Genomic DNA, 143,587 nt, shown 5'->3' with positions numbered 1-143,587 from the left:
TCGATATTATTTACAATAGAAAAGATCAAGACACATATGGTTCGTTGTAATGATGGTGATAACAAAATTCTAAATGTCAAATCATTTTTAGTAGAAAAGTTGAGTTTGTATGTATAAGGTGGTAGTAAATTATTGGACATTATATATAGGCATATGAGAGAGCTTTTGAATGGAATTTGAACTTAGGCCAATACGCGTAGGACTTTGCCATAGGAACAACAAAATTTTGAACAGACAATCCGTGGCCAAAGAGTGTTGACCATGAATTGGCCACCATTCATCAATCATTATTAGAAAATCTCATTATAAGTCACATGTTTCTAAATAAAATAATGGCGCAAGTCCTATACAATGTTAATGGCTATTTGTTTTTTAGTCAGAGAGTCACTGTGACTTATATATTACAAGCCTTTGATGCACAGTAACCGTTGTCATTATACACCAATGACTACTGTTGGTTTGTTGTGGCTAAGCAAATCATGGCCTTAGCCCCTTTTCCTAGTAGTGAACCCACTATGGGTATGAAAGAATAGTTACTTTGATTAGTATCGGCCATAAATTGATATGCGTCTAATTTGGAGATTTCCCAATTTCATGAAAGTTAATGTACGGTTTATGACTTAAAAATGTACCTTTCTTGTGATAGACGATCAATATGTTGTGTACATACAGATTGTACTAGTTGTGATCACCATAGAATCATCGCAAAATAATACTAGTGGTGATCATGAGTCTATGGCTTGAAAGTTAAAAACACTAGTGTTACAATTGATGTTGCACATTAGCTTCAATCACATAAAGATGTATATTGAATACAAGTAATATAGACAATGGGAGGGGGAATTTTTAACACGCACTATTAAGATGTCATGGAAGATCGAACTTGAAATCACTAATTTGCAATTCAAAGTCCTTTTTCATTGAGCTAACCCATTGACCACATAATTATATTTAGAATTGGATTGTAAATTCTTTTGGACCTTTAATTTCATAAAATAACTTTCATTGCTAGTTTTTATTTTATTTTTCAAATACACTTTCATATACTAGTTTGAGACAATGCCTAGTTTGATGAGTCTATGAAACCAATGATTCGCAATTTATCGATCGTGTATCACAAGGGAAAATAATAATCTTGGGGTAAGCCCCCTTCCCCCACCTCAACCAAAATAAAATATAAACAAAATCATGAGCTGGGCCTCTTATGTATGGGGCGGTGGCCTTGTTGACCATGAGTAGTGCTTTATTGAGCCCAAAAGTAGTCAAGTTTGGCGTGGACCTGACTGGATTTATTTGAATTTGGACGCAAAAAAACAAGAAGAAAAGTTGACATTCCCCCAAAATACTATTTTCTTCTTTCTAATCAAGTAATTTCAGTTTGTTATTTTTATTTCAAAGTTATATGCATCATCATTAAAAAAAGGTGGATATTATTGGTTGTTGAATATCAAAACTATCATCTAAAACATGAAAGCCTGAGTCAAGCGAGGACTCTCTGCCACACCAAGCAAGTAAAATTTACGATCATTTGGATTGGACTCCGTGTAGGATTGCTGTTTCAAATATTTCTCATAACTATCATAAGAAGTTTTAAATATGGGTCCCCACGTCAAATTTTCTTTTAATAAAAGTCCATTGACTTCTTTTGTTTTGTTTATGTTGTTTTAAGACTAATATGTATTTACCCTTGTATTAGGTTGGATTTTTCCTTTCTCCAATATCGCTTGTATATAGAGAGAAAACAAAAATTAGAATTAGTTAATAGAGCTATGAACTAGCGTGGTTTATATGATATAATGTATATATACTTTTATTTCTAAAAGGACTATAGAAATGGTAAGTATATAAAAAAAATGATCATAGATTTTTAGCTAATAACTTTATCTAGCCCGCCCATTGAAAATTTTCCTAATTCCACCTTGTTGCCCCTACGTATATGTGATAGTGAATAATTGTGTTGCCCATGAGAATAAGTATCTTTTGCCCGAAATACAGAAAAATATTTGGTAGACACTAAAGTTGACCTTTTGAATATATTTTGAAAAGAAGGAATTGAACACATAACCTCGAATGCAGTGTAAACGATCTTAACCACTTTTGTTATAAACCATTTTGAATATTGAACAATATATATCAATGTATGTATGGAAAAGTTACATACGTAGCTTCATGAAACAAATTATTGAAAGAAGTGGGTAAGATTACAACTAAAACATGCGTTCCTTGATTATAATAATCATGATATGGACAGCCTCTATAACTTATAGAATCAAAATGCATGATTTAATACATATTTTAATGTGGCATATTGCAATATGTATAAGGCCTAACTAGTAGGTAGGATGTCATACTATCACTAAACGTTAACCGTAACAATTCCTGACTATAAAGAAATACTATAGCCTTGCAATAAACATGCCACAAAGCTTCGTATGCATACATAATGAAGGAAGTTGAGGTGTCACCCTAAAACTAATTGGTTGCACTGCACTTTTAAGGTTTGTTAGTTTTCCAATGTGTGACATTTTCACCTTTACATTCGAATTTTCAACCCTAACATGTGAATAATACAAATTGGGTGACGTGGAGCACGTGTGGCCTTTAGGCTTACACACGTGGCAAACCTGATCTGATACCATAAAGGAGGTTGAAGTTACACTCCAAAATCAATTTACTTAGGGGGGTTAATCTTAAATTTAATACTCTAATGGAATACATAGGAGATTTGCTCAACTGAAAGGCTGCGCAATAGTAGAATTAATCAACATATACCTAATTTGATTGGATTGATTATGCATGTTTGTTGATCACATCCACATATTACATATATCATAATTAATCAACAGCTGGCAATATGCAGAGTTAGCTAGAGATGGGTTCAGTTTTGGTAGGTATAAGCATGAAATTATCATCATAATTGATTTATTAAAAAAAAAAACCTTTCATGGGTCTGCTAATTTTGTGATGAGTTTGTGCTGTATGATTAAGAGTTTTGAGATTAGACACATTGGACAAAGTTTAGAGAATGTTAATTCTTGAACAGCCCCAGATAAGATAGAGGTAACCACCAATTAAGGTAGCTAAACTGTCCTTGTCTTAATTGTCTCAAGCCACTAATTTTATATTGGTGTTTAATAAGAGATATCGCCATCAATATGGTTTGTTGGGATTAGACTTAATCACCACTGAAAACCCAACTAACTGTACTTGACTCTCTATAAAACGCAGTATTTTATTGCCGTTTATTAGGCGTTGGGTTATTGTTATTGTACAAGACATGCATGAAAGAAATAACAAGCTATAAGAAATAAATCCTTATGGGTTACTTCATTGTTGTATTGGATAACACGTCACACTATAGTCCAAGAACCCTCTTAGTTGGTTGTCTCTCAGAATTCGTTGCCGTTTAAGAATGTTCATATATATAACATAATTAATACATAATGGCATCTCCACGTCCCTGTTGATTCATTGTTTCTCTACCATATGAAACCAACTTCGTAAGAAGGTGACATTTGCTAATTAATGAACAACACATATGCTTCAACGGTTACTTGGTTGAATTGGTTTAGAAAACCAAAACAGAAAACATTGAATTTCACTCGAGCAATGAAAAAAGAGAGATGGAATAAAATAAGGGTGACTCGGAGGAACCATAAATTGATTCATAAAATAATGTGATGGTTTTTATTGATTTAAAAATCTGGGTCCACTTCAAACTTAGTTTATTAGCATAACAAGTAAGGTATTGACACATTTACGACCTAACACACCATATATAGAGAATGCATTTGATGAATAAATCTGGTGATTCTAATATTGTTCATAAGCATGATTTTGCTTTTAACCATGTTTATCATGTGACAATTCCTTCCAATTAGTTGTCCAAATTAATGTTGTTTATGAAGGCATGTTATGGGAATTTAATGAAGCCAACATGCATTCATATCATGAGCTACCATGCAACAAAATTCATTCAATGAGGACAACAAAAAGGGTAAGTATTAGAAAGGTAGAGTTCACACAAGGCAAAAAGTAGGTTTTGTATGATGTGGAACAGTGGGTGCATTGATCATGCATATGTGTAAGAGAGAGTTGGATAGGGGTAGTCAAAGTGGTTTGTTGAAAAATTTTCACGGGCTCTGTTGATGTTTACAATAGGGGGTGTGTATGGTTGGGAAGATCATAAGATTTCGGGTTGCTTGTATGGGTTTCTATTGGGAAGGTGAGAGAAAAAGGTATATAATTGTTTTCATATAAAGACATTTGAAGGAAATGGATTGTTTGGCTGTGCAAGTAACTGAAATGCTTTGCATTTACTGTTTGAAAGCTCTTTCAAACCCTTCTATATATGCAGCTTCTTTCATACACACAGAGTGTTCATGAGAGAGAGAGAGAGAGAGAGAGGTGTGCTATTCTTTAACGGTCTATTTTGATATGAGAGTAGACAGATTGGGAAGTTGGTATATGCACCTCAAGAACAGCGTAACATGACCTTTCACAACAGTTGGGACGAAGCTTGAGTTGAGAAGCAGCTTCGCTGAAGAATACCTCATCAAAATCATACCTGTATTGATTTGATTTAAAATGACCCTTTTGTCGACCAATTAGTTTGCGACTTCTCTAATTGATCATATATTTATTTCATTATTTACTATGACGTAACTACCATTATATTGTTTAGTGGACAGAATAATTGTGTACCCATCATGGATAACAATTTTTATGACTTTTTGGGTTCACACAAATTACTGCCTAATTATAATTACAGAAGATGAAGCCCGTCTGGGGAAGATGGTATTGTCAAATTACTGGCAAATTAGTCAGATATATCCATAGGTTGTAAAAAAACTGGTTGTAACCAAAAATAAAATAAAATGATTTCTTAGTATCCGAACTTAATGGCAACACTATGTGAACAACACAATGACGTAATTTGTGGTTTATCTGTGACCACTTCATTTTGGCCACGGATACATTACTGTCCTCAAATCATTCATGATTCTTTTTGAGGTTTTCTAATAGTATTAGAAGAGCAAGGACTAGACTTCTTCTATCTTTAGGGCTTTCGTTCAAGGATTTCCTTCCATGCATATATCTTTTGACCACATGCTTAATTTTGGGAAAATATATATTCAACATTGTCATTCTTAATTATTTTTTTATTATAAAATAATTCTTAAGTTTTAAGTGAGATAAAATTAAAAAAATTCAAACCTCTAGAAAGAATCTACAACAGTTTCCAATTAGGCTAGAGAGATCATATGTACACATGTAGCTAATTAATTGTTAAACTGGTTTTACATTAGCCCTAAGGGATAGCTGGAAACATGGAGCCAATCAATCACCAAACTTCATCATGGTGGTTAGTTTCTTCAAATCCCACATGGGCCTCCTATGCTTGCCTAAGAAAAAACCAAAAAACCCTATACTTATAGATGATTTGGAAAACATAAATATTGCTGCCTTAGACCCCCTCTATCAACCTTTCGTCTATTTTCCTTTCATTATTAACCACATTTTGTCGTTAATGGAGGCTTAAAATTTCAGTGATGGTGCACCTTATCTTATTTTACGGTCCAGATTTTGACCTTCCTCCGTCTGAATTAAAAAAAATAAATAAATTTTTTTTTCGTTAAAAACATAATTAAGAAATTCAAACAAAGCAAAAGACACATTAGTAGTGATTTGGAGCAATTGCTGCCTGAGGAAAAGTCATGAGTTCGAGTCTTAATATCCGTGTAGTGTGTGTGAGTTTAGTATTAAGACATAAATTACATGATCGGATGGACCTGTTGGATTGGGACATCCACACCAATTTTGATTCATATACCGACTATAGCTAGGACATTAATTTGGTGCATTGTGTGATTGGTTAATGTTGATGTTAATGTATAAACTAGTTGAAGCATATTTTAGATGCTAAGAAAAGTGTTTTGATTTCGTGGGATATGAAATCTCAATCAGTTAAGCAACACTATATAATAACATATGTCTTTAATTAATTAATTAATTTATTTTTCACAAAATGTTTCAATGTTTTCATTTGACTTGTCGTCTGAGTGGAACAGAGTATGGAAAAAGGCAGACGGTTTACCCATACTTTTCTTGATGTTGTACTTGCACGGCATTATTAGCCTCGACCTAAAAGACCCTCTCTTTTCATTTGCCACGATAAATAATTCACCATAAAAAAAAAAAATATACATATGTATATATAGAAGGGTCATAAAATCATTCAAGTTGCTTTGATAAGGCATCTACCATGCATGTCGTCAAATAAATATATATGCTTTATATATAACACCCAGAAGGGTCATGGTGAGTGCCCAATTAAAACACTAACTAACCTTTTAAGTACCTTAATATGTTCCTCTAATAATACTGCTACGGACACCAATAAGAAGCATCCTACGCCTTGCGCCCCAATAGTATCTCTCTCTTGTTTTTTTCTTTTTGTTTTATTATGTGTGTATGAAGATCAAAATTAACGCAGGGTTTTTAGTGAAGTTGGTTTGATACATAAGATCATTTTAATTATGATCTTAAAATACTCATTGTGCAAGAATCTTGTTAGTTCAGTTAGCTTAATGTGAATTGCCTAAGAACGCAGTACTGCTAACCTAAAAAGCAAAATTACATAATAATTTTTTAACTACATATGTACGTACACATTACGCGACACGAACGTATATATGATTACTATTTACATGGCGTTCTTGGTATCAAGACTTTATACACTTGAACAACTATATATATATCCTTTTAAGGACATATAAGCTGCATTACATGGCACATGTATTGCTTTAACAAACTTCACTAGCCAATTAAGGGTTTGCCAGCTTGAAGTTTATCAACTGCCCTTTACATTAATATATGTAACCCCAAATGGTTTTACCTATTGCATCTACCATATAAATTGCTTCCAATGGGAAGCATCATGAGCTAAAAACAGAAAAATTTAATAAATTACTCTATTAGTGCACAATGAAATGGACCTCTATATTTTCCAAAACAAGGTTGTGCTCACCAAACTTCGTTTATAAATACATGAAAAAAATAATAAATTAATTAAAATAGATGCAGAGCCATATTCTCTGCACTAGGAGAAATGTCCCTTTAATTAAACCTATAAAGCTGCCCAAATGTTTAGGTCTAGATTAACGTAGTACAATGGCTTAAACATCTTTGTATGTTTAATTTTCTATTAATTAATTTTAAATTTAAATTTAAATATGTGTGTGTGTGTGTGTGTGAGAGAGAGAGAGAGAGAGAGAGAGAGGGAGGGAGGGAGAGAAACAGTTGGGAATATGAGGGTGAAGTTTAATTGTTGGCCAATGACATAACAAGCAAAAGGGTCATTTGGCTCTACAGGTTTCATCTACATATTTAGAGGGCTTTAGCTTAATGTGTCGTGTAAAACCAACAAAAGTGACTGCCCATCCATAACCCTAAACCGACCCCTCACTTTCTTATTCCATTTGGTCTTCAATATTTTCTCTTCTATATATCTTTGTGGGCTCGCCATAAGCTTCCCTCCTCTGCTGTAATTGATCATGTCAAGAATAATATTTGTCATATAATATTGTAGCTAGCTACCTTATCAAACATAAAGCAGCCTCCGTAAAACGTTGCCATGGATGACTATGGAGATGAAGCAAAGAGTACAACCTGCCCGCGTGGACATTGGAGGCCGGCCGAGGATGAAAAACTCCGGCAACTTGTTGAGCAGTACGGTGCGCAGAACTGGAACTCCATAGCTGAGAAGCTTCAAGGAAGATCAGGTATATATCTAACTATGTTGTGTACTATCTTGTGTTGAGTTGTGTGTTTGTTGTTGTGGTGCTTGACTGTGCTGGGTTGGGGACAACGTTTGGATCTTTTTCTAATATGAAATCTCAAACCTAAAATTCTCTTTAATTTGGACCAGCATAAGCTTCTTTCAACTTCATAAACCCTACATATTTAATTTGGGAGGTGATAGACATATATGCTTTTTCCCCTCCTCTTTTTGTCTAATTTTGCTAATTTTTTTTGTGTTGTGGTTTTTATTTTTGAATTTTTATTTTTGTAGGGAAGAGTTGTAGGTTGAGGTGGTTTAATCAACTAGATCCGAGAATCAACCGAAGGCCGTTTAGTGAGGAAGAAGAAGAGAGGCTGCTAGCAGCACATCGCATTCATGGAAACAAGTGGGCACTGATTGCAAGACTGTTTCCAGGCCGTACTGATAATGCTGTGAAGAATCATTGGCATGTTATAATGGCAAGAAGACAAAGAGAGCAGTCCAAAGTTTGTGGGAAGAGAAGCTACCAAGATTTCTGTAATGATCACTCATCAAACACCTCCTCAATTTCCAACAATTTTGATGTAAGCAGGAAATTTAAATCTCAAGGGGAATTGAGATCTTCATCATCAATTGGGTTTGATCAGAATAGTAGCACTAAGTTCTTCGAATTCCGAAACCCAAATAAAGATAGGACAACAATGTTCATGGACTCAAGGCATGCTAGTTCTTCCCCTTACAATTGGAACTTTGCTACAATGTCGACAACCTCAAACAACGCCGCATCATCTTCAGTTGGTTTATTGGGAAGGGAAAGAAGAGATTACTTCAACAATGTTAGTTCTAACAACAACATTTCCGGGTGCTCGAAAGGTTTGGATCATCAATTCGTTCACCGAAGAAATAACCCGACTACTTCTTCATTCATGTATGGCAGCTACATAGGTTCCACTAGTGCATTTGGGCTTCCAAATTACAAGAGGGTTAATGTTCCAAGTCCTTTTGGGTGCCTGGGTCTTGGTGATCATATTAATCGTCCTGAGCAACATGGAAGGACATTCAAGAAAGAGTTGGCTAATTTTTGTGACAATGCATCAACATTGGCAAAATGGAGGGTTGCAGCCACAGCTAAATTTGGCGACCATGATTGCCAAGATCACGAATCGATCGATCATCACAAGGAAACTCCCTTCATTGATTTTCTTGGTGTGGGGATCTCTTCTTAATAATCGTGCACCAAATTAAGCACATTTAATTTAATCTTTCTCTTTCTATCTATTTTGAAACTTTCTTGTAGTTTAAGAGGGAGAAGGGCATGCAGATGTTTAGGATATATATGTAATAGTTTTAAAATATTATGACCTATACATACTCTCTAGTATGTAGTTGCAAGAATCCAAATGATATATTCTCTAGGCTTGAGGCTTTAAGAATCAAATCTTTAATATTTTGTCCTCAAGGATAATAAAAGTTGTTGGTGAGATTTTTATATTATTTGTCTCATTTCAATCAATGCCAGGTAGCAAAAAGGATTAGCATTTCAATTGGTCTATGAATCATGAGGCTTGAAATACTCCATGCAAGCTGCACCTGCAGCTTGTAGTTGTTGAATTTTGCCTCTTTCTGACAGAGGATTTGGTTTGGTTGCTAGCTGTATGTATAGTTTTTGGGACAAGTTACATTGATGTTCATCAGCAGAATGGCATTTTCATAGTTTTCAACTGGAACCTGCAGGCACCTGCATCTTTTACTCTTTGATCTTTTCACTTTAGCAGTGAAAATCACTTTTAGAAAAATCTCTGCATATTTTTCCAGAAAAGAAGTTCATACTTGTTAAAGTCATCCTTCTTTGAAGTCCCATTTTAGGCACACTCTTAAGGCGAGTTGCAAACCCTTACAGCTACTAGTCCTTAACTTATTATGTCTATATTTTCCTTTTTCTCATATGTCCAATTGTGCAATCAAAGTCTTCAAATCTTCTTTGGGATCCAATTTTTAATTTCCTTTTGTTTTGTTTTTTTTTACTATAAGTTGCATGTGAAGTTAAAAGAAGTAGATCTGTCAGCCAAGCAATTAATCCATATAATGCCATTGAAAAATATAGCTATCAAAAAGAAAGTTTGAAATTTTAAACTTTGCCATCAATATTGAAACTGTACATACCAGTGATGTGATGCATGAATTTCCACAGAAGACTTGAAACTTACTTTTTGTGTTTTACTCTGAATTCAGTGGGAAATAGTCAGGATTAATTTGTGCACATGTGCCATTTAATCTGCCACAATTTTTTTTTCTTCATAACCTTTCCTATTGAGAGGGGTAATAATATACTAAACTCACACACGCTACACAGATGCAAGACTCGAACCCATGACTTTTCCTGAATACTAAATTCACACACACTACACGGATGCGAGGACTCGAACCCATGACTTTTCCTAAAGAAGCAATTACTTCAAACCACTACACTAGTGAGTCATTTGCTAATCTGCCACTGCTTAATTTCCTCTCTAGAGATATATATAAATAAAACCGTACAATATAATTGAACTTATGCTCCATTGAAAATTGGCATAATTTATAGGTCTTCCTCTGAGGTAGCCAGAATTAGTTGCATGATGTTACTGCATGGAAAACCATTTGCTCCCTTAATCTTCTATGTCTTTCTTGTTTTACGACTTAATTAATTTTTTTCAGGAGCCTTTCATTGATTGACCCCTTTACAAGAATGTCTGCTCTGCTTTGGTATATGTATATGTCCACTACATTTTTTTCTTCTCATGTAATATTCATTGAATCAAGAAGCCACCATCTTTGACTAGGCCAATGTATTGGGTTTACTTAGTGCTAATCTGATTAGTCATGATTGTTAATTACATCAAGACGGACTTATATGACTTGCAATTCCTTGGATCATGATTCTTAATTTTTTAATTTAAACACAAAACTAATTTGGGACAATTAAGGGATTGGCTAGGTGGGAAGCCTGTCTTTCCTTTGTTTCCAAACTTGAGGAGCAACACTCTAACTCTAACCGCGGGACTCAGTCAAATGAAATTGTAACAAAGCAAAGACATCCACCATCAACCACACAAAAGTATAGAGCAATTTCTAGAACTCTTAACTTTTGCTTTTCCCAACTATTTAACCCTAAATCACAATAATTTTTTTTTTAAGTGGGGTCGCCTTACTCAATTAGCAAAGCAATTTACTTGGTAAGAGTTTAGATCTTTTCTTGAAGAATCTTCCCCTCAAAGTTTAAAAAATAAATATAAAACAAATTGTTCACATAGCATGAATACGGAAAAATGTCAAATTGACAAAAAAATGATCGGAACTAGAAGAGTGGAAAAATTAGCGACAAAATGATGTTGTGTTTATAAAATTAGTAAATGTATCGTTGTTTTAATTTTTAGTTACCAACTGATGTAACATGTGATATGACAGTTTCTCATTTATTGTGAAAAGAAATCTAAAATAGAGCTCAAATAAAAACAAATGAAATAATGTCAAATTAGTTCACATGATACGTCTCTTGCAATAAGGGTTGCCCTCGTTTGCCAATTTAAGCCTCACCCTTGAGAATGTGCTGTACAATTTCCATTCCTCCTCCCTGCGGATTCTAGGCTTTTTGTAATATTTGTTGTATAACTCGGCCAAGGAATGTATTGGGTTAGTTTTCTCGTATTTGGGCCTCTGGCCTTCTTTTGTACCAAAACATATAAAATAACAATTGGTGCCTATTTTTTTTTTTTGGTCGGAAAAATAACAATTAGTGTCTGTGACTTGGAATGGTACTTTCGAATTGGTACTTATGGCCAGACTTGGTGTCAATAAAATTGCATTGTTTCCTAGAAAGTATATATAGTAGAAGAAATAGAAAACCAGATAATGTGCTCCTCGGAAATTCAGGCCCGGTTGATATCCTATTTAAAAAAATAAATTTAAAATTATGATTCTTTTAAAAAATATGAATTTTCAAATAGTGATTTTAAGATCTAAAAACTTGTTTGATATTGAATTTCAAACTATTTTTAAGAGCTAAAAAAATTGAAATTAAAATCAGAAAATTAGAAACCCTAAATTTCCAAAGAGAGGGAGAAGAGATAGAGACGAGAGAGGGAGGAGAGAGAGAGAGATGAGAGAGGAAGGAGAGAGAGAGAGACGGGAGAGGGAGGAGAGAGAGGGAGAGACGGGAGAGGGTGGAGAGGGAGACGACGAGAGAAGGAAGAGAGAGAGACAAGAGAGGGAAGAGAGGGAGGAGAGAGAAAGAGACGACAGCGGGATGAGAGAGAGAGAAAAAAAAATAAAACCTCATTTTTTTTATTTTTAATAATGGGCGTTTTTCTTGAGTTTGAGTTTTTAAAATAGGCTACCAAACGGGTTTTGTGGCTTTGGACTTCAAATCTATTTTTGAGTTTATAAAATTGGATCTAAGTAAGATATCAAATAGACCCTTAAATTACCTCATGTAGAATGATGTGGTGGAACCTATGAAATCAAATCTTCATATCACCTCTCACCTACGTCCTTCGTACAAAAAATTATTAGGATACTATATCTCACAATACGAAATCTTCATATACTATATGAACTCTCAAGCACTCCTCTTATAAGCCGATTTTATAAGACCAAATTCTACTCATACAGTACTTTCAAAAACTGACAAACCGAAAAAAAAAAAAAAAGGGTTTTGGTTAGAAGAGAGTCCACAATTCTTGTGGGTTGTATTTAAATGGATCTTATTGAAGCCACGTACATTTCGAACCCCTATCTTTTACTACTTAGCAAAAACAAGCCTTAGTAATGTTTCAAATTTGTATACAATTGGCCTCTTTGACCGTCAAATTATCAAAGGTAACCACTATTTTTTTACGAGCCAGTATGTATTTGTATCGACAATGACAACAAATTGATGCCGCGGGGGTCTCTTTCATGCCTTTAGTTTATGTAAAAGGTTAAGAATTTTCCTAAAAAATATTCTTATTTGTTGTCGTATATCATTTTTTATTTGTTGTCGTATATCATATGCCTGTCTGTGATCGATGTGACATATATGTAAATTAAAATTGAGCTGATATGTATTGTAAGAACCATAATTTTAAACGTTATTTTTGTCAATTTTTAAATCTCCTCTCTCCAATATTACTTATATAGAAAAAAAAATAAATAAATAATTACCGATGAAATTCTAACCCCAAACCACTGTGGTTCAAAGTGTAATTGATAAAAAACTTGAATACGCAAAAGAAAAAGAAAAGTCTTGACCCAAAAAAAGAAAAGAAAGTTCAGCTTCCAAGTTCTAACCGAAAAATAAATATAAAAGAAAAATAAAATAGCAGGAGAAAAAGTTTATATGGTCCCAGCAAACGTTCACGGGTGAGCTACAGAAAATGCATGTGAGTACTTATGCAGTAAACACGTTAATTTTTGGGTATACAATCACTTCTCTTCAGACCCTCAGATTAATAATGCAGAGCTGTTTGCCATGTCCCAAAAGTCATCACCTTGTCTTCGCCTTCGTTCAATCATTTTCAAGCAAGCAGCTAAAATACAAATCAGCTTTTGAAACCCTCTATATAAAGCTAGGTTGGGCCCTTTTTTGGTTCACAAACAAAAAGCTGAGCTGATCTGCTTTGGTGTTTGAGAATTGTAAGATGTCTGAGCAGGGAAGAGGCAGTGCAGGAACCATTGGAGTGGTGGTAGTTTTATGCCTAATGGTTCAGCTGGGATGCAGCAACGCAGCCACTTATAAGGTTGGAGAGTCTGGTGGCTGGAGCTTCAACACAGATAGCTGGCCCAATGGAAAGCAATTTAGAGCCGGCGATGTGCTTTGTAAGTTTCTGACCTACCCTCGAGAGATCTTAATACCATATGAATCCAAATGTAAACTATGTAAAACAATCATTGGAAAATTTTCAAACCAAACACGAGTAGCTGATCAGAAGCATCACCTCGTCTAGCCATAATATCTGCCATTTGATTAGATTTTAAATAGGCATGTTGAATGGAAACTTTATTAAAGCCCTTAAGCAGCTGTCATATGTATATCTTGAATAAAAATAAAAATTTCTAGTTATTTAATTAATTATTTTTCATTTATTAGTTAGTACTAGAAATATTTAGATCCATGTGAAAACATATAATTTTAGAAAAGTAGGACAAATTCCGAATATAAAGAAAAATTTCTATGACAATTTTTTTTTCTGGAGAATTTAGATCTTTGAATTGAAGATGATATTTCTGAAAATTATAAGAATTAAGGAGTTGGTTTTTTAGTAGTTTAATATTTATTTTACAAAAAGAAAAAAAGAACCATAATCATAGTAATTAAAGATAAATTCTGCTTTTAAAGTGTACCTTTTGTTTCTTAAATCGACGAAAAATTTCTCAATTCCATACCAAATGGGTCCAACATTTTATACTGTGCCTGAGGAATTGTATTTAGAACAAGTCTGGAGGAATTATTTAGAAAAACTGGATCCAGACATATATTTTATATATTTTTGCAGCGCAAATAATTACTCGAATTTGCAGTATTCAACTATGATCCAACACTACACAATGTGGTAGCTGTGGACAAGGGTGGCTACAGCAGCTGCACAAGTCCGAATGGTGCAAAGGTGTTTAAATCTGGAAAGGACCGAATAAGGCTAGGGAGGGGACAAAACTACTTCATATGCAATTTTCCAGGGCATTGCAAGTCTGGGATGAAGATTGCTATCAATGCTGTCTAGCTATGGATATACAATATCATGCGTGTTCATCCTCAGCTACTAAATTCGTGTCCGTATGTATGTATGTATGTATGCTCATATTTTATTATGAGGCGGTGTTACGATCAGACTGAGTAAGTGTCATAAATGTGTGAATGTAACTATCAATGGCAATACATTGGTGCCAGCCAATGGCCGACTATAAAACCAGATGCTCCTTTGTCGCTCTTGTGTCCTTTTTATAGATATTCCCAACCTGGCAACCAAAGTTCACGGACTTGCATTAAAATTTGTCTCGGTGAGCTTCTCTTCATGTGCATGGTCCAACTTTCCATCATACTACCAATTTTTATTGTTGTCTTTAGGCCCACAGTAACTTACAATTTCCTTCCCTAATTTTATCAAGGCCCATGCCTATGATAAAGGCCTATTAATTTGGATATGAGAGTGTACTTTTGGATTTCGTTACGTGTCATTACATTCTTTTCTTGATCCCACACCAACCTATCTTATTTCGTTAAGTGAGTATCATTAAATCTTTTCCATTTAATAAAAATGCTCTGGAAAAGCCGATTATTCGATTTTTTTACTTAAAAATATAGAGAGTTGATTTTTCCACTTCTCTTTTGTTCACTTACACTCCCTTTTATTGTATAAAAAAAATAATAAATAAATAAAAAGGAGTGTAAGTTGACAAAAAGAAAGTGTGAAAATCAGCTCCCACAAATAGGAGGAACTCCAACCAATCTATTGTGTTGAATATATAGTATTGAGAAAAGTGAATTGCATACTGATCTTGTAGGTATTGGTAATAGGGCAGACAAAGCATAGTATTTCATAGGAGTTAGGATGAGTTTAACTAGTATAGGATCCATCATTGTTCAGGCATTGGTAAAGTATTTCAATAGCAAATGACATGCTCACAATATGAGGAAATCCAAATAGAAAAGAGCAATTTGGAAGTTACCATTTAGTTACAATGAACCACGCTACCTATAAAGTTTTTAACACAACTTCTAAGTAATCTAATTGCATGGTTGAATCATCTTCTTCGTCCTCAACCGTCGTGGAATGTATTAAGTTTAACCTAATATAAAAGGAGTAAAGTTCAAATATGAGATAACAACTACCATAATATGCACCGCTGCGTATCAATTCTTCCATGAATTTTATTTGGAAGTTTAGTTACTGCTACATTAAAACACGTCTTATAATGTATGCCAGAAAGATCACCAGTACATTGAGCTGCATCATAAATCATATTTGAGATAGACAACCCAAGCCGTAACCTATAATGGGCATACAAATCTTGTTTTGCAGAAGCTTTGCCACATGCTTTCGTCAACAAATAATGGACTTTCTTATAGAACAAATTAGGATCACAATGAATGAAGTTTGTTTTCATGCATACATTGCATTATACGTGTTATTAATTTTTTTTTTTTGCAAGAAATTTCTATTTGAGTATTTTAAACTCATACCAAATTATAGCTCCTTTCTTATTGGGGCACAACAATATCTATGTAGTAGAAATCAAAATTTAAAATCATCTTTGATCACCATCTTTTAAATGCAACAAACAATTAAAATGTTATATAATATCAAGACCATTCTACTAAGGGATCCAACGTTTTTACTAAACCGAGCAACACATTCTTAGCCAATTATGCATTGTTACTCAATGACACTGCATATTGTTTTAGGTAGAGTTATTTATAATAACATCCCCTAAGGTTTTTGATTTTTTGTACAAAACTCTCGAGGTTTCAGAAATTATACTAAAAACCCCCTAAGGTTTCAAATTGTATTCCTAAAACCCTTTCTAATTTCATTTTGTAAAAAAAGAATGATGATTTAATTAACAAAACTTCTTCAAATGAAAAAAATTAACATAAACAATTAGACCTTAGAGTGAATGTGCAATCTAATATATGAAGTCAACATTTTCATTTGGAGACATTTATTTAATGACATCAATCAGAGGAGTTTTGTGAAAATGTGAAACCTTATGGGGTGTTAGTATAATTTCCGACACCTCAAGGGGTTTTGTGTAGACACCAAGAACCTTAATGGGTGTTAGTGTAAATAACTCTTTTGGGTATCTATTCCAGAATCATCTCTATGAAGAATTATCCAAATCAGACATTTTTAAGAAATATAATCTATATATCTATATTTTTGTAGCATAATTTCACTAAAAACGTCTACAAGAGCTTGAAAGCTTAGTTTGCCAATTTGTGGAGTTAGGGCCATGCTTATATATTATATGTGCATTTGTATAGTTTTACATATTCATGTACTAGAAATTAAATTTTAAAACTATTTTTATTTATCACATTCTTTTATCATGTTAGGACATTTTGGGGGTTCTTTGAAGGTACTAGATGACATGTGATTTGTTATCTGTTTATGTGGGTAGACAAGAATGAAATAAAGATTTTTCATCCGAGATTATGCATTAGTAATATGTAATCATCTTTGTTCTAACTATTGGACAATTAATCATCTTGTTTTCGAATGAAAATTTGTATTATGAGATGTTTAAGAACTCACAACTCCTATCAATGTTTCACAAAAATAACAATATGTTTGTAAAGGGACTACATTACTTTCACAAATACAAAGTCGTCTTCTTCTTCTTAAAAGTGGTAAGATAACCACATCCATGCTTTCCGGCAAGTACATCTTCATTCATATCTTCTTGCACCTTTTGTGCTTCTTGATGTTAATCCGTGTGTCGGATAAAGAGGGCAAGGAAGCTTCTTGCTTTACTCAATGCAGATCTTGTAAAATAGATGATTACAAGGATATTCAACTACTTCTTCAAAATGATCATTGTAGAACTCAACACGACAGTGGATGCGATTCATGTCATTCTTTACAAATGTTCTTCTAAGAGCAAGTAGGAAATCATAGACTCAATTACTACTACGTGATTATGGAGGGCATGTTGAACAAATTGCAAGTTGAAGATGTACTTCTACTTCCTCAGTTTCTTCTCTCTTAATCAGAAGAAGTTTATCATTTATCTGTGTTGTTGAAATCCAATGAAGAAAGAGAAATACTAACAACTCTAGTTGTTTGTCAACCATCACCCTTTCATCATCATACAATAAAGTAAAAGGGATATCATGTTTAAACTCCACTTTTGACATATTCACACAAAATCTTCGAAACCAATACAGTAGTTCCCTAATCCTGTATGCATCCATAGTATCCAACTGATCTTCTTTAATGAATCTTTCAACAGTCAAATCAAAACACGTATTTTTTGTAAACACCTTGACTAACTTACACCCCCACTCCACTTCATGAATCACTTTCGGCAACAAGGATTTTTCATCAGATATTGTGCTTTAGTTGATATGTAATCATTTTTGTTTTAAGTATTAAATAATTAATCATCTCGTTGCTTATGAATATCGAAAATTTCCTAATATAAAGAAAATTCCTATTATGAGATGTTAAAGAATTCACATTCATAAAAAAGATTTCTATCACGGTGGCTTGAAGATGAGGGAAAATTACGTCCTTGGTGAGCAGGGTTTGAAGATTATTAACTTTGGGGGTTCTTTGAAGGTACTAGTTGATATGAAGCAAGACGAGTTGAAAAGGAACAACTTTTTTGTCATCAAATACATGTTTGGACATTTTGGAGATTTTTTGTAGGTACTAGATGATATGTGATTTGTTATTTGTTCATGCAGATAGACAAGAATGAAATAAGGATTTTTCATCCGAGATTATGTATTGTCAGTGGCGGATCCAGGATTCAAAAGTCAAGTAGGCGAAACTTACCTTAAAAACTCGATGGTACGAGTGAATTTTATTGATAAAAATAAAAAGATACACCTAGTCAAGGGGACGTAATGAGCCTTACCCTCAAATATGCATATCTATACATAAATAAAAGCTTAACAAAAAATCAAACATCTCAACAATGCCAACATTAAATCAAACATCTCAACAAAATTCTTAAAATCAAAGACCTAATTAATTTCAACAAAATCCCCAAATTATATTTCATTCCTAATTAAACCTAGAAAACTCAATTTCAAATTAAAATTAAAACTAAGATGCATACATTTATTTTAGGAATAACCCAATAGAAGAAGATAATTAAAGAGAAGAGAATAAGAAGAATACTTGTTTCCTTGTATATGAGAAGAGAAGAGAAGATGAGAGGCTGTCCAGTGTCCACGATTGCACAGCACAGCCAAGACTTGCGTTGAGAAGAAGCTCTCCCGACTCTGTCTGGAATTGCACTGCACAGCCACTATTTGGCTGCTTAAGTTATATTTTTCTTTTATTAAAGTTTGACTGGGCCATTCATAACATGAGCTGGCTGGTTATAATTTTTTTTCTTCAGTTTTTTAAAGTTTGAGTGGGCTTGTGTGTGGGTTTTATATGGATTGGGTAGGCAAGAGTGTATACTAACACATGGAATGGATATCAATTACATAGCTTATATATAGGTTTTTTTTTTAGTGAAATATTTTTGGGTAGGCGGTAGCCTACCCAGCCCTGGCTTAAGATCCGCCTCTGTGTATTGTAGATATGTAATCATCTCTATTTTAAGTATTGGACAATTAGTCATCTCGTTTCATATGAACATAAAAAATTTCCTAAGATAAAGAAAATTTGTATATATATGTAATTATCTTTGTTCTAAGTATTGGACAATTAATCATCTCATTTTATATGAACATCGAAATTTTCATAATATAAAGAAAAAGAAAATTTGTATTATGAGATATTGAAGAATTCAAAATTCCTATCAATGTTTTAGAAAAGTAACTTTAGATTCGTAGAGGGACTAGATTACTTTCACAAATACCAATTACAAAGTCGTCTTCTTCTCAAAAGTGGAAAATGATAGGCTTTTTAGTACCTGCGCAAACAGGGTTAAAACTCCTACAAAACTTGCAAGAATGACAAGGTTATCGTAGTATAAATGATTCTCGCAAGGTCGTTCTCCGCAGGGATTATTAAATAACTCGTATCAACCAAATTCTAATTAATTATTGCAAAAGAGAAAGTTGAGATGTTTGATTTGAAGACCTTAAATTAAAAGGAATTTAACTAATAAAAATAAGGCAATATGCAAAATTAAAGCTAAGAGCAAGAGAAACAGTTGTGTTTTTAGAAATCAAATTAAGAAAGCACTAGGGATCCGCCGTCACCTTAACAATTCTATATAGTTCCCCCAATTACTTATGACCTATACATGCATATTTCAAGGTTAGGTATTCCTAATATATGCCTACTTGGACCCCCAACATAGAGCGTATATCACACATGCAATCCGTCTGTGGTATTCAGATCAAATCTAAACATACATGACTCATTAAGTTCTATGAAACCTTTTGAAAAACCATGCAACCCTTAAGACGTGGTATTCATCCTAAGTGAACTTGCACATATTAATCACAAGAAGCCTTCGTCAATTTCAGGGACCGACCTCCGACCAAAACTGCATCAAATTACTTTTCTAAACATCCTAATGGTGATCAAGCATCAAGACACTTAGATAGTTTAACCCAGTGATGAATAATTCGAAAACCTGCATGCATATAATCATAAGCAAATTGGACAGAAATTACATATTCTTGCTAAGGCTCGTGGCCTCACCCTAGCAAAAGAGAGTTAGTTACGCATGTTCACAATTGAAATCCAAGAAAATATCATTAAGAAGAATAAGAATGAAAACACCTGAAAGTCGCGAAAATCCAAAACCCTAGCAATTGCTCCAAAAGCCAAAAAGAAATAAAAAGGGAGTGCTAAATTTCTGTGAAAAAGGAGTTTAAATATCTCCTCAAACCTAGCTGCCCAATCCCCACAAGGAAGCTAAGTTAAAATAAAATAATACTAGGAAATAAAGTCCAAATGGGATTAGGAGAATCTGCCAATAATCTGGTCAGCCACGTTTTGGCCTCAAATCTCCTCCAAATCTGGCCCAAGATAGCTCGTTTTAAAGATAAAAATATTCCGAACACTTCTCCAGAAGGCCACGAACCCATCTGAGGTCATCTTGGGCTCCAAAACACAATAAAAGCCCAAATCGTCATTATTCCAGCACCGCGCACTGCTACTTTATTTTATCGCCAGAAAATAACCGCTTGGTAGAAAAGTCTTAAATTTTGATACGATCAAGCCAAGTGACTCACGAACGTCCTCCAACTGGAATTACTCCAAAATTCGTCCATTTGATTATGTTTTGCTCCAGAGGGAGTCGAAAGTCCTATATTGGAAATATAATTCAAAGTATCAAAATTCTTCCAAAATATTAACCAAACTATATTAAAAATGGGGTTACATATATAACATAAAATATGCGCATCAGAAAACAAAACTACAACCTTGGTTTCTGGCAAGTACATCTTCATTCATGTCTTGTACTTCTTCTGCTTCTTGATGTTCATGTGTGTGTCTTCACAAAGAGGGCATGGAACATTGTCGCTCTTCTCAATGTAGATCTTGTGAAACTGATGATTGCAAGGATGTGCAACTACTTCTTCAAAACGATCATTGTAGAGCTCAACATGGCAATGAAGGCAATTCCCGACATTCTTTACAAATGTTCTCATAAGAGCAAATAGGAAATCATAGACTCAATCACAACTATGTGATTATGAAGGATGTATTGAACGAATTGCAAGCAGAAGATGTGTTTCGACTTCCTCGGTTTCTTTCTCTTAATAAAAAAGAAACCATTTATCATTTATCTGTATTGTTGAAATCCAAAGGAGAAAGAGAAACACTAACAACTCTAGTTTGTCAACCATCACAACTCTCATAATCATACAATAGACTAAAAAAGATATCATGTTTAAACTCCTCATTTGACATCTTTACATAAAATCTTATATGCATCCCTAGTATCTAATTGATCTTCTTCAATGTGTCTTTCAACAGCCTATTGAAAACATATATCTTTTGTAAATAGTTTGACTAATTTCCACTCCATTTCTACTTCACGAATCAGTTCTGGAAACAATGATTTTTCATTAGAGATTGTGCCTTTGTAGATATGTAATCATCTTTGTTCTAAGTATTAGACAATTAATCATCTCATTTCTTATGAATATCAAACGTTCCACAAAAGTTATCAGAGTTTTTTTGAGTACATAAAAGGTGAACACGAGAATAATAATTCCGTTATTGAGGTTCTTGGCGTCTTAGTATGCTTTTATAAAGTTAACTTCGTAGTGATAAATAATAGTAAAGATAAGGCATACAAGGGTGGTTTTTATTACAAGAAAGATGGTGAATCATGCATGTTAAGTTTGTTAACGTGGATAAGGAAGAGACAGCTAGAAGTGCTTTTAAACATTCTTAAAGAATATCTAATGAGCAAACAACCTATTAAGAATGCAAGAGACAATCTTCATCCTTATGGGATAGAAACGATAAGGTGATTTTTTGAACTTTGTCAAGAGTTTTTGTTTTGTTATGTTCATGTTATCTAATTTATGTGTTTTGTATATATTGTAGTCAATTGATTAGTGTTGTAACTTGCGTTCATGGCGAAGGATTCTTTCATGGTAGCTTTAAGAAGAAGAAAAATTATGTAATGAGCCAGAAGGATTTGAAGATTATTAACTTCGGTGGTTCATTGGAGGGAATTGATGTTACATATCAAGACAAGTCGAAAAATGATAATTTTCTTGACATCAAAAGAATGTTGGGACATTTGTTCGAGTTGTTGCTCGCACCCAAAACTCCATCGTCGAAGAAAAAAATAGTGAAATCATGCATGTTAAGTTTGTATATATTGTAGTCAATTGATTAATGTTGTGACTCGCGTTCATGAAAAAAAAATTCTATCACAGTAGCTTGTAGAAGAAAAAAATTTATGTGATGGGCAAGAAGGTTTGAAGATTATTAACTTCGGTGATTTATTGGAGGGAATAAATGTTACATATCAAGACAAGTAGAAAAATGATGATTTTCTTGACATCAAAAGCATGTTGGGACATTTGTTGGAGTCGTTGCTCGCACCCAAAACTCTATTGTCGAAGAAAAAAGCAATAAATTTTGACCTTAGGAAAGAATGGATTGAGGCTTATAGGTTTCTTAAGTTTTTTTTTTTTTTTACTACATTCATATTTGGAAGTGAGTTTGCTTTTTATTTTATTTTATGGATGCATGAATTTTTTGTCATAACTAACCTTATTAGTATTATGCTATATGATTGATTTTGAAATATGGATGAATTTTTTTTTCTTCATGTTTTCAGCTATTCGAAGTTTGTTTCCAAATTGATTGGCCTTTCATTCTTGAAGAGTCCAGAGCATAGGTTGGAGTGAATTGCAAGCAGAAGATGTGTTTCTACTTCCTCGGTTTCTTTTCTCTTAATCAGAAGAAACTATTTATCATTTATCTCTGTTGTTGAAATCCAATGGGGAAAGAGAAACACTAACAGCTCTAGTTGTTTGTCATCCATCACCCCCTTATAATCATACAATAGACCAAAAAGGATATCATGTTTAAACTCCTCATTTGACATATTCACACAAAATCTTATATGCATCCCTGGCATCCAATTGATATTCTTTAATGCGTCTTTCAACAGCCGATTAAAAACACATCTTTTGTAAAAAACATGATTAACTTCCCCTCCAACTCTACTTCACGACCGGAAACAATGATTTTTCATTAGAGATTGTGCCTTTGTAGATATGTAATAATCTTTGTTCTAAGTATTAGACAATTAATTATCTCATTTCTTATGAATATCGAACGTTCCACAAAAGCTAACAGAGTTTTTTTGAGTACATCAAAGTGGAACACGAGAATAATAATTCTGTTATTTAAGTTTTTGGCGCCTGAGTATGCTTTTATAAACTTAACTTCGTAGTGATGAATAATAGTAAAGACAAGGCATACAAGGGGGTTTTTATTACAAGAAATATGGTAAATCAAACATGTTAAGTTTGTGAAGGTGGATAAGGAAGAGACTGCTAGAAGTGCTTTTAAACATTCTTCAAGAATATCTGATGAGGAGATTTTGTGCCCGTGGTTTTATGTGTTTTGTAAACAGAAGCCTTTTGAGGGTTTACCTTGTAATGAAGAGTTGGTGAATGATATTTGGACAGTTTGTTATGACTACTATGACAAGTCTTTATATGATTGGGTTAGAAGAGTGGTGGGTGATAAGGGTTCTTTTTATACTAAAAGTAGCAAACAACCTTTTAATAATGTAAGAGACTATTTTCATCCTTATTGGATAGAAACGATAAGGTAATTTTTTGAACTTTGGCAAGAGTTTTTGTTTTGTTATGCTTTTGTTATCTAATTAAGTGTTTTGTATATATTGTAGTCAATTGATTAATGTTGTAACTTGCATTCATGGCGAAGGATTCTTTCACGGTAGCTTGAAGAAGAAGAAAAATTATGTAATGGGCGAGAAGAGTTTGAAGATCATTAACTTCGATGGTTTATGAGAGGGAATTGATGTTACATATCAAGACAAGTAGAAAAATAATAATTTTCTTGACATCAAAAGCATGTTGGGACATTTGTTCGAGTTGTTGCTTGCACCCGAAACTCCATCGTCGAAGAAAAAGATGGTGAAATCACTCATGTTAAGTTTGTATATATTGTGGTCAATTGATGAATGTTGTGACTCGCATTCATGACAAAAGATTCTTTCGCGGCAGCTTGAAGAAGAAAAAAAAATTATATGATGAGCAAGAAGGGTTTGAAGATTATTAACTTCGGTGTTTTATTGGAGGGGATGGATGTTACATATCAAGACAAGTTGAAAAATGATGATTTTCTTGACATCAAAAGCATGTTGGGACATTTGTTCGAGTCGTTGCTCGCACCTGAAACTCCATCGTAGAAGAAAAAGATGTTGAAATCATGTATGTTAAGTTTGTATATATAGCAATCAATTGATTAATGTTGTGACTCGCGTTCATGACAAAAAATTCTTTCACAGTAGCTTCTAGAAGAAAAAAAATTATGTGATGGGCGAGAAGGGTTTGAAGATTATTAACTTCGGTGGTTTATTAGAGGGAATAAATGTTACATATCAAGAGAAGTCAAAAAATGATGATTTTCTTGACATCAAAAGCATGTTGGGACATTTGTTTGAGTCGTTGCTCGCACCCAAAACTCTATCGTCAAAGAAAAAAACAATGAATTTTGACCTTAAGAAAGAATGGATCGAGGAGTATTGGTTTCTTAAGTTTTTTTTTTACTATATTCATATTTGGAAGTGAGTTTACTGTCGGAAAAATCCCGAGCTTCGAACTCCATGTTTGAATTCTCTTTGGATTGCTATTCCCGCCTCTGATGGCATCTCTGAGAGCCGAAGTCTGGCCCTCGTTCGATGAAAACAGCGAGCTCTAATCTCGGCCTCATCTCCACAAGATCCATTAGCATTCCATTTGTCTTTCGTTCTTGATCAACACAGTAGATCGTTTCTGGCACCGTTGCCCAACTCGCCTGAGCTCGCGTCTGGCATTATGATGTAGAGTTATCAGCCTCTTTACCTCTCGTTTGGATCTTACAAGGTCGCCCAAAGACATTGTTGTTAGGGTTAGGGTTCGGATAACAACAGAAGAAAGGGGAAAACGGTTTCTAACTTCTAAGACGAAGAACAGATCGAGACTAGCTCTGATTGAGGCAATTAGGGCTCGGTCGAAAATGGGCTCAGACCAAACAAACATATAGGGCGTCTTTTTTATTTTTTAAAATGGTAAAAATAAGGGAAAACCAAAACACGAAATTAGGCCCGTTTAGATTGGGTATTTTCAGTACGGTTGGGTTTTGTCAACCCAAAAATCAGTTCGGAAAGTCCACTTCGATTTGGGTTTTGGTATCGAAAGACGCATGTCGAATGTGGTTTCAGTATTTGAATATTAAGAAGGGCTTGTCCAATATAGATCCATACATTTCTATTTTCTAGACATATACCCATCACTATATAAATCTATGTGTAAAATCCAATTTTAAATTTAAATGACCAATATGATATAAGAGGTCGTAGTATTTCTATGTTTTTACATCGTTGCCACTAAACTTCTTATTTTATTTATAATTTATTTCAAGCATTTCATTAACTGCCATAATTGTAATTAATATACTCCCTATTAATAACATATCAATCACCCCATTTCTTTTAGTTGTCATTCCCTCTCACATCTCGCCCCCTAAATTGCAAAAAAAAAAAAAAAAAAATGTAAATTACATTGATTAATGCTGTGACTCACGTTCATGGCAAAGGGTTCTTTCATGCGAACTTGACGAAGAAGGAAAATTATGTAATGGGTGAGAAGTGTTTGAAGCTTATTAACTTTGGTGGTTCACTGGAGGTAAAAAATCAATCAGATCAAGACAAGTTGAAAATGGATGATTTTAATGACATCAAAATCATGTTGGGATATTTGTTCAAGTCGTTGCTAGCACCCAAAACTCCCTCGTCGAAGAAACAAGCAACGGCTTTTGACCTTAGCAAAGAATGGATTGAAGCTAATAGGTTTTTGAAGTTTTTTTGACTATATTCATTTTGAAAGTGAGTTAGCTTTTTTGTTTTGATAAATCCATAAATTTTTTGTTATGACTTATTGCTAATTGTGCTATATGATGGATTTTGATGGATGAATGAATTGTTTTCATGTTTTTAGGTATGAAAAATTTGTTTCCAAATTGCCTGGCCATCCGTATGTGAAGAGTCCCAAGGAGAGGTTGGAGTGGATTGACACGGTCAACAATGATAGGAAAGATCCTAGTACTCAATCAAATGTGCTGACCGTCTTGGGAAAAGTTGATTTTGTTGTATTTGCTTCTTGGAAAAGTGGTGGATTTAAAGAAGCTTTTATGAAGGAAGTTTTTGACTATATTCCTTCATCTTACGACGATGATGTTGTTAGTCTGCTGCGATACCTGAGGAACTTGAATCATCACTTCAGGGATGTCAAAAAATGCAAACGTCCTACAGTTGAAGAGGTTGATCATGCGGTTCGAAGATGTTTTGATAATTTCCTCGAAGTACTTTATGTTTGTTGGAGTTGTCGTTGATCAGCAATTCTAAAGAATGTTTTGTACGCATGCACTTTAAAATTGATGTATGTAGTTTAATAAATTGTAAGAATGGTTTTGGATTTTAGGCACTTGACAAAAGGAAAGAGGGGGTTGAAATTGATGGTTTACTTGTGTTGTTGTACCAGTGCTGGCTGTAATTTTCAGGTTCCAATTAAGGACCTTGAAATTGTTAATTAGTGTTTAAGATTTACTTATTTTTCTTCTTGGAATTTGTTAATTGTGCTTAGAATTATGCAAATTCGATATAACCGTTCAGGTCTTCATGGGATTTATTTTTTATTGTATGTATTGTCATGTGGAATTTTTGCTTATCTCATTGTCATTGTAGTTTGGGAAAATTTGACAACTTTGAGGCAGACTGCTTAGAGGAGTTACCTCCATCAATTGATTGCTGACTGGTCTGACTTTGAAATCAATCGAAGAATCAAGATATGTGATTGTCATCCTTTGAAGAAACTATGCCGATTCATCATGGTGCTGTGATGAGCTTGCTAAAGCTGTTGAGTGCATGAACATGCTGGGACAGACAATACTACCAGTTTTCTATCATGTGGATCCATCAGTACGAAAACAGCAGGGTTTGGGAAAAGCTTCTCTAACAGGGATTTTGGGAAAGGCTTCTCCAAGCATGTAAAAGAAGCCAATAAACAGAATGTGCAAAAATGGAGAGCTGCACTTACTGAAGTATCCAATATCTTTTTATGCTATTTACAAGATGGGTAAAGTGGCTCTTATTCTGTTCTCTTTTATTACTGACAGCCTTTCTTTTTCTTTGTTTGCAAAATTTGAAAAATGAAAAAGAAACAGAAAGGAAACCCAAAAGAATATTCCAATGTGCGTGCACATTATATTTTGTAATTCTTTTGATGAAAATTAGCTGTTCAATTGTTCGTTTCATGTTTATATTATTTTTAATATTATTATTATTATTTTTTTGCTGGAGGCCAACATCAATTCCTTGGGAAGATTTTCTCTTATGACGATTGCATTGAACTAATTGGTGCTGATAAAACTACATATCACTCTGGATGGTTAAATCTAGTGGATAACACCTTGAGATGGTAGAACTTAATTATCTGAGAACTATATGTTATTATATTCTTGCTAATCGCTTCTTATAAAAACTTCCTAACATATTCTTCACTGATCATGTGATCACTGTGATCCTGTATTAAGTCCTTTAGTTGTGATTTTTGGTTTCTAGTGTTATTGCAGGGAGGAATTAATTCAGATTAGTGTCAAAGCAGGCTCCAAAATTCTACCCAAGAAGAAGCATCGACTCAGTGAGGTCCCCCTCTTAATCTACTTATATAAATGCACCTTGACGGAAATGGATTTGATGATGCCACGCTTCTTAGCGTCTTTTCTTCCTTGTGCAAAAGCAATGGCCTTGATGATAATGGGGTTACTAAGTTTTTATTTCAATTGCTCTGTCTCACCTTCAAAACTGGGTTTACATTAAAAATTGCAGTGGCCACTGCATTAGTTAAGCTTATTCAGATCTTTGAGGAGATATTGCATACTGTTTGAGGCTCTTCTTGGAGACAAGTTGTCATCGGAATATTGTTACAGGCTCTTCAATTCAAGTTAGCAGTAGCCTGCCAATGTTCATAAGCCCAATCCTCAGCTTTTCTATTAAGAAAACAATGTTGCACAAGTTGATGCCATATTGTGTTCGAGTGCTGCAGCAGTTGCAAAAACAAATGGTGCCTTTGCCAATTTCAAATCACATGTAACTGTGTAGATTGCAAGTTTATCCATAAATATCTAAACTGCTTTGCTTTTCTAGATTATCTCATGACATTATTTAGGTAAGAGCACATGCCTTAAAACGTGTACTTAATTTGTTTTTCCTGACATTATTTACCCATTTCAGGTGGCTGCTAGCGTTGCTTTTCTCATTGCTAGATATTTTTCTCGTGACCGCATTCATAAAGTGGTTGAGGGAAACAAAAAATTTCTTGCAATGGATAAGGCTTTTGGAGAAAACGGATTTAGAGCTTTCATTCTCCTTCGCTGGAGCCCTTTGCTTCCTTTTTCTTTGGGGAACTATTTCATACGTGTTGGGAAGGTTTGCTACCCTGCTTCTTGTTCTCTTAGTTAAAGTTCTTACTTCAGAAGCTGATTGTTCTTAGACATATGTTCTAATTGGCTGCTCTTGAGATTGAGAGCTAGGGCTATCAGATGGGTTGAGCCGGATTTAGGACCTGTTTGAGCTCAGGTCAATTTGTCAGGCTCTAGGGCTTTTTAATGAGACAAGTATTTTAACCCAAGCTTTAACCCTGTTGTTAAGAATGTGATTAGAGCCAATATATGAGCTAGTTCAAGGTCTTCATTTTTGCAACTGCTTTTTATCCTTTTTAGATTGAATAATCCCAACGTATGACAATACAATATTGTCAGTTGAAGTAATAGAACTGAAAGTTATAGGGAAATTAATTGTTTTCTTACTACTTTCAGTTGCAGTTTCCACTAATTCTCATGATGTAAATACTTTTGCTCCATTTCAATCATGTAAAGATTATTAAGTGTGCCCTTTGGTGTCTCATATAAAAGATGTAGGGCTAAAATATCAAGTAGAAGTTAGTTGATAAGTTGAGCATCATTGCACTGGTCCATGGGAAAACAAATTAAAAGAAAGGGCTGATGGTATGATGGTCATGACTCATGTCTGGTAGTTTATCTTCAGAAGTAATTGATTTTAATGTCATGAACTAATTTAAACATGCGTAATATTTTTGTAACATGTTTCACTCTCTGGTTCTCAGTCAATCTATAATTTCCTTGCAGTTGGTTGGGGATGCTTCCTGGAACAGGGGCTTACGTGAGTGTTGGTGCATTTGGGCGAGCCATAATTGTAAGTTTCTCTATGTTTTTCCTGTTCTGTTGTGGTGGTTCTATGTATATATATTACATACAGCTTAGATACTTAACGTCTTCGTTCCTTGTGAGATATGTTTCCTGTCTGTGAGGTCTATGACTTGGGGGCTTGCTTTGTCAGCTTAACATGTTGCAATGAGTTAATATAAAGTAGCACAGTCAGGAATATATTGTGTAATTATGTTCTCAATAAAATAACTGGTAAAACTTAATGACAGCCAAGCAGTAGGAGCAATGCATGTGACTTGGACCATCAGTAATAAGTTCTATAAGGGAAGGTGACCAGTGTAATACAAATTTAGACAAATCTAGTCCTACACATGCGGAGACAGATTTTATTATAGGACATGGCTGGTTAATTTTTATTGGATGACTAACGAACCTGCATTCTTTATGCCGTAGTTTTGTGTAAATTAGGTAACTACTACTAGTCATAAAAGAGCGATAAAGTGAAAATCAATGACACCTTAGGAGGTTCTTACTTTATATGATAGAGTAGATGGTTCTCAGATCTAAGTCGGGTATCAACCTCTATATTATGTGGTTGATATAGTTATAAGTCTGGGAATTTGAAATGTGTCGAATAACATCCAGATGCATTGGTGCTTTTCATGCTGGCATCTGCAACACTCTGCTCTACACATGTATATTAATGCATGTGCTCTTGATACAGTTATTATTCAGCATCCTATCATGTTAGTTACACTTGTTTGCAATCTTTGTGACGTAGGAATTTATAAAGTGAATATTCAGAGAATTTTAGCAAATGCCAAATTGGTTTAGAGTGTATATAATATATGTGTTTTTATCTTTCTTTAGGAGGTTCATTTGACAGCTTTGGGTGGAGTCAGGATTAGTTTTTAAGGGGTCTTGTATGAAAAGCCAAATCAGCTAATCATCTTGAAGCCGATAGGAATTTCTTAGTTATTAACTTCATTGTGTTAAGTCCTCAGATTAGGTGTAGACTGGTGCTTCTCTCTTTTATCATAAATTTGACTGACAGAGCTCTTAGCCTATTGTTCACATTTTCCCCAACGATCATGCCACAGCTTGGCATGAGAATCTATCGAGACACGTAACAGTATAATGGTTACATTGCAACATATTGTTCCCATGTTCTTTATGGTTTCTTTCCCAGTGTTTGAAATTATATACCAAACAGAACAAGAGCTGTACCAGCCTACAAAGAACATAGATACATATGAAATAAAAAATTGAACAGGAAGCTGCCACTTAAGCGTTAAAACATGCTCTGTTGTTTCATCTTTTTCTTTGAAATTGCTGTAAGGAAGGATCTTCATGTGGGTAGTTGAGTCTGATCATCCTCAGACTTGGAAATTTTGGTGAATCATGTAGCGCTTCTCCATAGCCAGATATAGTACACAAAAGCTGTTTCAGCTATCATTCAAACTACTGAGAGTTCTCTTCCCTTCAATTCGAGTTAGCGGTAGCCTGCCAAACTTCAGAACCCCAGGTCTTCTATTAAGAAAACAATGTTGCAGAAGTTGATGCCATTTTGTGTTTGTGCTGCAGCAGTTGCAAAAACAAATGGTACTGTGTCCAACTACCTTTTTCCAATTTCAAATCACGTGTGTGTAGGTTGCAAGTTTATATATATAAAATGCTTTGCTTTTCTAGATTATCTCCTGATATTATTTAGGTAAGAGCGCATGCCTCAAATCGTGCACTTAATTTGTTTTTCCTGACATTATTTACCCATTTCAGGTGGCTGCTGCTCAGTGGCTTTTCTTCATTTACTGATCAGTGGCTTTTCTTCATTTCATTTCCTGTAGAGACTAAACCATATGAGTAAGGTGTATTATTTTTCAATAAGTGGAAGCCCGGCGTGGTTCAACCCTAAACTTGTCTGTGATGTTGAAGTAAATGGGTTATGTTCCAGACACTAGCTTGTCTGTGCATGATGTGGAAGAAGTGGATGGGATTTGCTCTGTGTTCATCAGCTGCTGTGGACCACCAGCATAAACAACTTAAAATTGGGGTTGTAAGCATTCTTGTCTGCTTGAAACAGAAGTGTCGAGTATCGAGCATATTTTCCATTATGGTTCGATCAGTAACCATCTACTTGTGGGTATTTACCTTCGACGACAACGTTCCCGGAAGGGTTCACTCAATCAAGCTGGATTCGCACTTACTTTACAACCGACTACAACTCTGGTGTTCAAGTTCGAATATGTGGGCTCCACATGGTGTACTAGCAAGATTCACAGGGGCTTGTCCAGACTCCACGTTGCATAGCTTATATACCCTCTTTGAGTATTTTAATGAATATCGCTTCACTTGAGGAAGATTGGATAAACTTGTAGAAACTGATTTTCCATTATATTATTCGTATGATCATTATACAATATATATAAAGTCTGTAGAGAATAATCTGTAGTTACAACAAGTCATTATCACAAACATAAATATAGAGTTATGGCCTAATAACAACGTAATTGACAACTGACCATTTCATATAATTAGTAGGATTAACTATTGTAATTGAAATACTATTGTAACTCCATAACACTCCCCCACAAATCGAGCGCGCACATCATAGCAAGATTTGAATGAAGAAACCACATAGTGATGGAGATGGCAGTAGCAGTCTTCCGTAGTAGTCTAGTAAGGGAAACAAAAAAAGAAGAACTTCATAGGTGCAACAATGGCTTGAGAGAAACAAAGTAATAGAAAAATAAAAATAATGCCCAGTGAGAGGCAGCAAGTGAAGGAGCACATGGGCTCATGGAAGGAGGGAATAAAATGAAGGGCTGACATACAAGTCAAATGTACCTAGGGAACAACTCTAGGCACCTGAGAAACATAACTCTACCTAGGAATCACCTCTAGGTAGGATAAAGAGCATGCGATAAGCGGGAAAATAAAGGGATAGGGAAGTGAAAACCATCATCCAGTGGGAAAGGCCAGAAAGTCGTGCACAAAGAGAGAGAAACACAATTTTAAAAGTAAAGGGATGGGGAAGAAAAAAAAACCACAAAAAAGAGAAGAAACACTTGCCAAGTGAGACAGAGAAAGGAAAAGAGAGTGTGGGCAAAACACAGAGTTAAAATCTTTTCAAAATAAAGATGGAAAAAAAAAAAGAGAGAAAGAAAGGGATGAGAAAAGGTAACACCCATCAAAATGAGAAAGTAGGCAAGATAGGGAGAGAGAACAAGAGGCAAGAGACAACCCATGAAAAGGAAAGGAAACTCAAGATGGCAGAGACAACTCATGATAGGGAGAGAGACAACACAATTGAAAAGAAGAGAAGAGAATACCCCAGTAACATAAAAGAATTATAAAGAAAAGAAAACAATACCCTTGTAACAGAGAAGAAGAAAGGCAATGCAAGACAACATTGAAGAAGACAGAGACCAATAGTAAAATCAAAGAAAGAGATTGGGCTTAAGAGGGGAGAAGAACACAGGTTGAGCATAGATAGAGCGTGAGAGGCCGATACCACAGAGAGAGAGAGAGAGAGAGAGAGAGAGAGAGAGATAGTTCAAAGGGACTAACGTTAGTGAAGCAAAGGGACTAACAACAGTGAAGCACAACAGGACAGAGACAAAGGCCGACTAAGATAATGCTTGGCGAGCGAGGCTCAATCTTCAATAGAGAGCATAAGAAGGAGAAATGGCTCAATCATCAACAGAGAGCTAGACACGGAGAGAGTGAAAGACAAAGGCTCATCAATGAGCAGAGAGCTTGACAGGGAGCGTTGAAAAATAAAAGGAAATGGCAGCGACAAAGAGAAAGAAAAAAAAAATTACTGATTATAGAAGGGAGGAGAAGATGGAGAACTATACATAAGCAAACACCCTTTCGGGCGAGGAGAGCCAACGACTCTCAATGTTGGCAAATGAAGGATCGCTAATTGGCGTTAGCCATTAGCTCTGATACCATGTAGAAACTGATTTTCCATTATATTATTCATATGATCATTATACAATATATATAAAGTCTGTAGAGAATAATCTGTAGTTACAACAAGTCATTATCACAAATATAAATATGAAGTTATGGTCTAATAACAACGTAATTGACAACTGACCATTTCATATCATTAGTAGGATTAACTATTGTAACTGAAATACTATTGTAACTCCATAACAAAACTAGATAACCTTGCCGAGTCAGGAAGTGAGCCAGGAAACAAACTCTCTGTCAAATATCTCTTCACCATGAGCAATACAAAAACGGGACTGGACTGGACTCTGTCCGAGATTCAAATTATGTTCCCAGGGATCGAAATCCCCAAGTGGTTCATGCTTTTGACAAAATGCCACCCCGCGCAAATCCAACTGCCTCAAAACTTGTCCTGCAATAGTAATTGGATGGGAGTTGCTCTCAAGCTCGAGAAAAGCTGCCCACTAACAGCAGCGTGATGTCACTCTCATTTGATGGTGGATATTGCCAGCAGGTACATGCGCTTGCTTTGAAAATGTCTTTGGATGCTTGTGTTTACTTTGCCGATGAGGGTTTAATCGGTCCCTGAATGGTTCATGCACATGGTGTTGGTACTGAATTTTTCTCATGATTTCTGTGGATCATTTTGAACCAGTGTTGACTTGATCGGGATACATGGTACTTGTTTGTTGAAACATTTACGGATATCCAGTTTACTATGATTCAACTTGATTGGGTGGGAATTGCGAGTTAATTTTAAAGTTTGTTTTGTTAGCTTAGTGAACTGAGCCCCGTAACTTAAATATCTACAGTTTGTTGTGTCTTTTAATACTCAAGTGAGTCATTTTATAGTGAGGGCCTTATATATGGCCCTTAGGTGAGGTCCTATCTTTTAACAATTGGATCATATTAGCCAATTTGATTCAACGGTTAACTCATGATCCAACAGTTAACCAATTTGATCAAACTGTTAAGAAATAGGGTCTTCACCTAAAAGTCATATATAAGGCGCTCACTATAGAATTCTTACAAGCGTCCAGCTTTCAATGTGCAAGGATGCAAGTCAAAAAATTTAAGGTGACCGGTATTCCTTGTAGAATGATTGCTTTGCTACATGTGAAAATTGGGTGGTATTAAATGAATCCTAAAATTACCAGAGTACACCTAACTATCAAACTATTTATTGAATTACTAATTTACCATAATATAAAATAACAAATATATATATATATATATATATATATATATATTTGGTTACAAGGCAGGCCAAAGCCAGAAAAGAAAAAAAAGCTAAAGAAGCACATCCCTACTTTGGGCTTGGCCTTGGCCTATGCCATATGCAAACCTCTAAAGAGACTCCATAGCTCAGCCTCATTAATATTTCCAATCTCAATATTGGCAGAGAACTCACAGATCCATGCTCCATTAGAGCCCCTTAGCAAACCACCAGCACAAATCTTCCAAGAATTTGTTTTACAGCTGCCATCCACTTTCAATTTGAAGTTGCCAAGAGTAGGAGGACTCCAATGGACTTGGATGACCTTTCTGGTAGGATTAACCACATTATTGGCATCAACCCATTCACTAGAAAATTGCAGAATAGTGTGATGGAGGTTGGGAGGAGGCTTATAGCCAGGGTTAAAAATAAAGTTACATCTCCATGTCCAACAATGCCAAATAGAGGCCATAAAAACAAGTGTCCAAAGGAAGGTTGTCAGAGAACATAATCTTGCTCTTGAGGTTGATTCTTAGCCAATCAGTAAAGTCTTAAAGAGAAAGAGTGAAGAACATCAAAAGGAACCTTTATGTAATTCCATACCTTAAGAGCAAATCTACATCCTCTAAAGACATGATCCATAGTCTCAGGAAGGGAAAGACACTTGCGGCAGTTAGGATCAGTTGTCATCAATCTCTTCTCCCTCTGAACATTAGTAAGGATTTTGCCATGCCCAATTAGCCAAAAAAAGGTTTTTAACTTTGGGGGCAAGCACATCTTCCAAATAAATTCCCAAGGCCAAGGCACAATATCCACATCATCAAAGAAAGAAAGGTATGCAAAGTTAACAGAAAAGGAGCTATTATTTGATAAACCCCATATGCATGTATCATTTCTTTGAGACCCAAATCCAGTATGGATAGCACAAATCCTTTGCACAATTTCATTAGGTAAGACCTGCTCAAGCGCATCAAGATTCCATTCATGGTTAGACATAAAATCTCGCATTGTCCACAACAACATGTCTTCAAAAGAGGAATAGCGAAAAATTCAACAAGCAAGCCACAACATGCTTAGTTATCCTTCCAAAACAAGATGTCATCACCATTGCCAACCCTCCACTTTAAACCTTCAGGAAGAATCTGAGCACCAAATAAAATTCCTCTCCAAGTATTAGAATAATTAATATGGGCAGACTTATTAAAGTTCAAAATACTTTGATTCTTGAGGTATTTTCGATTCAGAATATGATTCCAAGGGCCTTGGTCTCTCTGTAAAAGCTTCATCCAGATTTAGCAAGCAACGCTTTGTTCATCAAATGGGTTTGTTTAAGACCAAGACCACCCATGAACTTGGGTTTACAAACAGAACTCCATTTGACAAGATGAACCTTAGTTATGTCTCATTGTGACCCCAAAGAAAGTCTCGATTCATCTTGTCCAGCTTATCACAAATGCTAATAGGAAATTGGACCGTTTGCATAGAATATATAGGGATGGCAAAGGAAATGGCTTGTAAATACACTAACCTGCTAGCCATAGATAGCGTATGACTTTTCCAGGAGGCAAGGCGCTGTTGGACTTTGGCGACAACATGGCTATGAGTATCATTCTTTACTCGAGTGAATAAGAGGGACACCAAGATAATTTCCCAAAGAATCAGTAAGAGAAGAACCACAGATGGAAGCAATTTGGGTAGTGGTACCATGGTCTGTATTAGGGGAGCAGAAAATCCTAGATTTGTCAAAGTTGACTTGTTGCCCAGATAAACCACAAAAGGTCTCCAAACAATGATGCATAATTGTAGCTTGTTGAGTTTGTAGCCTTTTACAAAAAAAAGATATATTGAATTGTGAAACAAAAATTTTCATAAGTACACTCTATTCACCACATTCAACCCTAATCAAACCTACGTGTAAAACCCTACTTCTAAAAACCTTTGTATTAACTCTAATAATTTGTGTCATCGTCCTTTAGTGATTTTTTAAAACAAATCATGAGAAAAAACCCTACTTCAAAAAACCTGAGAAAGAAGGCAACAGTACAGGAGGATGTAAAAGAAAGCGAGCTCCCTCTCCAAGTGTTACCGTATCAATTGCATTCCATGATTGTTCTTATAATAACCATTACCAAATTGGTGTATCTAAAAAATCTGAAAATAGTCCAATCCAGAATGTCAAAAGCAATATTGTTCCGTTGATGGAAAATGTTAACGTTGATTGAAGCATTAATGTGGAGCATTCCAATCACCCCAGAGCGAAGCTGAAGGGGCCTTGCAGCCTGAATGTAATAAGCTCTACCGTTCAATGCACTTGAAATTGTATTGCATATTTAACACTTCCGTATGAATTATGTAGGAAATTAGTAAGAAAACTGAGGCATTGGTTGGGCAACGGATCAAATTTTTGTCTCCGATAGATAAATGGTGAGCATTTTTCCAATGAAATGAAGAGACGAGTTTTCAACATTGTTGTAGCCCTTCTTTACAAGGGTATTTGATTTTTCTTTTCCATTTTTTATTCAGGTACAACCAAAAAAAAAAAAAAGAAAAAAAGAAAAAAGAAAGGTAAATGTATAGCAGTTGGCAAATTTTTTAAGTCACTGATAAAACATACAAAGTTGTTTATCCATCACACATATCTTCATCACTCAGATAAAGGCAAGAAGAAGAAAAAATTAATAGTGAAAACTGATATCCATTTCCATTTGAGAAAAATTAGTGTTTACCCACAAAAAACTTTAGTAATTAGCATTTAATACATTACCTATTTTTGTTTTGGATAAGGTGGATGAGTTTTAAATTTTATTTTGTTAAAGACCAATTAGTAAGCCCACATGCTAAAAGCATGATTAATATAAGAGTTACATTTACATTTTTGTCATTTTCTGAATTTTTTTTTTCCACCGTGATATTAAAATTAGCGATCGGCGAGGACTAGTCGAGCATCGGCATCGCAACCATATCGATCAACCTAGCGCCGGACCTTCAGGTGGCGATCTTCAAAGCGACGTCGCACGACGAGCGAGAAGCGATACATGAGATCATCATCGTCACGAGCCGAGTATCGACGCCTGGTTGAAAGGAGGTTTTCGTATTGAATCTGGGCTCCTTTTGGACTCTTCTCGATTGCAGTCCTGATTTTGTTAGTCGTTCACAATAATCAGCATGAAGATCGGGTCGAACAGCCTGTATCTGGTTAGAGGTGTCAAGCAGCGGGCCGGCCTGTCCCATTTAAACTCGTGCTTTTAACATTTTCGTGCCATGCCGTGCCGGCCCATTTAATTTATCGGGCCATGCTGTGCTAGCCCATTTAGTAAAATCATTGATCCTGGCCTGGCCCAAAGCCTATGTCCATATTGAAACAGGCCGGGCCGGACTCATGTCGTGCCCGTGCTCGTGCTTGTGCCATAATTGAGCCCAAGAACTAACCCATTTAATTTGAATTTTTTTCACTTAACTTTTTTTTGCCCACTAGATAATTCAAATTAAACATTAAAAATATAATTAGAGGCAAGAAATGATGAACTACTTAAAAACATTAATCAATCAAATATCCAAACAATATAAAGGGTTGGAGGGCAAAAAGTGTCTAAGTCCACAAAGTCCACTTCAACTTTTCATCTTTAAACAGCTTATTATTTCATATGTGAAGAAATATCTTCCTTTGATTATAAGAGAAGTGTATATGTCATATGTATTGATTAGATATCAAGTCCAATGTTGTTTAATTAATTTGTAGTTGATATGTTTAATTAATTAAGGACCCAAGTAATTTTCCTAAAATGAAAGACATCAAATATATATTTATGATTAAAAAAAAACATATAAACAATGACATTATATGTCAAATTATTGCATTTTGAATTTTGAGAAGAAAAAAAAAGTTAAGTGGGCCGTGCTTGAAGCGGGCTTGGGCCAAGTCCCGGTCCATTGGACCTACTTTTTGATCTCGGCCCGGCCCAAATTTTCGTGCCGTGCCATTAATATTCGTGTTTGTGCCTTGCCGTGCCTCATTTAAACGGGCTGGGCTCGTGTCTTTGGGCCGGCCCGTCCCGTTTGACGCCTCTAGTATTGGTATGATTGCTTAGCTCCCCTGTGCTGCTATTATGTGTTAATTGATATAGTTTGTCCTTGAATTGGTGACCTGTGTGTTTCTTCAACATTTTAATTTGATATGCTCCATTACAGTCAGATTGCATATAGGCTGGCATTTGTAATTTTGGGCCACCTGTTACATACAATAAATTGCTTGCCTTAGCTTCTTTGGTTTGGTTATAACTTACAACCAAGGTTCAATTAATTCCAGTCTTCCCTGTCATATAATTCCAAAACATAAATTTCAGAGTGTGTAACACTTTTCTTTGTCTGGGCTTGAGCTTTCTTCGGTCAGAATTCTCCGTTAAAATTTTTTGGAAGGTTATAACTGTCAACCTTGGATCTTGACAAAATTTGGAGAGTTGGTGTAAAGTGGTCGAAGTTGATAGCACTTATACACACATCATTTTGGTTATTTGACAGGATGTAATTATACAGAAAAAAGCCTTTATCTTCGTTGAAATTATAGAATATGTCAAACAAAGTAGGGCGTTATGCTAAGATATGCTCATATTATTATTCTTCTCCAATATGGAGGTATTTATAGAGAAGTACAACCCTAAACAAAATAGAAAATAAATCCAAATTGCAATAGAAAATAAATATAAATTACAATATGAAATAAATCTCAATTATAATAGGACTAGATAAATGGGTAAGTAACAAAAATCCTAACATAGTAAGGAACCAAAATCCTAACTAAGTAAGGACTCACCAACACTCCCCCTCAAGTTGGGGCAAAGATATTTCGCATGCCCAACTTGACAAACGATTCATAGAACACCATACTCGACATTGACCAATTGAACAATTGTAGAGAAGGCCTTGTCATAAAAACCCTAACAAACAGGGCACATAGAAGAACACATAAAAGCAAAACACAGAAACCCTGCGAGCATGGTAGTAGGTAAGGCAGAACACGAAGCCACTGTGAGCATGGCAGAGGTAAGGCATAACACAGAAATCCTGTGAGCACGACAATAGATAAGGCAGAACACGAAGCCACTGTGAGCACGGCAGAGGTAAGGCGAACAAGGTCAATAGGCGTGACCACAAGCGAAACACACCAGCAAAGGCATGAGCAACAATACTTGCACCATAATAGGCGGGAGCAACAATACTGGTACCAACAACAGCAATACAAGGCACTGGCACCAGCAAGAGCAACAAGGCAAGGGCATAACATGCATCGTCGACAGTAATCAACACTATCCCTAGCAAGAGTCATAATAGGCAGGAGCAATAACATTGTCCTTAGCAAGAGACCTAACAGGTATGAGCAACGGTACTGGCACCAACAAAGGACATAGTAGTCAGCAGCAATAACAATGACAAATACTTCCATTATTGCATAGACAACTTCTCTTCACTCCCCCGGGCAAACAACTATGGCCGCAACAACAACAGAGAGAACTTCTCTTCACTCCCTTTCTCCCCCTGAAGAGAAGAGGTCGTCGGAACCATAAGAAAAGTGGCACTTAAGAAACAGAAGCGGACTGACGCTCGGATGTAGAAGAATCAGCCATGGCATATAGGTAGCTGAATTGCAGCGGAATAGATGAGTAGCAGTGTCACTCCCCCTCAAATCCAACGATGTATAAAAGTCGAGATTTGGAGAAAGTAACACCCAAATAAATAGAGAGTAAGAAAACATAGATGTTTCCGGGCAGGAAGTGAAACACATTATCAAATGGGAAAAAAAAAGGCCATATAGGCGTGCACAGAGAGAGAGAGGAGTAGAGTGGCTGTGCAAAGGAACATCGGCATGTAAGCTTCGCAGACAGAAAGAGACAAAGGCCAGCTAAGAGAAGGCTCGGCGAGCGGTAATGAGGCTCGCGGAGGTTCGAGTCCATTCAATGACACAAAATCTTTTATTATTAAAAGTGAATAAAGGGCAACGGAGTTGGTTCCCTGCAGACGGTGGCAGGCCGGCGACGGGTTGTGGCGGCCAACAGTGGTGGTGGCAGGTGGTGGCGGCCGAGTCCTGCGGCGGGATTCCGGCTGTGGTGGCCGGTGGCGAGATTCCGACGGCAGGTGGCCGACAGTGGTGGTTGGCTAGATATGGACATGTGACATAGTATGCTTGCCTTAGAAGGAGTGGCATTGTGTGTAATTTTGATATTTTTTTTAATGATATTTTTGTAAAATTAGGTACTAACTTTTGGTCTTTGGCCTTATGCTAATTAGATGAAATTGTATTCCTATCTTCCAAATTAGTAAACTATATTGTGTTTTAAAACTAAACCTCCCTAGATTTTGAGCTTCACTTTGGGCTTCAGTTTCATCCGAATTTTGGGTTTTACTTTCTTTTACAATTTTAGATTGGAAAGCAGCAGTTATGTAATAGTCTATTATCCGATAGGGTTCTTTTTGTGGAAGTCTGATGGTTTTTGTTGTTTTGGATGTATATCTTTGATGGACTACTTGCCCACTGCGATTGTACACTATCCTTATTGTTTAATAAAACTATTCTTGTTTCTCATAAATAAATAAAAAAACAATCTGTGTGCTACTCATTGTGCACACACTTAATTACGTCAAAATGTAACTCTATCCCATAGCAGCTCCACCTCCACCTTACTATAATTGTCAAAATCCTCTTCTGCTACTCAACCAAAATTATCCACCTTAAGACCTTCACACAAGTGAGAATAGCATCTAGCTGGAATTAGCCAACTCAAATTCAGTTCTCTGAATCACACAGGTTGTATCTTCACATAGATTAGTAGACAGATGGTCCAAAGTTGCTGAATACCCCATGAACTATGAACACAAGGGGTTATATCAAATTAACCTTGGAACTTTCGCACCATTGTAATGTCCCTCCAGAACTTGTAGATAATGTTGAATAGCCACCTCTGTTATCCCATGCCGCCAACAACAGACAAGGCGTGCTTATGATTATCACATGAGGGTAATGGCTTGTCTTTCCCTAATAACAGCAACCTAACATATCCCAACTTCCTTGAAAGCAAAGACAATGGAATAGCATGAAATCCATCCACAAAGAAATGGCAGAAAGCAAATTGCCATGCAGATGAAAGAGAAGCGGGAGATAACCACAAATTCTCAAAAGGGCACGAAAATCTCAATCAGTTATATCAACACAAAGTTTAGCCTCATCCCAAGGACCATTGATTTCGAATTTGTATTCTTGCATCCTTATAAGTCATTATGGACAAACCACAGTTACAAAAATCAACAATCCTAACAACATCACAAAAAGTAACAAATGCAGGGTATAAACAAAAGCCAAGGTTGCGACCATGAGACCAAAAGAAAACCAAAGGTGCAAACGGAAGGAATACTTCTTAATACAGTAAATAACCAACGGTTTGATTCTTAAAAACCGTCCCTCCGCCATGTTTTCGGTTTGTTATCCTTCTTGGGTTTCTTCTGTTTGCCTTTTCCATGCTGCATGGGGGCTATTCCTTGTATAAAGGAAGCCAATTCCTTCTTCCTGGCAGTTTTCCCCTGCTTGATGGAGGCTTTTCTCTGCTTGGCTTCTTTCTGCAAAACCCAATTCGATTACGATAAACTAAACTCGAGGGCTACTAAAAACACTTGAGACATGCAAACAATTGAGTCTCTTGATTCCTAGTCATTAAATAAATAAAAGAATTTCATGTAAACACATTTTTTTCACCTTTGCCAACTGGCGAGTATGAACCTCACTATGTGTCAACTCCCACATCAACAAATTCTCATCTAGAGTTGGTTTGGTCTCCTGTTCATGCAGAGTGTGTCATCTTCTTGTTTTGGTGGGTTCACGCTAGCTGCACTATGCCTTTCTACGCGTTCATAATCCCTTTCCGTGGGTTCATAATCCCCGCACTCACTGAGGGTCATAATCATCATAAAATCATATTTCTATAAGTTTTGACATATACAAAATGTAACAGAATCCAACGCACAAATTAATGTTGCTGATGAAAACACTAAATGTGAAGAAAGCTTACGGAGTGAAGCCGAAATTAATGAAGAACCAATCACGGCCCTCAATATCCGCACGAAGAACACTTGAATGTAAGGTCTTGATCATATGCCATCCTACTTCTCTAACAACAATTTGAAACGTGGTGATACAAAGATGTTGAACATCGCGATGTTCTTCAATACTGCCAATCTTAACATGTAATAAGTCCTGGTTCCCCAAATGAATCAAATAGTCTGACTTGTACTCAAAAAACGGCAATGGCGGATTTGCAATCTCTAGGCCACGCAATCTCAATACGTTGCTTAGTGAATATGCAACGCCGCCATCCTCATCTTTGTCCATCCTCAAGGAGAATCCTATAATCTCGTCCTTCTCAAACACATGTAAGGCATAGATATACTCGCCTACAACTACGGCCCTCCCTCGGAAAGGAGCATAAGCATAAGAGTCAACTTTCACTCGATTCCAATCCCCTCTACCCACGTGAAAAGCAGCAAGGCCGAAGTCTTTTTTTAGGTCCCAAAATGAATACAAAATAATTCCATAACATACAGCATAACCCATTACGTCCATAGGAAGGTCATCAGAAAATGGAAAAGTAGGCAGTTGCTGCCAAGCCTTCTTAACAGGATCGTACTTCTCAAAGGATGGATCTGGATCTTTAATGAAAGACGATGTATCTTCAAGATAATAGAGTCCATCATATGCGGACACAACTGTTCCGGACCGCTTACCCTTTAAGGTAGGAGGTATTGATGAATATAATTTCCGATCCTTCATATCAAATACATACCCTCCAAATGACATATCACGAGGTCTATCGTCACCATCCTGTGTAAATAAATATATTTGAGACAGGTCGAAAATTCTTGCACTCTGAACTATACGACTGATCTTGGCTGTAGGTTCAAGTAGTGCGAGTACCTCTCCTCCGCCCATATCATCAACTTCTCCCCGTGTTTGAATTTCACTTCATATATGGCATGACAGCATTCGCCCTTACTGAAAGACACAATTAGAAACACAGATCTATCTTCCCCTTGATTTACAGTCAAGGATGCATGGTCCCGATCCATGGGTAAGCTGGACAGAGAAAAGAGATAAATAACGTCAAATTAATCTTTTCAAACACCCACCTACCTAGAGAGAATTAATGAAAGAAGGAAGGTTAAAGCTACATCATCTACTTTAGTGAGCACATATATACATATACATATGAATAAATACAAACAAAACAGTAAAAGTGCCCGTATATATAAATAAACTTTCCTACAAACTGCGAATGGGCGTGTAGAGTCCTTGATACAGGATAATTACATACAAAGTTAAATTCACAGAATAAATAAATCATCAATGGAAATCATGGAAATCTAGGGAAAATCACCAACAACGTTATCTGATATTAAAGAGGGGTACATCAGCTCCCTCACGGGTGAAATCTTTAAACCAATTGAAATTTATTAAGAATATGTAACACAGGTGAACTGAATGGTTGGTAGCAAAATCTTTGAATAATTAAAGACGCAGCAATGAGAGAAAACTTAAGCAACTTCTTTGAGAAACTAAACAAAGAGAAAATTGATTTTGGAAAAATAAAACAACAATGCACTGACCTTGGGTGGTTGGGACTGCCGTCAGTCACTGCCGTTTCGGATGGAGTGGGGCTAGTACTACTGGAGCGTATTAGGCGAAACTCCTCCATTGTTGATTTCTTCCAATCGACCAGAGATTTCTGGATCTCCGATAACTTCGACGAGAGAAAGGCATGGTCCTGAACATCTCGGCATGGGGTGAGCTCAGCGGCGGCAGAAGGGGTGCTGCCAAGCTCCTCCAATTTTGATATTAGCAAATCGAATTGATCCCAGGAAAACGTGGCTATGGTCTCTTGGCGTGAAGCCGTCGGCAAGGCATGGTCATGGTACCGAACATCTCGACTAGGGTTGAGCACAACGGCTGCGGAATGATTAGATATGTTCCAATCAGCCATGATATCAGATGATAGGGCCTTTGCTATTGAAATTGAGGGAAAATGGGAATTTAGGGTTTCAGGATGCAGCGGCAGAAGGGAGTTTGTGGTTGGTTTGTTTTTGAACAGAGTTTGTGGTTTATTTACTGGTGGAAAATTCTAGAGGCGGCTGCTGCGACACAAATTTGATTGAAATTTGAAATCTGCACAAAACAAAGAAAACATCTGTAAGCTCATTGTATTTAATGTGGATTAATTAAATATTTTAATGACCAATTAAGCTTGTAATTAGCTAGGCAAGGAGCACTAACGCAAATCTAAAAGTGCTAACAAAAAAGCCATAGATTCTGTCTGTTGCATGTGAAAGCAGCAAAAGCAAAGAATCGTTCGTACCCCTAGAAGCCAAGCACAAGGCACTGGAGATCAATATTCCTAATTATAAATATACATATGAAATCTCTCTTTGTACCCTTGGTTCTTTCACTGATACAAGCATAGAAACAGGCTTATTATACACACTTTTCTAGACAAGTGCAACATTGCCATTTTGTACACAAATGCATTACAGTTTCTATTTGCTTAAAATGGCTAAGTTGTTTTATCATTGGATAATGGTATGATAATTTATACAAATCATAATGGAAATTATACAATTGTATCATCAATGGAAATTATACAATTGTATCACCAAGGCAAACACACAGGCCACTGGAAATCTTTTTCACTATTCTGTGTTCAGGAATTGCATCACCAAGGTTGCTGCAAGCATTCACCACCACACTCAATCTAGGATAAAACTCAGCAAATTTTTCAGTTTCAAGCATCTTCTTATTTTCAAACTTAGTCATCAGTTGTTGAAGTATGGATTCTCTGACAGTGGCATTTCCTTCATGAGTAATTTCCAGAATATCTAAGATAAGCTGATCAAAACCCTGAATTCATTGACTGGAATGCACTTAGGGAGTTAAACAGATATATGCATACATACAGAAGTGACCCTAACCCTTTTTTTAGACAATTATAACTGATGCAGTCCAAAAAGGATGAGAAATAAGTCAGGATTTATGACAAATGTAGAAACACATATCTTCATGCTAAATTTCTTTACACATTCGTTGTAAACCTGAGTAATAAACTCCTTCCACTCGCAAAAAATCATCAATGGTTCAATGAAATACAAAAAAACATATTCAAGACGGACTCATACCGGGTAGAAGTGTGAAAGTAAAGTTTTATTTTTTGGTGTGAGCAGCATATCTGCTCTGGCAATAAGAGATATGTCAAAGGACCAAATCCTTGACAATGTGTCCAGATTGGAAATTCCACCATCAGCAATGATAGGCACACCATTTTCTCAGCAACCAAACAGAGCAGACCTAACAAAACCAATACTTTCAACATATAATACACCACCAAAAAGAAGGATTTTTCACGCATAAGCCATAAGGAAAACTGAGATACCTTCCTCCAGTTGAACTGAACTCTCAATCTGCAAAATCTCCCTTTCAATACTGACAAACCTCTCCATAACTGCTGGTGTGCTGACAAAGCGCACTAACCTGCCCTATAAAAAAGAAAAAAAGCTTTCACCAACAATAAAAAAAGACAAACCCCCTCGTCATCTATTTATATAAATGCACCTTGACGGAAATGGATTTGATGATGCCACGCTTCTTAGCGTCCTTTCTTCCTTGTGCAGAAGCAATGGCCTTGATGATAATGGGGTTACTAAGTTTTTATTTCAATTGCACTGCCTCACCATCAAAACTGAGTTTACATTAAAAATTGAAGTGGCCACTGCATTAGTTAAGCTTATTCAGATCTTGGAGGAGATATTGCCGACTGTTACAGGCTCCTCTTGGAGACCAGTTGTCATCGTGATATTGTTACAGGCTCTTCAATTCAAGATGCACTTGAAATTGTATTGCATATTTAACACTTCGGTATGAATTATGTAGGAAATTAGTAAGAAAGCTGAGGCATTGGTTAGGCAACGGATCAAATTTTAGTCTACGATAGATAAATGGTGAGCCTTTTTCCAATGAAATGAAAGAGATGAGTTTTCAACATTGTTGTAGCCCTTCCTTCTCCCTGGCAGTTTTTTCCTGCTTCATGGAGCTATCTAGGATTTGAGTAATAATATAGCTAAATCTAGCTACAAGCAATTTCCATATAACAGTTTTCATGTTATAACCAAAACTGCTTTAGAATTTTCTAAGAAGTGGCATGGATCGAGGACCAACAGAGTTTTGTATGAATTTGGAGGGAACCACAAGAATTTTAATGGCATCCGGGATTGGGGATGTAATTATTGCAAAGTAATAAGGTGTTTGTATGTTTAGTGTAATTGGGTTTTAATTTGAGTTCTGCTAAACGAATCCTAAAATTAACTAAGTATACCCTATGATCTAAGTACACCCAAATATTTAAATTAAAATGTAAAATTAACTAAGTATACTCTATTTAACTACAAAAAATGCCCCTGGTATATCCTAATACACTCTATCACACAACGTCCTAATACCAATCCTAAACCAAGTTTTACATGAATTCGTGCCCTCTTTTCAAATTTTGGGTTTGCAATCTTTAATTTCGTAAGCTGTTGTGGGAGCAGATTTGCTAGCTCTTCAATTCGAAGTTTGATTCTTGTAAATCCTTGTGATTTTCTTTATTTATTTCTTATTTTTGGATTGAACTTGTTGCCCTCCAAATATGTTCTATCATCTTATGAAAGATTTATGGACTCCAACATGAATGAAATCAACAAGTACGAATATGCTAGAATTGAGGATTGGCCAACTGAAGGCTAGCGGATTCAGCACCAAGGTTAAGTGACCACATTTCTCCTAATCTGCTGGAGACTCTACCATGGATAAAAAGGAAAAAGGAAGAGCATAACCCCTCCATTCCATTGAATCCGGGTTGTGGACTATATGGTGAAGTTAACTTTCAAAAGTCACTGCCAAACAAGCTTTATTGCTTTTTTTTTGTTAGACTTTATTTGAGCTTTCACACCTCTTAAGTGATCGATTTAGTCCAAGATGAAATCATCACCCCTTCTCTTCAGGAGTCCTCTTCCTCTCTTTAAGAAAATCGCTTGTGATACAAATTTCTCTACGTTTGATTAGGGTTGAATATGGTGAGTAGTGTATACTTATTAAAATTATATTTATTCCACAATTCAATATATCATTTTTCGTACGAGGAGAGCCGATTTTTAGGATTTTTAGGGTTTTAGGTCTATCACAGGTTTTTTTCTTCTCATGTCGGGTCTTAGGGGTTGACGGCTGCTTCAGGGCTATAGCGGTGTCTGCGTCTGGTGTCTACTCGTGCAGTGTTTCTAGGGTTAGGGTTGTGTGGTGTGACTTGGGGAACACGCTCTGCATATTCCTGGGGCCGACATGGTTCTGGAGGATTTTGAGAGCTTTTTTGAGAGGCAATTGGATCTGATTGATCGGGAACGAGTTGGAGTGGTGATTGGCAGTGCTGCAGCATCGGACCGCTTTGTTGGGTTTCCATATAGTCTGGTGGCTAAGATTGTATCGCAGCAAGAAGTTCACCGTGATAATTTTATTAAGACTTTTACTAGCCTGTGGAAAGGCTCTGACGAGGTTTCGATCAAGGAGATAGCCCACAATCGATTTTGGGTTCGATTTGTTTGTGATCGGGACCGCCAAAGGGTTCTTGACATGGAGCCTTGGACGTTTCGTAGGTCACTGATTTTATTGGCTGCGGTGGCTGAGAAGGATCTGTATTCATACGATGACGCTCACCCATGGCACCTTTTGGCTCCAGCTACATGGGGTCCCAGGTTTCGTATGACGGTGGCTGCTGCCAACGCTATTGGATCAACGGTGGGTGAGGTACTACGGGTGGACAATAGGGATGGGCAAGACTATGTTGGTCATTTTATTCGTGTCCGGGTTCGATCCGATGTCCGTCTGCCTTTGATGAGAAGGACCCCCGTCACTTTTCCGGAAGTGGGGGAAAAAGTCATAGAGTTTCGCTATGAGTATCTCCCAGAATATTGTTTTGCTTGTGGTTGTTTGGGGCATCCCACCCAAGACTGCGTAAAGAAACATGAGGCTCTAAGAGGCAAACTTAACCCTAAGGACCTTGCTATTTTCACCTCTGCTTTTGAGGGTCTAGAAGGTGTCATCAATTTGTGGGGGAAACCGATTGGGTCGTCGGCAAGGCGCCTTTCCTCTCAACAGCATGGCTCGTCACATACGGAGAGAAAGAATGGTGGGGAAGGGTCCGGTGGGCATTCTTGGCGTGCATCTCGTCATGACTCTGAGGAAGCCATGGACACGGCCTCCTCTCCTTTTAAACTGCGTCAACGGCGTGAGGCTTTTCCATCCATGGGATAGCTCCCATGACTGGATGTCGCTCAACGGATGATCTTTGGGATAGGTATCTCCCCCTCTGGCGTGATAGATCTCGTTTTGGTGCAGGATGTCAACTGGGGTCAAGAGTACCCATTCACTTGATCAGGGCACAAGTGCACGGTGGTCCTGTGGCGAGCATACCTTCATTTTGATGGATCCTCTCGGATTATACAAGTATCTGTTGGCCCTTTGGGGGACACGAATGAGGTCATTGCACAAACTAGTGACCCATTTAACTTTATGCCTATAATTGAGAAAACAGCACATAAGGTTACGGGTCGGACGTGGGAGGCCAAAGGCGGTGGCGAGCCCAGTGGATTTGGTATATAAGCGGATTTGGTATATAAGGGTCTCTGCGCCTTATCTAAAAAGAAAGCATCTGGCGAGATCACCAGGTGTGGGACGGTAGTGAGCAGGAAGTTAATGGTGCTCTTGGAAAACTACGGCTATGTGATAATATGCCTATTATGAGCGGAGGAGACCAGCCTTGAGGGTCTCCCGGTCTCAATGTTAGTCTTGGTTGGAACGTTGGGGCTTGGCAACCGAGCGTTCCGTGACTCAAGAGCTTTCTTCAGGATAAGAGGCCAAATGTGATTTTCTTATCCAAACACATATAACTGCATTACAGATGGGAAAATTACATACAAGGTTAGGTGTTGGTGGGGTGGTTTGTGTTCCTCGTGTTGGTTTTTCAGGAGGTCTATGTCTACTCTGGCGGGTAGGGCTGTGTTGATCTACTCTCTTCCTCTCCAGGACATATAGATGTTCGTTCTGTGAATACTTCTGCGACTTTTCGTGGTGGTTTTATGGTCATCCGACCAAACCACATCATTCATGGAGCTACCTGCGGCGTTTGGGTAGAGTGGATCTTGGACCCTGGCTATGTTGTGGGGATTTCAATGAAGTAATGGAATGCAATGAAAAGAGTGGGAGCCGGTTGAGACGTGATGCACAGATGGAGTACTTTAAACTGGCCATTACAGATTGTTGCTTGTTTCAGTTTGAGTTTACAGGTTATCCATTTACATGGAGCAATAAATGGAAGGATACAGCTCATGTGGAGGCTCAATTGGATAGAGGTTTGGAAATCGGCACTTCGCATCACTGGGGCAATTTCACGTCCCATCATTTAGTGACTTTCTCCTCTGACCACCATCCGATTCTCATTGCATCTGACGGTCCATAAGGTGACAATGCTAGAGGTCCTAGAGGTCGTCGTCGGTTTCAGTTTGAGGAGGTATGGACTACGGAAGTTGACTGTGATGAGGTTGTTCGTCAATCTTGGCAGAATGCAGTGTCACCCCTTTCTAATATTGCCAACTGTGTCAAGCAACTTGTCAGCCCTGTGCCGAAAAGGGTGGCTAGGTCCTCAAGAAAGTTAAGGAGTTACGGCTTAGACTGGCAAGTCTTCAATCAGATGAGCCGTCGACGCAGACTTTTCATACTCGTAGCCTAATTGAAACTGAACTTGATGAGTGTCTTGAACATGAAGAAATTTATTGGCACCAGAGATCGCGGGTCCATTGGCTTCAGCATGGAGACCGTAACACCTCTTTCTTTCATAAGCAAGCCACAAGTCGCAGGAAGAAAAATGCCCTAGTAGGGATACTAGATGAAAATGATCGTTGGCAGCGTGAATATGATAAAATAGGTGGAGTTTTTGTGGAGTTTTTTACAAATCTTTTCACATCGGATATGGGAGTTGCTGATGTGGAGTTTTTTAGTGCTGTCCAAACGCGTGTGTCCTCACGTTCTTATCATAATTTGCTTCTCCCGTATTCTAGGGATGAGATCGAATTAGCTCTTAACTCTATTGGCCCGTCAAAAGCTCTAGGTCCAGATGGTATGCCTGCACTCTTCTATCAGAAATATTGGGGCATTGTGGGTCCGGATGTTAGAGATTTGTGTCTGAGAGTTTTAAATGGTAGCGATGGTGTTAATGATTTCAACCATACGTTGGTGGCTTTGATTCCGAAAGTTCATTCTCCCACCCGTGTTTCGGAATATCGTCCTATCAGTTTATGCAATGTCCTCTACAAGATTATCTCCAAAACTCTTGCCAATAGACTGAAGAAGGTGTTACCTGAGGTTATTTCTGAGTTCCAGAGTGCATTTATTCCCAACCGTATGATTTTGGATAATGTCTTAGCAGCTTTTGAAACGGTCCATTGTTTGAAGAGAAGGGGAAAAACAGGTAAAAAGAAATTAATTTTGAAGCTTGATATGGCCAAGGCCTACGACAGAGTTGAATGGCAATTTTTGGAGCAGATGTTGCGGACTATGGGTTTCCCAATCCGGTTTATTCAATTAATTATGGGTGTGTGACTACTGTTTCTTATTCGTTGTTAATTGGGCGGCCATTTGGGCGAATTATCCCCTCTCGAGGCTTACGGCAAGGGATCCTATATCACCGTATCTTTTCCTTATTGTGGCTGAAGCCTTCTCCGCTCTCCTCCAGCAGGCTGAGAAGGATTCTAGATTACATGGTGTCTCCATTGCCCTTCTGCTCCTTCTATTAACCATCTCTTTTTTTGATGACAGCCTTACATTTTGTAATGGGGACAACCGAGGCTCTAGAGTGAAACGTATTTTTGGAGTGTATGAGTCGGCTTCGGACAAAAGGTCAACCTTGGAAAATCCGCTCTTTGCTTTAGCCCATCCACCCCAAGGGTGTTGCAGGACGATATTCGTCAGCTGTTGAACGTGACTCTTATCCCTTGTCATGAGCGGTATTTGGGCCTCCCTACTATCGTCGGTAAGGATAAGAAAAAATTATTCCGTACGGTTAAGGATCGAGTTTGGAATAAAGTTAATGGTTGGCAAGGCAAGCTTCTGTCTAAGGCCGGGAAAGAAGTGCTCATCAAATCAGTATGTCAGGCAATTCCATCATATTCTATGAGTGTGTTTCGATTGCCTGTCGGGTTATGTCGCGAGATTGAGAGTATCATTGCCAAATTCTGGTGGTCTAAAAATGATGGTAGAGGTATTCATTGGAAAACGTGGAGATTCATGTGCCAACACAAGTCTGATGGGGGGCTAGGTTTTAGGGAATTGACAAGTTTTAATCAAGCTCTTCCATGTAAACAAGGATGGCGGTTGCTGGAATTCCCTCACTCACTGATTTCCCGGATGCTTAAGGCTCGTTATTTTCCACATTCTGATTTTTTGGCAGCTTCGAGTGGGTCACTTCCATCGCTTGGCAGTCGTTACTATGAGGACGGGATTTGCTCCGGTTGGGCCTAAGGTGGCGCATTGGTGATGGCCGGTTGGTTAATATCTATGGTGACCCATGGGCGCCTTATGATCGTTTTTTCACTATCCAGTCGATACCTACTCTTCCAGCTACCTCCCGAGTTTGTGATCTTTTTACCGTTAGTGGCGGTGGGATGTTGGGAAGGTTTTTGCTACTTTCTCGTTTCCAGAAGCTGAAGCTATTTTATCTATTCCCTTAATGGGTGATACTCTGGATCGGAGAATCTGGAACTTTACTAAAAATGGAAGGTACTCGGTTAAGAGTGGGTACTGGGCTGCTTTGGAATACAAGAGGTCTGGAGGAGCTGTTCGCAGGAGGTCGCCGCCCTTCCTCTTCTTCTTTGAAGAGTTGGAAGCACCTATGGAAGCTGAAAGTGCCACAAAAAATCCTTCATCTGTTATGGACGTGTGTCTCAAGATATCCTCCCTTCCAAGGAGGTATTATTCCGGCGCCGGATTACACAGGGGGAGGTCTGTTGTCGCTGTTTTGCTGCGAGAGAATCTACGTTGCATGCGTTGGTTGGATGTGTTGTTTGTCTGCAGGTGTGGGAGGCTTTAGATTTTCCCAGTGATTTCCTTCTTTCTACTATAGCTGACGTTGGAACCTGGATGGATGCAGCTTGGTCTATTATTCCCCCTGATAAGCAGTCCCTCTTTGCATTTACTGTGTGGGTGTTGTGGAACGAACGTAATGGGGTGCTGTTTGGCTCTCAACCCACCCCTTCCGGAGTTTTGGTACAACGAGCGAAGGACTATGATGCTGAATTTAAACGGTATTCTGCTGCCAATCATAGGAGTTTATCCTCGCCGGTTCATGATATTAAATGGAGGCCTCGTACGGGTAATTGTTTCAAGCTAAACGTGGATGGGGCTACTGACATGGAGACGGGAGCTAGGGGAGCTGGTGCCATCGTCCGTGACTCTCATGGAAATCTGGTTGGGGCTTTAGCTATGCGGGCGCCAAGTCTGATCTCAGTACTAGCAAATGAGCCTGCATGCTCTTAAAGTTGGAATCTCTTTTGCGTTGGATGTGTCTCTAGTGCCTCGAGATTGAGTCTGATTCCTTGCAGGCAGCTTCTATGGTCAAGCAGTGGAGGAATGCCTTGCTGCCGAGGGAGGTCCGTGGATGGAGTCGACACCTTCGGTCGTCTGCGTCTACCGCTGTTCGACATATTCCTCGCCAAGCGAACAAGGCTGCCCATCGCATTGCCCGCTTCAGTCTGCGCGATCAAAGTTTGTCGTACTGGTTGGATGTGGGTCCTTTGTGGCTTATGGATGCTGTTTACGATGATTGGCACTAGCCTACTGTCGTTTGATTTAATATCTTCATGTGTAATCGGGCATATGTGGCACTCTTTTTCCTCCCCTGAAGTTTTTCCCATCGGGTTTTCTTTAGGGAGGTTTTAATGAGGCCACACTACCCATGCCGACATTTCTTTGTCATGTTGATTCATTGAATGAAGTCTTTCCTTTCAAAATATATATATATATATATATATTTTTCATCATTTTATATTAGGGTAAATTAGTAATTTAATAAATAGTTTAGTAGTAGGGTGCACTCAGTTAATTTTAGGGTCCGTTTTGCAGCACTCTTTAATTTTGAGGGCATTGAGGTCTATTCAAGTGAGTTTTTCCCTAAATTTGAAAGTTTTTACAAAAACTGACATCTATGAAAGTAGAGGATAAATTTTGACTGTAACTCGTATATACAAGTACAATTAATGTTAGTGAGATCCTAGTGTAATTAGGAGATTTACTTCCTAGTTTATTAGGATTCTATTTATTTCCTTTTGTACATATATTATGTAATTATAATTTTATCTTGTTTTCTAGTATAACCCTAGTATAACCCTACTGGAGTTTGTAACCTTGTATTATAAATACCTCATTTCAGAGACTGGAATATGAAAATATTCTATCCATATAATTTGACTATTAAGGGTTGGTTTGATCTTCACCATCTATTGTTTGATTTGGAATTAATAGATTATGTGTGGTTTCATACATATTTTTTTTACGCATTTTTGTTGATTTTGTTAGAAAGTTATATCCACTGCCTCCACCATTAATATTGAAAGTGCCACGAGCTCAAGGGCCATCCCAAACTCTAGCGCACTGCCTATACTTGGTGTTAATATGGACAAACTGTCTCGTGTACAATACCAAGAAAACAAGGGGAATGAGGGGACCTGGCATCAAACTTACTTGCAAACTTGTGGTTTTCTTTCTTTGGGATGTGGAAGTGGATCTAAAATCTACAGAATTAGAAAAGATCTTGAGTTCGAGTTTTAGTATTCGTTTAGTGTATGTGAATTCAATATGTTATCGCTCTTCATAATAAGAAAAATAAAAAATCTAAAGAATTAGGAATTGAAGGTCTCAGACCAAAAAAAAACAAACTAAAATGATTGAGTCTTTGCTTGCAAGACAATCCAAGTCCGAGATGTGCCTCAACGTTCAACTCATAGCCCGACAAAAAGATAAGGGTTGATAGGAAGGTGATATTAATTGAAATCAACTAAAAAAGATAAGGGTGGATGGATAGGAAGGTGACATTAATTGAGTTGAATTCAATTAAATTTGAAATTTTCTTGCACATGATTTGACATACAATTCGGTAATGGGATTCTGGAAAGAGATTTCGTTTAGAAATCTTCTTGTCTTTGAAAATATTAATTTGCTTGTTGAACATAAAATTGTTGAAAATATTATAGGTGACAGTAGCCAGGTGGTTACTCTGTTTAGCAACATTGGGGTTTTTTTTTTGGGTCAATTGGCATTGGGGTTTATGCATCTGAAAACTTCACGTTTTCTTATCTTGGTGAAGGCCTGAAGTTCGACGTGGCATAAAATGATGAAAAATTTGGGGCAAAATTATTTCAACACCCCTTGGGCAAAATTATCTTTGTCATTGCAGCGGTTTTTCTCCTCATACTAACCATTATACAAGTAGTGTGCTCTACTATGTATGTTGCTTGAGCATGAACGCCGGCAATGACAACTCGTATATATACACCAATCGAAATTGTATTTATAATAAACTGTAATTTCAAATATATTAAATAATAAATTAATTAAACTGACTTGAATTCGAGATACAGGCTTGCAGATTTGATGCAATGTCCTAAAGATAGTAATTTCACCCATTCTTGGTGTTTGAAGTTTTACAGGTGATTGCCTCTCAAGATTCAACTATCTATATTCTAAGCCCTAGCATTAGAACGTAGAATCTGAAGAACTTTGTTTGTTTTCCTCTCAAACAATATGAATGTGCTTGTAGAATGATTTTTATGTGCAAACAAATCAGGCCTCTTATGATTTAAATAGACTTCTGAAACCCTACAGAAAAGTCACAACTGTTAAAAAAAGTTAATTAAACTAACCCGAATTAATAAAAAATTATTAATTCAAAACTAAAAAATTAATTTAGATATTAAATATTATCCCAAATTGAATTTGAAGCCCAATTGACTTAAACTTGGCCCAACTTCCAATTACTAAGTGTGAGACTACCGCACTTATAAAGACCTCACTTTTTCTTCTTTTTACCAATATAGGACAAAAATCCTTGAATTTCATTAAAACTTCCAACAATCTCTATATCATTTTCCTCACTGCTATGTTTAGCAAGCTCAAGTTTATTTATTTTTGGTATCTGATTTAATTTTCATCATTATTTTTTTAAAAGAAGTTTGTAGTTTAGCCACAATTTCAGTGTCCATGTTGAATAAAAAATATTTCTTTTGTTGTAAAGAAAGTGGTGGAACCCACATAAAGAAAAGAAGGAAATAATATTCCAAAAGCTTAACGATGATGTTGGAGCTTAATGATGCTTAATGATGATGTTGGAAACCATCCAATTTGCATATAAATAGGCTTCCCATTGCTTAACAAAACACACCAACAGAGAAGAGAGGAAAGAAAGGAAGAGAAGAAAGTAAGAGTGAGAGGAAAGAAGAGAGTGTGTGAAATCTGAGTGTTAGTGAGTTCTATATGAGAGAATTCTATCAGTGTAAACACCAGAAGAGCAAATATAACCAATATTCAATGGTACTTTTCATATTCTGATTATTTTATATTTATAACATCTTTTATATTCTCAAAGAGCTACATAATATTTATAACATCTTTTATATTCTCAAAGAGCTACATAAATAGAGGTGGAGTATGGATGGGCCCCAGCCCTTTATTGGTCACGGATGCTGATTGCCGTGGTGAATAATGAATGACAATACTATGCTTCGACAATTGTCATGTGACATGTGGCCAATACTCTCTGGTCAATTATTTTTTTCCCTATGACATTTTGTTATACCCTAAGTGAAGCCCCTATTTTATAAACATGAAAAACAATTTTTGTTCTTCAAAAAACGCAATGCATATTCGAAATATAAGTGAAAAAAAGTGTATTGTCTATGATTTTGTTTTCATATTTTAGGTGTGTGTAATTGGATCTAAAATTGACACATAACTATGATAAACTTAGAAGATATATAATTACGCTTGTAAAATATGCTAGCGTCGATTGCATGTGGGCATGTGTCACCCTATTACCATATTGTATGTCCTAGATGGTAGGTGACTAGATCTCTGCCTCCGACCCAAATATACATATTTTCCTCCCCTTCTTGAGCTTTATAATGGTCCAACTCCTTTCATAGTTGATTTCGAACAAAAAAAAGAAAAAAGAAAAAAGAAATCATAATTGATTTATTATTTTTCCAACTATATGATAGAATTCTTTTCTTTTCGAGTGTATAAGTTAATTAATTAGCACGAAGAAAAGGATAGAATTCTTTTTTTGCGGACCCAACACATATTAAATGTAGACTCGATACATTTACACAGTCCACCTCTAGAATCTCTTCACAACCCCCAAAAGATTTCAAAAAGTTCACCATATTATTAAATGTCTGATAATATAAATATCCAAAAATTATAGTTTTGAACCTAGTAGCGTGAGCTTGTAATTAAGTAAGAGGCATTAAAGTGATTGGTTGCTATGGAAACATTCTTAGGTGAAGCATTAGTGGTCTTGAATTGTTCACCTTGGCATTGGTGGGTGAAGTCGCAAAAAGCACACCCCCTACCCTCGGGTTGGTTATCGCAAGCAAACCATAAAAATTACAGTTTTGGGAGCTTCTTTTTTTTTTTTCCTTACACTAAACAAACACAGTTGATTTTAGTAGAAATCAATTTAGTCCTTTTGCCAAGCTTGACGGCAAAGTGGGGCAAATCACACAGTCCATATCCACCCCTTGGAACCTCCATAACCCCCAAAAAAGTTTTTTTAATTTAAAAAAAAATCACAAATAATTTGAAATGTTCGATAATGAATGTACACAAATTATAGCTATGGGATGGGAGCTTCTAATTTTTACACTCCATAGCAAAAAAACAAAAAACAGTAAAAGAACCCGTTAATTTAAGTAGAAATCAATGAAGTGCTTTATTTCACTAAGCCAATCGCTTGATGGTGAAGAACTGATCAACACTAACATTTATTTTGCAGGTTCTGAAAGAAAAAGTAAAGAGGAAAAATAAAACACTGCTTTTCTGCTTTTATTATTATTCGAACAAATTAAAGTGTGGCTGCTCATAAGCACTTTTAGCAAGCGCTTTTATTATAAAAATGTTGAAATCTTCGTAAGAAATTCAAGTGATTCTTGGTAAAGCGGCGGAACAAATGGAAGGCGATTTTGAAGCAAAACTATATTTGAACACACCTTGGGCAACTATATATGTCATTGCAGCTGTTGTTCTTCTCATGCTCACTATCATGCAGAAGAACCTCCACTTCCCTAGTTTATTTCTTTTGGCTCTAATTAAAGAACTATTTTTGGCCTTGTCTAGCAATGAGTAAGGAAGGGCTTGCTTGCAGTTGCAGTGCTCTGTGGAGCATACTTCAAAGTAATTTTCATAGGCACAAGCAATCACTCTTTTTTTTTTTTTTTAACGAACAGGGGGGAAAAACCCCAGAAAAACAAACCAACAGACTACCAGTCAATCACTCTTATTTAACTTTAGATAAACACGTACATGAGCAACAAGATCTGCAACCGCTAAACATGAAATTGAGGAAATAAAGAACCTACAGCTCCATTACGGAGCACACTGTTTGAATAAATGTGAGCACAACTAGTATAGCGGCTACAATAATAGACAGGCCAGCCCATGGGGATTTGAAATATTCTTGTTTCAAACTTGCCTTCCACTTGTGCCAGGGCTTTCTATAGTGTTCATTCAGCTTGTCACAAAGATCGGTGAAATAGAATTTTCTGCTGAACAAAATAGGCCCCGAATCAAGATTATTAATAAAATCCGCTGTTGCCTTGCTGTCCGGTAGCTTAGATTCAAGAACTTTACTCTTCGCAAGCAATTCCACATCCTTGGCACTGTCGACCAGGCGGTTCATGACAAAGATATAGTCGTTGATGTAATGATCATTCAACTCACACTGCTCATAGGCAATAAGATTACGGAAGAAAATTTGTGTTGAACCCCGAATTTGCAGTTGTGGAATTTTGAGGGTTCCATCCTCAAATTGTATGTCAAATAAGTTTGTTTCTTTAACCATCCTAAACTTGACTCCAGCCTGGTGTAATTTTGTTGCATTTGGTACGGTTAAATTTTCCAGTTTTTTTATGGTTGGAAGATCAGAAGGTAAAGGTCGATGACATTGTAGCAAAAAGTCAACAAAATGGTGTATTTTAGTCGTAGGGTGAGAGAATTTGGAAAAAATTTCATGGGATGGCCTTTTGTAAACCCTATTGCTGAATAACTTATAGGTTAGGCTAATGAGTGAAAGCCCTCTTTCGAGAGGAATTATATTGTTGGAATGGGCTAAGAAGTAGAGATACTCGAGGATAAAGAATGGCACCTGATTTTCAAGCAACAACATGTCATATATAATATCCCTTAGCATCCTTGGTTTTCCAAATATTCGGTGGTTTTTCTTTTGTAGTGATGGTAAAGAAACTCTGAGCATGACCTCAAAGGTAAAAGTGGCGTCGACCATAATCATTTTTACGAGCTCATGTTCCTTAAAGTTAATGTTTACTGCATAAGAAGCACGAATTTGTGCTTGCCGTTCCATCATGTTTTTGAAAAGATCCTCCAGCTTAACCTCTGTTCGTTCAAGAAAGTCCTTCATATACCGCATTTTATGCTCTTCCATGGCTTTTAGGCTTTCTCGACCATGGTGAAGGGGGCCAATTGAGACCACCCGAGGTGTATAGGCCTTGTCATTTTCATCACGCAGTCGCTTTGGAACCTCGTAGATACAGCACTCAGAGGATAAGGGAGGCAGGCCGTTCAAATGATTTGTAAGTTCTTTCATATCTGTATCCCCACAGCCTGCAATCAAACATTGCATGGTCATGGTCAGATATATATATGTCAGATTATATGTTCTTTGTAATAAATAATATTACTTGGTGCAAAGGATTTAAATTACATTATGTACAAGAAAGACTTACCAGAATCTCTGTTGCTCATTTTCATTTACATGCAGCCAAATAAGAACAGGGTTTCTTTATTCTTAGAACCCAAAAAAGAGTGATTGCTTGTTTGTGGACCCGACCAAACCAGACATTATCTATTCCAGCTGAGTTTTATTCAGCCAATAAGAGTTAGTTGTAACTCTTACTTCAATAAAACTCAAATTCTTGTTTCTTCCTTTTACCATTTTTATTCAATATCTTTGAGAGAAAGTTGTGATATAGTTTCTGAACTTACAACCAACGTTACTTGGCACTAGTAATTTGTAAACTCAATACCAACGGAAGAGTATATAGCTGGCCCTTGCCTTTTTCTATTGAGAGGGGCGACAATATACTAAACTCACACGCAACAAGGATATTAGGACTAGAACCTAAGACTTTGCCTGGGGGAGTAATTACTCCAAGTGTTTGTTTTATTATTAATTTCCTTACATGCTAGCTAGCTTGGCCCATTGCAAAGCCTCTTCATAGCTCAACTTTTCCCAGTTAATGAGTTCAAGCTGGCTATAAAGAGTTCCAATTACTCTATCTAAAAGGGAGTTATTACAAGAATATATAAACAGTATGTAAAAGAAATTAGTGTAAAAATAATCCGTAATAAGCCTATTTTCTTCCAAGCTTCTAAAACCAACTTGTTCTTGCTTTTCTTTTGAGAAACAAAGCAACTTGCTCTTGCACATGATTATGTTGTTATTAGGGGAAATGTAATGGATTATATTTTGTTTGGGTTAACGTAATGGATTTCTAACTCAACCTGGCCAAAGCCGCACATTAACATATAAAACTAAGTAAAAGCAAGGAAGCTATGAGTTGACCTCGCTTCTAAAGCAACTTGTTCCTTTTTTTGAGGAGGGTGGGGGCAAATTAAACCAAAGCAACTTGTTCTTCCTTTTTCTTCTTCGGGGGTTTTGGGGGAATGGAGAACATCTTATTGCAAGAGACTTGTACATCAAGTGGTGAAGAACAAAAATTCATATTCTTCCAATCAAAATGTACAAATTTCGAAAAAGTTTGTTGATTTTATTTTTCTGGGAAAAAAATCTGAGCATATATATGCATATTATATGTAGACCTAAGGTGACAACAGAAACAAACGAATTTATATCCTCCCTTTTAGATCTCATGCTTCCAGTCAAAACATATAGAAACAAACGAAATTCCATATAAAGAAAAGAATAAAGTTACAACATTTTAACATGACCTTTTTGCTCATTTCAAATGTCCAACTACCATAGAAACATAAGAAACTAAAATCTTCAAGAAAATGCTATCAATTGAAAGAACATTAAATAAAAAAACAAAAAAAAGGAAGGGAATTCCCACCTGCTATGCACAAAAGAGCAAGTCGATTACTAGAAAGCTCAATGATTTTTTTATTCTTCTTTTTTTTGTTGTGGAAAAGAAAAGCTCAATGATAAAATCTCTCCTTGGAACAATCTCAAACTGACTTTTTCATTTCTAATACCTTCTCCTATATATATCAGCAGCAATTCTTTCATAATGGAATGGACTGGTCTCCTCAAGATGCCTTGAAACCCTACTTTAACACTCTTGGTAAATTCTAATACATTATTGGTCTGAAATTTTTAGGAGCATAGAGCATCAATCTGTCTTTGCATCCAATGTCTTGTTCGATTCCGTTCCTCCCTAATACCACTTGTCACTTGAAGGAAGTTGAGGTTCAAGCCTAACAAGTGGACAACACATTTTGGGTGATGTGGAGCACATGTGGCCGTTGGGCTTTCACACGTGGGCAACGTGCTATGATACCATGAAGGTATTTGAGGTTCCATCCCAAAACCAATTGGAGGGTAGTAGCTCAACTCCTTATAAGCCCTTGTTAGATTTCTCAACTTTTCAATGTGGGACCTTTTACCTTCACATTCTCACATCACTTGTGTAAGAATAGAATAATTTAAAGTCTCCCCTGTTCCCACTTAAGGAAAACAGTAGAGTCACAATGCATGAGGTGGGAATCGAACACAAGCTAAAGGAATTAAAGCATGACAAAGCAGACGAAAATGGAGGGAGAACGTTAGAATAGAATCAGTACCTTGGGAATAATATTAATGATTGAATTAATATCTTCTATTTACCCTCTTCCTCGCTATAAACACAAATACGGCAGACCAGTACACAAGGACTTGGGTTGACCTGAATAAGACAAATCCATCACAGACCTTCCATTCTTACTTCTTCTTTTTTTCCTTTTGTTCTTTTTGTTCTTCATCCAGTTGCATATTGCAAAGAAAGAAAACCACTGGCATGCAACGCAAGCTCTTTTCCCATGTTTTCCTCTGCTTTTCTCCTATTTTTCTCCTTTAAAAAAAAAGATATGTGGAAGTGATTAAAACGTATCTGAGCTTGTTTTGCATTTGGTAGCCGACTGTAAAAGCTCAATGCAGGCCCCAGTCATTTAAAACGTCCGATGGTCTTTAATTTGGCGAAAGCTTCTATCTACCTACCCTGCTATATGAGCTATGCAATGGTGATGGTGTTACATGACGTCACAATGTCGTAGGGGAAAAAAATAATAGTCGAGGTTTCTTATTATAATGTTAATACATGCATAGCAATGAGCTTATAGCTTCAGTAGTTAAGAGCAGTTATTCATTCACTTGAGATTATGTGTTCAATCGAATCCCCTCTCCCCCAATATTACTTGTATAAAAATATAAATAATTTTTAATAAAGACATTAATATTGTATTATATAAAGTGTTGGACATGTTTTATATTGTTAGACAACCCACTTATACTTTGGTGGTGCCTAGTTATATTCAATTCGTGTGTATTTAATTTGCCACTTACATTATACTAATTTCTCCAGCATAACTTTTGGACATTTTTTTAGTCTCTAATATATATGTTCTAATAAATCATCTTACCCATTATAAACCATTTTCTTTTGGTACTGAAAATCGAAAATCGACATTTTGACAGGGAGTTGAAAAGCACTCTCCAATTTTTTAATGTCAACCACTTTAAAAAAAACATATAAATTTAACGACAACAATTACATTTGGCAATGCAACCTAAAAACTCAAAACCTTTGCATCCTTTTCTGTAATGCAGATAGCAGGGTGAGGATATTGGGATAAGAACCAAGACAGAAGCCAAAGGAACTGCAATGCATATAGCTATTTAAAGGGCCTGATTGGTCTGACCCTTGGTGGAAAGTCGTATGGAAGATGCGGATTCCTCCTAAATTGCAAATTTTTTGTTGGTTGGTGTATCGGGGGAAACTTGACGCAGCACAAGCAAATAAGGTTTCAAACGCCTGATTGAAATTAAGAGAAACTCTCTCTGATTAATTTGATTAAAAATCTGAACTCTGTCTAAATACACAACTCTCAACCCTTGTAATGCTAGGGAGTTATTACAATTAAAACTGAAAAACAGAATTAATTCGAGACTTAACTTACGTAACTCCGAACTCAAACTGAAAAAAAAAACAGAATTTATTTTGGGAATTAACTATGTAACTCCGAAACGGAAAAACAGAATTTATTTGGAATTAACTTCGAACTTTGAATGCAGTTTTGAAAGGCCAAACGACTCCAGAATGCCAAAATCCATCGTACATCACAGCAAAGCTATGTGTTTGACTCGTGGCATCGTTCCCTTTCCGAAATGGTATTTTGCTCCCTAATCGGAGCTCGGACGACAATTCTGCAAATTCCCACCACGTCCCTTTTCTTGCTCAACCGCGATAAAATCTGCCATCTATTCTACATCAGTCCTCTCCAATGAACAACGGATGAGAAGGCACCTTACCTTTGATTCAACTTGTCAATGTTGTGGTTGGCTCATTGAATCTGTGCTTCATATCTTGAGGGATTGTTTTAAAGCTAGGGAGGTCTAGTTTCTTTTCCTTAAGGGGGGTGAAGCTGTGAGGTTTTTCTAGGCTGACTTTAAAGCTTGGCTTTTTAGTAATTTGTGTTCCAAGTCTGTCTATGACCATCAACCTTGGCCAGTGGTTTTTGTGTTTATCTGCTGGTTTATTTGGAAATGCAGAAACAATAGAGTTTTTAATGATGAAGCTGAGTTGCCTTTTCACCCTAAAAGGATTATTGATTCTGCAGTTTATGAGTGGCTCCAGACTTGTCCTAATTCCATCTCCAAAAGGACTCAAGTGCAGATTATGTTGGCTTGGGAGCCCCCTGTGAATGGTGTGTTCAAGTTAAATGTTGATGGCTCTCGCAAGGTGGTACTGGCTGTATTGGTGCTGGTGGTATCATCCGTAATTCCCTTCGAGACTGGATGGGTGGTTTTGCTGTCAACTTGGGTATTGGTCAAACTCTGGATGCTGAGCTCTGGGGGTTATTCTTTGGCTTGAAGCTTGCTGCGGCTAAAGGGGTGGCTAGGCTTTCTATTGAAATGGATTCTATGAGTGCTGTTCACCTTATCAAGCAGCACGTTCCTAGTTGTCTTCATCCTTGTATTGGGGTGATTGCAAGTTGTGTTGCTTTGATGAGTAAGTTTGAGTCTGTTGAGCTTACTCATGTTTATAGGGAAAGGAATGCTGCTGCAGATTGTTTGGCTAATTGGAGTTTGAATATGGATCTGGGGGTCTGCTATTTTCATGAAGCTCCAGTTTGGATTACCCCTATTCTTATTGATGATTTGTTGGGGGCTGTGAAGCCTCGGATGATTAGTGTTGGCTAGTTGGTTATTGTTTATGGGGTTTTCCCCCCCTCTTCATTTCTTTTTTTTTTTTTTTAAAAATTTAAAAAAAGCACTCTCCAATTTTAATGTCAACCACTTATAAAAATATATATAAATTGAACGACAACAATTACATTTAGCAATGCAACCTAAAAACTCAAAACCTTTGCGTCCCTTTCTGCAACGCAGATAGCAAGGTGAGGATATTGGAATCAGAACAGAAGCCAAAGGAACTGCGATAGCCAACCAAAGTCTCCATTTCTTACCATCTGCCACCATTTTGTTTGGTAAGTATTACTATTTAATAACATTTCTTGCTCTACACAAAGTACCATTAAAACGAAATTTGCCTAAATTTTTGTTACCAACAATCCATATGAAAAAAACATATAGCAAATCTACATATTTTTTATATATGAAAAAAAATTACGATAGAATTTTATTGGATTAATAGACACTACTAGAAAACCTCCATATAAACCATTAATTCACCCGTGGCTTATACTAGTGTGAACCACTGAAAAACCCGGGGCCAAAGAGTGGCCACATGTCACATGCAACCAGCATCCGTGGCCAATAAATAGCTAGGGCGCACCAATACTATTGGAAAACGGATTTAGAGCTGTCGCGCTCTCCTTTGCTGGAGCCCTTTGGTGTCTCATATAAAAGATGTCGGGCTAAAATATCAAGTAAAAGTTAGTTGATAAGTTGAGCATAATTGCTTACATCTAAATCGGGTATCAACCTCTATATTATGTGAAATCAGGATTAATTCTTAGGGGTCTTGTATGAAAAGCCAAATCAGCTAATCTTCTTGAATCCGATAGGAGTTTCTTACATTTATTAACTTCATTGTGTTAAGTCCTCAGATTAGGTGTAGACTGGTGCGTCTCTCTTTTATCATAAATTTGTGACTCACAGATCTCTTAGCCTATTGTTCACGTTTTCCCCAACGATCATGCCACGGCTTGGCATGAGAATCTATCCAGGCACCTAACAGTATAATCGTTACATTGCACTCATACCATTCCCATGTTCTTTATGGTTTCTTTCCCAATGTTTGAAATTATATACCAAACAGAACAAAAGCTGTACCAGCTAGCCTACAAAAAACACAAATACATATGAAATAAAAAATTGAACTGGAAGTTGCCATTTAAGCGTTAAAACATGCTCTGTTGTTTCATCGTTTTCTTTTAAATTGCTATTAGGAAGGATCTTCATGTGAGTAGTTGAATCTGATCATCCTTAGACTTTAAAATTTTGGTGAATCATCTAGCGCTTCTCCATAGCCATTTATAGTATACATTGAAGGAAGTTGGGCTGGAAGTTGAGTAGTCCAACTCCTTATAAACTCAGACTTAGTCCCTTAACTTTTCAATGTGGGACAATACTTTCAACACGCTCCCACACGTGTTGCAAACTTTCAAGCCTAACACTGGACAACACATATTGGGTGACATGGGAACACGTATGGCCGTTAGGCCCAACACGTTAAAGCCTTGCTCTGATACCATGAAGGAAGTTGAGGTTCCACCCCAAAACCAATTGGCAATGGGGGGAGTAGTCCAACTCCTTATTAACCCAGTGTCACGCCCCGGACCGTGGCCCGGCGCATGAGAAAATAAAAAGATGCCAAAACAGGATTTAAAATAAACTTCTCTTATAATATAGCTTCAAAATCTTACAACTTTACAAGAAATAAATAAAACTCTACTACTCTCATCTAATTCAGCCTCAATCGATTTAGTCCTTTTATTGCCCACTAATTCATCTGAAAAAATTAAACAAGGTGAGGGGTGAGCAACCACAGCTCAGTAGGGACATGAGACCTTACCACAGTAAATTGATATAACTAAATTAAGTGACATGTAATCATACAACAAAATATCACTTTGTTAATAATAATGCATGAATGAATGCTCTTCATCTATTCCCGTTAATTCATATAACTGGACAAGCAGACCTGCACGTCCCATACCATGCTTATACCACTTGGTCCCGAATGCCCCATTATATGAACTAACACCCATCTCAATCATCCCGTAATTCCCCTTCAGTTAGTCATCTTGTCTAACTCCCTTTCGCCAGTCCCGAATCACCCAATAAAGCGATGTGCACTGTGGGATCCCTGAGATCTGGTACCTGTCAAGAGTTAGACTCAACTACACAAAAGATCCTTATCCATTACCCTCTTTTCCATTATTATCTTCTCCACCCAACAACTCCAACCAATTACCATGATATGATATAATTATGCCAACATTATTCAAATAGTTCACAATACATAAATATAGTATATCAAGAACATTATACAATATCACACATAATATAGAGCTCACGAAATTTAATTAGATCAATCCCGTAAAAGCCCCCGAGAAACCCCTACCTCGATTCCAAAGCATTGCTCCAATTTAAGAAAATACAAGCTAAGCCCTATATCTCCTCCAAGAATTTCATCACCTCTCTCTCTCTCTCTCTCTCTCTCTCTCTCTCTCTCGCTTTCTGTTTTATTTCTTAGTTCTATTGCCTTTACGCTTTTCTGAAGAAGGAAATGAGAATTGAAGAAAACAATGGTTGTATTTATAGGACTCCAAGGACGGTAGCTATGAGATAACTTCAATGCTTTAGGATCATCTCCTTATTTCTTAAAGCTCAAGTAGCTTTTCCTTCACTCTAAGGCAATAGAAGGATAAGAAGAAATACAAAGAAGAGACGTATTGATGACTCAACCATTTAATTCATTGATATCTAATTATTAGTTTTGCAAGTACATAAAACAAGTAGATAATCTAATGCATATTTGATTGACACATGCTAACTACGTGGAGTGTATTAACTCAATTACACAACCATGCATGAAATTCTAGATAGCTAAGGACAAAATCCTACTACCATTAAATAATATTAATATTAAAAGCAAGTTTTAAGAAAATCATCATTTAAAAAAAAAGGGACTCTCACACCAGGCTTAGTCCCTTAACTTTCCAATGTGGGACAAATACTCTCTACATACATAAGCTGTTTCAGCTATCATTCAAACTACAGTAGAGAGTTTTCTTCCCTTCAATTGTTACTGTAGCCAAAGTTCAGAAGCCCAATCCCCAGGTCTTCTATTAAGAGAACAATGTTGCAAAAGTTTATGCCATTTTGTATCTGTCTTTGCGGTTGCAAAAACAAATGGTACTGTGTCCAACTACCTTTTGCGCCAATTTCAAATCACGCGTAACTGTGTAGGTTGCAAGTTTATATTTATATATATATATATATATATATCTAAAATGCTTTGCTTTCCTAGATTATCTCCTGACATTATTTAGGTAAGAGCGCATGCCTTAAATCGTGTACTTAATTTGTTTTTCCTGACATTATTTACCCATTTCAAGTGGCTGCTCAGTGGCCTTTCTTCATTTACTGATTAGTGGCTTTTCTTCATTTCATTTCCTGTAGAGACTAAACCATACGAGTAAGGTGTATTATTTTCCAGTAAGTGGAAGCCAGGCGTGGTTCAACCCTGAACTTGTCTGTGACGTTGAAGGAAATGGGTTATGTTCCAGACGCTATCTTGTCTGTGCATGATGTGGAAGAAGTGGATGGGATTTGCTCTCTGCTCATCAGCTGATGTGGACCACCAGCATAAACAACTTAAAATCGGGGTTGTAAGCTTTCTTGTCTGCTTGAAACAGGAGCGTTGAGTGTCGAGCATATTTTCCATTATGGTTCGATCAGTAACCATCTACTTGTGGGTATTTACCTTCGACGGGCAACGTTCCCGGAAGGGTTCACTCAATCAAGCTGGATTCGCACTTACTTTACAACCGACTACAGCTCTGGTGTTCAAGTTCGAATATGTGGACCACATGGTGTACCAGCAAGATTCACAGGGGCTTGTCCAGACTCCACGTTGCACAGCTTATAAGCCTTATATACCCTCTTTGAGTATTTTAATGAATATCCCTTCACTTGAGGAAGATCGGATAAACTAGATAACCTTGTCGAGTCCGGAAGTAAGCCAGGAAACAAACTCTCTATCAAATATCCCTTCACCATGAGCAATACTAAAAACGGGACTGGACTTTGTCCGAGATTCAAATTATGTTCCCAGTGATCGAAATCCCCAAGTGGTTCATGCCGTTGACAAAAGGCCACTCAGCACAAATCCAACTGCCTCAAAACTTGTCCTGTGTGAATTGGATGGGAGTTACTCTCAAGCTCAAGAGAAGCTGCCCACTAACAGCAGCGTGATGTCACTCTCATTTGATGGTGGATATTGCCAGCAGGTACATGCGGTTGCTTTGAAAATATCTTTGGATGCTTGTGTTTACTTTGCCGATGAGGGTTTAGGGATCATCGGTCCCAGAATGGTTCATGCATATGGTGTTGATACTGAATTGTTCACATGATTTCTGTGGATCATTTTGAACCAGTGTCGACTTGATCGGGATACATGGTACTTGTTTGTTGAAACATTTACGGATATCCAGTTTACTATAATTCAACTTGATTGGGTGGGAATTGCGAGTTAATTTTAAAGTTTGTTTTGTTAGCTTAGTGTATTGACCCATAACTTAAATATCTACAGTTGTGTCTTTTAATACTCAAGTGAGTCATTCTATAGTGAGTGCCTTATATATGGCCCTTAGGTGAGGTCCTATCTTTTAGTCGTTGGATCATATTAGCCAATTTGATTCAACGGTTAACTCATGATCCAACAGCTAACCAATTTGATCCAACTGTTAAGAAATAGGGTCTTCACCTATGGGTCATATATAAGGCGCTCACTATAGAATTCTTACAAGCGTCTAGCTTTCATTGTGCAAGGACGCAAGTCAAAAAATTTAAGGTGATTGGTATTCCTTGTAGAATGATTGCTTTGCTACATTTCAAAATTGGGTGTTGTTAAATGAATCCTAAAATTAACTGAGTACACCTAACTATCAAACTATTTATTGAATTACTAATTGACAGTAATATAAAATGACAATATATATATATATATGTATATTGGTTACAAGGCAAGCCGAAGCCAGAAAAGAAAAAAAGCTAACGAGGCACAACCCTACTTTGGGCTCTTCTTAGTTTATCATCCAACAGCAAGCTTGAGAGGGAGATAGGAGCAGACTGGTTGTTATGAAGCCCCAAGGGTAACTCATACCCCAAGTTAGCAAAAGGTGATCAGCTGCTCTGTTTGGGTCCCCGTAGATATGAGAGACATTGCATCTCTAATCACGGTTATGTAACAACTTGCAGTCTTCAATCAGACAAAAGAGAAGGTGTGAATGGTTACAAGCCTTAGCAATCAAAAAGACAACAGACAAGGAATCACATTCAATATCAAGGGACCTAATGCCCTTGGCCCAAGCCATACGCAAACCTCTAAAGATACTCCATAGCTCAGCCTCATTAATATTTCCAATCCCAATATTGGCAGAGAACTCACATATCTATGCTCCATTAGAGTCCCTTAGCAAACCACCAGCACAAATTTTCCAAGAATCTGTTTTACTGCTGCCATCCACTTTCAATTTGAAGTTGCCAAGAGTAGGAGGACTCCAATGGACTTGGATGACCTCTCTAATAGGCTTAGCATTAACAACATTATTGGCATCAAGCCATTCACTAGAAAATTGCAGAATAGTGTGATAGGGGTTGGGAGGAGGCTCATAGCCAGGGTTAAAAATAAAGTTACCTCTCCATTTCCAGCAATGCCAAATAGAGGTTGTAAAAACAAGTGTCCAAGGAAGGTTGTCAGAGAACATAATTTTGCTCTTGAGGTTGATTCTTAGCCAATCAGTAAAGTCTTAAGGAGAAAGAGTGAAGAACATCAAAAGGAACCTTTATGTAATTCCATACCTTAAGAGCAAATCTACATCCTCTAAAGACGTGATCCATAGTCTCAAGAAGGGAAAGACACTTGTGGCAGTTAGGATCAGTTGTCATCAATCTCTTCTCCCTTTGAACATTAGTAAGGATTTTGCCATGCCCAATTAGCCAAACAAAGGTTTTTAACTTTGCTCCAATGGTCTTGTCCAGCTTATCACAAATGCTAATAGGAAATTGGACCGTTTGCATAGAATATATAGGGATGGCAGAGGAAATGGCTTGTAAATACACTAACCTGCCAGCCATAGATAGCATATGACTTTTCCAGGAGGCAAGGCGCTGTTGGACTTTGGCTACAACATGGCTATAAGTATCATTCTTCACTCGAGTGAATAAGAGGGACACCAACATAATTTCCCAAAGAATCCGTAAGAGAAGAACCACAAATGGAAGCAATTTGGGTAGCGGTACCATGGTTTGTATTAGGGGAGCAAAAGATCCTAGATTTGTCATAGTTGACTTGTTGCCCAGATAAACCACAAAAGGTCTCCAAACAATGATGCATAATTGTAGCTTGTTGAGTTTGTAGCCTTTTACAAAAGAAAGATATATTGAATTGTGAAACAAAATTTTTAATAAGTACACTCTACTCACCACATTCAACCCTAATCAAACCTACGTGTAAAACCTTACTTCTAAAAACCTTTGTATTAACTCTAATAATTTGTGTCATCGTCCTTTAGTAATTTTTTAAAACAAATCATGAGAAAAAACCCCACTTCAAAAAACCTGAGAAAGAAGGCAACAGTACAGGAGGATGTAAAAGAAAACGAGCTCTCTCTTCAAGTGTTATCGTATCAATTGCATTCCATGATTGTTCTAATAATAACCATTACCAAAATGGTGTATCTTGAAAAATCTGAAAATAGTCCAATTCAGAATGTCAAAAGCAATATTGTTCCACTGATGGAAAATGTTAGCGTGAATAGAAGCATTAATGTGGAGCATTCCAATCACCCCAGAACCTAGCTGAAGGGCCTTGCAGCTTGAATGTAATAAGCTTTACCGTTCAATGCACTTGAAATTGTATTGCATATTTAACACTTCCGTATGAATTATGTAGGAAATTAGTAAGAAAGCTGAGGCATTGGTTGGGGAACGGATCAAATTTTAGCCTCCGATGGATAAATGGTGAGCATTTTTCCAATGAAATGAAAGAGACGAGTTTTCAACATTGTTGTAGCCCTTCTTTATAAGGGTATTTGATTTTTCTTTCAATTAATAGGACTAGTTTCAAACAACAATTTATGTAGTGAAGCAAGTGCGGATTTTTTTTTTTTCCCTAAGATCACAGTAGATATGTAACACGGGTTCATTTTGTAGGAATCCATTCATAGTTCTGCTTTCTTTGTGTCGAGGAGGCACTCCACAATCTCCGAAAGCTCTCTACTAAACCCCAAAAAACACAACCTTCAAAAATTTAGCTTGTTTGTTTGTGGTCCTTCTTGGGTTTCTTTTGTTTGCCTTTTCCATGCTGCATGGGGGATATATCTTGTATAAAGGAAGCCAATCCCTTCTTCCTGGCAGTTTTTTCCTGCTTCATGGAGGCTTTTCTCTTGTTGGCTTCTTTCTGCAAAACCCAATTCGATTATGATAAACTAAACTCAAGGGCTACTAAAAACACTTTTGAGACATGCAAACAATTCTCCTGATTCCTGGTCATTACAGAAATAAAAAGATTTCACATAAACACATTTTTCACCTTTGCCAACTGGCGTAGTATGAAGCTCACTATGCGTCAACTCCCACATCAACAAATTCTCATCTAGAGTTGGTTTGGTTTCCTGTTCATGCAGAGTGTCATCTTCTTGTTTTGGTGGGTTCACGCTAGCTGCACTATGCCTCTCTACATGTTCATAATCCCTTTCTGTGGGTTCATAATCCCCACACTCCCTGAGGGTCATAATCATCATAAAATCATATTTCTAAGCATTTTGACACATACAAAATGTAACATAATCCACCGCACAAATTAATATTGCTGATGAAAACACTAAATGTGAAGAAAGCTTACGGAGTGAAGCCGAAATTAATGAAAAACCAATCACGGCCCTCGATATCCGCACGAAGAACACTTGAATGTAAGGTCTTGATCATATGCCATCCTACTTCTCTAACAACAATTTGAAACGTGGTGATACAAAGATGTTGAACATCGCGATGTTCTTCGATACTGCCAGTCTTAACATGTAATAAGTCCTGGTTCCCCAAATGAATCAAATAGTCTGACTTGTACTCATAAAATGGCAATGGCGGATTTGCAATCTCCAGGCCGCGCAATGTCAACACGTTGCTTAGTGAATATGCAACACCGCCATCCTCATCTTTGTCCATCCTCAAGGAGAATCCTATAATCTCGTCCTTCTCAAACACATGTAAGGCATAGATATACTCACCTACAACTATGGCCCTCCCTCGGAAAGGAGCATAAGTAGAAGAGTCAACTTTCACTCGATTCCAATCCCCTCTACCCACGTGAAAAGCAGCAAGGCCGAAGTCTTTTTTTAGGTCCCAAAATGAATACAAAATAACTCCATAACATACAGCATAACCCATTACGTCCATAGGAAGGTCATCAGAAAATGGAAAAGGAGGCAGTTGCTGCCAAGCCTTCTTAACAGGATCGTACTTCTCAAAGGATGGATCTGGATCTGTAATGAAAGACGATGTAGCTTCAAGATAATAGAGTCCATCATATGCGGACACAACTGTTCCAGACCGCTTACGCTCTAAGGTAGGAGGTATTGATAAATCTAATTTCCGATCCTTCGTATCAAATACATACCCTCCAAATGACATATCGCGAGGTCTATCACCGTCATGTGTAAGTAAATATATTTGAGACAGGTTGAAAATTCTTGCACTCTGAACCATACGACTAATCTTAGCTGTAGGTTTAAGTAGTGCGGGTACCTCTCCTCCGCTCATATCATCAACTTCTCCCCCGTGTTTGAATTTCACTTCATATATGGCATGACGGCATTTTCCCTTAGTGAAACACACAATTAGAAACACAGATCTATCTTCCCCTTGACTTACAGTCATTGATGCATGGTCCCGATCCATGGGCAAGCTGGACAGAGAAAAGAGATAAATTGAACACGTCAAATTAATCTTTTCAAACACCCACCTACCTAGAGAGAATTAATGAATGAAACAAGGTTAAAGCTACATCATCTACTTTAGTGAGCACATATATACATATATGTATGAATAAATACAAACAAAACAGTAAAAAAGCCAGTATCTATAAATATACTTCACTAATTTCGTACAAACTGTGAATGGGAGTGTAGAATAATCGATACAGGATGATTACATACAAAGTTCAATTCACAGAACAAATAAATCATCAATGGAAATCATGGAAATCTAGGGGAAAATCACCAACAACGTTATCTGGTATTAAAGGGGGTACATAAGCTCCCTCACGTATGAAATCTATATACCAATTGAAATTTATTAAGAATATGTAACACAGGTGAACTGAATGGTTGGTAGCAAAATCTTTGAATAATTAAAGATGCAGCAATCACTGTCGTTTGAGAAACTAAACAAAGAGAAAATTAATCGAAAATTTTGGAAAAATAAAACAAATAAAACAACAATGCTACTGAAGAACATCAACAATTTTACTGAGAAACAAAAATTAATGAAATCCATTAAGCCATGCACTGACCTTGGGTGGTTGGGACTGCCGTCAATCACCGTCGTTTCGGATGGAGTGGGGCTAGTACTACTGGAGCGTATTAGGCGAAACTCCTCCATTGTTGATTTCTTCAAATCGACCAGAGATTTCTGGATCTCCGATAACTTCGACGGGAGAAAGGCATGGTCCTGAACATCTCGGCAAGGGGTGAGCTCAGCGGCGGCGGAAGGGGTGCTGCGAAGCTCCTCCAATTTTGATATTAGCAAATCGAATTGATCCCAGGAAAACGTGGCTACCGTCTCTTGGCGTGAAGCCGTCGGCAAGGCGTGGTCATGGTACTGAACATCTCGACTAGGGTTGAGCACAACGGCTGAGGAATGATTAGATATATTCCAATCAGCCATGATATCAGATGATAGGGACTTTGCTATTGAAATTGAGGGAAAATGGAATTTAGGGTTTCGGGATGCAGCGGCAGAAGGGAGTTTGTGGTTGGTTTTGTTTTTGGTATGAAAGTTTTGAACTCGTGGAAAATTCTAGAGGCTACACAAAATAACTTCGATTTCTTACCTTTATTTAGGTCACATATACCCTTCGTAGTTTAGCAAAGCCCCTCGCTTTCAGCTCCTTCATGACCTATTCTCGGAGAAAGACAACAGTGCCGATTAATTGCCGCCGGGAAAATATTCAGATCAACGTCTCCGACGATCTAGGATTCCGGTGAGGACAATGAGTTCGCCTCGTTGCGCCTCTACCGCATCATCAAGGCTTTTCTGATCGTCGTGCTCCTTCTCTACGGACGTCTTCGACAATGAGGTCGTCCCCTCAGCCCTCGCATCAATCGCTCCCATTCTCCGCGTCGCGAACGAGATCGACACAGAGCGTCCTCGCGTCTACGTCTCTCTCATCTACAAATCAATCAATCGCATTCAATTACTAATATCTTAATTAATTGTTTTTCTCAAAATTTTGAGTTGATTAGTTAATTAATTCCTAATGACTGTCCGTTTGAATGAATGCAATGTGTTTGTGAAAATGTTGTTTTTTTAGAAAGAGAATTCATTCATAGAATAAAAAACTTATAAAAAACGATATGATACACTAATTGGATCTCAGCTCCAGCGACCGTGGTTTCAGGCAATTCAAGACCTTGCTGCTCCAACGACTGGTGGGGGTAACCTGGTTTCTCATGGGCCCCTACACCTAAGTTGTCTTCTTTTTTCTGTTTTTTTTTTTTTCATATAATAAAAATAATACAAATCTCATTTTCATTTTGGGATTATTGGATCATACATTAAATTTTAATTATTGATTTATCACCTGTGGGTTGGTTTTTATCGAACATGAAGATGATTCGATGAACGAGCAGAGAAATATACGTATATGTATATATTGAAATTGAAGCCATGGATAAAACTCTAATGCTTGATATCTATGTCTGTCTTTACGACGAGAGTGTCGGCTTGGTTGGATATACATGTGTTATGGTCTTGGAGTCAGCCTTTATCACATTTGTATTGCATTGTCAATTTCAATTACTTTTCTTTTCTCTTCCCTTTGAACGAAAGAATTGAAAATTACATAGAATTCTAAAATAACGGAATAGATTTCCATCATTTCAATTTTTGGCAATTGAAGATTTTAATAGTTGGATTTATGTATTTCCTCATTTAATAAATTATGTGCTTAAGTTGCCAAACGAGAGAATTGTCAATTTCTCTTCTTAAATTCCTGATTTTTAGTTAAATTCCGAATTACTTCTCCTCATCTCATCCAAACGAAGAATTGATGATTTTAATATGGGATACTAATTTCATGATTAAATATCTGATGGCTTACGATTTTCTCTCTTGGCATTTCCTTTTATGTTGCCATGGTTGGCACATTATTTTTCATCCCATAACTATCTTTCTTACTTCCCTTCGTACATTGACTCTGACCACATGCATAGGATATGCTAATCCTTTGAGGAGAGTTTCTTTTCTAGACTGGTAGTTAATATACAAATAAGGATGAAGAAAATCATTTGGTAACGTCTAGATTTGTTCTAATGAATTAACATAAAACACGTGTTCAAGGGGTTGGTGGAAACCAAAACCGGAAAGATCTGTGCAAACCTAGTCACGCCCGCAGATTAAAAGCCCATGATTTTTTCAAATCGAAATTTAGCGAAAAACCCAAAGGAAACAAGCAGCTTTCAAAAATACCCAAAACATTTTCAAAATGGCACGAAAGCCCTTTATCTTGAAAAACAAAGACATACAAGCCCTAGGTCTCTCTTCTCCACAAAAGACGACAGCAACATGTGAAGTCCTTGTTTTTTTCAGCAGCAGTACAGTGAAAGCAGCAGCAACAGTATAGCAGTCCATAATTTTAAACTTTGTTTGCTTGTACAATCGTCGTGTGAATCCTTTGGCTTGTATAATGTGTGCATGTGAAGTTCATATGAAACTTCAGAGAGTGAGAGATAGAAAGTTTCAGATAGAGAAGAACTCTTCTTCTCATCCTTAGCTTCTTCTTTTCTTTTCATCCTTAGCCATGGTAGAGGTCGGTGTAATTTGTGTATATAGTTTGTACCTCCGAAGAACGAAGTACAGAACACCAGAGAAGAAAAAATCTCAGTACTTCCTCCTTCAATCAATAAAACTCCCTTTGTTCATATACTTTCTCTTTTCCATTTATTGTACTTACATACTCCGACCACTGTTAATACCGTCTATCATCACAATATCTCCGACCACTGTTTATACCCGGTGATAACAGTATTTCCAACAACATAAGCAATTAAGTAAGTCATTTTTCTCTTTTATTTTTGGTTTTCTTAGTAGACTTCTTGTCCAAAATAGGGAAACGCTGTTTATAATTATGTTATTATCTTGCTAAACTGACGATCAATACTGTGTTTGAGCACTTGGTCATGTTTGATATTTGTCATAACAATAATTGGATGTCTGTCAGGGAACCTCTGAGTTCTGCTCCATAGCCCTTAAGTTGGCGTCTTTGCAGTTCCATGTTCTAGGCATGGTGTCTGGTTGTTATTTTGGCCTTTAGAAAACCTTGACCGAGACCTGCTGAAAAATGGTATCAGAGCTTTAGTTTAGCACCTTAATAATATAGTTATACCAGTAAAGTACCTTGAGGACAAAAGTCAACCAACACAACTGATAAAAACCAACGTTTTATAACCTGTTAAAATTTTGTTAATTACCAGAATTACTAGTTAAGAACAGTAAACCGTTTGCATGTTTGGCCCTTGGTGGACACCTATTAGAATAAAAGAAAGGTTACAGGAATTAAAGAAACGGAAAGTAGAATACCAAAAAGAAATTAGGAATCTAGAAGAATTAATAAGATTACCAGAAGTAGATAATTATCCTAGAAGAAAGTTAGAAGTCCAGAACAGCATAACAAGAAACCAATACCATTTAGAAGTCTGTAAAGAATCAATAGAAGCTTTTCAAGAGCATTTAGGCATCTTAAAAGAAAAAGGTAGACTTAGATAGATTTTATGATAGAATACCTCAATTTAGAAATCAGTGAACAACAAAAGAAAAAATTAACTCTAGATAATAATACATTAGTTTGTTATTTTCCACAAAAAGAACACAAACATCTTTTACATAGTAGTAGTAATCCCTTAGAAAATAGTATTATTGACCTTTTGATTAGTCAAGCAGAAAGTGTAAAATTTGAACATAACAAAAATAATAGAATAATTCAACAGTTACTAGAATATTTTCAGAAAAATTCCTTAAAAACAATTAGACAAAATTTAGACTATATAACATCCCAGTTAGAAGATAATAATAGGAATATCCAAAGATTTCCTAGTAAGAAAGAAATAAAAGACCTGATAGATCTTATAGATAGTAAGCCAAAACAAATAGAACTCCAGTCATTAGAAATTATTGAGCAGTTAAAATTAGAAGTGCAAAAAATACAGTTAATACAAAAAACATTAACTGAACAAGTAGAAAAGTTACATAGTAAAATAGATAGACTTTTAGTTTAATGACATATTCTAAAATTAACAATAAATATATAAAGGCATTAGAAGAAGTTGGTCAACTAGATAAGGAACCAGTAGGTCTTACAGAATTTACAACATCTGTAGCAAGTAGTAATATCCCTATTAGACAAAATAATTTACTTATCCAATTAATTTTAAATTTAGCCGAAAAAGTAGATCAATTAGAAGAACAAATAACAAAATTAATCAAGTAGTACACAATACCACTTCTACACTACCCAAAGACTTAGTTGATAAATTAGAAAACTTAACCTTAGGAAATAATCCTCATAGAAGAAAAAGTAGAATAAATCCATTTGATAATAGTAAATGGAACTCTTTAGAAGAAAAGGAAAAGAAATAGTTAGAACAGAAGATATATACCCTAGTGAACAAGAAGCACAAGAATTTCTTAGAAAAGGCTTTGAAAAATCACAGAAAAATAAATATAATTTATATCAATTAGGAAGATTTGAAAATAGGCATCGTATTGTAAGTAGTATCAGTCAACATGAAGTTAGTTGTATAGATAAAGAAGTAACTCTTAATTTACTTAGTAACACAGCAATAGAACACCTTAAAAAATCACACTATCAACAAATCCATATAGGAACAATTATGATAGGAATAGCTGGACTCACTAGAGCACAAGTAGGAACCAAAGCACTAGTATACATATATGATGAGAGATGGGATAACCATCAATAAGCAGCTATAACTACAACAGAAGTAGATCTTAGCACAAACTTAGCAGTCATAGGATGTATTCCTAATTATGTCATGAATATTAGAGAATTTAGTAAACATATTAAAATTAGCATAAGGACAAAAAATTATAATATGAAAGGTGAGTACAAAAATTTAAGCATCAGTCTTATGTATGTAGGAAAAATTTCAGATACTTATAATTACAAATTTAATGTAGAATTCCAAAATTTAGTACAAACTTTTGGTAGTAAACACGTTAATATGATAGAAGCAAAACCAGTAGATAATAGTTTTTTAGAAGGAACATAATGGATTTTACCTAATTTACAAGTAGCAAAAAATAAACAACCTGATAAGGCACAAATTTTTGAAAATCATATAGGTGAAGCAGTAGTAAGATTTACTAATTATAAACAAATAAATGATATAGAAGACTTAGAAGGTGAATTAGATGAAGATATACATATGGCATTTGATAACTTAGAAATAAACATGATTAAGCATAATTTTGATAATATAGTTGATAAACTCATAGATGACATAGATAATTTAGATGAAGAAGAGTATATAGAAAAGTATAAAACTTATGAGTTAGGATTACATAGGTTATCAGATAAAGAAATGAAAGATTTAATTTTAAATATAGGATTAGAACATATTTTAGGAGAAAAAGAATATCAAAATATGTTAATTGAAGTAGAATGCATGCCAGTAGAAGACCAATATAGTTCATCTGGACCATCTGTAACCCCTGCAAGTAGAACAGATCAGCAAAATCTTAGGTAAACTAATGAACCATATAGAGAAAATAATGAAGAAACCGGTAGAAATGCTTTTCAACAAGAAGCATTTGAAATAAGAAAAAATAGAATCCCTTATAAAGGAATTGAACAAATTAGTTTAGCAGGAAATATATTAAATTTAGATCATGTAGACCCACAGGATTGGGAAAAAACTATAGAAAGATGGGAAAAAGGATGTGTACATGCAGCATTAATGTTAGATTTTAGTAATAATAAAGATATGTTAGATTACTTTGAGCATACTTTAGATGGAATGGTTTTTGATTATTTTCAAGCATGGAAAACTAAAAATCCAATAGAACATCAAGCAGCAAAATAAATGTTTAATATAGATGCTTTTGTTAAATTAATTAAATATGAATTTTTAGACCATAATAGATTAGATGGTAGAAATGAACAAGAACAAATTAGAGCCATAAGAAATTTAGAACAATTACAAATTTGTGATTTGCAATATATTAGTGAATATACTTCAGACTTTTTCAAGTATTTAGGTAGAACAGGTAGGATTGATGACCTTAATTTGTTAGATACTTATATGGCAAAAATTAAAGGACCAATAGGAGAAAGAATTTGGAATGAATGGCAGAAGCACCCTAGGAAATTAGATGTATCCATAGGTGCAAGAATACAACATGTATATGATATATTACGGTCAGAATGTAGTCAAATAAAAGCAAAAAGACAAATTAGAAAACAGTTTTACATGAGTTGTAAAAATATAGATTTACCAAAACAATATGGATGTCATAGGAAATTTAGGCAAAAGAAGCCATATAGAAAAAGCTATAGAAAATATAAACCTTATAAACAACAAAATAAAATTTTTAGAATACAACCTCCAAATCTTTTAGAAGAAGAAAATATATCCCTAAGCAATTTAGGAAAAGAACAAATAAACCATGGATTAGAAAGTATAAAATACCTAATAAAAGTACACGTAAATGTTATCTTTGTGGTGAAGTAGGACATATTAGACCTAAGTGTCCCAAATTAGGAAAACAACCTAGAGAAAAAATACAATTAATTGAACAATTTCAATTAGAAGACGATGAGGACTTAGAATCAATCTATAGTATAGATGACAATTTAAGTGATAATGAAAGTATTTATAGTGTTAATGCCTTAGACTCAGAATCAGAATTAGATTACTCTAGTAATTCCGATAGTGAATTAGATGAACATATGTGTATGTTTGAAGAACAAACAGAGCATGAAGAATTTAAATATGTTAATTTAGGATGGCCTCAAGAATGTAATCAATGTAAGAAAGTAGTGGTAGAAAAATATTACACTAAAACAATAGTTTATTGTAAACTTTGTTTCAATAATAGATCAATAGAAATAAATACAGTTGAAATAGATAGCCAAAAGAATAATTGCCCTAGTATAGAAAAACAGAAGACTAGTTCATTAATAACAATTAATTTTGAGTTAGAATTGTCAAAAGAAAATAAAATTCAAACAACAGCCATGATAGATACAGGAAGCACAAAAAATGTAATAAAAGAAGAGTTAGTGCCAGAACAATATAGGCAAAAATTAGCTAGACCAGTAAGAATCATACAGTTTGATACAAGACTGTATACTTAACACATTGTATTAATAATATACCAATTAGGATAGAAAGACAACAGTTTAATTTACCCTTAACCTTTATATCCCCAGTAGGATCATATCTCTTTATCTTAGGATTAAATTTCTTAAAAAGTTTACAAGGAGGATTTTTATATACACCCCCAGACATTACATTTTTTAAGAAAGGTATAACCACAACTGATTAAAGTAATATATTAGAGTCTTACAATAGTATTAACATAAAAGAACAAAATTTTAAATATAATACGGAAGAATTGGAAGAAATAAGTAAAGAAAAAATAGATGAACAATATAATTTAGAATATGATGACATAATATTTGATCATGAGTATCCACTCATAGGAAACCTAGAACCTAGAAATTATGCAAATAGATAGACCAAAAAATTTAGAAGAATTGTTACAATTAGCTGAACAAACTAGAATTATAGGAGAAGATCCCCAATTACATTGGAATAAGAATAAGATATTAGCAAAATTAGACATTATCAATCCAGACTTAACAATTAAAACAACAGATATGCCCTGTAACTTGTTAGATAAGCAAGAATTTGGACAACAAATAAAAGAACTTTTAAACTTAAAAGTAATTAGACCTTCAAAATCTAGACATAGATCAGCAGCCTTTGTAGTTAGAAAACATTCAGAACTTAAGAGAGGTAAAGCTAGAATAGTATATAATTATAGGAGATTAAATGATAATACTTATGAAGATAGTTATAAATTACCAAATAAAGATGAGCTTATGAATAAAATTCAAGAAAGTAAATATTTTAGTAAGTTTGATTGTAAATCAGGATTTTGGCAAATTAGATTAGCAGAAGAATCAATCCATTGGACAACATTTACCTGTCCAGAAGGACATTTTGAATGGCTTGTAATGCCATTTGGATTAAAAAATGCACCATCGATCTTTCAAAGAAAGATGGACCAAATATTTAAGAAGTATGATAAATTTTGTAGTGTATATGTAGATGATATATTAGTTCATAGTAAAAATAAAAATGAACATAGAAAACACTTAGAAATTATTTTAAAAGAATTTATTGATAATGGTATAGTTATAAGTAGAAATAAAGTAGAACTTGAAAAACAAGATATAGGATTCTTAGGTATGTATATTAAGTCAGGAACCATACAATTACAAGAACATATAGCTAAAAAAGTGTTAGAATTTCCAGATAAGTTAGAGGATAAAAAGCAATTACAAGCATTCTTAGGTTTATTAAATTATGCTAGAAGTTTTATCCCTTATTTAGGAAGGAAAATTGCAGCTTTGCATAGCAAAACTAGTAAACCAGAACAAAAATATTTTAATAGTGAAGATATTAAGTTAGTTCAAAGCATAAAACAAGATATAAATCAACTTAAACCGTTAGCATTACCATTAGATAATAATTACAAAATAGTTGAAACAGACGCATCATCAATAGGATGGGCAGGAATTTTATATCAAAAGAAACATAAAGAAGAACCAAAATCAGAAGAAAAAGTTTGTAGATATGCATCGGGAAAATTTAATGATATACAGGCTAAACTTCCAGCCACTGACTTAGAAATATTAGGAGTCATTAATTCTCTTGAAGCATTTTCATTATTTTTACATAATGAAATATTTACTATTCGAACAGATTGTTTCTCACTATAACAAAATTACTACTAATAAACAAGCAGCCCGAAGATGAGTGAATTTTGTTGATTCTATTACAGGAAATGGATTTAGACCGATATTTGAGCATATTAAAGGTATGGATAATACTTTAGCAGATATCTTATCTCGTATTATTCATTAAACAGGAATGCAGTATTTTGGACCATCATCATCTGGCAGCAAAAATAATGGTATACCATCACCTGGTGGTAATCCATTAAGCATAAGTAATCAAGCACGATCAGTAGCAAATACTTATTTTTATAATGGAATATCAGTACAAGAAGTTAGAAATCCTTCTATAAAGTATCGTACTTGAAATTGGTACTTAGGTGACAAATGGTAGATTTAATTACACAACCAAAACAAAACAACTCAGCAATCTTCACACACTTTAAACCTTGACCAAATACACGTATGACTAGTCAACTGCTAGTCATGAACAATCACAATCAAGAGAACACACAGATCATGCCACAATGTACCTGCAGCCTAGAAGATTACTAGTGACAACCTACGCACTCAGAAGGACCCATCAATCTAGGCATCCCCTGTGCTAGCAACAACTATGTGAAAGTGTGTGAAATCATCAAAATCATGCAAACATCAAACAGCAGATAAAGATGACTAGTCAACCATCAAGAACACAAACCCAGAAAAATTACAGATATGCAAAACAGATTTTGTTCACCCAGAAACCCACCATTGGGAAAAACTGGGAGTCATCAACCGACCAGGCAATCCACTAAGTAGAAAAAGATTCTTACAAAGGAAATACAACCAAGCTCAAGATTCACCTAGGTCAATTTAGGAATATGAGCAATACCTCCTTTGTGCAATCTCCTTCTCCAACTTAGCAAAACTTGAAGCTCAGTTCTTCATGGCAATGGCAGCTCCTTCTCCAAATTGCTCGTTCATCCTATGGCACAAGCTTGCAAGTTCCAACACGAACCAAGAACAATATTTGGATTCAAAGGAGAATGACCAATTTCTTCAAGAAACCATACTCTTGAAGAAATCAGTCTTGAATCTGACCTAGATATAAATGAGAGATGATTTGAATAGCTAGATGCAGATTCGGGTTTTCAAAAGCAGTTTTTCAAAAAGAAATCAATTGGAAAAACTCATAGATGAAAAGTATATGGTTCTCTCTTGAGGAAGAAGAGAAAGAAAGCAAAAACAATCTTTCCAAAAATTCCCACAAAAGTGACAGCCGCCAAATGACCAAAAACGTGACCTTTACAGTCAAAAATTCGTTAGGTCAGAAAACCACAGATGGCAGCATAGAGAGAGAAAGAGGAATAGGACAAAACAGTTTGTTATCCAGCTAGAAGCAAGGATGACTAGTCATATGAGAAACGGATGACTAGTCATCATTTTATGAAGACTGTTTAATGTAATGATATGCAATGCACAATACCTTTGTTAACTTGCATGAGCTTCCATAGAACAAAGATTAGAGAAGAGCACCAATAAAGGTTTTCCCTAATCTAGACTTGAGCTTGATAAATTACATTACACATCCTATTACAAAGTTGTCAAGGGAAACCAAAAGAAAATAGTAAAAACCATACATTAACAATCTCCCCCTTTTTGGCTTTCCTTGACAACACACTCTCTAAGAACACTCAACCCAAAACCGAGACTAATGAGATGATGAAGTGAAAGTTCCTGCAAGAACAACCAATCTTCCCGGCACAAAAACAAGCATATTATCACAGAAATTTTAAAACAATATGCAATGTGGGGTTGAGAGTGTTCTCCCCCTTGTTGATAAGGAAAGTGCAAAAAGGCAGAGAGAGAGAAACAGCATATAAAAGGGATTAACCACAAAGTGATAGGCATATAGGAACAAGGGTAATAGCACAAATTCATATATGGATGATTAGTCAACCCACAATGTGTTAACAAAAACAATCCCCCCTAGCAAAATGCACAGACTACCCAGAAGGAGATTACAAAACAACTTCCCCTATCACAATGCACAACCTATCAGAATTAATCTTTCTAACAAGGACACAGCCAAGAGCAACCCCAAGCTAAAACACCAAAGAGCCACCAGAATCCACAGAGTCATCGAGTCCTCAATGGCGGGATCAGTGAGTATCATCAGCAGCAACAGCAGGAGTCGAAGTGGATGGAGTGCGGCTCAAAAGATCTGAATATACTCCTCCTTGGCAGCCAGCTGATCTCGAGAGAGGCATTCTCAGAGGAAGACGACACGAAGTGAGAAACGTTCTAGAAACTTTCTGGCTAAGCAGAGGCCTTGCCATAAGGAGCAATGGGAGGATGCCACTGATCGGAATCATGAAATACCACCCCATTTTTCTCACAAAGGCGCTGAATCAGACAAGGGAAGACTAGAGTCCCCTTGTGCTTGGTACCATGACCAATGGTCTTTCCAAGAATGGCATTATAAAGGATATCACCAAGGGGAATTTTATCATGATTCACCATGGAAATCATGAGTTGACAGGCAGCAAGAGTGGGATTAGAATTGTTCCCAGTGGGGAGAACATTATGACGGATAAAGTCCCACAAAAAGTTTATAAAATGGTGACAGGTAAGACTTGATAGGCAGACCTTTAGAAGTCAAAGGCATGGATTGATCAGTGTATGCCATAGATTTAAAAAGATCAATGGAATAATCAGCAAGAGCAAATTTCGAAAAATCAAAACCAGGGCACGATCGAAAACCTAAGACCCGATTGATAACAGAAGGTCTCAGAGTAATGGGGACTGACCTAACAATTATCTGAAATTTTGACTCCTTAGGATCAGCAGGAAAGTTAGAGTAAAATTCTTGAATTACAGAGGCATTAAACTTACCAGAGAGAGAGTTTAGGGCATGAAGGTGGTAGTGCTCCAAAATTTGATTTGCAAACTCCTGAGAAGCCAAAGGAATAGCATCAAACTGGTAAGACCTCTCAGGAACAAATTTCCTTTTGGAGACAACTTCTTCAAAGAAGGAGGCAGCCTCAGAAGACACAAATGGAGAGGAATCTCCGTCAGGAACAGAGGAAGAGGGACGGGTTCTAGGAGCCCTAGGAATTGAGGGAAAGAAATCCACACTTTCAGTGGATTTGGATTTGGAACGACGGTTGGAAGTGAGAATAGGCTTTGAGGAAGACATGGCTAGCAGCGGGAATGAGTTTCGAAGAGAAAAAAAAAAAAGGAAATGGAGATTCAATGATTGTTCTGGACCTACAGTTGTACACTCTATAGGCTCGGCTTGAGGTGGAATACCCTAGAAATATTCCCTTATCACACTTAGAATCAAATTTAGCAAGATGCTCCCTATCTCTCAAAATATAGCATGTGCTACCAAAGACCCTAAAATATGACACATTAGGCTTCTTTCCTTTCCAAATCTCATAGGGAGTTTGTTTGGTACCAGACCTCACAAATACCCTGTTTGAGATGTAACAAGCTGTATTGACAGCTTCAGCCCAAAAGTGTTTAGCAAGATTTTTGCTATTTAGCATCACCCTTGCCATTTCTACAAGCACCCTATTCTTTCTCTCCACAACACCATTTTGCTGAGGTGTAATAGGTGCAGAGAACTCATGTTTAATTCCCATTTCTTCACAAAATTTCAGAAACTGAGAATTCTCAAATTCAGTGCCATGATCTGTTCTAATTCTAACAAGAGGTAGATGACTAGTCATCTTCTCTTTTTGCAAAAGGTGACAAACAGACTTAAACCTTTGGAAGGTTTCAGATTTCTCACGTAAGAATGAGACCCAAGTGAACCTAGAGAAATCATCAACCATGACAAGAATATATTTCTTTCCACCAAGGGACATGGTTTGGATAGGACCAACAAGATCCATGTGAACAAGTTCTAGACTAACATTAGTTTGAATGTGTTTAACCTTTTTGTGTGACACTCTAACTTGTTTGCCTAATTGACATCCTTCACAAACATGCAGGTCAGATTTTTCAAGCTTTGGTAGACCACTTATTAACTCTCTCTTGGACAATTTATGCAAGTTTCTAAAATTCACATGTCCAAGCCTTTGATGCCACAAAACACTTGTTTCATTTACAACCTTGTTGCAAACTACTTCTTTTGCATCATTGACACCATCAATACAGTAGCAATTGTCCCTAGACCTTGCCACGCTAACAATCTCATTGTCACCTTTTCCAATGATTTTGCAGCCATGCTTGGAGAATCTAACCTCTACTATTCCATCGTCACACAACTGACTCACACTAATGAGATTGGATGTGAGACCTCAACAAATCTAACATTCTTAAGCTCGGGCAGACCAGGGATACAAACAGTACCTTTTCCAACAACTTGAGACCTATGACCTCCACCAAAAGTCACAGTGCCTCCATCAAAGGGGGTGAGGGATGAGAAAACATTTTTATCCCCAGACATATGTTTGGAACAACCACTATCAAAATACCAAGAGTTGGTGTTTGAAGCAGCAAAGGCATTTAGCACAACAAGAGATTTGGTATGACCTCTTGCAATCCAAGAAGACTTAGGCACAATGGGAGAACTCATTTTGAGGGAGACAAGTTTGGCTATCTTAGTAACTTCATTCATCAAATGATCAACTTGATCTTGCAAAGATCTGGGATTCCTTTTAGATTTTGAAGACAATTTTCTGGTTTTATCTTTGCTAAACATATGACAGACTGGTCGAATATGACCACTCAACCCACACCTGTGACAAGTTGGAACAAACTTAGGTTTCTTGACAACCTGCTGAACATCGAGGTACAGTGATCTGGAGTTTCTGATTTGAAAAATTAGTGGTAAAGCTAGACGAACTAGAACCAAAGTGATTAAATCCAAGGCCACCTTTGTCCCCATGAACTTTTCCCATATTCAACATTTTGTCAATTTTTGAAGCACCAATGGTCATAGATATAATCTTCCTATTTGCTTCATTCAATTCACCTAGGAGCTGTTTGTTTGAGTTCTGGAAACCAATGTTACTTTCCTTGAGCACATTAACTTGATTCTCAAGGTTACTCCTAATTGACACAAGAGCATCACTTTCTTTTTCTAGAGACTCAAATTTGTCACTTAACTCCTTTTTGGTTTCTTTTAGGATGAGAATTTCATGTTGAAGATCTTGGTTATTAACCTCAAGTTTGAGGCTCTCTTCTTTCAAACACAAGGTCTCTTTAAACAAACAATCATATTTTCTTCCTAATGACTCGTATGACAGGTCATCTGACTCGGAATCAGATTCATCAGACATGGGCTGCACAGAGGCAACAAAGGCAACATATTGGTCATCAACATCAGAGGAAGATGAATCCTCTTGAGACCCTTCACTTTCACTCTCACTCCAGCTCACTTTCATGGCCTTGTCCTTTCCTTTGGAGTATTTTTTCTGATTGTTCGCACAGTCAGCAGCATAGTGTCCAATGCCTCCACATGTGAAGCACTTGACAGATTTTCTGAAATCTTTCGTGAAAGGTTTGACATCCTTATTCCTCTCATTAGACCGATCAGTTGATGGTCTAAACAGTTTCTCACTACCAGAGCTGCCATCTCTAGCAAACTTTCCCTTATCCTTAAGAATTCTCCTAAATTTTTTGACAAACAAGGCCATCTCATCCTCAAAACCGAGGATTTTTCATCAACTTTCAGAGAGGAAACATGCACTCCTTGAAGTGCAACATTTTTTGATTTTTTGGAGTCATTTTCTTCCATATTCAATTCCATCTCATAGGTTTTCAGTTTTCCTACAAGCTTGCCAAGCTTAATTTCATTTAAATTTTGGACCTCCATGATTGCGGTTTTCTTTGCTCTAAACCTAGATGGTAGAACACGAAGAATTTTCTGAACAACAAGAAGCTCTTCAATGGGTTGACCTAGACTCATGGCTTCATTTGTGATCATCTCAACTCTCCCATGGAACTCAGAAATAGACTCAGTTTCAGACATCCTAAGTTCTTCAAATTGTGCAAGCACCATTCTGAAGTTTTAGGGTTCTAACTTGGTCATCCCCTTCATGAACCACCCTTAGTTTATCCCAAGCTTGTTTAGCATTAGGGATATGTTGTATATGTGCAAATTGTGTGCTAGACAAAGCAGTAACTAAGGCATTTCTGGCCTTCTTGTTCGAATATGCACCAAACACCTCAGCTTCAGTCCATTCTGACCTAGGTTTGGGCACATCCTCACCAAAAACAGTCTTGACCGGAGCAACCCACTCTTTTGTGAGATACTCACTTGCATACTCATCAAGAGCATCAAGAAATATCTCAAATTTTTCTCTCCATGCAGCGTAGTTATTACCGTCAAAATAGGGAGGGGAGTTGCAAGATCCAAAGCAACTCGATCCCTTTCCATAGTGAACACACCTAAACACCAAAACAAATCCTAGGATCTCTCTATTTGTGTTAAGAGCTGACGCTCTGATACCAATTGAAATTGGTACTTAGGTGACAAATGGTAGATTTAATTACACAACCAAAACAAAACAACTCAGCAATCTTCACACACTTTAAACATTGACCAAATACACATATGACTAGTCAACTGCTAGTCATGAACAATCACAATCAAGAGAACACAGATCATTCCACAATGTACCTGCAGCCTAGAAGATTACTAGTGACAACCTACGCACTCAGAAGGACCCATCAATCTAGGCATCCCCTGTGCTAGCAACAACTATGTGAAAGTGTGTGAAATCATCAAAATCATGCAAACATCAAACAGCAGATAAAGATGACTAGTCAACCATCAAGAACACAAACCCAGAAAAATTACAGATATGCAAAACAGATTTTGTTCACCCAGAAACCCACCATTGGGAAAAACTGGGAGTCATCAACCGACCAGGCAATCCACTAAGTAGAAAAAGATTCTTACAAAGGAAATACAACCAAGCTCAAGATTCACCTAGGTCAATTTAGGAATATGAGCAATACCTCCTTTGTGCAATCTCCTTCTCCAACTTAGCAAAACTTGAAGCTCAGTTCTTCATGGCAATGGCAGCTCCTTCTCCAGCTCGTTCATCCCATGGCACAAGCTTGCAAGTTCCAACACGAACCAAGAACAATATTTGGATTCAAAGGAGAATGACCAATTTCTTCAAGAAACCATACTCTTGAAGAAATCAGTCTTGAATCAGACCTAGATATAAATGAGAGATGATTTGAATAGCTAGATGCAGATTCGGGTTTTCAAAAGCAGTTTTTCAAAAAGAAATCAATTGGAAAAACTCATAGATGAAAAGTATATGGTTCTCTCTTGAGGAAGAAGAGAAAGAAAGCAAAAACAATCTTTCCAAAATTCCCACAAAAGTGACAGCCGCCAAATGACCAAAAACGTGACCTTTACAGTCAAAAATTCGTTAGGTCAGAAAACCACAGATGGCAGCATAGAGAGAGAAAGAGGAATAGGACAAAACAGTTTGTTATCCAGCTGGAAGCAAGGATGACTAGTCATATGAGAAACGGATGACTAGTCATCATTTTATGAAGACTGTTTAATGTAATGATATGCAATGCACAATACCTTTGTTAACTTGCATGAGCTTCCATAGAACAAAGATTAGAGAAGAGCACCAATAAAGGTTTTCCCTAATCTAGACTTGAGCTTGATAAATTACATTACACATCCTATTACAAAGTTTTCAAGGGAAACCAAAAGAAAATAGTAAAAACCATACATTAACAGTACTCAAGCATCATTAGTAGAAAAACAAAAAGTTCTTTTAGATAACTTTTGGAATATTAGAACAAATACTGAAAGCATGAGAAAAGGGCATGAAAAGCTTATTAGAGCCCTTGAGCAAGAGTTTTTAGCATATAATTACGATAATAAAATAGCAAAACAACACCTTTCTTTTTTGCAGGAAAAATATACAGAGCAAAAAGGAGAATATGATACAATAGTTAAGCATTTTAGAATTATTAATTTAAGATGTCAAACTCTACAAGAAGAGGCTAATAAGCCCACCGTAATTGAGCATAATTTACAAGAAAAAGAGGCTAATAAGCCCAACTTACTTGAGCATAATAGTGAATTTTTACTTGAGCAAAAATCTAAAAATCCCTATTTTCTTCAAACTCTAGCTAGAGAAAGGTATAAGTTTTTATCGGTAGATATTAAGAGTCACATAATTGAATTAGAATATGTGCAAAATACATCTCTTCAACTGTACATTCAATCTTTTCTTTTCAATTTAAAAAGTAATCCACATCCTGGCATCACCATTATTACCAAAACCTGTTCCCATTACACTATTTACTTAGCAAGGATTAACATGATTGAATATAGAGAATTGCATTTAGAGCATAAACAAAAAACAATCATAATTACTCCAGCATTTTTAGCAAAATTTGGTTATCTAGATCAACTTTATGTTGAAAGTAGTAAGCATTTAGATTCATTCCCCGAAAAATTTAGAGAAATTATAAGTTTTTATCTACCTCTCTGGAAAAATGTAAAATTAGATTTCACTAGTATACCCCCAGAGTGGTTTAAAGATAGCATTTACCCAGATTTAGCACAACATAGGATTATTATTTCTTTTGATGAATTACTTAATCCGGGAGAATCAGCACAAACAGGAATGCCTACTAAGCAAGACATCCAACAATACAGAGGAGCAATAATAGCTGAGCAACAGTTATTTAATGATGATCGTCTGACCCTCTTATACCAGTCCAAATTTATCAAGGTGTATTCAGAATCCACATCCAGGAGACCAGATGATATATATGAATACAGGATCAGCACTACAGAGCAAAAGTTTTTGATGAAATCTACAATCAGATAGCAGAACAGATTACAGCAGAAGATAATAACAACTCATACTGGAATAGCTTAGGAGAAGAAGAGCTACACAACATAGATAACATGATGGATGCATGAAGACCACGTGAAGAATCCATCCAGCAGAATAGTCGCCAAACTGTTTGGCTCTATACGCCAGATACAAAGCAACATATGAAAAGAATAAACATTTTGGTTTCATCCAGCTAGCAGAAGCAGAAGGATTCCCTAGGAAATCTAGATATGAATAAGGGCATTATTGTCCAACCACTTTAATTTTGTCATTCTTTATAAATACTGTACCCATTTTGGGTTTATTTATAAGTCTCCCTTTTTCAAAACCACCCTTTTAGACCCTTCCTCTACATCTACGAGGTCCACTCAATCTTGCACTCTTTTTAAGAAACATTTTTGAACTATTGGATTAATATTCAACGGTGGGTAACCACAATTTCTTGAACTCCTGTGATCCAAGAAATCGGGACTGTTGTACACATTACCAAAAAAATGACATATGTCGATCTGTAATTGCTTTACATTTTTATTTCTATAGAGATGATGTTGAAGGTTTTTGGGTGTCTCAAGATAAAGACAAAGATGTAGCTGAAAATAGTGCTTCCTCGTTAGGGTATAACATGGAGTTCTCAAAATTCGAATTGATGATTTATCAGAAATATATGTTACGATCACTCTTATTAATTGTTTTGGTCTTTTTTTTACTATTTATTTTTAACAATGCAAATAACAGTTACTCTAGTATTACACTTGACTTTCATTTTAATTAATTACAATTTTTATATTTTTGGAATTTTGTTGCAAAGTAGAGTTATAAATAATTTCATACGTGCACATCCATATTTTCGAGAAAAAAATTTCACACATTTTGTATGTCCTTTAAGAATCACCCATACAAAAAAGTAGGGTTAATTTTGATTTAGTATCATGAACTCTTACCCTTAAGGCATGTTTACCTTTTCACTCTCAATTTTAACGATTACATACCCTAAGCTTTTTAATTTTTTGCAATTTGGTTCTAGCATTAATTTTGACATCAAAATTTTGGTTAATTTCTTTCATGGCATGAATGGGTCTCACCTATTCGCTTATTTCGATGTCAGTTTAAGATTATTTTCCGATAATTGGTGTCTTCTAGACCATGAAGAACACATTACACGCATTAATACCAAACCATTTTTTTAACAAAATACCCTTCAATTGACATTAAAAGAAGTGAATAGGTGGGACTCAAGCTTGTCACACAAGCAATTAACGGAATTATTAACGATAAAGTTTACACCAAAACTAGATTGCACAAAATTTAAAAGATTAGGGTATGTAATCCTTAAAATTTAGAAAGCAGGGCAAAATCTAAGCTAAGCCCCCTCCCTCTCTCTGCTTCAACCCTAGCCCCCTATCTTCTAGCACCGCTAAGGAGAAGTGGTCACCGACCCTTCCCCTCCCTCTTTTTCTTGCCTCCTTGCTCCTCCTTTCCTCCTATCCTCCCTTCCCCTTCTCCTCCCTCTTTTTGGTTCTTTGTTCTGCTTTTTTCGGCTTTTTCTCCATCTTCCCTCCCTTACTTTTTCTCTGGTTCCCTCTCCCCTTTCTCCTTCGTCCCCCTTCCTCTCCTCCCTTCTCTAATCTCTTTTCCAGATCTCTACCTTCACTTTTTTATGTTTTTATTTTGCTTTTGCTTTCTATTCTTTTCTCCCATCTCCTTCTTTTTAATTTCTTTTCTGATTTTCTCCTTTACTCCCTTTTTTTTCCCCTACCTTCTCCTCCCTCTTCCATTCCCCCTCCCCTAAAAAGTTTTCCTTCATGGGTTGCTGCTCTGCTTTTGCAGAGCCAGTTCCTTTTCGTTCTTCTTTTTTTAAAGTTTAATTTGTTTCGTGTTTTAGGCCGTGAAGGCTTTGGTTTTAGGTTTTGGTGTTCTTTACAGGTTTCTGCAATGCATTTTCTCTCCTCATTGTTGGAGGCTGTGTCACATCGGTTGGTCTTAACCACTATCATCGGCTCCTTGACTCCACAGATGTTTCTTTTGTTGTCTATCCTCAGTGGAACTGTTGGAGTTTGGGATGCCCTTAAAGTACAAATCGTACTTATTGCTTGGATTATGGTAGTGCTACTCCTACTGGGTGTAGCTTTGGTGGCTTGGCCACCACCATTTTCTGTTGGTCACTGGTTTCTCCTTGGTGGTTGTCGGCTTGCTATGGTGGCGCGGCTTGTGACTGTAGGATTGTGCGGCATATGTCTGTTAATGGTGTTAGGGTTTCCTAATGTTGTGTTGAGCTTTGTGGGCTTTTGCATTTTGTGGGGTTTCTGCCTTTATGTGGGCCCTTCGCCTCTATGTGGGCTTAATGCCTTTATGTATGATTTATGCATTTTGTTAGTTTTATTTGTAGTGGGCTATGTCTGTATGCATTGCATTTTGTGTGAACTCAATTATTTGAGTTCATTTTGATGTAATATGGCGTTTGACCTTCTATTTAATGAAACAAGATTTCGTCCAAAAAAAAAAGGTACTAAATTGAAATTAATCCAAAAAATTAACAAAACTGAAAATTGTTTCATTTTTAGCGGATGAACTTTGTTCGTCTGGACAATTTCAAGTGATCCAACAGTGTGATGATGTAGATGCTAAAGAAACTGTGTGATTATGTATTGAGCAACCTTGTATTCCTACGATTTGTTAGAGGCTGTTACAATTATAAGATTGATATGAGGTGTTTTTGTTTAGGTTTGGGATGTGGTGGACTAGTGTCCATGGCCTTTTTTGAGAGGTGAACCACGGACGATTTTTGGTGTTTCGTTGTCTCTTCTTGTGTACATTCAATGTTGGGTGAGTGAGTAGTATAAGTAAATTTGAATTTCTCTTTCAACAAGCGAGAGTATAAAATCCAATGTTTGAAAATCTCTCTTGATTAGTTACAAAGAATGCCAAAAACACAAAGCCAACTATCGATTTGCACACGTAATCTGTTCTTTTCGATACATAAAATTGCACAATCTTTATTTTGAAGAACAAAAAAATCTAGAATTAAATCTACCGTACAACTAAGAAAATCCACAGATACATTTCTCTAGGGAAGAGATCCAAGAAAAGAGCAGAGTTTGCCTAAACAAAATGGCTTCATCAAGATCTTTCATGTTAGATTCTCTTTACAAGTTATTTTGCCATAAAATAATTCCATGTTTCTATTTCTCTTAGGGGGATTAATTACTTACTGAAGCGTATGTATGTTATTTGTAGTTCCAATGTTTCAATGCATATTACTACTTGCAAGTGACGTAAATAATTTTTTTTATCCAACATCTTTGTTCTCGCATATAAATAATGAAAGCTTAAATGTAAGGTGGCATGCAATTTCTCGTAAAAATTATACAGACTTGATTGTTCTTCACCATGCAATGCAGCAGAATAATATATTTATTCTGGCAGAAAAGGATCGAGCTACTAACCAGGCTGCGGTGGGAGAGCAACAATGAAGGCAAATGAAGTCTCCCTTGCCTCCACATCATCAAATGATGTCGTTCTTCAATGAAGCTTGGTGTGGTGGAAATCTCCGGAAATGGAAAGGTTCTTCTTTCTAAGGTTTGTAGAGTCGTTGCAAATTTCGGGACGCAACATTTTTCCCATGGATGGCGCGCACAATGTGGTGGTATTGGACATTCTGACACACACAAAAAACAACATACATTGCTATTAGATCATAGGTTTCATGTTCGAACCCCATAGTATGTTTTTTTCTGCCATTTTTGACATTGGTTGGGCTTGAATTCATCATAGGCCAATTGTAGTTTTATGAGCTTATTAATTGATTGGACCTGACGTGGTTTAAATTTCTTCAAGGTTCGCCGAATACCTTTCATGAGTTTTGACCCAGTGAGATAACTTCATTAACCCAATGAGTTGAAACATAATAGGAATGAACTTTATTCCAAGTATCAAAATAGTCAATGTCAGTCAGGGTGGTTTGCTTGGATTTCACCCAGATTCTTGGTCTTTCTAAACAGATAATAAGCCAGGGTTTTGTAGATTTGACGATATCCAAGCTGCCAAAGTGTGTTCACTCCTATCAAGTTAGGTCAAGACCCTTTTGTAAAGAAAGCTCAAAGTTAGTATCATGGGCTGATTCCTTCCAAGTTACATATATTATTTCATTCAAGTCAAATAAAAGAATCTATATGGAGTAACTACCACACTCGAATTCATCATGCCTTGGCTTGATTAGAATTCAAGTTTCTTAAGTAATTGAAAACTCTATCCTTTTTTATATTTATTTCCTGTGCGTACTTCCTCCCTTCATTTGTAAATATATGTTATCAAAGGATTAACAGAGAAAAATCTTTCGTTTTATGTTTCATTTTTCTACATTCTGGTAATTTTATTTATATATTTTTTTTCTTTTCAAAATACGATATTCTAAAGGGAGTTGATTTTCTCACACATCTTTTGTCCACTTAAACTCCCTTTGTTAGAAATTGTATGCTCCCACTCCCCTTTTATCCACTTACACTCCATTTTTTGTAATAGTAAAAACTATTAAAAAAACAAAAAGGAGTATAAATGGACCAAAAGAAGAGTGGAAAATCACCACCCTATTCTAAACTAATGTAATGTACGTGAGGGGGATCAAACTCGGATGCATAAAGGCATAAACATTGTCTTAACTAGCTAACCTAATCCACAACCACGTATGCATTTCTTTCATATATATATATATATATATATATATTCTAAAGGGTCCATCCCAACATGAATTTGGGGCCCGTCATTGCATGAATGTATTAAATCATTGACCGCAATTATAAAAATCAACTACCCACTAATCTCTTAGGTACCTCTTTCAGTGTTAGCAAATGTCCCAAATTCGAATCCTTTCACGTGTTATGTGTATATATGTAACATTTGTCGTATTATTGCATACCTAAATCATAGAGAGGGAAAAGAAACGGTAGAATGGTGTGGTTTAGTCAACTGAATCACAAATTAAAAACACATTAATGCATGCATTAATTAATTGTTAATTTTATATAGTTTTGACATGATTCTATAATGCAACCACTTCATGCTAACATCTACCTGTCGCACCTTTCCACTTTGTGATTAATTATAGGACTGTCAACGACTTCTCTTCCCTTTTTATTAAAAGGAAAAGCAAGACGGAAAGAAATATCTTACTTGAGAATTCTAAATTCGACTTCCTAAACGAAATCACATTTGCCACTCCATATATAAAAACCCAACCCATCAACAGTTCAATCACAAAAGCTTCTCCATATCTCTTTCATTAAGTCCAATTTAAACAGTCCCTTTTCTGAGCCAGAATGAAGAGCACTAGCGGTGATTCAACCACAATTAACATTCCAGAGTCAAGAAATAAGACGGTTGCTAAAGGAGAAACGCCATATGTGAGGATACAAGCAGCTCATCCCATGTATGATCAAAAGGGAGGATGGAAAAAGGGCATTTCCATTTTCGACTTCATTCTCAGGGTTGGCGCTACCGCGGCTGCCCTAGGCGCTGCCATTGCCATGGGGTCTAGCGAGCAAACTCTTCCTTTCTTCACACAGTTCTTCCAATTCCAGGCTAGTTATGACGACTTGCCTACTTTCACGTACGTCCCTCACTCTTAAATATCTTTCCCTTGCAAACTATATATACGTATCACATTGTGAACAACACTTATGTTAGCAATATGGTCTAAAATAACGTGTGGTTTCATAAAATCCAAATTTGATCAATTTAACTCATGCTTATGTATCCCCAACTTTCTTACACTATTTGTGCATGTACTATAATATAGAACACATTAAACACTCTGAAACTTGGATATGTAAATGCAGGTTTTTCGTCATAGGAATGGGGATAGTGGGCGCCTACCTAGTCCTCTCCCTGCCCTTCTCCATTGTAACCATTGTTCGTCCCCATGCAGTTGCTCCAAGACTTCTCTTGCTTATTTTTGACACTGTAAGCTGCCTCATTTTCTTACACATTAGTCCCTAACCCTAAGTGTATGTACTTTTGTTTGAACATTCCTTCAGATATATATATGTTGACATGGAAATTCGTTGATTTATTATGTGATAGCTGGCGCTTACGTTGAACACTTCTTGTGCTGCTTCTGCGGCTGCCATAGTTTACTTGTCTCACAATGGCAATTCAGATGCAAATTGGCTTGCTATCTGCCAACAATTTGGTGATTTCTGCCAGCAATCCAGCGGGGCTGTGGTTTCAGCCTTCGTCGCAGTTGTTATCTTTGTAATCTTGATTCTGATGTCTGCTTCTGCACTCCGAAAAGTTTAACTTCAATGGGGTCGCATGTTTAAATCTGTAATATTGATGTTGTTCTTGGCTATGATCTTGTTGCCTTTCTTCAAATTGTGGAGTTATTTTGCGGAAGAGGATCAATCGATTATATATGTGATGGTCCATTACTTTAATGAAAAGCCCTTTTCAGGTGTAATGGGATTCTAGTAATTTAAGAATGTAATAGAAATTGTATAAATATACATATAGATACGACAAACACAGCACAGTCACAGGCACAAGAACTCTAAAAGGAATTAGGGCACACACACGAGTGGGCACAACACACACAGGTCACCAGAAAGTCGGCTCTGATGCCAAGTCAAACAATATGGGTAGAATATTTTCAGATGTATTTCATTCTCTGAAATGAGATATTTATAATACAATGTTACAAACCCTAGTAGGGTTATACTAGGAAATAAAAAAAGTCCTAATTACATAATATCTATACAAAAAGGAAACAAATTAAATCCTAATAGAATAAGAAAGAAATATCCTAAAAAGACTAGGATATCTCCCCAACACATACAACTTAATAAACTCCAACATCCTAACAGTCATTAGCCTAAATCCTTAAGAATTAGGATAAATAATTGAGTTTAATCAACTTTTGGGAGTTTTCTTAAGATGGAGGTTCCCTGTTGTCAATGTTAACTAAATCGTGTTTTTTTTTTCCTGTGCAGTTGAAAACAGTTTTAAAATTTCACTTTCGAAACTAATTAAGATCTAACATTGCTTTGCTAAGATATATCACTCCATCAGACGCCATTAGGGTTAGACATATCTTACAGTCAAGTTCGTATATTGACCTAGCAATCCAATAGATCTAGACAAACACATAAACCTGACCTTGTGATTGTTTCTAAGATCATTGTAGCTTCTTGGGTCTTATGTAGAATAAAATAAGTTGAAACCATTAAATGATGATGTGGCATTTGTGGAACTCATTTTTTTAGGCGGATTTGAATTAAAATATAAATATATATATATATAACATTCAAATTTCAATCAACTGGCTTAGATACATACTCAAGGACTTGAACGTTCCACATCCTGAACTACAACACTTCATTGTGACAATCAATTGGCGCTACATATTGCCAAGAATCCTGTCTTCCATGAGAGAACAAAACATATTGAGCTCGACTGCCACCTAGTGAGACAACATCTTGTTTCTGGGCTAATTTCCACAATGTACACACCCACAAAGATGCAGTTGGCTGACCTGTTTACGAAACCACTAGGCAAGGCACTATTCTCTTTTCTACTTGGCAAGTTAGGAGTGTATGATATCCACTCACCAACTTGAGGAGGCGTGTTAAGATATTCGATGATCATCATATGCATAATTGTCGTAATTGATTCTTGTAATTGATATTTACTTAGTCTGGAAGATATGATTGCAATAGTTTAGGAACCATGTTTGATAAATAGCTAATTCATAGGATATGTATTGTTGTATCACACCTATATAAGGACATCTATGTATCTTCGTTAATTACATCAATGAAATCTAATTCCCATATACAATTTCTCATCTCTCTCTATGTCTCTGTCTCTCTCTCTCTCTCTCTCTCTCTTAGATACCATCTAGAGGAAAAGGTAGTTTCTCTTGATCACTTCGATGAAGTTTTTATTTTTGTTTTATGTTTCCTAACTAAAGGAGATAGGGAGCAGAGACACATAAACGAGAGTTTTGAGAAGATTTCAATTATATTTATAAATAAAAATAAAAATAAAAAAACAGATGTAAGAGAATATGAAAAGTAATATAGAACCAAAACGAAATATTTTTTATTTTAAAAATCATTTCCCACGAAAAAAGTCTTCAATGGATGCGGGTACAATGAGACCACCTCTTGCATTGTTTTTGTAAGTGTGAGACTCATTACAAGGCTACCACCTCTATCGCAAGTTGGGTGAACGTGAAACCCACAAACACCATGGCACTCCTGCTAAATGTTATACTCCAAAAAATTGGACTCTTATGTGCTGGGCTTTTAGCCCCCCTTGTTACCCAAAAAAAAAAAAAAACTGTTAAAATAGCATCCCATAAGTGAAACACAGCATTTCTCTTCACTTGTTTTTTGGATGAACCCTACCCTCAATTATCTCTCATCTCTCCGCCTCCATCACCTCCCCGTCTCTTAGCCTTCATTTCTCTGCCTCCATCATCTCCTCTTGCGTGCCCTTGAAATTAGGTGAGCCCAGCAACAGCTACAAAGAAAAGAAAAAAAATTCAAAGATACCTCTGACAAGTAGAGAAGAAGTCATCGCCGCCACTGGTTGGGTCGAGAAGAGTAGAGAAGCAGCTGTTGTGAAAAATAATAGTTTCCCTCTTTCCGTAAAGCCAAATACAAAATATTTATATTATAAATAACATATAAACAAATTGAAAAGCTTTGAACGTATAATGAAATTGAAGAAAACAAAATAATAGGGAAATAAAAGGAAAATAAATAATAGGTAAGAAGGTGAGTTTGGTACGGTGAAGCACGTCAAAGACGCTGTCCTAAAGCCTTTGTAGCCTCCCTACGTGCAGGTACTGACGGTCTACAAGACTCCAAGATACGACCCCTTGTACACAAACTCAAGATCCGCTATGAGCACGTTCATAGACAGATATAGGTATCCAAGTCACAGAACCATTACCCAAAATAATAATAATATAAAGTAAAGAATATATGTAAAAGTAGAAAAGGAAAGAATTAGTTTGTGGTGGTGATTGTGGTATGTGATATTCTAACAGTGTATTGTGTTTTTTGTGTGTATCTTGTGTGAAGGAGGAGTGGCCTTTTATAGGCATCCAAAACCATGTAACCTTCACCAACCATAAAAGTTCACCAACCAAAAAATTAAGGCATTCACCAACCAGAAATAAAACCTGAATATTAAATATTTATAACCCCCACAATAAATAAAATAAAACAGCCAAAATAATTAAATAAATAAAATGGTTAAATTTTTAAAACCTTTTAAAATTCCAACAGCAGCCACCCGACCCACCTAAGCGGCCTAGGCTGGCGCCCAAGCTCCGCCTAACTCCCTTGCGCCTACCCCTAACATTTAGGGTGAACTCGCAGCGGTGATCTCCCGTCTACCGCCTAGGAGTGCCTAGGAGCCACCTAGGTCGATTTTTCATAGCTTTTCTTCTTCTTCTTCTTCTTCTTCTTCTTCTTCTTCTTTTGTGGTGTGGGATTGAAGAGATAAGAAAATATGAAAAAAGTGCAGCATAGCCAGTATAATGCAGAATTACAGACTAGACTATTGAGACAAACCTGCAAAATGTAGGCCAGCGTCCCTGCAGGATCATCATGTGTGAACCATCAAGTGTACAAAATTTGAAGATAATGCAATTCTTTGTTATCTAACATCTACCTGGAGTTGGAGAATATATCAAATCTATAGCAATTCATAAAAGATAAGACAAGAGAAGATATGTAAGCTTACTGAGTTACTCTCTCGTTGCAAGGCTAAAACCTGAAGGGATGTTCTTATCTGCAACTCCAGGGGAACCATTAGCGACAAGAAGACAAAGACCAAATGCAACTTATCTGGATATCGTGTACTAAACAATTTCATCTAAGAGGGAATTCAGCCAAATGTGGGTTTGCATGTCAATGAAAATTAATCTTTAACTATGCTGCAATTACCTGCAAAAGTTTCATGGCACAACTTAACTCTCATATCTACCAGGCAGTCCAGCCTATCATTTAGTGTCTAAAACAAGACCAAAAAATTACATACCTTAGCACAATCACCAAGCCAGCTCATTATGCCACGCGCAGCTTGGAATAGCTCTCCGAGGGCAGCCAGAGTAACATGTGGCAAACATGAAATTTAGTAAATATAATCTAGATTTAATAACAATGTTGAAGGACGTTTTTTAATTTTAGCTGATAATCCAAATGATAAAACCAAGAAATTTCTGCAGTTAATTCTTGATTCACATATATAAGGATGAAATTTGGTGGCTGGAACACTTAGGAGGTTGTTCACTTACTTTAGCAGCATAGCAAATTGCAGTGAACAGTAGTCTGTCATCGGTAATAAGACCCTACTCTTCTAATCTTCTTTTTATTTGTTCACATGCCCAACATAAGTAACACCATATACTTAAGTTATTACAGTCTGCTTCACCAATTTCCTACCAATCTGAAAGATTCCAAAACCATACATTATCAGATATACGTATGTAATATGGGACTTATTTATCTACAAATATTACCTATATTTAATTTTTGTTGTCTATGTGTACGTTTGTATGCGTGTGTGTCTATATGTACATGCATGAATGCATACATACTTGTACATGAAGTTTAAGCATCCACAGTTGACAAGTGAAAGTCCATTTTATAGTATATTGCAACTCTGAACTCGAGAAGAATCCAGGAAGATCAACCTGATTGACTAAGATTCTGGCTAATAAAGCGTTTCGACTCGAAGTTGGGTTTTTATTGCTATCTCTTTTCATAATCTCATGTACCCTGACAATATATATATATATAGTCCCCTTAAGTTGAAGGATCCCTCAAATAGTATTATTTGAGGGATGGGGCGCTCAGCCGTTGGATGTCTTTTAATGAGATTGTGCGGCTGTGATTGTTTTAAAAGTTGTAACCCGTTTTCACTCGAATGACCCGCAAAAGACCGAAGTCAAGCACGCACGCAGAAGGGGAAACGAAGGAAGAGGAAGAGCCAGCCTTGCAAGTTGAAGGCCAGATCCACCATCGCCAGCTGAAGAGTGGACCCGACAATCAGGTATGGGTATCGCTGTCGATGGTTATTTTTTATCTCTTTTCTCCATCTAGGTTGTGGTTTTAGATTTGGGGTTCTGTGATGGTTTTTTGATATGGGTTTGAAAATTTCTGTTCAAGGTTGAGATTACACCTGATTTCTCGTGGGTTTCTTGATTTTGAGTATATGTGTTATATGAGCTGGGTTGTAATGGTCGTGAGAAAACAAGAAACCATTTGATCTTCTGTTAATCAATAAGGAATGCATTCGAATCCTGTGGGATTCACACTTTGATCTGTGGATTGATTTTTTTTTTACAAATTTATAAATAAACCCAATCCTAGACATGTATTTATAAAAAAACCCAAACACTATTTAAACATAGAAACACACCCAAAATCAACCCCAAAGTCAACAATTGTATATTTTTTGGGTGTGTTTATAAATGGGTTTTGAGTGTGTGTAATGATGGGTTTTGGGTGTGTTTATAAAGTGTTTTGGGTGTTGGGTTTTTTTATAATTTCAGCTCCTATTTTGGATGTTTTAGTGAAACTCCCTTTTTTTTTCCCACATTCATGTCAATTTCCTCTACCTTCTGTTGATTTCTATTGGGTTTCATGTTTTTTTTCAAAGAAAAAAAATGAATTGTTGTGGGTTAGTTCTAGGACTCCTAATCTGCAACAAATAGAGAATGAGTTTGTATAAATTCATGTCATTTACTTATTGTTGTTGAGGTAAGAGATATAACTATTTAATTTTGTTATGGAACGCATAAAAGTGGTCTAAATAATCCTTCTAAGTCTGCAAATAATCTTTTTTATTTTCAAAACCAGAATGCACACAGCCAAACGATAAGTTAGTTAAAATTTGTATGTTATCCAGTGAAAGTAGATGATTTTAGTGAGCCTAAACAATTTCAGCCTAAGGAATTGTAAGCCAAGTACAGAATACTATAAAAATGGCTTTAGCACCTTAAACAAAATGTAACTGTTTGTTAGGAACTTGCTTCTTTTACTTTAATAAAGATAAATATAATAGAATTGCTTAACTGAATTTGTGATGTTCATAATACTTCGCTTATGTATGACAGTGATAATAAACTTTAAATATGTTGTCATTCATGAATTCATTAAAATGACTATAAATGCTTTGAAGTACTTAGAGTGTATCTCTTTTTCAGATGTTTATAGTGTTTGAGTTATATGAAAGTTTTGTAATTGCAGGAAGAAAATATGATAATTGAAGGTATTTATCTATTTCGTTTGTTTTTGTTTTCTTGCAGGCTATACGGCTAAACCGAACGAGACGATCATTTTTGCCCGCAAATGTTAAGCTTGGCTTTAGTAGACGGAGGCCGTGGCTCAGAGTTTCTATGAAATCATGATCTCATTTATGTTTTAGTGATACTTCTTTTGTTTAGCGTGTAAATTGTATCTCAATGCCTTAGATTAGGTGATGTAAATCTAAAGTTTGTTTTATCACACTTGGGACCTGTAATTATCAACGTTTGATGGTTGAAAGAGCTTCATGGCAGTTTAGAGCTATTCAAATTTCTGCATAATTCACGAAAGCCAAGCATGATAATGTTCCTAAGTCAGGCTTGGGAGTCACATGACAAATCATCATTGTTCACATATATTTTCTGCAAACAAACTCATGTCATCAACCAGAAATTTCTGATCATTATTATTTCCACACCGAATATAGCACTTTCTTTTGGATTACAAACATTGCAATGAAAACAACTAAATCATGTTTGCTCCTTCGAAGCTCTTCTTCTACAGAAATTTGCCACAATCATACGTGCATTTCAAATCAAAACATTCCGATTCATATCTGTGAGAGGGACCTTATCTCCATAAAATTTCCGCATGAACTTCACTGCTACTATTGGACTTTTTATCTAGCACAAAAACAATTTCAATTTCAAATGCATATTAACAATTCGTAAGCAATCTCATAAGCAAGTACAAAAACAATTTTGCATGTGTACTATAAAGGACTAAAATATATCCGTAACACCTTAATCAGCTAAATAGAGCTCATCATTTAACTATTGAAAGCATCACCAATATAGGTTGTAATTGTAAACATAATATGAGACAAAATTTGGAAAAAGGATTATATACAGTTTAGTGCTCACCTACTACAGCTAACAAGTCTCTACGGTTTTTTTCACAAAGCAATAGCTCCAATACTTTCTATGTGAACCTATGCCAAGATGAAGGTAACATCTGCTTTCTGATTCGCACAACCGAACCTACAAGGATGGAGTCAGATATACCAACAAATATCATCTATACACACACAGGCCTTACACAGAGATACAAGAGACCGAGGTTCTTATTGTGATCTAGTTCTTGCAATTTATATGAATCAAGGCAATCGAGTACTGTCTATCAGCATTGAAGAGGGGGAGAAACAAGGCCACAACTGCCTTATGGGCAGCCAGTGAAAATGAAACAAAAAAACGTGTTGTCCTTGCTTATAAGTGTTCTCCCACAACTTGATACACAGGTATCAAGGCATACAACAATTCCAATATGACATGCCAGAGCAAAAGAACATGACATGAATGCGACTTCATACATTTGTACATGCAGATTTCTAAAAAATAATGCTTATAATTGTTTGTCATTGAAAAGCACACAAGCCCATTCACTATTTGATATCCCAATATGAAATTGACTTTTTTTGTTTGTTTTTGTTTTGGTTGCCTATGCCGTTAGAACTCATTCTCTAATTTTTACAAGAAATTTCTTATAAATAAAAAAAATGAAACCCAATAGAAATCAACAGAAAGTAGAGGAAATTGACATGAATGTGGAAAAAAAAATTAATTCACAAATCGAAGTGTGAATCCCATAGGATTTGAATGCATTCCTTATTAATTAACAGAAGATCAAATTGTTTCTTGTTTTCTCATAACCATTCAAAATCAAGAAACCCGCGAGAAATCAAGTATAATCTCAACCTTGAGCAGAAATCTTCAAACCCATATTAAAGAACCCCAAATTGAAAACCACAACCCAGATGGAGAAAAGTGAGAGAAAAATAACCATTGATATCGATACCCATACCTGATTGTCGGGTCCGCTCTTCAGCTGGCGATGGTGGATCCGCTCTTCACCTTACAAGGGCTGGCTTTTCCTCTTCCTTCGCTTTCCCCTTCTGCGTGCGTGCTTGACTTCGGTCTTTTGCGGGTCATTTGAGTGAAAACGGGTTACAACTTTTAAAACAATCACAGCCGCACAATCTCATTAAAAGACATCCAATGGCTGAGCGCCCCATCCTCAAATAATACTATTTGAGGGATCCCTCAACAAGGGGATGTATATAATATATATATATATATATATATAAAGAAGATAAGCCTGAGTGAGAGGAGCTTGCAGAAGAAAAGACTAATAAACATATCAGGAACGAGAAGCAGTTCTTCTATGAAATATTGCAAGATAAACACACAAGTTCTTCATCTTGTTTCTCTCAAACACTACTTCATGGTAGAAATCTATTCTAAAGAATTGGAATGAATGATTGAAGTAAGGAAGGTTGATACTTATAGGAGCGGTTGTAGATATGCAACCAAAAAATATTTTAAACCACCAAAAGATAAGACATAAAAGTAAGAGAATAATGTTGTGTCGCGTTTTTAGTTTTAGATGCAGGTCTTTTGACATTTATTACTCTTTTTTTGTCGATTTTACCCTTTAAGGTTAATAAGGAAAACACATTGAAAATCTAAATTTAATGCATTATTTCCTTGTAATTGAATTCCAGAATTTAAATTTTGAATTCTTTCATTGATAGTATTCCTAATATATGGATAAAATACAATTTAATCAATAAAAAGTAAAGACCCACATATTATACCAATCGATCAGACAAGCACCCATTAAATTTTGTACCTGACATGCAGGTAAATAGTATTATTATTAGCAACGAAAAATACTTAGTGATAAATCATATTACTTATAAGTTAGGAACATAAATTAAAAGACTACCTATAAGTTAGATACAAAAATAGACAAAATAAAATTGTACAAAAATAGACAAAATAAAATTGTATGTTACCTATAAAAAAAAGGTACATAAAATACTATTACACATTGTTGAAAATATGAAAAAACATATATTTACCTATGCAATAAGCAATATGACATAAATGACTATTACCCAATTCAAGTCATAAGGGTCAATATTGAAACAACAAATGATTTTAAAATAAAAAAATAAAAAAAAATTACATCATAAAATATTTAAAAAGGAATCTAATTCTATGTGGCATAAAAGTCAAAGGACTTGGATCAAAGTCAACAAATCTGAGGATTAAATCTAAGAGATATTTAGTGATATACCCATTCTTAGCACTAATATTATAAATAAACCCTACACAATTGAATTTTTATAAATATACCCAAAAAAAAAACCCAAAAAATGACAGCTGGCCTTATTAAATTTAATATTGATTATTAAATTACTCTGATGTCCTATTGAGTATTTTGGGTATTTTTATGAGATTTTAGGGTTGGGCTTGTTTTAAAAAATTGATGGCAGTTTTGTAATTTATAAGAAGTTAAAAGCTTTTTTGTTATGTTGTAAATGGACTTTGGGTGTGTTTCTAAAGTCCATTTCATATGGGGTATTTTTATAATTTGGGCCTCTATATTGGATATAATAGTAAATCTCCCTAAATCTAATTCCTCAATAGAACTTTGGATCTATATCAACTTTTAATAACATGTAAGTCTTCACAATAAATATTAAATAAGAAAAATTTATATTAATAAATAATTAATATGTTGTATGAATATTTCTTTAAAATAATAATTTTTATATATATATATATATATTTTTAGAAAAAACAGGTTCTCACAAACCTCAACTTCCTTCATTTAGAAAGACTTATTTCCACTTTTTCTTTTTAATAACACAAATAGCGCAACCATTTTTTTGGTCCATCTGCATATCTAATTTGAGGTTTTGTGTAAAGGGAGGGGACTTCGGTTAGTTAGGGGTGGTGTTTTGGGTCGCGCAGAGAGAGAGAGAGAGAGAGATAGAGAGATGGTGATTGCGTCTGGGATGGGGATGTGGTGGCGACTGGTGGAAAGGCTTTACTTTTATCTTTAACTTTGAAGTTCCTTAATGTTTACTTCCAAAAGAGTTAAAGTGATTGTAAAGAAGATTATAAAATTGCATCTATTATCATATATTCTTTTTCCAAGCATGCATGGCTCTTTTTGACACTGAATTCCGCCAAAGCATGTATTAGTATATCTCGTAAGTATCACTAAAACAAAATTACGGACAGCAAAACACACATTAGCATAGAATGCAACGATGCAATCTATGCTTGAACTTTTGTCCTTGATATTATCAAGAAAATCAACATGTTACAACCAACATGATACGGCAAAGCCATGACTTCATATATCCAATAACAATGTCTCACCCATTGAAAAAATAATAATAAAATATAACATTTACACATTTGAGAAATTCTAGGATTGCATTCATAATTCAGCCAAAAAAGTCATTAGTCACAAGGGGCCAAAACAAACTAGCCACAAAAGGCGATTACAATAACGGAGCGGTCGAACAACAAAATTAAGACAATCTGGTGCGCTTCCACCAACGATCACGCAGGATCAAATAAACTCTAGCATAAGCATTCCAACTAAGATTGCAAACTCAGAATAATCAAAAATAGACAAAGCTTGAAAAACCAAGCCATAACAATACAAATAAAACTCTCACAAAAGAGAGATAAACTATATGGAAGAGGGGGGTTTCTCATACACACACTATCACACAGTTTTATACATATTTGAATTTAAAACCACTGATCTGCAAACCAAGGTTCTTTTATCTAAACTAAACCTCATTGACACCTCACTTCAATTTTTTAATTAAGTGAAGTTGTCGTGTTCTTTTATTTATTTGATTTGACTCATTTATCTGAGGGATGGTATTTGAACATGTTGTTCTTATTAAATCGCACTAAAACTCTATTTTTCATGTATGTTTGTGTAGGATGAAGAAAAAAAACAAAAACAAAAATTCTGGTGTGGAATTTACTCTATTTTCTTAACGAATCACATAATATGAAACATTTGTGTTCTTGACTTGGGCTAGGATTGTGGGAGGTGGAAGATTTTTTTTTTGTGGGTCAAAGTGGGAGGTGGAAAGGCTGGTTAACTCAAAACAGGGTCAATTATTTAATAATGGAAAGCATTAGCCGTGTGAGGTGGTTTCCTTCCTAGCGGGCCAATGAGCGTGTTGACTGAGTTCTCCATTGGACCAAGCCCACAACAAGAGACTTTGAAAGTGACGAAATACCATTGGTCACGCCGTGAACGACTTGACGTATTGATCTATGTGGTCCCTCCCATGATCCCATCTCCTACTTCCGGAAATACCCTCATACTATACTTAAACTCCAATTCTACCATTTGCTAATTTTGACCAATTTCATCAACTACACAAAACCCCTTTTAAACTACCGCCTGTTTTTCAAGTTCACATGAAATGCCTACGATTTACAAACTTATCATGTTAATTAGAAAATAATAAGTGGCTAATTTTTAGTTTTTCATTCTAAATACTTTTGCATATTATGTCCGACTAAAATGCGTTTATTACTGAAATTCTCTTTTGAATTATCAATAGTTTATAAATAAACTCGAAAAATAAGCAATAATTTGTTTTGGGAGTTATCTGTAATTTACTCTAACTAATTTCCAGCTTTCATGAAATAAGGAAGATTTTCTCGTTAATGATTGGGATTAGGAAAATCAATAACCAACCCGCTAAATAAGTTAGAAAAAGAAATTGATGATATGGTGGTGGGGGCAGGGTTAACGGCTCCAATGAAACTTGCTGAATAAGAATATAAATGGTCCTTTTGTAAACTTTGAATAAGGTGAGAAGAATATAAATGGTCAATAATATACATGTACACTTTTCAATTTTTCATTAAGAATGCTGAGAAGAACAAATGGCCTTAATAAAATTCTAGAGTATAGAATTTGAGGGACCAGACTATTCTTATTGTGTAATCTTGTATATTTAAGCATGATAGTAAAACGAGCAATTAAGGGAAAGAGGGTTTACACATAAATATTCATTAAGTGCTTGGGAGTTTAGAACTTCTATTTACATAAATGAAAGTAGAAGAGCTCAACCAACGTTTAAAATAATTTTAAATTTAAAAAAATCTTTATAAATTATCTTAATGAAAATATTCCAATTAAAAATGACAGAGAACATTAAAAATAAATAAATAATCAACAACAGTTGAGAAATTCCACAAATGCTATAAAAATGAGGAGAAAAAAATAAGTATAAAGAATCATTCAGAATATGTTATCTCCCTATTTACTCCATAATCAATATAAACCTTGACTCTTGGCAAAGAAATAGAAAAGAAAGAAAAAAAAAACCATTGACTTCTAAAGAACCAATACATTGACTTGGTTGGTTTCTTGGAAACTCAAGGGTAATCTTGTATCATAATGTCCAACCTACTTTCCTATATACCTTCTTCCAAAACATTTCTTCTCCAATATCCCAATCTTTTCTCCTATCCCCCTCCTCACATTTCTCTCTCTGAATCAACAACCCAATTGAAGAAAAGTCCCCATGGATAGAGAACAAGATGAGCTGCAATTTCTTGGGATCTTTGGCATCTTCAAAGAAGCCTACAAAATTGTATTTTCATGGAGAAAAATCTTCAGCCAAATCACCTTAACCCTGATCCTCCCTTTGAGCTTCATCTTCTTGGCTCACATAGAGCTCTCAAACATCCTTCTCTTAAGGATCATCCATAACGAAAGAGTCTTAGGCCGAACAAACACCAACAGTCCAAGATATCAAAGAGTATCAGATGTCATATCCTCTGAGTGGGCATATTATTGGCTTTTCAAAGCTGTATACTTTACTTTCGCGCTCATCTTCAGCCTCCTCTCCACCTCCGCCGTGGTATACACGATTGCGTGTATATACACGGGGCGAGAAATCACCTACAGGAAGGTGATGAGCGTCGTCCCGAAAGTGTGGAAGCGAGTCATGGTGACGTTCTTGTGCACTTTATTGGCTTTCTTTGCCTACAACATAGTGGCTTTTATTGTCCTAATTATTTGGCTAGTTTCGGTGGCCTTTACTGACGCTGGTGGTATTATTGGTTTCTTTCTGCTCATCTTGTACGTCATCGGGTTCGTTTACTTGTCCCTAATCTGGCTACTGGCGAGCGTGGTGTCTGTGTTAGAGGAAGCAAGAGGGATCAAAGCCATGACCAAGAGCAAGGCGTTGCTAAAAGGAAACATGTGGGTGGCTGCAATTATTTATTTCATGCTCAATGTTCTGGCCGCCCTTCTGCAGTTTGCATTTCAAAAGCTAGTTGTGCGTGGATATTCATTTGGTGTGGTGGATAGAGTTGCTTATGGATTGATATGCTTGTTGCTGCTGTTCAAGCTCATCTTGTTCTGGCTTGTCATCCAAACTGTGCTCTATTTTGTCTGCAAGTCTTACCACCATGAAAACATCGACAAATCTGCCCTATCAGATCATCTGGAGGTTTATTTAGGAGACTATGTTCCTTTGACTGCTAAAGATGTTCAGCTTCAGCAAGTTTATGTTTGACCAAATATTAGTCCTTGGCCGGTGATGATGATGATATTAATTTCTTTTGCAATATCTACCTGTCTTGATTATTATTAGGTAGAACCATTAAATATATCTATGTTTATGTAATCATAAAGTAGTTTTTGTAAGCCCACTTGTGATGTTCAAGCTTTTGACCTTTCCTCTTCTCTACCTAAATTTTTGAGTAATGCTTAAAGCAACACATAGGTTGATTGATATTGATGTGATCAGCATGATATTTTATTTGGAAAATTTTGGCAAGGACATTTGAAGTGGATTTTTGAGTTTTGGGGTCCCAAAATTTATGGCAATGGGGCGAATCATGGATGGGTATGCTGTTTTCATCTTCATCCCGTTAAGTATTTTTCACATATCATTTAAGGAGCCAAGTCATACTTACCGTAAAATTCAGGAGGCAAATTGACAAATTCCCTTGTAGATGCTAGATTCATAGAATGATGAAGCTTATAAGGTTTGGGCCGTGGACTTTGATTAAAGCAGGTAGGCTTTCTAGCATGAGGGTGGAGATGTCTTTATTCTATTGAGAATAACTGGCTCAGGTATCTCGGCCCATATTGATCTGTGCTTAGTTTGGGCTTCGGCCCAAATTGGTGGTGATGTCGTTGTTTTGGGGAGGTTGCTATGGAGGGAGATTGGGGTGGGCCGGACGTCTTGAGAAGATTGAGGCCGGAAGTGGGGACGGGAAAACAAGGAGGAGAGATTGCGTGGGGGAGGAAGGTGGCAGGAGGGGTTGGTGGTGGTTGAGGTTCTCTTTCGGGGATGGTTGGGGTGGGGCAGGTAACTTTTCTTTTCTTTTCTTTTCTTTTCCTTTTAAAAAAAAAATTTAATTTATTAGTTTATAAATAGCATTTCTATTTTATTTTTTTCCATCTTTGATAAATTTGTGATGTGTCTCGGTATAATTGCTAAATCCTTAGTATTATAAGGAAACAGTCTCCTTTTTATTGAGGGATTCAATGATACCTTTGTATTTTTCAAATCTTCATTCATAAGTAAAAATTTGCACAAATCAAAGGTCATTAAGACTTCTAATTGTGACTTACAAAATAGCAATCATGATGCTTTAAGAAAATACAAAAATGACAAGCATTAGTTAAGTCATCAAATGATTTCGGATTCAAGTGATTTTTGTTTTTGTTTTTTGCACAATGATCTTTGAATGAATAGATAAAATAGACATTTCTGATCCTTTAAATACTATGTGTGTCGGCCCCTACAAGACTGTCACTCACCTTATTTAACCTTATTTGGGGATCTCTCAATTGAAGTTCTTTACATATAGAAACTACTTCCCCTCCTTTCCTTACAAATAAAAACTCCTACTTTCTTACAAATCGCATTGAATAGAAATTTCTCTTTTTATGTTTTTTTTTGTAAGAATGAGGAATGTCTCCTTGTAAGGAATGAGACAAACAATATCCTTTTGATATTTTGTGGCATTGAGCTTATGAGCCTTGTGGAGTTGTTATTTTTTAACCAAATTTTAAATTCGTTTACTCAACACCAACCCCCTCTCTATTCGTCTAGGCTACACCATATTTTGGAAATGCCTAAAATGAATTTTGTTTTCCGTATTGGTAGAAAAAATTGCCTTTCCATGATCTTAACCTGTTCCTAAATTTTAAAATTTGATAGGATACGTAAGTTTAATAGGTAAAATACAAGTGCCACCTGACTTTGGAAATGCTGTCTAATTGTTAATATTAGAATAGATTAAACCCTAATTATTCTAATATTTCTCTCCTCTCCCTTATCCCCTTGAACTAGCAAGAGATTGAACCCTTAACATATTATAATCTTAACTTGTTTCTTCTATCCTCTCCTTGGCCCCTTGCACTAGCCCTACCTAAGGAGGTAAACTTGACATTTTTGCGTTTGAGTTGACAAGTAGAGGTCTTGGCTTTCTGTCAAATACCCAGCACAAACAATGTTATTTTAATTACTTAGAAAGGCAAGGCATGCCAAACACCCCAAAATCCATGCCTTGAGAAGAAAAGCAAACCACAATATAAATCTAAAATCAGCTTGTAAATATAGTCGAGCTGGTCAGTTAACTCTTTTCTTGTTCTGATCCAAAGCAAAGCTAATGTCGCTTATTATCATTTGCGCATCATGTGAAATGCCAAATAATCCACGCCTTGAAAATCCAGCACAGTAAAGACCGTTCTTCCCCTTCCAGTTATTTGGGAAACTTTGTTTCGGCATTCCATCGTCATTGAAGAGATGGTGCCCATCCTGCAACATTTCCAAGTACATCAGCAAAATAAAACGTAGTGGAGCTTTATATTTCCATTAATAAACTGCCCTAATTCGCTCACGCCATCGTAAGAATTCGACTCTCATTCTACTCTTTTGAACTAGCAAAAGAAAAGAAAAATATTCAAAATCATAAGTAATAACCTTCAGCCAATTTAGCACAGTGCTTTTGTAGCCAGTAGCGAATACAATAGCATCAAAGCGATCTTTGCAGCCATTCTCAAACTCGATATTGTCTCCTTGGATGCTTGTGATGGATGGAACGACCTGGGGAAGATTGTCAATGTTATCATCACCAACTCATGTAAAGGGAAATAACTTACCATAAAAAGGTAAGTAATTTGAGTGACTACAGAATAAAGAAGGAATCATCGTGAATCTACACACACATATTTATATAGAATAATATTCTCTTGTTAGATTGTCTATTTGAAATACTAATTAAATAAAAAAATTATTAACCTCTAAAATAAATATTTTTTTTAGTACAAGCGTTAGTATAAACTAGAGAATTTATGAGAATGTGGGATTTCTTACACACACACATAACTATGATGCCGTGAGGATTTAAACTTAAGACCTCTAGTCTACAAGTCAAGGCTCTTAAAATCTGTCGTGCAATGCTAGATTTTTCAGAAAAATTTATTAAAGACAAAACTTAATTTTTGTTTAAATGTAGCGTGCGATATTTCAAAAGAAAACACTGATTTATATTAGTTTCTGTATATATATAATTTATTTTAAAAAATGAAGTTATCATATTCATTGCATATTTACCTTTAATTCTCCGGTCCTGATCTTGTTAACGCTCCCTACATCAATGATGGGGGCTTGACCCTTTTCCTTGAGAAAAAACGGTCCTCTTTTGGGCCTTCGAATTCCGTACTTGGATAAATCTCCAAACCTTAATTTGCTTAAGACAACCATAACGGTGTCGACCAAATTAATAGGAATGTATTTTGCCATGACCATTCCAAGGAACACAATTTCCTTGGTGAGAACATGTATCTGAAAATTTTATATGTGATAATAAATTAGGTACTAATAAAGAAAGAAAGGAAGAAAGAAAAAGAAAAATATCTAAAGAAGAATTTAATTTGGAAAAATACTAGTCTTACCATATTTGTATACCACATTCATATACCACTCTATGTGGCAAATGAGGTGAACAACCACATCAATTAAAATTAATTTAACATTTTCTTTTATGATTTCTTGATACTTTTTAATTGATGTGGTTGTCCACTTCATTCGTCGCATAAGGTGGTATGAGAATGTAATATACAAATGTGGTAAGACTAGCATTACTCTTTAATTTGTAGGTAGAGATTAAAAAGAAAGAAATATAAGAGAAAAGTTTTACCGGAGTACGGACAACAATGGAAGTATTTGCACCCGAATTTGATAAATCATAAGCAATTTCCATGCCTGAGTTCCCACAACCAACGACCAAAACATTTTTCCCACCATATTTCTTGCCATTTTCATACTTACTTGAATGCATGAACTCCCCTCCAAAACTATCCAGGCCTTGCACTTGAGGAATATAACCCTCACTATTTTCACCACTTGCAACCACAAGAAACTTACCGATGTAAATTTCTTGCGCATCCAAAGATGTGTTCTTCACAATGACGCTCCATTTTTCAGCATCCGCGTCGTAGAAAGCAGTCTCCACGATGCGGTGGTACAGAGGTTGTATCTTGAAATGAGACACATAAGAATCCAAGTATTCAACAAACTGATCCTTGGGGACATACTTCGGTGCATTTGGAGGAAAAGGCATATGGGGAAGCTCGCAAAATTGCTTTGCCAAATGAAGCTTCAGACGATCATACGACCTTTTCTTCCAAAGAGAAGCATAGCAATCTTCTCTTTCAAGTACAACGTTTGAAATATTAAGGCGGTTGAGACATGCAGAGGTTGCAATGCCGGCAGGACCAGCACCTACAATCACAACATCCACTTGCTCCATTTTAGGACGGCAGGAAGAAAAAAAACCGACAATGAAAAATGTTTTCAAATTCGATTAAAGGGTTTTCGAGGTTTGCAAAAGAAAGAAGAGACTTTGAATCCAGGTGGTTTATAGATTTGAGTTTCCTATGTTTATATAGCAGACCGTTGGATGATATATTTGGCATTTAATTAATGGTAGTTGGTAGCACAATGTTTTGTGGAACTTCTATATATATAATTATCCAAATACAAAGTACTAAGATAATTCAAGAAAAATATATGAATTTGAATTTGCAATTTCCCTTTTTTTTTAATATCTAAATAAAAGTGTTTCCAAACTGTGATAATCACCTTAATTAGAGACAGGTCATACTAAAATAGGCCCTTACAACTTAAAAACTCTAGACGATAACCCACTAAACGCTTAAATTTTGATAAAATTTGTCTATGTAGGTTGATTTATTTACAAATCATGCCACTAGATCTTTATTTGGTTGCTAACCGTTGTTCAATCACCTAATTAAGGCAAATAAATAATACATCACTGCACATTTATGTTTCCACTCCCATAAATAATGGGCTACAATCAAATTACTTCAAATATTCCCTCATAACCTCCTATAGCTCGAATAAATGAATTTTATTATCAGTCCCCTTCTATTGAGGGATCCCTCAAATAATTTTATTTGAGGGACGCCCTTTAGGGTACCCTACAATTTTTTTTCCAATGATCAAAACCATCTATTTTTTAGGTCTTCATTCATAGATCATCCTTACAAAAAATTAGACAATTTGGAAACCGTTTCGACATCCAATTGTGTCATACAAGATCAATGAACACGGTGCTTCAAGAAAGTATTAAAATTTCAATAACTCAATTGAATGATCAAATGATATCGGATTCAAGTGATTTTTTGTAGAGATGATCTTTGAATGTGTATCTACAAAATAGACGGTTTGGATTAGTGAAATACAATCCGGAGTGAGCCCTACAAGGGGTATCCCTCAAATAAGCTTATTTGAGGGATCCCTCAACTGAAGCTCTCTGTTTTATTATACCTAATATCTTACAATTATATTTCAACATTATGTAATATCTTCCAATGATATAGATGTATATGTATAATATATATTCTAACGGTAATGCTACGGGCACCAATTCTTTTTCCCAATTTTTTGTTACCAATTGACGTGGCATATGACATGTCAATCCAAGTCATGCGCCGCATCCTCATTTTATTTTGTCTTATTTTTTTAATACAAATTTATAAATAAACCCTGAACTCTAAACATGTCTTCTTCTTTTTTTATTAACCTGGTATTAATTTTTATAAATTTATGTGTTTATCTCCTTAACAATCATCTCCACCATCGTTCATCCATGGTACCCAGCCACGACCCATGAACGGTACGCCCTCCATTGCCGCTCTACACAGCTCCTCCGTAGCCTCTTTCGTAGTCACCACCACCATCACTCAAATTTTTCAGAAAAATTTAGGGGAAAAAATCCAGATGGAAGAACACCATTAATTTTTTTTTATTACATGAAAGAAAAGAAAAATACCAGTTGCATGGAATACTCATCTATATATGTAATTCCATAAGATCGGTTTTTTCCCTTTTTCTTTTTCATGGAATAACATAAAATCTTCAATGTATCTTTAGGAGTGCAAAGAAGAAAAAGCAATAATACTGATTCACAAACCCAGATGAGCATCACCATACACATATAGAAACGAGCAGAAGAAACCAGATCTGAGTCTCAACTTTGATGAACTTGGAAGACCATCAACTATGAGAACCCCATCAAGAAAGATGAAGGGCTCGGGACCAAACCAGAGGTGCACCTCGTTGCCCAGTCTGTAATATATGTGCTTGGTTGATAGCCATGGAACCCAACACCAACTATTACTAGGGTGCAGAGGGAGCACCATAGATCCTCAATGAGCAAGTTTGAAAACATTTTTTATTTTTTTTTAAGTTTAGTTAAAACTTTAAATTTTGGGTAATTAAAAAGATGATGTGGCAAATTACATGTATTGCCATGTCATATGCCACATCAATTGGTAACCAAAAGTTAGTAAAAGAGTTGGTGATCGTAGCATTACCGAATACAATAACAGTTTAGTTGTGGGTATTCTAGGAATTGAAAAAGTACAATAAATTCAATTTTGCACTTGATTAGGTAACTTGCCGTTTTGGATCATAATCATTGAGTTTTATTTAGAAAAAACATAATTTTATTCCGACAAAAATAAAGAGATGAGTTGTAGTTGAGGAAAGATGACTTTCAAAGGGTTAAAGCTAAATGTACTATAAATTATTCACGTAATTGGTTGGGGGAGGAACCTTAGCAGTAAAATATCTCCTAAGGAATGGGTGAGATTCATATTTTTTTGCTTGTTTAGAAAATTCATGGTTTCATGGAATCCATAGTTTCACATATATGTTGGAACGGTCGAAGAGAGTTTTAAATGGCTACAAAACTTTGATCAACTAACATACATGCACTTGAAATCAGTTTAACAAATTTCGACCAAAAAAGGAAAAAAGAAATCAGTTTAACAATTTATTCTTTGATTAATTAACATGCATTGCTTGATGAACTCGTGACTTTGCATGTATTCATATATCATTAAAGAAACAATTAATTAGTTTAATTATCACATTACACATGACAATCCAAATTAAGGTTACATAACATACCACAATTAGATCGATCCAATTTCCAATGATTCGGGAAGCTTTTTCTTGGCATTCCAACTGATAGTTCTCATCCTTCAGGAGAAGGCAAAAAAAAAAAAAAAAAAAACAGACATCAGTTAAAACAAACATAAACACAAAGATTTAGTTTAAGATCCTCTTTGTACATGTTATAAACAGCATTTAGATATAATTAATGCATACCTTGAACCAGTTTAGGACAGTTCTTTTGTAGCCTGTACAAAATATAATAGCATCGTGCCATTTAAAGTAGCCATTCTTAAATTTGATTATGTTCCTTCTATGTTTGTTATGGATGGCAAGACCTGATGAGGAATATTTCATCAATTTTTATTGAATATTGTCACCAAACATGACAAAGGTGATCATGTCATATTATATAGAAAATTAATGAGAGATAAATTCGATCATCAATTAAGGAATTGATGTGAAATTATGAAGATATAAATTACACATGCATGTGTAAGTATCTTTATTTCTCTAGCTTTAATTTTCTTAACACAAGCCCAACGTGCGGGGGCTCAACTTTGACAAAATGAATGACAACCCAAATGCAATGGAGATGGAGGGTGATGTACAAGAAGAATATCATATTACTCAAGGATCCGAAGTACAATAAGTAGAAACATTAAGGAACAAGATTGCTGCAAGTTCAATGCATTCATCTTCTTAGACATTTTCTATAGTTCCATGTATTTAAGTCTAGTTTCAAATTTTTTTTTTATTGCTATAATTTGAACCTTATATTTAAATTTTTTTCGGTATTTAAAAATTCTAACATCAGTAAATCCAGGCAGCAGCCTAGACAAGTCTTGCTTTTGGGCTTGCCCAAGTTGATGGAGCCCACTTCTTGTCCAGGCTAGCCTTCACCGATGGAGTTGGTTTTGGGGGCTAGGGGGCCTTCTGTCCATGCTGGCCTGCATGGGTGGAAGTGCTCTTAGGATTTCTTTGGACTTCTATATATAGCGGCTTGGAGTGGAGGGCTTTATATAGAAGCACAAGCAGCAAAAAGAGTAGACTACTCATTGAGAAGAAATCTTCTTGATATATTTGCAAGTCTACAAGGAAAATGACATCAGTGTGGCCAGGGCTTGAAAAACCAAATGGTTTTAGAGGCGTAAAGAAAATGGCACCAGTGTGACCAGGGCTCGAGAAACTGAAGGAGTTTGGTGGCAAAGAGAAAATGGTGTCGGTGTGGCCAAGGCTCGAGAAATCTAAAGATTTGGGAAGGAGAAAAAAACATGGCCCCAGTGTGGCTAGGACTAAGAGCATGTCCACCGCTGCACCAAACCTGGGCAAAAGGCCTCCCGCAACCCATTTCCAGCTCCAAGATAAGAATGAGCCAGCAAATGGTGGGTCCCACTACTGGGCAAGCCCACGGCTAATCTTGCTGGGCATCAAAACTCGGCCGACGTTGATTTTCAATTTTTTTTTACTGTTGGACCCACCAGCCCACATTGCCCAATGATTACATTCCATGTGGCTTCTCCTGGAGCCTCCGATCAAAAAATCTTGCACAATCCAACGGTTGTTCAATTTTTGGCTTAAAAAAATTGAAAAAAAATCAAAAAATTTTAAAAAAAATATCAAAAAATTCTGGAAATTTTTTCTATACATACCTACCAATATTATTCACTTTCCACACCAATTTAATTTCAAAATTTTATCGAAAATGTTATCTTGATTTTTAGGTGAGGATTTTACGATAAATATTAACACTTGGGAATTGAAAATCTTATCCGAAAAGCTTATCAAAATCAATGGTTTAAGAATAAAAAATAAAAAATAATTTTAAGTGAATAGTAATTGCCTTAGACTTGCCCTAGACTTAGCCCTCATGGGTGGAACCACAAATGGCAAGGCTAACACTATTCACGTGAATAGTGGCAGTCCTTGATTGCCCTTGCCTTAGCCTTAGCCCTTGTGGGTGGAGATGCTCTAATAAACTGAAAGACTTGGTTGATGCAAAGGGAATTGAGATCGGCCAGTATCCGGTGTGGCGAGGACGTGATGGACTGGCTCTATCGTCCAATTGTTTTGTTGTTGAGTTCCCATCATTTTCCTTCTAATCTAATTCCTTCTTGTGCACAAATACGTTATGTTTGGTTGTTCTCTCATTCTCTCTTAGTAATAGTCAGCTTTCTTTTTCTTTTTTAAGATACATACTAATGTAATTTTTAAATTGAAAACCAAAATTCCGTGTTTGGATATAAAATAAAAAAAAAATAAAGAAATCCAAAAATTCCATGTGGGAAAAAAAAAAAGGAATTTGAAAGTGACAAATCTCAACTTTAAATTATATCTAAATAGTTATCATTCATAAAATTCTAAAGTACCGCCAATCTTCCTCACAATGTTTTACCTAAATTTGAACATGAAAAAAAGTTACTCAAAATTGTATAGGAGCGATTGTCAGAAACTTTGTATCAAATTTCCTGATATTTTTCCGACTCTTTTATATATTATAATTCTTTTAAAATATATCTCAAATTACACTTGACACAACTAGCATAAACACATTTTGAGTTGAGCCAAATTTATTTTATGGGTCTTGTGATTGGATATGGCCTGACTTGAGTAGTACCATTTCTTTTCACATAAAAGTAGGGGTGGCATTTTAAACCGAAAAATCGAAAAATCGCAAAAACCAACCGATAATTTACCGCAATGAAACCGCAATCGCGGTAAACCGAACTGCATTTGCGGTATTAAGAGCCGAACCACATTTACGGTTGCGGTTGCGGTATTTGATTTTCAAAACTTGCGGTTACCGCAAACCGCAAAGTATAGCCACACGGATGATAAAGTTGAATTTTACAAGGAAATGGAACATATGACAACTTGTAAGTAATTAGTTTATTTATGCTAATGTTATTTATGCTTCTTCTTATAATAAAATGTACTAAACTATGTTGTTTTATTTGTAGATAACATTGGTGCTCAAACAACACAATGAGGTTCTTCAAATCCACTCACCACCAACACTTGAGTTTGTAACTTTAGTTTGTAACATTGGTGCATTACATTTTCCTTTTAGTTTGTAACTTTAATTAACTTTGAATTGGATTTTTCTTTTTTGTTGTAACTTTAATTCATTTTACTTTGCATTTTCCTTTTGGTTTATAACTTTAACGGATTTGGAATTGGAATGCTTGAGAAGTTTAACTTTAATTGGAATGCTTGGAATTGTAACTTTAATTTTCTTAGGTTGTGAATGCTTGAGAAGTTGAAGAGATTGTGAATTTATATATGTTTGAGAAATTGAGGTTGTGTATTTATTTATTTAGGTTGTGAATTTATATTTTTGTGAATGCTTGAGAACTCGCGGTTTTAAACCGCAAATTCGCTGTAACCGACCGCATTTTGCGGTTTCAAAAATCACCAAACCGCAAATAGTCGGTCGGTTTGCGGTTTGAGTAAAAATTCGAGGTTACCGAACCGTAACCACCCCTACATAAAAGTGCTTGATGGGATTACTTAATTATGCTTTGTCATGATCAATTTAATACTTGATTGGAAAAAAAAAGTATCTTGTCATTCTTGCTGTTCAGCGCGCTTTTCCAAGAGGAGTTTTCTGCTTTGTCATGATCACAAGAGTAAAACAGTGACAGGCCTGTGAATTTCCTCTTCTAGAGAGAGGAGTGAGAGAGTGAAGCTTTTGTGTTGTGCAGAGAGAGAAGCGTTAAGCTTTTGTGTGTGCAGAGAGGGAAGAGTGAAACTTTTGTGTCGTGCACAGAGAGAAGAACGAAGCTTTGTGTTGTGAAGAAATTGAAGAGTGAAGCTTTTAGGTTGTGAAGAACTGACTTCAGGTGAGAGAAAATAGCAAATATTCCCCATCTTCTCTCCCTGAGCTTTTGGCCTTCTTCTTTAAGGGGGGAAAAAAAAGACAAGTTTTTTCTTTCTCGTTTGCTTTGGCTCTGCAATCCTTTCGCAAATTAGAGACAAAATAAACAAAATAAAGCAGCTTGCAATGATTGCATTCTCTGTTCTGCATTCCAACGGGATCAAAAGCGAATAATAGCTTTTTCTACACTTCTTCGGTTTGTAAAAGTATTGAGCTTTCTCAAATCCTTGTACTTATTCAAACTGACTGTATTTGTAGAAATTAGCCCGCATGCATCTCCTGATTTTTGTTCTCATTGTCATTGTTTAACTGGTTGTGTATTGTGTGACTATTTTGAGTTTGAAAATTTGCATGTCTTGGGTTCTCATTGGGGAGCTGATTGGCTTATCTTGCTTTTATATTTTGCCTTTTCCTTTTCTCGTTTAGAATATATAGATCATATGAACGTCATGTGTAAAACTGATGTGGGTTTGTAGATGTTGAAGTGATTTGGGTTCCACAATGAGGGCCAAAATCATAAGCAATTTTCTACTATTTCTGTTGTCAGTAAGGTCCTTAAAAGCCTTTTCCACCACTTTCTTCTTCCTGCAGGTTAAGCTAATCAGCAATAGTACTCAGTCTTGTATATTGTGTTGATTGTTATACCCAAAAGATGGGCATTGACCAGGTGCTTGATGGCATAAATAATTTGAAGGAATGGAAGATTGACAAAAGAGTTAAACAGAGAATTAAAGACTCCGGCTTTGATGGGTTACTGAGGCTCACTACTTTTCCAGTGAACCATGATTTACCCCTATTATCTGCACTTGTAGAATCCTATGATGTAAAAAGCAGATGTTTCGTCTTTAATGGTCATAAACTTGTTTTTGGTTTAGAAGATGTATTGTATATAACAGGGTTGCCAGTAGATGGTAATCCTGTGACGGGTATTGATTCAAAAGGGAATGAGCTTTGTATGAAATACTTAGGTCGTAATGTTTGCGATAAAACGAGAACTGGTTTCACTAATTCAGCATGGCTTAGGAAGAATTTTGAGGTAGTTCCTGAGACTATTGATCAAGATAGTCCTGAGATTGAACCTTATGTTCGAGCTTTTCTGCTGTATCTTATAGGCTCCTTAGTTGTTCCGAGTTATTACGGAGCGAATGTTCCTGTTATGTATCTTTCTCTTATGGAAAATCTTCAAAGCATAAAGGATTATGCATGGGGTGCTGCTTTATTAGCTCATCTTCATCTTTCCATGGAGAATTTTAAGCAATCTTATTCACCACGCCGAAGAAACATATTGATCGGACACAGCTATTCTCTTATGGTAAGCAATAATTTTGTTAGTGTTAATCCATTGTTAAATTTTCATGTTCCAAATCTGATTAACAATTTTATCATTTTCTTTTTTGCAGGTTTTTGCAATGGAGCGTATACCTAAGCTGCTGCTGAGATTTTGTTTGAATGGAGCTAATCCGGTGGATGATTATCTTCCAACAACGTTTCCTTTGTTGGCAGGATGGACAAAACTCCTGTGCGAGCCCTCCAATACTGAAGAAAAAATTACTAAACAAGAATATCTTCAAATTCTGGATGGGTTAAAGGAGGATGATGTTAGTGTTTTTGCGCTTTGATTTTCCTTTCATTGATTGGTTCTTCTTTCGTTTTACAGGCTATTATCTTTTCGTTTTCTTGTAGATTGTATGGCAGCCATACAAAAGGCTACCTTGTGATTTTCTTCCACAGTATTGTGCCGGGCAGGAGAAAATTGGCATGTCGCGGACAATCCTCCTTTGCTATGAGAAGGCTGTGTATCATCGTCCTGATTTAAGTCCAAAGCAATTTGGCATTCAGGAAGTGAATACCAATATGTTGCGCCCCCTTGTTGAGTTGGAATTGGGTTCTCGGTTTGGTCGGAAAGGAATAAATTGGGGAACATATGGGAAGTATGGATGTTACAAGGAGGAGTGGGAAAGTAGGGCCAGCTGCCTCATAATAGAATCTGCTGAAGAGGATCCTGCCCCTCCCTCGTTTGAAGGTAATTATCTACTGAGTTAGTATTGCTAAACATAATTATTGAATTATAATTATTTTTGTCTATAGATCTTTTGCAAGATATGGCTTATGACAATCTTTTTTCAATTTTCTTATGTAGATATCATAGGAAGGCTGTGCTCATAGCCTAATATCTTGTACACATGTGTGCACCCTTTTCTATGTAGTTTTTTGCATGCTGTACAGCTTGTTGTGTGCTTAATGTCTATTCTGAATTTAACTATGTTATACAGTTGATTGAGCTCTGTTTGGTAAGAAATGTGGAAGAATGGCTTCTGTGAAACTTTTGAAATGTCATTTTCACTTTTTTTTAAAATTTTTATAAATACAGCTAATTGCATATGAATCTTACAGTGATGCAATCGTTGTCTTATGGTCGTAATGTTATAGTATTAAATTAATCCTTTGTTTTTAAAAAGGCAGAGGCTTTTTTATTTGTGTTTGTAGAGTTTTCTAATAAGAAAGAAATGTATCTGCAGCACTTACTACTTTGTCCTCTCAAACCCCTTATGACCCTGACCCACAGTCTGCCAAGAGGAAGACACTTGATCATGTCGGTGACAAGCTCAAGGTTAAGGTAAGGATTTCTTTTTAAGTTGCAGACTTTCTCACCATATTAACAGACATTCCATTGTTTCAGACAAAGAAGACCTCAGGCATCCTTGTAGATACTTATGGGCCCACCAATTCCTTGCCATCATGGAACGCTATTCACCCTGAGCCCCAGTTGGTCCCATCTATAGAGTCACAATCATTTGACCTAATTGATGTGGCTCCTTTGGATGCGACTCAGCCTCCATCTACTGGGGTATTTTTAGTGGAATCTAACCAGGAGGTAAATACATTCTCTGTTTCTTTTCCTTCAGGGTTTATATCATAATACAAAATGTCTTTGTTTCTCAAGAGGTATTCTTGACGACCTATTTGTTAATCCATACCATGCTGTCACACAGCTTTCCACTTGCCTATGTGTGTTAGTCTTTAGGGTTGATGTTCTTAATTTTCAGGAGCCTGCAACCATTTGCCCCTCCAATTCAAGTTCAAGCTTGCTGATTAACCATTTTCATTCAGAATTATTTCCTACAGCCGGATCACACAAGGTCAGCTGTAGTTCTTATCTTTTATTTTTGGTTGGCTGTGTTCATCTACTAACTTCGCTGTATCCCTGTAGTTGTTGGATGAGTTGAGTTCCTTAGAGGCTGATGTTATCGATCTACTTCAGGGGTCTGTTACCCATCATTCTGATGTTCGGCCAACAACTATGCAAGCACCTGTGGAGTCTGCCAAGGAGACCATTCGAGGAATCCTTTGTCAAGGCTTTGATGCTTTAACAAATTCTGAAATGCAAGAAGCTTTTTTTGCTTCTTCAGAAGTTCTTTTGTCAGCCGATGTCTTCCCATGTGCTCATTTGAAGACTAGGTTGACAGTGTTTAGGAATGAGCTCCGGGAAAATGCTACTGCCTTTCTGCAAGCACAGACAGCTATTGATACAGCTTCGGAGTTTTCTTCTCTTCAGGAATTCTTGGAGGTGCAAGCTGTTAAAATTCCAGCCCTTCAAGAACGCTTAGGCGTGGCTGCCAAGAAGATAGCGCATCTTAGAGCAATATTAGATGCTGCCGTTGAGAGACAAACTAAGATGGATGGGGTTCTTGCTGCCTTTGTTGATAAGACTAAAATTGCCAAGCAGAAGTTGGCCTCCTTGAATCCTCAAGCAGCTGACATTGAGTCCAAGAAGCAGGCAGCCGTGAAGGTGGTCGAGCAATGCAAATCATCTTGGGTTGACCTTAGTACTAGTTTATTCAGATTCTTGTAACATTTAGTTATAAATGAGCCTCTAAAATCATATAGCTAAGGTGGCTGCTAACACACAAAGTAACTTGGAAGTGACATTAAGAAGAAAAAGAGAAGCTCTGCTGCTTGAAAAGTTTGTTTTAATCTGGTTGTGAAGTTGTGACTCCTTTTGCCTGTCCTTCATTATGATTGTAATTATGACTTTCTTTTAATGAATGGAAACTAGCTTTTTCATTCCTAATTGGGATTTTGTGTGTGTCCAATAACACTTTCTGGGTTTCAATAACAGAAGGTTCTACACATGATAACTTAAAAAGTAGTTCTCACTTTTGCTCTTGTGATTGCAGATGACCTGACTTTTTCTTCAAGAAACTGTTATATAGAAAACACACATTCCAATGGACTCATATATGTTGTTGAGATCAAATTAAAGTTGATTGCAAAAAATTAATTTTTCATACTAAGATAAATCTTCTAGGAATGTCTGTAACAATAGAGACCCTTGATAATTATGTTGTGGTGGTAGAATTGAGACCTTGATTCTTGAAGGACTTCCCGTTATAATGGGATGGATACAAATTGTCTTATGAATCTCTGTAACACTCCCGAATGAAATTATCAAATGTTAAAATTGCTATGGTTCACTCTTTTTCTTAAATTATATTTTTTATGCCAACGGGATCTAGCTCATTGGAAAAGGGCATTGACTTGCATATCAGAGGTCTCAAGTTCAAATCCCCACGGTATCATGGTTGTGCGTGTGAGAAATCCTCTTCCCCTGTAGTTAGACTATCACTTGTACTAAAAAAAACAATATATATTACAAAATAGGAAAAAGTGAATGTTTCAATTCACATCTTGCCCTACACCCAACCCAACCCACTAATGGTAGTTCTAAAATCAAATGTATTTCATTCACAATCACACCATGTTACCTTTATTATTTAATGGTACAGCCCTAATCCTAAGTTCCTAACCACATAAACCCTAAACCCCCTTAAAACGTTGTGAAATCCTAACAAACCACCCCTAGAAAATACCCTGCAATATAAACCCAATAAACTATTTATCCATCAAACAAAAAAAAATTAAAAATTATGGAACCGTGAGATAAGAAATCAAAGTTAAGAGAGAAAAAAACGCTTATATATCTAGTCTATTAGGCAATTGTATGAATGTCTGCAAAGTAAAATAATATGAAATATAACTGTTATTTTGAATGAAAATCTGAGTGGGCTTCTGGAACATGTTGAAAAACAATTAGAATTTTGATAAAAATGTTTTCTTAGGATGATTATTATTATTTTGATAAAATATGAAGGCTCAAGAATTTACAGATATTTGTCTAGAAAGTACAATTGCAATTGCTTTGGAAAATGTTAAAACAACCCCGCGTATCCTTAGACGTGAAGTTTAGGAGACATATCATTATCTCCTATTTGACCTGCATGTATGTTTAATTGGGATTTCTACTACAACTAGGATATGGATTTATGTTACAACTTCCGACATGATTTAGGATTTCTTGGGACTTCTATAAATAGAGGCGTCAAATGGAGGATTCACATAGAAAGCACACACAGGAAAAAGAGTACACTTCTACTCATTGTGAAGCATTCTTCTTGATATATTTGTGAGTTTACAAAGAAAATGACATCAGTCTGGCCCGGGCTTGAGAAACCCAAAAGTTTGGGAAGCCAAAAGAAAGTAGCACCCGTGTGGCCGGGGCTTGACAACTTGACACCGGTATGGCAAAGGCTCGAGAAACCTGAAGATTTTGGAGGCAAAAAGAAAATGGCGCCAGTATGGCCAGGGCTCGAGAAACCGAAAGAATTGGGAGGCAAAAAGAAAATGGCGCCGGTATGGCCAGGGCTAGAGAAGTCGAAAGATTTGGTCGATGCAAAGGGCAATGAGATACGCCAATACAATTGTTTTGTGGTTGAGTTCCCATCAGTTTCTTTCTAACGTAATTCCTTCTTGTGTTGCACAAGTTGTGCACAAACCCGTTGTGTTTACTTGTTCTCTCATTCTCACTTGGTATCAGTTGCGTGGGAACAAAACAAGATTAAGAAGTCAAACAACTCCTGTTTTTTCTCACAAGGACAAAAACCGTATCAGATATTCACATTTCGTACATGTTTAAATGTGGCTTTCTTTAGCAAATGACAACGAAATGATCTGCTCATCTGATGCTTGACAAAATACATATAGGAATAGGACTGGACCTCAGATGTTTAAGAGGGTTTGTTTAACACATCGCTTAAGAAGTTAAGATAATACAAATGGTTTTATTGAAAATTAAAATATGATGATGATAGTACACATCTTGATAAGCATACATTAAACTAAGATTATAACATTCTTAATTGGTTAGGTCGGCTTGTTTATATTTTAATTAAAGATAGATAACGAAAAAGTGACGTGACAGTGAAGAAAAAGATTACAGATGCAAATGAGGGAAAAAAATGTATATGGAAATAATTCATAAAGTAAATAAAAATATACAAATTTATATGGGAAATGGAAATTGCAGACAATCTTTTGGCTTGGGCCACAGAGTTAGCAAAGAGTTTTTATCAAAAATAGTCAAAATTTACCCTATACTTTCATAAATGTCAGTTTTTAATTATAAAAACTTTCAAAAATAACTAAAAACTCACTTAAATAGACATAAATGCCCTCAAAACTAAAATTCACATAAATAAATAAAAGAAAGTCAATCAGATAAATAAATAAAAAAGACTATGCCTAGAAAACTTGATTTCATATCTAAGCATAGAAATAACCTAGGACCCTAGATTACATCATCGACTAAGAAAAATCAATCCAAATGTGATAATAAGAAAAACATGGTAGCAAAGAATATACATTTTAACTAAGTGCAATTTCCTAAATGTTTGATCAATCAAGCATCATCAGCATCGCTTCCACCAATCTGAGTTTCCAGAGTTATAAAGTAGTTGCTTCCATCAGGACCAAGAATGTGGAATGTCTCAAGGATAAATTTCCCTCCGTGTACTTTTGGCTTTTCTCCTTTGCAGCCTCATATTTCCCACCCCACCATTGAACTACATGAAACGCAAAATATGTATGCAACAGTGTAATCGTGTTATCATGATCCACTCTTCTTTCTCTCCAAGTGTGACATTTACAAATTTATCAAAAAGATAAACCCTTCCATGTCTTCGGTTAACCGACTTAGAATTTTAGAAAGTATGTCATCAACAAGAGCAGGATGGGTTTTGCAGTGCTTGTAGCTAGATGTTTCCTTCAAGACTGATCCCAAACAACCTTCCCATGTCGTTACTCTAGAGTCTACATCTCTAGCTTTCTTAATTTCTCTTCCCACAGTTACAAGGGAGCATATATAGCAGCAAAATAGATTCTATGTTGCACTCTCCTTGTTTTTTTTCTTTGCCTAACTGGCTTTCTTTTATTTATTTATGTGGGTTTAGTTTTGAGGGCATTTAAGTCTATTTAAGTGAGTTTTTGGCTATTTTGAAAGTTTTTATAAAAACTGGCATTTATGAAAGCATGTGCGCACGCGGGGTGGTGGGGGTGGTAAATTTTGACTATTTTTGATAAAAACTCGTTAGCAAAGGCCATTCTCTTCTCTTTAAAACGGTGAAGAAGTTTATCATTTCAGTATATCCTTGATTTTCAATACATTTGCTTCATCAAATCCTAGTATGCTTCCTTTACTAGTAAGCTACCATGGAGTTTATTAACCAGTACAGCAAATGTATTTTTTTTGGCCTTGATCCTTATGTTTCTCAAACCACTTCTCCCAGTCTCGAAGAAGTATGCATCATTGTATGGGAGATATGAGCAATTAATGGATGACTCGTTATGGACAAGTATATTAATGAGAAAAAAATGTGTTTCAACATATTTAAGGAAAATGTGGCATTCATAGAATCTTCCAATAGCAATGAAAGCAAACCTTACAAACCAAGTGTCAATCAATTTGCAAATATTACAACGAGATCTTGGGCTATGAATCTTTCACAAAGACATCTTTCAAATATGAAAATGTTGCGGGCCCACTTACGCTAGACTAGAGAAAGCAAGGAGTAACACCAATCAAGGACCAAGTCCAATATGGAAATTAACAATTTGTAATCACCGAAACACATCCTAACAATTTGGCCACAATCCAACGGTCGGATTTCTGTTGATCACACAATTGGACGACAATCGATCAACATAACCTTAGAATCATTTATCCGGACCTACGCACATCCGATTCTCAATCCACAAGTTGCTACACAGTCCTAGTAATACCAACAACAACATATACTAAAAGCTGAAGACAATTCAACGATCTGATTGATTGAATGATAAACGATAGGCGAAACTCAGATCTTCGATCAAATATCGAATCTCACAAATTTGAACATACTATCATGCTCGGGACATTGATGACATCACATAGAGACGAAAACATGTCTCCCAAGCTAGCCCCATGTGCCTCTACCGTGCGTGGGTCTCGTGAGAAAATTTCGGCGATATAAAATTCAAAATCACCGGTTACCACTTATGCTAAATTGAAGAGCTTGATGAGTAGAGCAAGTTTCATACATGGGTCAACTTCAGATTTCGTCCAGTTTGGTTATAATTGAGATTGAACGGCTAAATTGAAGAGCTTGATGAGTAGAGCAAGTTTCATACATGGGTCAACTTCAGATTTCGTCCAGTTTGGTTATAATTGAGATTGAACGCACGACAACACAGCAAAACTTTGGAGGCTCGCTGCTAATTAACCAGAGCTCCGATCACGACAAGGCCAACTAGGTTAGAATCGCGTCGTTGAGATATTTCAAATGGGGTGGTGGCGTGCACCTCGACCAAAAAAGTCGGGTCAGGTCATTTGGATATTGCTCGGTAATTAGGTCTCAAATTGGGTAAATGGGTCAGGGCGAAATTGTGAATTGAATTTCTGATTATGGGTATTTATAATAATTCCAAACTATAGTTTGGCACCTCAAACTTCTAATGCGCATAACTTCTTTGTTTTAACTCCGATTTTCAATAGTTTGCTCTTACGCTCTCATAAGCTCACGCTTTATTTTTCTATTCAAGTATCTTAATTTTCAACTTTAATTTCTCAAAGATCCTTAATGAAACTTCAATAAATCACAAATGGGCATTTTCGTCCAACTTTCCTTTAAACACACTTATATCCAATATTATCAACCACAAGACACTTGATAAAATACCCGAAATCATTCTTGAACATAATATTTTTCACCAAAAGAAGAAAAATAATAGGCAATTTTCAGGTTATTACATCTTTATGGGAGCTTGTGGAACGAGCTCGATCATAAAGTTACCGTTGTTGATTATGGGGTAAGTGCTGATAGGACCAAATATTGGTTGGTGAAGAACTCATGGGGCGCATAATGGGGCGAAGAAGGGTACATAAGAATGCAAAGAGATGTTTAGGCAAAGGAAGGTCTTTGTGGCCTTGCTATGGAAGCCTTTTTATCCCACTGCATAAGTTGGATTACCATAAAAATGAAAGCCTACTAGACATGCATATGTATGTAGGTTTATAAACAAAAAAAATGAAGAACTTATCTAGCTTTTCTTAGTTGAAGTATCCAAGTATGTCTCTTTTTTTGTTGGTGTTTTTGGGATCAAATAGATACTTTCATAGAAAGCCCAAAACAGGCAAACAACAAACACAAGAGGAGGAGCTAACCACAGGGGAAAGCAAAAAGGCTAACAACAACGAAAACTAAACAACCAATGGGAAACAGTAAACACCGGATCCGCAGCCACCACTTAGCAAACATTGAGGGGGAGCAGGCAGGCCATCTCGCGACAGGACATAGACCAAGGAGGGCGGGGGAGTGTTAACCTCCAAGTATGTCTAAATTAAACAAACTGATCATTACTCGTACCAATTTACAAAAACAAGGTTTTCCAGTCAATGGCATAAGTAAAACTTTATTGAAACTATGAATATGTTTCTCCTAACACGTTGCAATCTTAAATTTTAATGAAACTAAGAAATTAATATTTTCCATATTGGTATAGTCATTTTATATAGTATACTCTTTTGTGAATTGAGGCAAAACAAGTGGGCCTCACTCTTTTCTTACAAGTCCACTTAAAAAGGAATAACGGTGTGCTCCGAGATTCATCCTCCAAAGGAATGTATTCCCGGCTTTACGCACTGTAGACTTGTCATCTATCGTAGCCTAGAAGAAGTTTTGACAGCAAAAGAGTTGGTGATTGAGTAGAGAAGGTGAGAATCAGAGAAAAACCTTTCTAGTATATTTTTTTTTTTTCGGTAGCGTTAGGATCTTGAGTCTTCCAATTTGAATGCTATAGGTTTTTAGTTATTTTCGGATTTTTGTTTTTCTCTGAAAATGAGATGCTTAATAGTTTTTCATGATGATGATGAATTGTTTCTTTGGGTATACCGTATATGTGATAATCATTGTTCTTGATAATCATCGTTCTTTATAATCTATGCTCTACCATCAACGTGTGATTTATAATCATTGATAGTGAATTAAAAAGTTACCAAGGATTGCCTATTTGATGTCCCCATCAATTCATAAGATGGAACTTGTTTGGGGGTGGTGGAAACCCACCTAATCCGGGCACGGGATATTGGATGAGCACGAGAAGAATTGCGGCCGGATAGAATTGGAAGAGGGCCGGACAGAATTGGAAGACCGCGCCGGGCAGAATTGGAAGATGGCCGGGCAGAATTGGAAGATCGCGCCGGACAGAATTGGAAGACTGCGGCGGGTGTGATGAATATGCGGCTGGGCATAAAAGGGGATGAATGCGGCTGCCAACTTATTGACCTATATATATATATATATATATATTAATATTGTATATCACAATGGATGGCTTCACTTTATGAGCCCATCCGCATGGGCTAGGCATTTCAACCAAGCTGTCTTGATTCATTCTCCCATATATGCATATATTGATTTTCGGAGGATAATGTGCACGTGACGGAGGGCCTCACAAGGAAAGAAATCAAGGGAGTTTTTATAGTAACTCCGAGTGTTCCAAAACAAGGAAGAATCAAGCCTGTCAGAATATCAACGCAATCTCACGGATTTAGGAGGGCTTCGAAAGGAAAGATTTTAAAGAAGAGTTGACATTTGGCCATTCAATGGCTAGCCCATGGGCTGACGAGTGCCCTATATAAACCTTGCTCCATGAAGACATCAGACACACAACATCAGACAAACAAACCTATCTTTCGTCTCGCACTTTTCTTTTCCTAGACTTAGGATTTTATTTTTCAAGCACCTAGTGTAGTGAGTTCTTCATTTTGCTAGTGTAAGTTTATATTTTCCTTGTCATTTAAATTCTTGTTTCAGTTTATATTTCTTGTCGTTTCAATTCAAGTTTATTTCAATTCCTTTACATTCTAATTGTTATCGCACTTCGATTAAATTTAACTTCAAGTTTATTTCCTTTTCGTTCTTATCGTTCTTATCGCTTTTATTTTATTCTTACTTTATCTGTCACTTTGATTTATTTTATTGCATTTCAATTCTTGTCTTTACGTTTATACGCATATTTAGTTTAATCGCATTATTTTTACATAAACCATAAAAATCACAAAAACATCCGTACGAAACCTAACCATTCTCGAGCCCGAGAAAGTGAAAGAATCTAGGCCAAGAAGAGGTTCCTTGCTTGGTCGATCAATCGTTTGCTCAGAAGTTAGAAGCGCAACACATCCATCTATTCTCATTCCATTCAAGCCCAATTTCGGGGCTTGGTGGTGGCACGCCCCGCATCCAAAAGAAGAAGGACCAAAAGTTCCTTCCGTCGGCCGCCCCGGACCGAAAAGAGGGTAACATAATTTGGCACGCCCGGTGGGACCACTAGGTTTTGTATGGTCGTAAACACTAGGAGGAATCCTAGAAGAGATCAAGAATTTGAAGAGTCTAGACTTCGGTCGGAATCAGAGACAAGCATGGCTGGTTCACTCCCTTTGAATACTCAGCCACAAAATGTTCCGGCCACTCAAGAGCAAAATGGCCCCGGCCGAAACACGGCCGTTGGCCACGATCACGTGGTGGTTGAGGATATTACGGAAGTCGCCGGGGGACCAGTATTGAGGCCGAATCCGGCCACTTCATTGGAACTCCAACAACTCATGCGTGTCATGGAGACAATGGCCCAAACGATGGCCACTCAAAGTGCTCAGATCAACGAGAGATTTGATCGATGGTTAGGCCAGCAAAATGGCCAAAATGGAAACCAAGGGGCGCCTATTGGAGCACCAGCGGTTGGGCCACAAGTGGAGGCCCAACCAAATGGTTTTGGAGTAAATCGCCCCAACTTAATCCACAGGGGCAACCAAGCCCTGATGGTTAATATTCCGCCGATGGGCAACAACCCATATGCGGCGGTCAACCAATTTCAAGTGTTCCCGCCATATAATCAATTCCGCCCACAAGCTCACCAAGCGGTGAGGCCAATTTCGCTGGGCCTCATATCAACCAATTCGGAGTTGGTGGTTGGAATAACCCCGGCGGGAATGCTAACAACCCATTGCTAGGGAATCAAGCAATCGATCGAGGTGCGGTCGAACAAATGATTCAAGATATGGTGCCCCATGCTAGGAGGATTGTGTTTGGGCCAAAAATTGACACATCTAGCCCAAGGCTCATCAGAGCAAACAAGGCTGATTTGGGCCTCACAGGCCCAAACATAATAGGAAGAGGGAGTCCAGAAGAAGGAACAATCCCACGTGGCAAACTCTGGGATAAAAAGTCAGCAATGGCAACTTCTGGGATTAAAAAGTCAGCAATGGCGGAAGTCAGCAATGGCAACTGCCATAGAAGAAGTGATTGAAGGGTTCATGACATCGAGTTGATTTTGAAGAACTGAAGATCAAATCCCTCTTATATATGTATATTCAGAGATTTTTCTTCTGTCTTCTCAGAGAAGGTAATTCTCCCGAGGAGATAAGCAAGTTACAATCTCATAGAGGGATAAGGTGAAAGCAGGAGCTGTAAAGGAATCAAACTAACCATCACGGTTAAAATATCACAAGGGGCTGAAAAAAGGGAAGTGATCGCCTATCCGAGAGCCTATCTGCCAAAAGAAGAAGAAGAGGAAAAGGGGGAAAATATCTTTGCCGCCCAATAAAAAAACACAATCACCCTACTCCAGAGAAGAAACAGTTTTACTATAAATACAAGAAGGGTGAACAGGGTAAAGACACTCAAAAACCAAAAATCAATCAAAAACAAAAACTCAAAATGATCACTTGATCTCAAAAAACCTTCAAAACACTGAAGCAACCAAAGCTCATTGAGCCAAGACACCAACACAAACAACTCAAAACCAACCAGAAGCTCACTTGAATTCCAAGTGAAAACCAGCTTTAGATTAGAATTCCCAAGGTTCAGACTTAGAAAATAAGTCATTCAAAACGAAGTTTCTCTCGTTACAAGCTTGAGCTTTTCCCAAACGTGAAAACCTCAACAAATTTCAGGCAGTCTCTAGCCCACAAGTCCTCGAGAACGACCATACGCCCTTACAGATCAAGAAGCCGCTTCTGCCCACTGTAAGCTTCACACAAGCTTAAAGTACATTGAAGCTCTGCCAGAATCAACCTTTGGTATCGATTTAAAGTTGAAGCTTAGCAATCGAGTTGTCAACATTCCAGTCCAGCCCAAGCATTTCCGGCCGGGACAGTCGATGACAGTTTCGATCCGGCCGGACATTCCTCCGGCCGATTTTTGCAGAGCCTCCCATCCAGTAAATGGAGTTCCAATGTATCTTCATCTCTCTAGCATGAGTATTTATTGTTATAGTTTTGTAAAAGGCGATTACGCTAAAAGCGATTTAAATTCCATCGATTCGCCTAAAAAAGCTTTAAATTCCATCGCCAAAACAGTTTAAATTCCATCAACCATTCTCGCGAACAGCCTGTTTATTGAGATAAATTGTTAAAGTCCTCACCATGCGAGGCAAGAAAAGAACTTACTTGGGAGATATTCCTCACCCAAATTCACAATCGTTTGTTTGCATAAATCAAGAACTTGGGGCGCAAGTTATCTATTCCAAACTAAGTCCGCTAGAATTTTTATTACTAGCGTGGCACGCCACACCAAAGAAAGTGACTTGTCGACCACCTATGGTTCTCAAGGCGGGGAACTTTGCCCTTCCATCACAGAGTAAACGCAAAACGGGCAACAGATTGGTAGGCCCGTCTACCGAAGGCCATATCCGAGCATTTTGATCAAGAGGAATTTCCGAGGGCTTCAAGGTTCCGGATTTCGCACTATTTTCGGGAGATGGGCTCCAGTCGACCGTTGAGCACATTGGCCGATTCATGGCCCAATGCGCGGAGATTGGGCATCGCGAGGCCTTGAAACTAAGGCTATTTCCGAGTACCCTTACGGGGGCAGCTTTTTCATGGTATGTTAAGCTTCCACAAAATTCCGTCCCGAATTGGCAAGTTATGGAGCAAGTCTTCCACGAGCAATTTTATCGACCGGAGCCGGAAGTCTCAATGGCCGACTTGGCAAAGATAAGTCAGAAGCCAAGTGAGTCGGTCCAAGAATATTTGGGGCGGTTTAGAGAAGCAAGGGCTAGGTGTACGGTCAATATGCCGGAGCACGAGTTTGCAAAATTGGCCCAAGGAGGATTGTTGCTTGACCTCCGAAAGAAATTCGAAGGAATTGAGTTCCGCGACATTTATGATCTCTTACTTCGGGTGGATCGATACGAAGCCCTTCTAAAGGAGGAGCAACAAAAGGGCGGCGGCACCGACATTTTATAGGGATTCAACCAAACCTTCCGGGTCTAGGACCACGGCGGTCCACGCTGTAGACATTGGAGATATAGACTCAGAAGAAAGAGGTGATGAAGTTTACTTAGAGGAGGAAGAACAGTCGGCCGAGGTAAACTTGGCCGAGATTGTGGCCAAAGGGCCATATGTGTGCAAGGCTTTGTCTAAAGCCTCTAAGGATCAAAGGCCGACCACGGCCCAAATGTCCAAGTTTAGTGGAACCTCCCAAAAGGCGGTCGTGACTAAGTCCTACACATTTGATATTTCTAAAGCCGAACAAATTTTCGACCAACTTTTGAAAGAAAAGATCATAAAATTATCTAATGATCATGATATTCCGTCGGCTAACGAACTTAGAAATAAAACTTATTGCAAGTTTCACAATGTGTGGTCTCATACGACTAACAATTGTTTGGTTTTTCGGAATGCCGTGCAGGATCTCATCGATCGGAAGATCTTGAAGTTTCCGGAGAAAGCTACAATGGGTGTCGACCAGAATCCTTTCCCAAATGCTCAAGTCAACATGGTGAATGCTAACTTCCCAAGGCCAGACCAACCTAGGCCTAGGTTGGACTTGGGTGGCTCAGCAAGGGCTGCGGCAGAAAGAAGGGCAAGGGAAATTCCGGCGGATCCTAAGGTGAAGGGCAAGGCTAAAATGTACCCTGAGGTGGCCAAGGTTCCCGAGACAAAAGTTTTGACCAAGGAAGAACCTCCAAAGGCCATTGTGCTATGTAGTCGATGCCAATGTGAGGTGACTCTCGAAGTGGTTTCGCCAAAGCCCAAGGGGCCAACCAATGAACCCATTAAGGGCTGATTAAGGAGCAAACCAAGGATCAAGTCCAAGTGGGCAGATCTAGGAGTTTTGAAAAGAAGATGATAACAAGTCCGGCCGAGAATTACGGCCCACATAGCCCAAGGGGCGAAATGGAAGTAAGGTCGAACAAACGGCCATTGCATGAGTACCAAGATAGGTATGAGAGGCCGAGATATCAGCCGAAGAGGAGAAATCAACATGCCCCTTTAAGATATGAAGACATTGATTCGCCCGATTCAAGCCAAAACCGAAGCATGTGGATTTCGGTGGGAGAAGGCAAAAGCCGAGATGTGGCATATGTATCAAGACCCCGCCCCGCGGACGGTAGTGGTGTCCCAACTTTCAAGGTGCCAAACACAAAGGTGGGCCAATGGTATAGAAGCAGGGGCCCAAAACTCCCGCCTGTACCTTTGAGCAAGACTCAAACAAGAAGGGCCAAAGGCAATATGCCACCACTTGCAAGGCAGAATTAGATTGGGCGGATAAAAGGCAAGCTCAACTTGACCGATTGGTCGAGCTTCGCGAAAAACTTCGATTGGAGGAGTTGGAGTTGGCCAAGGCCGATGCCGTCGCTTCTTTGGAGGCAGCCGCGGCCGAGGAGATGAAAATACGTCGAGAATGGGTGAATGGCCGAGTTGTGGTAACGGCCCCAGAAGAGCCAATCTCGGAATTGGAGGCCCATTTGACTGGGGCTTTCGAGGCAAATAACTCTAAAGTGGAAGCTAGTGAACCGACTAAGAGGAGAGGAGATAAACTTCTCAAGGTTCAAAAGGCAAGGGAGGCTCCACCAAAAGCCAAGCCTCTGGTCGCCAAGGCCCCGGCCATGACCAAAGTGGCTCAACCCACCAAGGTTGAGAGTAAAGAAGAAAATGACCAAAACATGGTCCAAGAAGTTGGGGATGTGCCCCATAAAATAGTAAGCGAGCCTAGGGCGGAAGAAGACCAAGTTATGGTCGACGCTGAAATTAATGTGGTAGAAGAAGAGGCCGAGCACACGGCCGAGGAAGAAGCTAAGGAGCCATTGGAAAATCTCGAAGGTTCGTGGCCGAAGACGAAGAGATATATGGGGAAGATGAGGAGTATGCGGACGACGAAGTACTTAGAGGATCTGTCGGAGGAAGCTATGGAACACTTAGAGAAAGAACGGAATGAAGAGATGGCCAAGTTTGAGAATGAGCTAAAAGTGGGCAAGGTCAAAGTAAAGTTTGGAGACTTTGACGAGGTAAATGCCATGGTTGTTACACTCCCTTTATTTTTCGAAGCTCGGCCGGATCAACCTAATTTTATGGACGGGGATGTGTTCGATGAGGTTGAGTCCATGGTCCAAATGGAAGGGGCCAAAGAAATTGGGATGGCCCAAGAAACTCCAAAGGAAGGGAATGCCCAACCTTGCATCATGGTGCCCGAAAAGGAGGAAAAAGTGCCCGAGAAGGTGTGCTATGACATGCCCACCAAGAAAATGTCCTCCCACCTTAAGCCCTTGTATGTGGGAGCTCATTTCGATGGGGTTCCGGTGAGTAAAGTCCTTGTGGATATGGGGGCTACGGTCAACATCCTACCAGCCTCAATCATGAGGAAATTAAAGAAAGGGTCAGATGAGTTAATCCCGACCGAGACAACAGTCAGTGGGTTCGTGGGAGACACTACGACTTCAAAGGGGATTCTCCCACTCCAAGTTAGAGTGGGGCAAAAAGTTAGAGTGACTGCCTTCTTTGTGGTGGAGACAACGGCCCATTTCAATGCTTTGTTGGGCCGAGATTGGATCCATGGAAGCATGTGCGTGCCCTCTTCACTACATCAATTTTTCACAATTTTGGCACGAGGATGGAAGTGTAGAGATTGTTCAGGCCGATGTACGGCCCTTCATGGCCTCCGCCAATGCGGTAGAGGCAAAGTTTTATGAAGATGACATTGGGCCCCTTTATTTTACGGGGTCAGATAAGAACGGCCGACCTACGGGAGTCTCGGCCCAAAAGTTGATAGACTTGGGGGCACATGATGCCCAAGCGGATGGAGAGCGTCCCACTATAGCTGATTTTTTCTCCCTCAATGAGTGATACAAACATCGAGGAAGAGAAGAAGGCCGCGGTGGAAGACACTTTGAGACGGCTATATGGTTTTTGGGCCGAAAGAGCGGCCGAGCATGGGTCCACCGCCAACTTGGTGGAATTTCTTCATGAAGGCCCGGAGGATGATGCACTTGAGCTCGAAGAAGTAGAATTGGCACCAAGCGAGATGAATGATTCGAGGGCGGAAGTCCAAGATCCTTTGTTAGAAATCAACTTGGGGACGGAAGACAACCATCGTCCGATCTACATAAGTGGTCTAATGGAGCCAGAACTTCGGGCCAAAATGGAAGAGCTTTTGAGAGAGTTCAAGGATTGCTTCGCTTGGGATTACACCGAGATGCCCGGATTGAGTCGTGACTTAGTCGAGCATCGCTTACCAATGGTGGAAGATTTCAAGCCCTTCAAGCCCCGCGGATGTCGGCAGAAGTAGAATTACAGGTTAAGGAAGAAATTGTAAGGCTTGTAAAAGCCAAATTTATTAGGCCAGCTAGATACGTAGAATGGCTTTCAAATATTGTACCTGTAAAGAAAAAAACGGGAGCAATAAGAATATGTGTTGATTTTCGCAATCTTAATCTTGCAACTCCCAAAGATGAATATCCCATGCCCATGGCCGACCTCTTAGTCGATGGGGCGGCCAAGCATGAAATTTTATCATTCATGGATGGGCACTCCGGCTATAACCAAATTTTTATAGCCGAGGAGGATGTCCACAAGACAGCCTTCAGGTGCCCCGGATCCATTGGAACTTTTGAGTATGTGGTGATGCCCTTCGGCCTGAAAAATGCCGGGGCCACATATCAGCGGGCAATGAACGCTATTTTCCATGACATGATCGGTCGAAATTTAGAAGTTTACATCGACGATGTTGTTATAAAATCGGAGTCTAGACTAGGCCACTTGGATGACCTCCGGTCGGCCTTTGAAAGAATGCGGCGGCATCAATTGAAAATGAACCCAAAAAAGTGTGCTTTTGGGGTATCCGCCGGAAATTTCTTAGGATTCTTGGTGCACCAAAGGGGGATTGAGATTGATAAAAATAAGGCGAAGGCTATCATTGATGCGCCCCCTCCAAAAAACAAGAAAGGAGTGCAAAGTTTATTGGGCCAAATTAACTTCCTTCGAAGGTTTATAGCCAACTCCGCAGGGAAAGTTGAGCCTTTCTCATCTTTGCTAAAGCTCAAAGATGAAGAGAAATTTCGGTGGGAAGAGATTCACCAAAGGGCATTTGACGCCATTAAAGAATATTTGGCCAAGCCTCCGGTGCTCATTCCACCAAAGCGTGGCCGACCCTTGAAACTATATATTTCAGCCGCGGAAAACTCCATCGGAAGTTTACTAGCCCAAGACAATGATGAGAAGAAAGAGCAAGCGGTATACTACCTCAGCCGAATTCTAACGGCCACCGAGAGGAAATATTCTCCGGTGGAGAAACTTTGCTTGGCCCTGTATTTTACCGCGACCAAGTTAAGGCATTACATGTTGCCTTCCGTGGTGCATATAATCGCCAAGACTGATTTGATAAAATATATGCTCACTCGCCCAATCATTAGAGGGCGAATAGGAAAATGGACAATGGCATTGGCGGAATTCACTTTCCGATATGTGCCCCAGCAGGCCGTTAAGGGGCAAGCTTTGGCCGATTTCTTGGCGGCCCACCCTTGTGTTGAAATGGAGGAGATGGATTTCCTCGAGGTGGGCACATTGAGTTTATTTCCATGGCGCCTTTATTTTGACGGGTCTCGAACATTTAACATGGGCGGGGCAGGTGTCATCATTGAAACGCCCAATGGATTCCGAACTCGTTATTCTTTTCAATTGGACTTTGATTGTACCAACAATCAGGCCGAATACGAGGCCCTTATCATAGGGTTGGAAATTTTGAAAGAGCTTGGGGTAAAAAGTGTGGCGGTCATGGGAGACTCAATGTTGGTCTTAAAACAATTGTCTGGCGACTACAAGGTGACTAGCCAAGCTTTGCTTGGATATCATGCGTTGGCCAGCCAATTGATGGAAGATTTCGATGATGTGAGACTCGCCCACTTACCGAGAGAATATAACACTCAGGCCAACGCCATGGCCCAATTAGCATCCGGAGTGGAAATCTCGAGGGCTCTCTGAGGAGCTTTTAGAGTTGAGAAGATCTCTCCTCCGCCTTTGAAAGAGGGTACAAGAAGTTATGGTGTTAACCATAGCACCGGAGGATTGGAGGCACGACATCGTGCAGTATTTGAAAAATCCAAATGGGTCATATAGCCAACAAATTCGGCGGAGGGCCCAATATTATGTGATAAGGAGATGAAGTATTGTTCCGCATAGGTTCCGATGACTTGCTCATGAAATGTTTGGGCAAAAAGGAACAACTCGTAGCAATGACCGAGGTCCACGAGGGGATATGCGGTGCTCATCAAGCTGGCATCAAGATGAGGTGGCTTTTAAGAAGGCACGGTTATTATTGGCCGACTATCCTCAAAGATTGCATTGAATATGCCAAGGGTTGCAAAGACTGTCAAAGGCATGGGCCGATCCAACATGTCCCGGCCGGACCAATGAATCCCATTGTCAAGGCTTGGCCTTTCAAAGGTTGGGCAATGGATGTGATTGGCCAAATATACCCAAAGTCATCTAAGGGCCATAAGTATATATTAGTGGCCACCGATTTTTTCACAAAGTGGGTGGAGGCTGTCCCACTCAAGCAAGTTACTCAAGTTGAGGTGATAGAATTCATTGAGAAGAATATCATCCATCGATTTGGCTTGCCCGAGTCCATCATGACTGACCGAGGAACGGCGTTCATGGGCGAGGCTGTTCAAGCCGCCGCGAGAAATTGGGGAATTAGGATGGTTCAATCCACCCCATACAATCCCCAATCAAATGGCCAAGCGGAGGCTAGTAATAAGGTGATAAAAGGGATTTTGGAAAAAATGATTGATAAAAATCCCAAGGAATGGCACTCTCTTCTTTCCAACTCTCTATGGGCGTATAGAACCTCGAAAAGGTCTGCCACGCAAACAACGCCATTCGCCCTCACCTATGGCCATGATGCCGTCTTGCCACTTGAGATTTCGGTTAAGTCCTTAAGAGTGGTTCGCCATGCCGAATGGAGTGAGGACGAATACGGGCAAGCCATGGCACAAGAGTTAGATGACCTTGACGAGGTCAGATTGGGCGCTTTAGATAGATTGAAGGCCCAAAAAGAGGCCGTGGCTCGAGCATACGATAAAAAGACCAAGGCCAAGAGTTTTGGGGTCGGAGATTTAGTATGGAAGACCATTCTTCCGGTGGGATCAAAGGATCCAAAATTTGGCAAGTGGTCTCCAACTTGGGAAGGCCCATTTCTCGTCCACCAAGTGTTAGGAAAGGGGGCATACAAGTTAAGTGACCAAAATGGTCGGGTCCATGATGCGCCGATCAATGGTCGATTTTTGAAAAAATATTACCCAACGGTTTGGGAAATGGCGGAGAGATAACCTGCCACGAAGAAATATATCATAATAAAATAATAATCTTTATTGGAAGAATGGGCATCATAAAAGAATTTCTTCCAAAAGATATCACATATATATATAGGTGGGCAAAAGTCTACAACAAAATGGGGCCAAGTAATGGCCTAGATATCCACCAAAGGTTCAAGAAATAATAACTAAGCTAGTTCTACCACATATGGTGACCAAAGAAAAGGAAACTAGCTAAGTACAAAATGGGCCAACCAATGGCCAAGTATGAACCTAAGCATCGGGGAAAAGGGTGCGGAGGGCAGCCCTAAAGCTCTCCATCGCGGTATCTCCGGCGGACAAGGTAGATCTGAATCATCAACTTCCTCTCTCGATATGCTCCCGCCGCTGCATCCTGTAGAAGTTGAGCCTCGAGAGGCCTATTGCTCCGGACAATCTCGGAGACTTTGGCAACAATGCCAGCCTTCCTTTCTTGAAGCTGCCATCACCTGCTCATCAATATCCGCAGCCTCCTGTTGCATTTGGCGGGCGATCTCGATCTCCCTCCTCATGGTGGCACTACATGAGGTAATCCGCTGCTCCAAGTCTTGGCCTATCCTTTGCTCCTCTAGAAAAGGACGGCGGCGGGGGGCAAATCTCTCCACCTGACCAAAGAGATGAGTAATCATAGCAGCCGAGCGTGGATCAGGGAAAAAGCCAGAACTCGCC

At 36.9% G+C, this 143,587-nt stretch overlaps 11 protein-coding genes, 3 long non-coding RNA genes and 3 pseudogenes across 15 annotated transcripts; 9 read left to right on the top strand and 8 right to left on the bottom strand.

The window, feature by feature from the left end:
• Positions 1-7,442: 7,442 nt before the first annotated feature.
• LOC103336448 (uncharacterized) lies at positions 7,443-9,274 on the top strand. The gene is made up of 2 exons (XM_008239487.2): positions 7,443-7,784; positions 8,075-9,274. Exons 1-2 carry the CDS (start codon positions 7,637-7,639, stop codon positions 9,007-9,009), a joined length of 1,083 nt encoding a protein of 360 aa, XP_008237709.2. The 5' UTR covers positions 7,443-7,636; the 3' UTR covers positions 9,010-9,274.
• A 4,024-nt stretch (positions 9,275-13,298) lies between these two features.
• LOC103336449 (basic blue protein-like) lies at positions 13,299-14,723 on the top strand. The gene is made up of 2 exons (XM_008239488.3): positions 13,299-13,618; positions 14,321-14,723. The coding sequence occupies exons 1-2, from the start codon at positions 13,441-13,443 to the stop codon at positions 14,518-14,520; spliced, it is 378 nt and encodes a 125-aa protein (XP_008237710.2). The 5' UTR covers positions 13,299-13,440; the 3' UTR covers positions 14,521-14,723.
• Positions 14,724-17,190: 2,467 nt separating this feature from the next.
• Positions 17,191-18,140, bottom strand: LOC148915899 (uncharacterized; annotated as a pseudogene).
• A 2,745-nt stretch (positions 18,141-20,885) lies between these two features.
• LOC148915898 (uncharacterized) lies at positions 20,886-22,042 on the bottom strand (annotated as a pseudogene).
• Positions 22,043-25,705: 3,663 nt separating this feature from the next.
• Positions 25,706-26,762, top strand: LOC103336450 (uncharacterized). Its single transcript, XM_089055514.1, has 2 exons — positions 25,706-26,003; positions 26,116-26,762. The coding sequence occupies exons 1-2, from the start codon at positions 25,776-25,778 to the stop codon at positions 26,527-26,529; spliced, it is 642 nt and encodes a 213-aa protein (XP_088911640.1). The 5' UTR covers positions 25,706-25,775; the 3' UTR covers positions 26,530-26,762.
• Positions 26,763-28,332: 1,570 nt separating this feature from the next.
• On the top strand, positions 28,333-31,189 carry LOC148915897 (uncharacterized). The gene is made up of 3 exons (XR_016128305.1): positions 28,333-28,624; positions 29,344-29,410; positions 31,159-31,189. It is a non-coding gene; the product is annotated as an uncharacterized LOC148915897 (long non-coding RNA).
• Positions 31,190-42,296: 11,107 nt separating this feature from the next.
• On the bottom strand, positions 42,297-44,758 carry LOC103336452 (uncharacterized). Its single transcript, XM_089054321.1, has 3 exons — positions 44,201-44,758; positions 42,610-43,670; positions 42,297-42,488 (listed from the first exon to the last, which is right to left on the bottom strand). The coding sequence occupies exons 2-3, from the start codon at positions 43,524-43,526 to the stop codon at positions 42,359-42,361; spliced, it is 1,047 nt and encodes a 348-aa protein (XP_088910447.1). The 5' UTR covers positions 43,527-43,670; positions 44,201-44,758; the 3' UTR covers positions 42,297-42,358.
• A 7,634-nt stretch (positions 44,759-52,392) lies between these two features.
• LOC148915896 (uncharacterized) lies at positions 52,393-53,494 on the top strand. Its single transcript, XM_089055018.1, has 3 exons — positions 52,393-52,599; positions 52,737-53,129; positions 53,234-53,494. Exons 1-3 carry the CDS (start codon positions 52,393-52,395, stop codon positions 53,492-53,494), a joined length of 861 nt encoding a protein of 286 aa, XP_088911144.1.
• Positions 53,495-58,190: 4,696 nt separating this feature from the next.
• LOC148915895 (UPF0481 protein At3g47200-like) lies at positions 58,191-59,577 on the bottom strand. The gene has a single exon (XM_089055017.1). The coding sequence runs from the start codon at positions 59,575-59,577 to the stop codon at positions 58,288-58,290; it is 1,290 nt and encodes a 429-aa protein (XP_088911143.1). The 3' UTR covers positions 58,191-58,287.
• Positions 59,578-71,740: 12,163 nt separating this feature from the next.
• LOC103336451 (uncharacterized) lies at positions 71,741-74,441 on the bottom strand. Its single transcript, XM_089054320.1, has 3 exons — positions 73,928-74,441; positions 72,263-73,321; positions 71,741-72,141 (listed from the first exon to the last, which is right to left on the bottom strand). The coding sequence occupies exons 1-3, from the start codon at positions 74,299-74,301 to the stop codon at positions 71,853-71,855; spliced, it is 1,722 nt and encodes a 573-aa protein (XP_088910446.1). The 5' UTR covers positions 74,302-74,441; the 3' UTR covers positions 71,741-71,852.
• Positions 74,442-96,709: 22,268 nt separating this feature from the next.
• LOC103336453 (casparian strip membrane protein 1-like) lies at positions 96,710-97,898 on the top strand. Its single transcript, XM_008239495.2, has 3 exons — positions 96,710-97,042; positions 97,272-97,395; positions 97,516-97,898. The coding sequence occupies exons 1-3, from the start codon at positions 96,753-96,755 to the stop codon at positions 97,729-97,731; spliced, it is 630 nt and encodes a 209-aa protein (XP_008237717.2). The 5' UTR covers positions 96,710-96,752; the 3' UTR covers positions 97,732-97,898.
• Positions 97,899-102,268: 4,370 nt separating this feature from the next.
• On the top strand, positions 102,269-104,018 carry LOC103340360 (uncharacterized). Its single transcript, XR_016127626.1, has 2 exons — positions 102,269-102,498; positions 103,757-104,018. It is a non-coding gene; the product is annotated as an uncharacterized LOC103340360 (long non-coding RNA).
• A 113-nt stretch (positions 104,019-104,131) lies between these two features.
• Positions 104,132-105,761, bottom strand: LOC103344201 (uncharacterized). The gene is made up of 3 exons (XR_016127625.1): positions 105,555-105,761; positions 104,618-104,734; positions 104,132-104,377 (listed from the first exon to the last, which is right to left on the bottom strand). It is a non-coding gene; the product is annotated as an uncharacterized LOC103344201 (long non-coding RNA).
• A 4,267-nt stretch (positions 105,762-110,028) lies between these two features.
• Positions 110,029-111,333, top strand: LOC103336454 (uncharacterized). The gene has a single exon (XM_008239496.2). The coding sequence runs from the start codon at positions 110,116-110,118 to the stop codon at positions 111,112-111,114; it is 999 nt and encodes a 332-aa protein (XP_008237718.2). The 5' UTR covers positions 110,029-110,115; the 3' UTR covers positions 111,115-111,333.
• A 1,809-nt stretch (positions 111,334-113,142) lies between these two features.
• LOC103336455 (putative indole-3-pyruvate monooxygenase YUCCA10) lies at positions 113,143-115,369 on the bottom strand. Its single transcript, XM_008239497.3, has 4 exons — positions 114,758-115,369; positions 114,172-114,402; positions 113,539-113,661; positions 113,143-113,373 (listed from the first exon to the last, which is right to left on the bottom strand). Exons 1-4 carry the CDS (start codon positions 115,367-115,369, stop codon positions 113,185-113,187), a joined length of 1,155 nt encoding a protein of 384 aa, XP_008237719.2. The 3' UTR covers positions 113,143-113,184.
• Positions 115,370-121,537: 6,168 nt separating this feature from the next.
• LOC103336456 (uncharacterized) lies at positions 121,538-125,932 on the top strand. Of its 2 annotated transcripts, none has more exons than XM_008239499.2 (8): positions 121,538-121,883; positions 122,510-123,230; positions 123,319-123,516; positions 123,602-123,941; positions 124,438-124,535; positions 124,599-124,793; positions 124,966-125,058; positions 125,130-125,932. In XM_008239499.2, the coding sequence occupies exons 2-8, from the start codon at positions 122,571-122,573 to the stop codon at positions 125,769-125,771; spliced, it is 2,226 nt and encodes a 741-aa protein (XP_008237721.2). In that variant the 5' UTR covers positions 121,538-121,883; positions 122,510-122,570; the 3' UTR covers positions 125,772-125,932. The 2 variants fall into 2 exon arrangements, with proteins under 2 accessions (XP_008237721.2, XP_088909946.1); XM_089053820.1 differs by having other exon boundaries at positions 121,538-122,124.
• Positions 125,933-128,654: 2,722 nt separating this feature from the next.
• Positions 128,655-129,048, bottom strand: LOC103336457 (protein yippee-like pseudogene; annotated as a pseudogene).
• Positions 129,049-143,587: the final 14,539 nt, after the last annotated feature.

This window comes from Prunus mume, linkage group LG6 (genome assembly GCF_029339155.1).
Source record: "Prunus mume cultivar Tortuosa linkage group LG6, ASM2933915v1, whole genome shotgun sequence".
NCBI lineage: Eukaryota > Viridiplantae > Streptophyta > Magnoliopsida > Rosales > Rosaceae > Prunus > Prunus mume.
The sequence above is the reverse complement of the archived record's forward strand: the minus strand, read 5'-3'. Positions and strand labels throughout refer to the sequence as shown.

What these genes read in the sequence shown, in the direction of transcription:
- LOC103336451 (XM_089054320.1), bottom strand. Translation starts at nt 74,301, where the DNA reads ATGGCTGATTGGAATATATCTAATCATTCCTCAGCCGTTGTGCTCAAC. An exon ending in GGCAGTCCCAACCACCCAAG is followed by an intron (nt 73,322 to 73,927) that starts GTCAGTGCATGG and finishes TTCTCTGTCCAG; the next exon opens with CTTGCCCATGGATCGGGACC. An exon ending in ATTAATTTCGGCTTCACTCC is followed by an intron (nt 72,142 to 72,262) that starts GTAAGCTTTCTT and finishes TATGACCCTCAG; the next exon opens with GGAGTGTGGGGATTATGAAC.
- LOC103336454 (XM_008239496.2), top strand. Translation starts at nt 110,116, where the DNA reads ATGGATAGAGAACAAGATGAGCTGCAATTTCTTGGGATCTTTGGCATC.
- LOC148915896 (XM_089055018.1), top strand. Translation starts at nt 52,393, where the DNA reads ATGGGTGATACTCTGGATCGGAGAATCTGGAACTTTACTAAAAATGGA. An exon ending in ATCCTTCATCTGTTATGGAC is followed by an intron (nt 52,600 to 52,736) that starts GTGTGTCTCAAG and finishes GTTTGTCTGCAG; the next exon opens with GTGTGGGAGGCTTTAGATTT. An exon ending in GTGACTCTCATGGAAATCTG is followed by an intron (nt 53,130 to 53,233) that starts GTTGGGGCTTTA and finishes ATGTGTCTCTAG; the next exon opens with TGCCTCGAGATTGAGTCTGA.
- LOC103336452 (XM_089054321.1), bottom strand. Translation starts at nt 43,526, where the DNA reads ATGGGCGGAGGAGAGGTACTCGCACTACTTGAACCTACAGCCAAGATC. An exon ending in ATTAATTTCGGCTTCACTCC is followed by an intron (nt 42,489 to 42,609) that starts GTAAGCTTTCTT and finishes TATGACCCTCAG; the next exon opens with TGAGTGCGGGGATTATGAAC.
- LOC103336455 (XM_008239497.3), bottom strand. Translation starts at nt 115,369, where the DNA reads ATGGAGCAAGTGGATGTTGTGATTGTAGGTGCTGGTCCTGCCGGCATT. An exon ending in TCAGGACCGGAGAATTAAAG is followed by an intron (nt 113,662 to 114,171) that starts GTAAATATGCAA and finishes AATCTTCCCCAG; the next exon opens with GTCGTTCCATCCATCACAAG. An exon ending in CTGTGCTAAATTGGCTGAAG is followed by an intron (nt 113,374 to 113,538) that starts GTTATTACTTAT and finishes GAAATGTTGCAG; the next exon opens with GATGGGCACCATCTCTTCAA.
- LOC103336450 (XM_089055514.1), top strand. Translation starts at nt 25,776, where the DNA reads ATGGGTGAGAAGTGTTTGAAGCTTATTAACTTTGGTGGTTCACTGGAG. An exon ending in ATAGGTTTTTGAAGTTTTTT is followed by an intron (nt 26,004 to 26,115) that starts TGACTATATTCA and finishes GATGGATGAATG; the next exon opens with AATTGTTTTCATGTTTTTAG.
- LOC103336453 (XM_008239495.2), top strand. Translation starts at nt 96,753, where the DNA reads ATGAAGAGCACTAGCGGTGATTCAACCACAATTAACATTCCAGAGTCA. An exon ending in GACGACTTGCCTACTTTCAC is followed by an intron (nt 97,043 to 97,271) that starts GTACGTCCCTCA and finishes ATGTAAATGCAG; the next exon opens with GTTTTTCGTCATAGGAATGG. An exon ending in TCTTGCTTATTTTTGACACT is followed by an intron (nt 97,396 to 97,515) that starts GTAAGCTGCCTC and finishes ATTATGTGATAG; the next exon opens with CTGGCGCTTACGTTGAACAC.
- LOC148915895 (XM_089055017.1), bottom strand. Translation starts at nt 59,577, where the DNA reads ATGACCATGCAATGTTTGATTGCAGGCTGTGGGGATACAGATATGAAA.
- LOC103336449 (XM_008239488.3), top strand. Translation starts at nt 13,441, where the DNA reads ATGTCTGAGCAGGGAAGAGGCAGTGCAGGAACCATTGGAGTGGTGGTA. An exon ending in TAGAGCCGGCGATGTGCTTT is followed by an intron (nt 13,619 to 14,320) that starts GTAAGTTTCTGA and finishes TCGAATTTGCAG; the next exon opens with TATTCAACTATGATCCAACA.
- LOC103336448 (XM_008239487.2), top strand. Translation starts at nt 7,637, where the DNA reads ATGGATGACTATGGAGATGAAGCAAAGAGTACAACCTGCCCGCGTGGA. An exon ending in GAAGCTTCAAGGAAGATCAG is followed by an intron (nt 7,785 to 8,074) that starts GTATATATCTAA and finishes TTATTTTTGTAG; the next exon opens with GGAAGAGTTGTAGGTTGAGG.
- LOC103336456 (XM_008239499.2), top strand. Translation starts at nt 122,571, where the DNA reads ATGGGCATTGACCAGGTGCTTGATGGCATAAATAATTTGAAGGAATGG. An exon ending in TAGTGGAATCTAACCAGGAG is followed by an intron (nt 124,794 to 124,965) that starts GTAAATACATTC and finishes CTTAATTTTCAG; the next exon opens with GAGCCTGCAACCATTTGCCC. An exon ending in CTACAGCCGGATCACACAAG is followed by an intron (nt 125,059 to 125,129) that starts GTCAGCTGTAGT and finishes GTATCCCTGTAG; the next exon opens with TTGTTGGATGAGTTGAGTTC.